Source organism: Ruditapes philippinarum, unplaced genomic scaffold (genome assembly GCF_026571515.1).
Source record: "Ruditapes philippinarum isolate M1 unplaced genomic scaffold, ASM2657151v2 ctg4973_1_1_1_1, whole genome shotgun sequence".
NCBI classification, from domain to species: Eukaryota; Metazoa; Mollusca; class Bivalvia; order Venerida; family Veneridae; genus Ruditapes; species Ruditapes philippinarum.
Genome location: NW_026860927.1, coordinates 1 through 109589, shown reverse-complemented (window position 1 = coordinate 109589; position 109589 = coordinate 1). Strand labels below are relative to the sequence as shown.

The 109589-nt window shown below is 31.5% G+C and overlaps 3 protein-coding genes across 3 annotated transcripts; 1 reads left to right on the top strand and 2 right to left on the bottom strand.

Annotated features, from left to right (window-relative positions):
* Window positions 1-6366: 6366 nt before the first annotated feature.
* LOC132713941 (tenascin-like) lies at window positions 6367-30974 on the bottom strand. The gene is made up of 18 exons (XM_060696644.1): window positions 30851-30974; window positions 27788-27974; window positions 23210-23341; window positions 22604-22738; window positions 21205-21357; window positions 16779-16895; window positions 16287-16421; window positions 15888-16019; window positions 14942-15073; window positions 14103-14249; window positions 13738-13905; window positions 13113-13265; window positions 10990-11136; window positions 10559-10861; window positions 9344-9643; window positions 8480-8614; window positions 8082-8222; window positions 6367-6497 (listed from the first exon to the last, which is right to left on the bottom strand). The coding sequence occupies exons 1-18, from the start codon at window positions 30872-30874 to the stop codon at window positions 6367-6369; spliced, it is 2772 nt and encodes a 923-aa protein (XP_060552627.1). The 5' UTR covers window positions 30875-30974.
* Window positions 30975-37676: 6702 nt separating this feature from the next.
* LOC132713945 (phosphatidylinositol phosphatase PTPRQ-like) lies at window positions 37677-74449 on the bottom strand. Its single transcript, XM_060696647.1, has 21 exons — window positions 74358-74449; window positions 71119-71167; window positions 68940-69083; window positions 67051-67320; window positions 65553-65846; window positions 55981-56181; window positions 55722-55817; window positions 51712-51899; window positions 48297-48492; window positions 45567-45719; window positions 44790-44921; window positions 44192-44325; window positions 43911-44009; window positions 43573-43642; window positions 42854-43030; window positions 41484-41609; window positions 40451-40565; window positions 40140-40216; window positions 39361-39492; window positions 38883-38910; window positions 37677-38586 (listed from the first exon to the last, which is right to left on the bottom strand). The coding sequence occupies exons 1-21, from the start codon at window positions 74379-74381 to the stop codon at window positions 38418-38420; spliced, it is 2874 nt and encodes a 957-aa protein (XP_060552630.1). The 5' UTR covers window positions 74382-74449; the 3' UTR covers window positions 37677-38417.
* A 5548-nt stretch (window positions 74450-79997) lies between these two features.
* Window positions 79998-105203, top strand: LOC132713946 (uncharacterized; the record flags this gene model as incomplete). The annotated part of the gene is made up of 4 exons (XM_060696649.1): window positions 79998-80122; window positions 93824-93872; window positions 98565-98717; window positions 105051-105203. Coding segments are annotated over exons 1-4 (379 nt in total), but the record flags the coding sequence as incomplete, so codon positions are not given.
* Between the last annotated feature and the right edge of the window lie 4386 nt (window positions 105204-109589).

Here is a 109589-nt window from a genome sequence, read left to right as displayed (position 1 = left end):
AAAGGTAGCATATCACACATAATCTGCATGCCTCCAACGGTGGCAATGAAATACCGCTTTCTTTTTAAAAATTAACAGAAATAAGAACATGTTTGTATTTATAACTCTTGTATTTAAATGTTTAAATTGGAACAAAATTACATTCATATACAAAGTTGAAAGATAAAAAGATGATTAAAATCAGTATCAAGCCCACATTGGGAGAGAAACATACTTGTGACCTAAGAAGGATTTGAACAACAATCATTAGATTGATAAGCAGACAGACACTCACTATACCTCTAACAGCCCTTCGTGTTTGATAAATTATCAAATTATTGAAACAGATAAATGGATGTAAACATTGAAATGATGTGAACCACTGTCTTTGTAAAACATTTTTAGTAAAAGTCAGTCTTGTCCTTATAGGAAAATGTACTCATGAAGTAAAAATGTATGCGATTATCGACACTCCAAAAAAATCTATAATCAATAGCTTATTTCGGTACTTTCTTTTTTTTACTCAAGTGATTCGATGACAATTATCAGATCGTGCGTTTAACTTATGAATAGAGATATATCATTGGATGCCACCTTGATGGAATCCGTTTAGCTGGTCATGAATCTTGATAACGAATAAATCTAGGTCATCCGTGTTTTTAAAACAACAACAACGTTTTAAGCCAGAAATTTAGCTAAATAAACTGAGCAGTTTGTATTTTAAATAAGATAAATACTCGCGAAAATAATATGTCTATACATCATTTTAACTATTTGTATGCAATTAACATTCCTAAATCTTTATTTGGATTTTGTTTACGAAGAAGTGGTATAGAATTACGGAATAACTGATGGAAGAACACCGTCTTACTGAAATAGATGCATAATAATCACGCGTCATTTGATTCAAATAATGTCATTTTTTGTATTGCATTGTCATGTTCCACTTATAAGTCTATGGTTTGGGCTAAACACGCATTATATTCAGACGCGATACATGATATTAATTATGACAAGAAACATGCGGTATGTATATTTGACATGAAACACGAAACATGACAATGTGACACGAGCTATGACAATGCAACATGACACATACAATTCCACACGAGGTACGACACGATATATGAGAACGCGACAAGAGATGTACTGGCCGTGGTCCATTATATGGCCGAAGAAGATTTTTTTTTCTTTTTGATTACTATATTGTAGAGATTTGCATGGCAGCGTCAGCTAGCCAGATTCCGTAGCAAGCAGAAAGAATGCAATGGCGCAAACGGTAGCATCAGCCTTTCACAAAAGTGAAAGCTCACCGATGATTGACCGTTTTGAAAGTTCGCGAGAAGGTGACAACATATTTGTAGTCGTCAGAACCTAATGTGTAACGTTAATTAGTACATGTACCTGACTTTCACCAGATTAAGTTCAGTCTCATCACGTTCGGGTCAAGTTCATAATATATTAGCTGTCATTAACACGCTAATACGAATACAACATATAAATTTTAACCAAAGATTGTCTGCTATCAGAGCAAATGCTGTCCGCATCTGTCAATAACCAGAACGTGTCATTCCTTCACTGCGATCATTCTGAATTTTCACAAAATATATTCTAGTGCATGTATACACCAGTGTTAATTAATGTTCTGCTGTAATGAATAATATCACTGGCTTTATGCCCTTATATACATATTATATCATCCCCAATACCCAATACGTAAATGGTGTGTGTGAAATAATATATACAATGTTAAATGGAGGAAACTTTAATAACCTTTATTCAAAACAACATATTGGAATTATATTAGGCTGCACCAATATCCCAGTAAACAAAAAAAATCAAAAGCTTGAATATAATTGCCGACGTCTTACATATCTTCTTCATTCAGCAAGACGCAAGTCGTTATTGTTGCTCAAGCCTAAGAGGAATAGAAGCAATGGCGGATTATTTACACAATGGTGCAATACCTGAGTATATTGTTACAGTACTTGTGTACATAGTGTGGGACAAATTTTGAATGTATGTGAAGGTTAATATGGGTAGTGGTATTTGTTGGAGGATTATTTATTTTAATTTTTTTTACTCTGTTAACTTGTATTGAACTCTTTACACATTAAACATGTATCTGACATATGTTTTAGATATTATGTGCAAATTCTCTTGAAAAGATATCCTTATTTATTATGCCATCAGTTATTATTAAACCATACAAAAATATGTATGTTGAACAAAATCTTTAAAATATGTAGTTTAAATATAACTTTTTTAAACGACGGGGTTTGTTTTTTGTTAATGATTAACCTTCGATGATCTGCAAAACTTTGAGAAATTTGTTTCAGATTATCATTTTTTGATCAAATATTTCTCTGCCCGATATACTTCGGGTAGGCACAGAACCCAACTAATGGTCTTACTTTTCAACATTATCGCCCTCTACATCAATGCACTTTCCCACCTGTGCCCCAACTTGTTTAACCCTTCAAATAGAACTCTTTATTTTGGTTCTCAAAGAACTCATTGACCGCCTCCATGACACCTTCATTACTTCAAAACAACTACCACGACGCTTGGTTTTCAGATACGGAAACAGGTCAAAGTCAGAGGGGGAGTCATGAGAATATGGGGAAAAGGAAAGAATTTCAAAGCCGCCGGCATTTGCAGTATCCAAACCCATCTTCTGATCAAAGTGTATTTTATGTTACTTGATCTGTGTAAAACCGCGTGTACCTCGGTATGTAATCTTAAATAAGATATCGGTGTGTAAATGTCAGTGTAAGGGCTAGAAATATATCGGGCCGTGAAAATTTTGATCATACTTCGCGTATTTCTTTATCATGTGACAACAATAACATTTCTTTAATCAATCTTCTAATTAAAAATACATATTACCCTTTATAAATATAAAAAAGGAAATGAAATTGTTGCGGCCTTTCTCATATGATAACTACATTCTTTGAACCTACCGTTTTCTACTCTTTTAATAGATGATTAAACGAATTTTCGTTTACTCTTTGAACTGTAATTAATTTTTAACTAGATTTTGCATGATACTCGAAAATAAGGTTTTAGAACAAATTTAATCTTTAAAAACGGTTGTGGATTTGCTTCTCAAACACATAAATATGGTTTCAATGTTTTACCATTTCTTTTACATTGTTTAATTAATGCATTTTTTATTTGGTGAATTTTCTTGTTAATTGCCTGAACCTATTATTATACCACTTCATCAGAAAAATGATTATTATGTTCCTAACAACTATAAAGGTTTCGCGTTTTTTAATATAACAATCTGGATAATAGTGATCCATCTGAAGCATTTAAAACAGCAAAAGGACATAAAAAATTGCAGACCGGTATAATTGTGTCTCTACATGAGGGATAATGAAGAAGTGCAACATCCCCCACGCCCCCTGGCACCGGTTTGAGCGGTACTCAATTGTTGGATAAAACATTTTAAATTCTATGTCAATAAAAAATTCTCTGTGTCAAGTTTGTTAAACTGGCTTGTTTTTCAACATTGGGCAATGTTTTGTGTTATATTGTTACATTTCCGACCGATATCTGATGCATTCATCCACTTTTAGAAAACATTTCATTCTGTAAAAGGAAGTATTTTGTTTGAAGTTTTGATGTTTTGATAAATGATAAATTTCAAGCTTAATATCTGTTCCAAGCTTTTGTCTAGCTTTATGATGAAGTTAAAGGAAGCCAAAATAAGAAAACAAGCTGATTTTCCTTATACCCTTGACTGTCGAATTGGTTACGACAAGGGTGTTATTTGCGTCATGTTTCATTTCAAATTTTACTCTTTGTTTTCTAGAAATAAATTGGATGTTAAAAGAATAGAACTATTCCCAGATAATATGGACATTTGTATGCTTATGTTTTCTGATAATATTGATTTATATCTAATTCTGTTTCTGGGTTGCAAAAACTGTTTAATATTCTATGAACCTTTTGTAACACATTCAACTTAAACGTAAATATGGCAAACTAGAAGAGAACTTTTTTAAAAAATGGTGGTTGAACAGTAGCCCATAAGAAATAGTTTTGTGATAATTGTTCAAGGATTTTACACGTGTTGGATTTTATTTCACAAGTGGTTTGTCTTTATACTAGATCTTTGAAAATAATTTAAGAATCAAAACCTTGTTAAAGATTGCCATAGGTAAAAACCAATGATTATAATGTAAGACCATTCATAGTTTTACAGGGGCATTGCTTGAGTACATAAGATTGCTAAGCGTTACATCTCATTTTGATAACGTAACAGATGTTTGCCTCATTACATATATATAACTATGCAGATACTATAAAATGCAAAGATATTTTGATATAATTTATCGTAACTATAATTTTGGCCACACTTTAACCTTTAATCAAATGAATTAAGTTATATATGAAAATAACTAGAAATTGACGACGACGACGAATTTTTAAGAGTTTAGGTACTTCAACTTACAGTCAAAATAAATAACAATAAATATTGTGGTAACTAAGCAAAATGTTGTAAAAAGAAAACAAAACCATATACATATAATTATATATATGATTTTATTGCAAAATAGTTTGTACTTCTAATTTATCATTTAAAATTAATACATGTTAAGCTCAAGTCATGACTGAACATGGTAAATATGGTGGGATTACTAATTTAAAAAGAAAAATCAGACATGATTGTATTGTGATGGGAATGTACACATATATTCACACGAAGTATTTACCTGCAAAATATTTTGATGATCAATATTTTGGATATTTTTACAGGTAAATGTCATGTTCTATATAATAATATTCAAAATTTTGCAATATGTATTAATGATGTCCTTTCAAAAATAAACTTATCTGTGTATTTGTAATTTAAAATGAAATAATATACAATGCAGGTTTGAATGTAATTTTCTAATTGTTTATGGTGTCATAAATCACAAAGTAGTATGGTGATTAAATGTATCTTTGCCTATGTTATGCCTTTGCAAGCTACCGTCTCCCCAAACACCATCGGAAATTATTCATGTTTTTTTATTATCAACACTGTTTCTAGTTGATACAAAGTATCAGAACACAAAAATCATAAAACCGATAGGGTATTTGTTTGATATTGTATAAAACAAGATTGATAACAAAGTGGCATATTTATTCCTTTTGCAAGTATTTTAAAGACACAGATTAACGATTGATGCGCAATATTTTAATGCATTACATGTTAAATTAAAATTAAAAACAAAGTTTTTACCACCGACAACAATTCATTTGTTTTTTGGAGTTGGCTCCGTTCCTTTCTGTCAGTTTTCGCACGTTTTATCATGATGATAATTTTCATTAAATGAAGCAGAAAGGAATTTAATCAAGCACTTTTTAAAGATAGAAAGATAGATAAAGTAATTTAAAAAGACAAAGCTTTTTTTTTTTAATTCTTAAAATACCGTGTCACAGGCGTCGTGCCCCGGCCACTTTTATAAACTCAAAATACACACACCAAAAACATCAGTTTACAAAACATAATATACAAAACATTTAAATCTGAAAAATAATAAGAACATTTATCGTGTACTAGAAATAAATCATCTATGTTTCTAAAATTTATATCAATTTTGTTGTCTTGGATTTATTTTTTCATACGCTGTATTGTTTTCTCTGGTATTGTCATCAAGTTGTAAATATACATTCTCCGTATTTTCAGTCTGTTCTCTATTAGTGTCTTCGCCAATCGCTATTGCATCCGATTCATTTGCTACACCGAAATTGAATGTGTCATTCACGTACGTTTGGTTTTTTCTATCATTTCTAAAGTAAAAATGATATTTGATTTATTGATTTCGCTTTACATGTACTTGTATAATTGTTTTAATATAATATTGAGTTATTTAGCAAAAATGCCTTTGTTTAGAGATATTTAATTTCCATGCAAGAACTATGTACAATTTGTCTTGAATCAACGCCGTTTCTAAATAAGTAACAAACAGTCTATGTCTTACCCTATGCCTTGGTTTATTTCTCGTCCGTCTGCAAAATAAACAAACAAATTCTATTTTGGCTTTTTTATAGACAAACAGCTAAACAAAGTTCAGAATTTCTATGCCAATGGAAACAAGTCTAACAATGAGTCAAAGCAATAAGTGTAGGGTAGAAAAGACTGACTCATTATTTTGTAGACGTGACTAATTTAATATAAGAACAACAAAAATCGATGATTATGTGCAATGTCAAAATTAAAAAGAGATCTAGAAATGTTACTATTGTTTGTTTAGAAAAGAAAGTTGGTGAAGAATGATACAGACTCGGTACTTGCTCTGGGAGTATTAACTAGCTAGTTTGAATATTTTTGTGTGTTAATGCCACGTCCGTTTTAAGTCATTTTCATTTTTTGCAAACAATATCTGTGTATTATCTTTGACCTTTCTGCCTGTATCTTCTTATAAGATACGTTGCATATCCAGCATACGCGAGCAGAAGTATGATCATTAGCCCTAGAATTACTCCAACGATGATAACTTGATTGGATTTATTGCATTTTTCTGTAAAAGATATCACTTAATCTATAATATAAGTTTATGCTTTAATTCTCAGATTTCAATTTAGAAAGTGCGAGTTCTTTTACCATGATAGCATGTTTTATGAAATCATATTATAATTGTTATCATTTGATCACAAGGTAAAAAGATCCAGTCTGAGAGTAAAATTAACTATCATTTTAAAACATAAATATTACGAAGACTAAACGATTTGCTAGATTGTATATTTCTAGACAATGAACAGATTCTATGACAGTGATAACTTAATCTGATCATAATGTATGTTATCTATTCAATATCGAATTTTATTTCATGCTTTCCAGTGTTTTACTGTTATATATCAGATTATATTCAGATAAACCACTTGATAAATTAATTAGTAATTTTCACTGTAGCCATACTATATCTGAATGCGGATGAAATGAAAATCATAACTAAATTAAATAACAGGCAAAAATAAATGCCGTCATAAGTAAATTTTGCTTCTATAGGCAAGGAAAGTCGGTGTCATCATACATCATGTTAAAAATGTAACAAACTTAAAGAAATTTAACAAAACTATATTTCAAAATGAAATGAATAGAAAATTTATTTATTTTCATATAAGATTGAAATATATTTTATTCATGAACACCAGCTATTCTATTTTCACTCGTGGCTACGCCGCTCGTGAGCATATTGCATATGGCGTTCATTCAGTGAAATATGTTTCAATCTTACAGGCAATACAAACAATTATTTAATTCTACCCATGAAATATGGTGCTATATCAGTCAAATATATTTCATATTTTTTAAAAATATATATGAAATATAAATATGAAAGTAGGCGGAGTCAAAACTCATATTTATTTTAAGGGACTTCTTTCGCCATTTTGTTTGAAAAATCTGATAAATACAAAACAACTATTTGTTGAATTTTGCTTTGAAAACTATCTAGAATGATAGAAAATGGTCTAACTAAGAAAATCAATCCGAAAACCAATATCTTTAATTCAGTTATTAACGCTGTACAGACGTTTAAACAGTTGTTTACGTGACGTCACAATGTAGCGCCAAATATCGCGTGCAAAACAAGACGCAATAATATATTACTCCGCGCTGTGCAATTGCAGTTGCGTAACAAGCAATAGGATTTGTAACCATTTTTCTTTGATCCCGGCTCGTGAAAATATGTCGAATTTTATCATGTTTCGTGAAAATATATTCCATATTTCACTCAAACGAAAAAATATCCTCTTATTATCCTCTATGAATTAAAAAGTTTGTCATGACAGTATATTATCACACTTGTTTGAACTACAATATATTTTATTATATAGTAAAATCTTGAAGCATTCTGCTTTCTTTCAGGGCAATTATGTAAATCTAAGACACGTTCTACCATCCAGTCTTTGCTTTGTATTCATGATTATTATATTAATATATATATAAGTTATTTTTGGAAACTTGTAAAATCAAATTCTTCTTTATGCTTACTTATATTCATGTTTTACATGCAAAACTGGTCGATTTTAAGGAGGTTATGTTTATTAAGTCTTGTAAATGGAGAGATAATAAAATACTAGAAACATGTAAAATAACATACGAGAACTACAAGATCCGTCATATTCGTAATCAAAGTATCCAATTCGACACTGACAAACTTTTACACTGCTACTATTTCTACATTCCGCGTTGTTTGTTAAACACTGATTAGATTCTGTACATACCTCTCCCAACTGCCGTTCTTTTTCAAAGAAAAAAAATAGTAATAGGATTTTCACAAGTATCAATATGCAATATATTATTTCGTTTAAAATAAAATATGACATTTGGTTGAAAAAGATTTATGATTTTTACTTGATATAAATAATTCAGATTGCGTTATACAATGATTAAAAATATTTTACAGAATGCCGAAAGAAAGTTAAAATAACAAGAAATTTGCAACTGTTAATATACTGTAATAAACCTGGAATAAAATTAATAAGTATTTAAACTTACTTGTACAAGAACCCATTGAACCTGTTCCATTTTGATAGTACCCATCTCTACATAGACATTTATAATTCCTACATTCAATTTTATTCTGTTCTGCACACTCAGAACTTTTATTACAAGTCTCATCTAATAGTGACTCTAGAAAATAAACAAATATAAAAGGGGTATTTTAAAGCCTTTAAAGACATGTTTTATAATTATAATTACATCTTAAATTCAAAAGTTCTTGAAATCATCGGGAATATGTACTATTTTTTTTAATATCGAATAATTCAACATGGACTTTGCAAAACTTAGTACAAATAGAAAAGGTTAAGTTTAAATCTGTGATCATAACTACAAGAAAATTTGCGGAAATCCCTACAGCATGAAATCAAATTTCCGCCAACATTTGTTAACCACTATTCTCATCAAAAAATCTTATTTACATGTTTCTAGATAGTGTACTTCTAACAGATTTGTCTTCGTTTTTATTTTTTCTAAAGAATGCATTAATGAATTTAGCATTTTGTTTAATTTAATAATCAAAACAATTTAGTAAGCCAACTTACTTTGTTGGATAAATCCAAACATACAAGTATGAAACAAAATTTCTAACAGCAAATACTCAACAGAACGTTACACTGAGGTCTGCAGATTCACTGCATTTCATTGGATAACTGAATACTATATAAAGCTTAAGGTGACAGCCCGTAGAATGTTGATTGCGATGTAAGTTGTAAAACAATCACAGATAAGCAATCATCACCCAGTCTTAGGATAATTAATATTACGTATGTAAATAATTAAATTTATGACAATATAAGCAAACGCTTAAATATTTACGTCAAAATGACCTATGAACTATATTTATACAATTATACTTACTTTTAGGACTTGTTTTGAAAACAGCAATAAATATTTCACCGTTTTCAGCATTTCCACCATACATTTCACTTTTTGCCTGTATTGTAACACTATATGTATATCCTTCCTTAAGGTCTGTATTTGAAAATGTTGCAGCTGAACTATCAACAGAATTTGTTGATATTACAGTTCCTTCATCTATAAGTTCTACAATGTAGCCACTTATGTAACCAGAGGCATCATACCAAGCAACTGTTATGGTACCATCACTGGCATCTTTATCACAGTTTGACTCATCGATTCCGCTTGTAATACCTGGTTCTAATAAAAAAAAATGAACATTCTTTCATAATTTTACTGTATGATCTTAAAATAGCTGCAATCTCGTTGGTTCAATAGAACGAACAAATTTTACAATACAATCATATTCAGTGAGTGTAGTATCATATTCAATGGTTGAATATGATGATCCCTATTTTATATAGATTTAAACTCATTGTTAATGACCAAAAAGCAAAGACAATTGAAATTGTTGCATTCTATTCTGTTTGACATATTTATACTGTATACTAATAGTTTTTACTGAGAATTACATTACTTTTTTGATATTTAAAATTACTTAATAGTGCGTGTTTTCTTATCAAAGGTTGATCATATTATAGAACTATAATGGGCTAACAATCTATTGAATATGGTTGGTATTATATTAACAGATATAATGTCATATTGACCGAGGCGATATGGCATTTACCGGTGATTATCACCCTATATTCAATGGGTCACAAGTCAATGATTGTATAATTATATTTAAACACAAAAACATGCAAGTAATTCAATTTAAAATAATAAATCTCAAGGCAATCACATATTTTCCATAAAATTATCTTAACTTACCATGAACACAACAAAATGTTTATATTTAGATAAACACAAATTTGAAAAAAAAATCGTAACATTTTAACGGTTTGTCTATAATTACAAATAGACATTTTTGTATAATTAACCAACTATGCAGTAATTTAACTTACGTAGAGTAGAAACATAGAATATGCAAAAATAATTTTAAATCCACCTTACAGAACAGTATAAGTATATATTCCCAAAACAGATCCGTTTATGTCATTCTGATGCCAATATTTTTTTAATTCTCACTATTTACTTAGACAATTTGTCTATATTTATTCATTATATACGACAAAGGTACAAAACTAAATATATCTTAAAATGCTATCTTACTTGCAGCCTGGTAACTAACAACAGATGTACTACGAGAAGATCCTAGTTGTGTTTGATCGTTGATTGAGATGATTGTAACTGTATAAGCTCTACCAGGATCTATTTCTTGTGTCATTGTGTATGTTGTACTATTGGAGGCTAGGTCTACTGACTCGGTGCTTACATCATCACCTTTGGTTGGTCTCCAAATCACTTTAAACCTGTTTATGTACTGTTTATAATTCTTGATTGTTGTCCATATAACTTCTATTTTGTTTGTTTGTAATGAATTGAATCCTATATTTGTAACCTTTAAATTTGTCACTGAAAGAGAAAATATTTAAATCTATATTATAGTATATACCGTTCAAGTAAATTTTCAGACGATTCTATAATGAGTTTATACATGTAATTATATTGCAGCCTTCACAACATTTTCATTTTTCACTCACTTGACATACATGTTCCGCCGGCTGTAAGTCCATTATCATCATAACTATCGGTATTACATGTGCATTTGCTGTCCAAACATTGGGCAGAAGGGTCTGAACAGTTAACAACAGTGGAAGCCGCATTACAATACGTTCCGAGTGCTGTATCTATAAAACATCAAAAAATATTATTTGAACTAGTTCAAGAGAGAAACACAGGTTAAAAAGTGTAAATGCTTACTGATGAAATATTGGAAAACCTGTTTTAAGCTTAAAAGCACCTATTCATGCAAAGTCAATGTTTATTATTACCCCATCACTTTTTCGTAATGTTAATTTCCCATAGGCCTCTGGGAGTTATTCTAACTGTTCATGCAAGTGTACCACGTGACTAAGAATTTTGTACTGTTACATAGGTAACAGTATTTTTAACAATATAAAATCTGGTCACGTGGTCTATTTTCTAAATAAAATGAAATAAAATGGCCTCCATTTTTCTTTCGATTCATTCTTATTTTGGACGATAGGGCCTAGGGCATCACCAAAGTAACTATGACTCTCATAAAATTTAGTTCTTTTATATCTCTTAAATATCTTTTTGTTGAATAGTCAAACAGTAAACATCTGTTTTCATCGGAAGTTATTGTAATGTTAATAATTTTGTGTCAAACTAGAACATGCAGACGATTTAAGCATTCAACAAAGAATTATTTTACAATAATGTTAACCTGTGAAACGTTACAGATAGAGTTGTCGGACAGACTTATGTAGGATATCATCGTTAATTTGAAAAATACATTTTGTCAAAAAACATGCGAATAATATTCTGGATACAGAAGGATCAGATTTCACAGATCATGACCTTATAAATCATGTAAATGGGTTAGTGTTTTGTTTTCTAAATAAAACACAGCTTATTGTATGTTTATGATTGGTAGATATCATCACTTGCTTAAAGAATAAAAGAAAAACAGCTTCTCAAGTACAGTAGGCCTACAGCTTGTATGGTAAGGACAATTTAGTTATTGCTACTCTTGGTTTATTTTTGTAACAGTTAGATTTAGTTTACAAATTCAGATAATCACAGTATTTGTTCGGGGTAATAAAATAAATAACACATGGGTTTGTGGGTAACAGTGAGTTATCATCCCTCGTAAAAATTATGTTACCCGAGGCGAACAGTATTTTCCTCGGGATTATATTTTTACTGTTACCCACAAACCCATGTGTTATTTATATAATATCAAGGGTATGCAATATGTTACCTCTAAAAAAGCTGAGATTTATTTTATCAAAGGCATGAAAATGCGTTACCCCTTAAAAAGCTGACCATTTTTTATATCTTATTCTACGAAAGACGATATGATGAAACTTCAAGACAATGATCAAGACTTTAAAATTGTCATATGAAAATAATGAAAAAAAAATTTTGAAAGTGTCCATATAACAATCCATAATTTGAACTGTATACTTGCCATGACTGATTATAATGTATGTGCGGTTTAATTAGCCACGCGATTTGACGAAAATCGCTAAAATAACATCTAATGTAATATCAACCAACCTGTCATTAAATTCTACCTTTGCATGATTTCCTTATATTTTCTCACGCGAAATGTATGAAATTTTAAATTCGCTAATTTTTGACACGCGGATATATCCACTTACAAAGTATAACTTTTTTCGACTTTTATAAATTCATCCACTTGAAACAAGTATTCTGACTATTTAGGACTCATTTCAAATTTCAAATTTAATGCACGGATTCTTGACAGTGTATGTGGAAATTAAGGAGTTTTGTACATCGTTAGATTTTTACAACTTCGACAAACTTTTATGTTCTTAAGTTTATTATGTATTATTTGTTGTCTTATTACTATTGTGAACTTAGTCGACTCCTGTTTTCCTGAATATTTCAATTCAAGTCATCTAGAATTGTTCCCAAAAACAGATACTGAGGCATAACATTATTTATAAATAATTAAATAGTATATCAATTATACCCAGTTTCATTAATGACGGTGTTTAGACGAATCAACGAGATAAACACAATAATACAATAAAAGAAATATAAAAAAAAATCAAAGGTTGTTCAAAAATGTAAACACAACATTTTCATGTGTTTTGCATTTGAAATAACTTACCAGCAGCACATTTTGCTTGTATTTGACGATATTTATCATTACATTTACACTTTTGAACATCATTCATACTCTCATAAATACATGAAGCACTTGAATCTAAACATTGGTCTTTGTTGTAAACTGGTTTGTCGCATGTTTCTCCAAGAGCTTTTCCTGAAAAAAATATTCTTGTCACAATTCAAAAATGTAATTTTTCATTCAAAATGTTTTTGCTGGTACAATATCAAAGACGATGTTGTCTATCCGTATATAAATGAGATTATTCCATAAATTTTCTCAATTTATGAAAACCCAAGCTTTTTATTGTCATCAAGATTTGTCTATAACGGCTCTTATCCAGACGTTATATAAATATTCTAGTTGATAAAAAAGAAAAAACGACTATGATAGAAGTTCCCATAACAAGTTGCCGCAAACTCAAAGGCAAGCAAATAGATAGAAAAAATCAGTTGTCCCATTAATCATGCTAAAACTGATATTACATATCTCATGTTGATTGTTTCACAAGAAAATCTGATGTCTGAGACAAAGTGTAAGCTCAAATTGTTAAAGTCAATCAACAAGAATATTACAGAAAATTTCTTTCTATTAGAATGCTTATGCAATAAATCAGTAATTCACTTACTTAAGATGCATCGCCTGCTCTTACTGTTTTGGTTGTCGTAATAAGTACCAACACATTGGCATGTATAAAAGTTACCATCTGACATACATCTTGTATTATTGTCGAAGCAGGTAGCTGTGTTTTGAACAGACGCTGTTGGTTGTGGGCATATTCCACCGAGAGAAACCTCTTAAACATTCATAATACATAATTTCTAGTGTTATTGTATAGAAATACATACTTTTGTATCAATCTAATAATACGCAAAATAATACTTTTGATAGAAAATTAGCAAAATAGCAAATCAAATATGTATATGTATCTTAATTGCACATTGTTAAAATTAATTAATTACAGATCAGTTAATTCAAAATGAAAATACACACTTAAAGCGCAGGATCCACCGGATTCTGGACCATTTGTATCGTAATATCCATATTGACATCGGCATACTCCACTTCCACTAATATAACATTCTGTATTGACAGCTGAACATTGATCGGAGTCTGAACACGCTTCTCCTATTTCTTGCTCTGTTAGGTTTTTTTTTAAATAAAATTGTTTAAAGGCACATTATATCTCAGAAACAAGTACAGTTTTATTACTTTAGAAAGCGCAAACATGAATTTTAAATTATAATGTTTAAATAATGGTTTTAGAGAATGTTAGATGCTTCTTACCTACAAAAAATAGCAATTTAAGCGAAATAACTTGTCATTAAAGTAGCAAAATGTAAACAAAGTAGTATTTTGACTTCCATACAAAATACTAATTCATTATAAATGAACTTATTGCCAAAAAGCAACGGATGAAAAGATTGATCAGATATTTGGCCAATAAGTAACCTTTTGGATAAAAGTACACCAAAATTACAAAGCTTTTGAAAAATAAAGAAAAGGATTTATGAGGCATAATGGGTCTTTAAAGAACAAATATTTTAAACTAATGAATATACCCATACGTGTTATGTATGCTTCGTTTAGTATTGAACCATATACAAAATACTAACAAAAGGTACTCCAGAAAACAAATATGATTCAGTTAAATGAAGAAAGAAAATTGTACGATTTTAGAGTGTACGATACAACTAAGAACACATATGATGATTGTATTGTAAGATACGGAACTATCGCAAATGTTAAGTCTCTTATAAATTAAAAGAAACCTTGCATAACAACTTTAAAATGTCCCTAAATTTTTAAAACTAGAATAAAAATTTTCTTACTTGTACATGTACCATTTGATCCGGTCCCTGTTTGATAGTAACCATTCTTACATAAACATTTATTACTGGTACACTCACTCTTATCCTCTTTACATTGAGAATCATCTTCGCAACTTTGATCCAAATATCTCTCTGTAAAGCAAACTTCGTGAAGAAATACTTATGAACTACACAATATAAAAAAGTGAAATGTTAAAAGTGTAACAAAATATGGATTTTTATCGAGTGGCTAATCTAAGAAGGATAGCTGGCCGCGAAGGCTGATACCCCATAAAAAGCAAGCCGTTGGTTACCTGAGCTTGAAACTTGACACTCATTTCTTAGCACTGGTTGGTTCAAGGAATTTTCGGTCGATAGGCGAAAAGTTTCATACAAAATCGAACTAGACTGTCTGTGGTTTAATTTATTCATCAATAATAAAAGGACGTAGGAGTTAATTTTGAAATTAGCGAAAATAATTTCGTAAATTTAAAAAATAAATTCTAAATTGATTGTTTACAATAATGACTTTTAACCTTATACACATAAGTAACAACACTGATTTTTGCTACATTAACCAATTTATTACATGACTCTTCTCGTTCCATAATGTAATAACAAATATTTTTGACTGTTAGTGAAACGTTCTTTATGATGTAAATCAAAGAATTGAGCACTCTTCAATTATAAATCACATGGTCAAAATACATAAACTTGCACATTTTTTAAAAACTCGAATTAAATAAATAACATTCAACTATACACCAGAATAATCAGAAATGTACTTTATGAATTTCATTAACGTGATGAACACAATTTAAGCAAAATTTGCAACAAATATTTAAAGATTAAACAAAATTGATCATTATTGTAAATAAAATAACATTAATGTAATTGCAAATATTGAAATTATACATAAAAAACATGTTTGTCTATATTGAATAAAGGTGTCCTATACATAGCCTACTAATACAAATGCCCAATGGTCCGATGACTGTCTGGTAGTAGCCACTCTTACATAAACATGTAGAGTCCCTACATTCACTGTTTGCTTCTCTACAATGGAAATTGGCATCACAACTCTCGTCTAAATGTCTCTCTGAAAACATCAAAGCAGGTTGTGATCAAATTACAAATATTTTTTATTATTCCAAATGACGAGCACTAACAATGTACAAAACATCTATTATTGAAGACAAGTGTCATGTGAAGAAGTGTTTATTTTTCGTTTGAATATTTAATCTATTTCGTTAGCTTCATACCATTAGCTTAACTGCACATATTTAATGCATTTATTGAAAATATCTTTTGGTCAAATAATCATCTTTTTAAAATATAAATATTGTGTTGCTTCTTATTAGCATACTTTTACATCTGCCTGCTTGACCGTTTGCCGTCTTGAAGAATCCCAATTGACAGGAACAATAACCATTACTACATTCACTATCAGTAATTTGAGAGCAATGGGAATCTGTTTCACAAGTCTCACCGAGATATCTCTCTGAAACATGCAATGGTTTCTCAGGCTTAACAATATCAAAGATCAATCAGATGATTAGAACATATTTTAGCAACCTGAATAATTAAACCTGAAAACCAATGTCAATGACGTGTCAGAAAGGCTTTCTGATTCTGTTTGACAAAGGAGCCAAATGCATTTATTTTATATTTCAGTCTGGAAAATACCCATTATTTAATTGTATATGTCGTGATAAAATTCTAATAAATACTTTCTAAATTTTAAACGCCTGACACTTCAAATTTGCCAGATTTGTTTCATTGTTTTCACTGATATAATTGTTTTGTGCAAACAAAACACTTTTCAATTTTGAAATGAATACAAGTAAATTATACATACTCAGACAAAAGTTTCCCTTTGTGAAATATCCAGTCTTGCAAGTACATAATCCTGTACATTGGGAATTTTCTGCTGAACATTGAGTTGCTGCTGTACATGTTTCACCAATAATTTTCTCTTAAATGTGGAAAAAAAAACGAAGTATTTAACAGGAATTCCAAAATGGATGCTGTATTGCCTTTGTGTTTGAGGCGATAATGGTTAAAGAAGACGAAAGTCGTGTACATGTAGATGCAAAGATTTTAAGAAGTTTTAGTATTTAATCTGGCAGTTCTATTAGGTACACAAGTATGATTTTCATAAGTCAGTAAAATGTCGTTGGATTCATCCGAGAGGAATATTTAAAATTTTAGTTTAATTTCGTATTTCAAAATTTCATATATTGCACATATTCCAGCTTCGTTAGACAACTTTATACAAAGTCTATAAAAAAAAATTTCTGTGACATTTGAAAACGGTGATGAAACTCCTGACAGAAATAGGTAAAAGTGTTGAAACATGTTCATCTCAAAGCAGCGATGCAAATTGATGATTTGCAACAACTTGGTATTTAGTTTAAACATATTTATTCTCAGAATATGTACATAATAACATTTGAAATATATACACATACAAAATTTGACAATATTCAAAGAAGAGGATTAGAATGAAAGACTAGGTCATTTGAAAAAAAAATCATACAGCATCATACATGAATCAGTTTGACTGTTCAGGTAGTGAGATTAATTTTTCTCATTGCTTGTTTGTTTTAAGTTTGGTCTTAACAAATCACAAATGTCTAAATAAAACAATATGTGTAAATAACACAATAGGTAATTCAAACAAAAAAGAAATGTTTCAAAATATGACAAAGAAAGGTATGATCCCTTTTCAATGTATATTTCAAACAATTATATAGATAAAAAAGGTATTAAACAACTGATATAATGGCATATTCTTAACATGTACCTGCTTAGTTAATGATGTCACAAAAAAGTATTATATTCATATTTTCGCAAATATATTTCTGCATGCAAAAAGTCCAATTTTGACATTCACAAAATTTTTGTGATGCATAAATATCCACTCATACAGTAGTTCATGACTGTCAGTTTGGAAGGTAGTTGGTACTTGAATATCTGAATAACCTATTCTAAAAGAGGGTAGTTGGTTATTCGTAATTCCCATCTATTTAACAGTTGGTAGTTGGTAATTCAACCCACGTCACTAGCATGAATGTTCATCTTAAACACGAAATAAAAGAGGGTAGTCGGATGTCGCATACATTCCATTTAAAACAATAAATATTGTCTGGAAAAATTGTAACGGATTTATAAAAAGATAGATGTTTTCTACATAACATAATTACACCAACTTCAACAAAAATCGACCAGGTTTAGTGAAATGGGGTTGTTGTATTATATAGGAAACACTTTACTGGTTATATTACCGTAATATTTATTTCTAAAAAAAATCCGTTTTCAGGGAAATATATGCAACATCCGAATAACTAACTAACATCAAGTAAGCAGTTCTGTATTCGCACAAATAACCAACTGAGTCCCCTGGCCGACATAAGGAGACAGGGTGTTTCCGTGTTGAAGAACACATCTTTATTTTTATATATCCGTTATATTTACTCCGAAAATACTTTCTGTTATGAGGGGAAAACATGGTAAGTTCAAATTACCAACTACCTTCTGGTAGGTAGTAAGGGATTCACGGAAATAACCAACTGAGTCTTCTAGTGACTGAGTGTTGGGCTTTCTTTAGGGATTCTTATTTCACTCTATTTTATCGCCACACCAGCGGCGTAAAAAGTCGCCCCGTACATTCAATCAGGGATGTTATATTTCCGATCCTTAAAGATCGTTCAGCACGACATAAGTGTTGTGCTTGTGTAATTTTAGTTCTTTCTATTTGGCATCTTTCTAGCTGGGTGGTTCCAGTATTCCTTACTTGAATACTGTTGAATCACCCTTAGGATATGTGACCTGCTTTTTAAATTTGTCTTTTGACGTCATGTCTGTGATATGCAGGCTTCATAACCTCAGATCCCCTTTTAAAATTCCATTTTATTTAGTTCCGCCCATTGTTTTCCCGTTTAGGGCAAATGCATTTTTTTACTTGGGGACTATATGCCGCTTTTCATGGAATGGCACTAACGTGTCACATTGAAGGTTCCATGATAACCGCCATATGAACACATCTGCGGATGTTTCAAAATTCTAAATTTTACCAGTTCATGTTAAATGTTGAATTCTGCTTAAGCCGGTGCTAGGTGGCGTGGACGGTAGTTTGCACTTGACAGTACCGTCCATGAACAGGCTCAATCGAACCGAGCCTGCAACATTTTCAACTGTGTCGTGTTGGGCTTTCTGTAGGGATTCTTATTTCTCTCTATTCTAGTGGATACAATGAGACAGTGTGTTTCCATGTTGGAGAACACATCTTTCTTGTTACATTTCCTTTACATATTTTCCGGAAAAGTGCTCTTCAGGGGAAAATAAGGAAGGTTCGAATTAGCAACTACCTTCTGGTAGGTAGTTGGGGATTTACAAGAATAACCAACTAAGACCCCTGGTCGACGTGGAGAGATGGTGTGATATGATTTGGTAGAATTAATTAATCTTTTCATAATTATATTTGTTACTTTTATTCTGATAAATTGTTTTATGTTTTTAGGGAAATACATGTAATGTATGAAGGGATGTAAACACATTATAGAAAAGACATATCTCGTTATTGACCCTTTTATTTCAGCGATTAGCGTCGAGAAAGAGTAACTTCCCTTACAAGGATTTAACGTTATTTGGGGGTTATTCTCTACAGACCACTTTGAATGTAAGCTAACTGAGAGTTTAAAACGTTCATGATTACAAGTTGGAACATTTGACTTATGCATACATAACTTCCATCTATAGAGCAATAAAACAAATGATTCAGGTTTATTCTTGCTATGGGGACGTTACCATTTAATATGTAATACATGTATATTAAATTCAGACAAATTTCAAAGTAAATATTTTACGATTATCTCTTATGCCAGTGCAAAAAGTTAATAATAAAACCAAATATTAATGTTTTATATAATACACCCGTACACAAAATGAATAAATGGATATACGATTAAATGGTCAATTTCTAGTTTTCTGTGAAATTTTCTGTCATTTAAAAGAAATATCCAGCGTTTATACAAACATAAGATAAAATTGTCAATGAGTTTTTAAATGAGTTTTTTTCAGGCTTTGGAACAGTAGCAGAATGCCTCCCGGAAGGTTTGTGGTAAATAGAAATTAGTTCATATAAAAACCTTACAAGGAATCAGTAATGAACGTCCTGAAAGAACGTAAACAAATAACTTCAGATTCGCAGCAGATGATAATAAAATATTTTTGATATATCAATCCATTAGTAAGATAGCTTTTCCTAGAACGGTGTACCTTGGGGATTTGAGCGAATAACCGACTGAATCCCATTGGCGTTTTATTTTGAAGAGGGTGTAACCATATTATATAAAAGACATAACTCGCTATTATAACCAAAACATTTGTTTCATAACAATAAAAATTGTTTTGAGCCGAATATATACAATATTCGAATTACCAACATCCTTTTAGAAGGTAGTTGGGATTCGCAAACAACTAACTGATTCCCCTGGTGGACATAGCGAGACCAGGTATTTCCATGTTAAAGAACACATTGATCTTGCTGTATATATCCGTTACATTTATTTCGACATATACTTTCTGCTTTGAGGGGAAAACATGCTAAGTTCGAATAACCAATTACCTGCTGGTATGTAGTTAATAATTTTCGCGAATAACAACTAGGCCCCCTTCTTTACTCTGTGTTGAAAAAATATATGATATGTGTTTGAGGATTGCATGCTGTTATAGTAAATTGAATAACCAACTACCAGCAGTTAAATAGTTGGCAATTACGAATAACCAACTACATGGACCAGCTAGTAGGTTCTTGGTTATTCGAATATCCGACTATCAACTACTTACCATATTGACGCTTAAGTTTAAGTCTCTGTACCTCAAACATTTAATAGTCTTATATGATAAACCCGATGAACAAATAAAGATTTGATTATATAAGAAAATTTAATTACAAAAAGCATAACACACTTCTTTTTCTTAGAACACATTTTTGAATGTTTAAATATTGTGTTGGAAGAAACTGATATACGTGTACATAATATCAGTTAACTGTATGTATCATCCTTATTTACAATATAATTTGTTCCTGGATGAAATAGAGAAAAACGACACACAATAAGTCTTGTATGCAACCATGACTCGGCGAAATTATAAAAAAGCAAATTTGTTTTACAAACATTTACTTCGATAGGTTGAAATTTGTGAAGTTCGTTTAGCATTAAATGTCCTTATTGTCAACATCCTGTTGAAAACATATTAATGAACTGACTTATTTTTACCTTTGACACAACTGCCTCCAATACTATAAAAGCCATCTTTACATTGGCACTTTTCTCGGTATGGGTCAACATTTAATGTACAAACAGCATTGTTATCGAGGCATTGGCTCAAAACTTTAAAAGGGAAAGCACAGTCTTCTCCCAGTGCACTTTCTAAAATAAAAGAAATATGTTTAATATTTATGATAATGCGTTTCTTGCAAATTGGAAATATACTACACAGTTACATTTTTTGCGATTCACATATTTTAACGGCAAATATTATTATCAAAAAATAAAGAAAGACCTAGCTGGACGGACATACATTGCCTTTTTACAAAATAGCAAATGTTATGTATATCGGCTTTATTGTAAGTGCGTTTAGTATTTATTTCCTGAAAAGCTCATTTGGTAGAAACAGGACTGATAATCTCGAGGTCCTGGGTTCGAAACCTACTCTTGTCAGTATTATTTTAAATAATTTTGTTTATTTGATGTTTATATAATTTTTCATGTTCATTCATCTTCTTTCAAGAAAGTTCTTTGCATGTACATTCTGGAATATTCTTTCTCTAAGTAGTTTAGTATTAAAGATTGATTCATCGATTGTATAAATATGATGGATGTTTGTACTTGGGTGTGTGCTAATTGGTGATATTGGGATATGTTGATATACTGATTTGGAGCTATTTCACTTATGATATCGTGAAGCTAAAATAAGAATATATTAGTTTGGATTCTGTAATTCTGTGTGGGAAGTGTTTTGGACATATTGTGATATTCTGCTGTGGACATTGGACATTGATTAAATTTGATTTGTGGACAATTGATTTTCGAACTGTGGGTTAAACTTTCGGACATTTGTTAAATTTGAATCGTGGAAAATTGTGAGTTAAACTTTACTTTCATTTTTTTTCTGTATTATTGTATATAACTGGTTTTTTTTATTAAAAAATTGTAAAATTTGTTGCTGCGTTATCGTCTCTGTTGCGTTTAGCTCGTAACACAAACAAAAAACAACAACAACAGTACTGTTATTACTCATTAAATTGATTTTCATATCGACATAAACGTGATAACTCGTCCGGTAATAACACTGGCGATGTTGATTTTTTCGTCTTTTCAGACACATTTGAATCTGATATATGACAATGCGATACTATCAACAAGTCTTAATGATAACTATATGAACACAGTTCGATCGATTTTATGAAATGCATTTGCTTTGTCATCGAGTAACTATCAAGTTAAAATTGAATAATTCTTTGTTTATTTTCTTCGGTGAGTCATTCATATTAGTTTAACTTAATATATGTCTTTATTCTGCTTTCTAGTCAATATACAAAAGTGAGGAATTTCTCCTACCATCAGATATATCTAGCCTAAATTATGAAACATGTGTTTAAGCTTGTTTACTTACTAGTTTCACATTCCTCCCCCTCTCTTACACCAGGAACGTCAAAGTGTGTGGTCGTGTTGCATTTGCATTTACCATTAACACATATGTTATGTCTATCTTTACAGTCATCTGCATCTTTACAGTCAATTCCTGGCTCTAAACAGATTACCATATAACATTATCAAAGGAAATTTTCATCTTAAATTTAGAGTGTTTTTTTTATTTATGCAGTATTTAAATTATATACCTTAAAATCCTTTCAAATAACTTGTACATGTGACTGTTTATCTGTGTAACGTAGTTCTCTATTAATGATAAAAGAATAGAAGATAAATTGATCTTATTAGAGATAAATGTATAATAAATGTGACTATGTTTAGACACCCTAAACATTTCGTAAAGTATATAACAATTCACTTCATTTCAACTTGTTTAAAACCTGACGTTAGCGGAAATTTACCTTTACATCAAGGTTATAATCATTGATTCATTGATATAAGGGATGGTAAGTCATGAAATTTAAAGACTGGTTAGAGTAAAAACTTAAACTAGCTGAAAAAAAGAGTTGTCTAATTTGCTCATATCTATGAAAAGAATAACTTTTAAATATTTCTTTTATAAACTTACCAGCAAAACAAGGTCCTCCCATAAAAAGATGGTCAAGATAGTTTATGGTTGTGTTACATTTACATTTACCATTATCACAGATGACATTAACACCATTACAATCTGCTACATTTGTACAATCTGTTCCAAGATCTTAATGAAAAAATGCATTAATATTTTAACAGTCAAATAACAAAAGTCGCTTTACGAAAATCATAATGTTTACTTTCAGCCGAAATTAATATAAGTAATTCTTTCAGGAGTAATAATCATCAATAATTATAACCTTATATGCTTTCAAATGTAATTTATAGTCTTAAAGATGTATGCCTCTTTATGAGCAAAACTATTTAAAGGAAATCAAATCAAGAAAAATGCTTTTGATTGTAAGAAAAGTAAAAGAATCAAGATTCGAGTTATAATTTTAATTCGGTCTCATTCAGGTAATTTACGTAGATTGTTACTGCCGTTTACAATGTGGTAATTATTTTCATTGTTCATTTTTATATACTATTTCAATATTTTCATAAACATTAGCACGAATCGAATCTGAGAAGATGCATATATGCCGCTTTAAAGTGCTAATACTGATCAAAATAATTGGAAAAGTACTTGTAGTGCCTGTTAATAATCATCTGTTTTATTGACAATTCATTATCTCCATGTTAAAATGTATAATACTTGGCTGTCTAAACAAGAACAAACAAAAACAGAATAGTGCAGATATAATTCCAAAAATATTTTATGGTAGACCGGTCTTAAAATCGTCTCCATTTTCCCGGAGTATTCCGAACCTCTTTACATAATGGACAGGTAGTTTCTGCAAACTTTTCAAACGTGTGCCTTGCTCAAGACACACACTCAAGAACTCGCTCCCTCTAGACCATCAGCTTTGCTTACCAAGCTAAGCGGGTAGAATAAAGTTTTCATTTGACGGCTTGTCTTTGTTACGCAGGCCCCTCTCTCTCTCCATACAGATAAATGAGGAAAATATAAAACTATACCAGTGTTATAAAAAGTCAATATTAACGTTGAGCATCTGATTACATAATCATTTTCAGTCTTGTGCTGAAATTTAGTGTGTACGTGGAGTATGCAAATCAAAAATAATCTAAGTTTGGAAAATTATTCTTGTACATCTACGTCGACTTTTTTTTTTCTTGGTAATGCTACCTATAATTATCAATTAATTAAAACCTTTTTTCCGGAGAATTATCCAATTCAAAGAACACTTTTTATTAACAAAAAAGTGCACTTCTTTGAAAGTTTCCATAAATTATCAAATGGAATTGCTTGTGTCTGTAATTAATTATTTTTAATATTTAATATTAAAGTAGAGTGAATTAAAATGTGTAAATATGGAGATTGGATAAGTGAGTTCAAACGATTATCTATGGAGATGGGAAAAGTAAGTGAAAATGAGTATCTATGGAGATGGGAAAAGTAAGTTAAAATGAGTATCTATGGAGATGGGATAAGTAAGTTAAAAACAGTATCTATGGAGATGGGATACAATGTATATTTTTGGAGATGGGATAAGTAAGTTAAAATGTATATCTATGAAGATGGGATAAGTAAGTTAAAAACAGTATCTATGGAGATAGGATAAGTAAATTACAATGTATATCTATGGAGATGGGATAAGTAAAATACAATGTATATCTATGGAGATGGGACAAGGGAGTTAAAATGTATAACTATGTAGATGGGATAAGTGATTGATATGAGTATCTATGAAAATGGGATAAGTAAGTTAAATGAGTATCTATGGAGATGGGATAAGTAAATTAAATTGAGTATCTATGGAGATGGAATAAGTAAGTTAAAATGTATATCTATTGTGATGGGAAAAGGGTGTTAAAATGAGTATCTATGGAGATGGGATAAGTTATTAGTATAAGTATCAATGGAGATTGGATAAGTAAGTTAAAGTTACATTTAATAAAGTTCATAAAAAACTAAATAGCGACATTTCATTAATAAATTGGGTTTTATATCGACTCCAGGTCTTATTTTGGTGTCCAAACAACCAAAATGAGTTTTATTAACATAAAAATAGGTAACCTCATTGTGGCGAAATGGGAAGTACAATTTCTGTTTGCATGAGAAACTCCGCCTTCGCATCATCCGTACATTAGTATTATATCAACAAACATTACTATAAGTGGCAATCCTAATTTAACGGTATATTTCCGCATTGTAACGAATGTTTTCACACAAATTTAATCTTTTTACGAGATGATTACTTTTACTGAACCACAGGTTTAGTGCACCGTGAAGCTTAAACGGTTAAAGTGTGTTTGCACAAGAAAATATCACATTTGCTGTGTTCCGGATAGCAACTATAATACTGTGACGTAGCGCATACACGAGCTCATTATAGTCTTCATTTGCATGTTAAAATTCGTATACGAACTTTAGTGTTACCGACGGGTTTCCCGTTTAAAATCCTAATTTATGAACAATATTTGATGAGATTTACAACAAAACTTTTAAACAGGTTAATGAAACTGTTGAATGTTTGATTTTTAGGCCGACGGAAAAATATTTTTACATATTTATTTAATGTAACTTTAAAATGAGTATCTATGGAGATGGGATAAGTGAGTTAAAATGAGTATCCATGGAGATGGGATAAGTGAGTTAAAATGAGTATCCATGGAGATGGGATAAGTGAGTTTAAATGAGTATCTATGGAGATGCGATAAGTTTGTTAAAATGAGAATATATTTAGCAAAGGGTCACATTTGTTTCGATGAACACATCTTCGGATGTTTCTTAATTCAAAATTTCTTCATGTTTTAATCTAATATGAACTTCTCCGGTTAAGTTGGGGCTAGGTGGAGTGGAAGATATATTTAATTAACTTCTTCCGTCCATGAACAGATTTAGAGTGACATTTTCCGATGTCAAGTTGAATTCAATTAGTAATATATTTAAAAATAGTACTATTATTATGGTGATTGACCAATAAATGTTAACGAAAATTATTTATGATACAATATTAAAACGACGCATGTTATAAAAAGACTGTCCCACTCTTTTTTTTAAGAATTGAGCGTTATCGATACATTCTGAACAATGTTTTTTATAGAAATTCCCGTTACTCAAGCGGTTTATTGATTATTTGTTCATAGCAAAATATAAAATCGAAAACTATTATGGCACAACGTCAAAATAGTTCGATGTTTACATATTCACTGACTTTTTACACTTGGGTTGGTATCATGTCACTTTAATCAAATCGGGCCTTCAACATTTTTTATTTTGACCGCTCTTTAGATACATACTATTTTTTCTGTACTCACACATGCACTAATACAGATTATAAAGATATACAATTCATACATATTTATATAAACCAATTTTAAAATAAATCTCGTTTCATCACCTCAAATGTTTGTATTAAGATGTGTTTTGTTTATATATAATAGAAAAAAAAACGTGTAAGTGCATGCACATTTACATTTTATGATGAAAATGTTTGCTTCACATTGTTGACCAGTATTATTACCTCAAAAATGATTTATTTATCATTTATTACAATATGTATTTTAAATTGTCTATTGACACGTGGACAAATATTTTGTTTATCTTCTTGTATTTTATTTTCATATTACTAGTATATAGAATATGCTTTTTGATAAGACGATTGACAATGACGTGTATATGTAAACATTGGACTCTTCCTTGATTATGAAATTAGATAACCACCCAAAAAAGTTATTAACAAGGTTTCCGATGAAATGCTCTGCATATATTTCCTTAAATGAGTAGTTATTTAACATAAGTATAACGTTACATTGACCTCGTCCATTCAATGACGACCTACTTTATTATAATGAGTTAAACAATATTATTTGAATAAGGACGGAATAACCTTTTACTTGAACGACACTTTATACTTAACTTTTTTACTTAATGTGTAGTTTATGAGAAAACAAACTCGCAAATTCGATATGAGTTGAACTATTATACCAGAGTTATTGTAACTGAAATAGAAAGAAGTATTTGGAACCATTTTCGTAATAAGATTTACAATGTAATTAAAAGTAAACTATAGTGAACAAAAAAACATAACACTGCAAATTGCACTTACAATCGATGTAAATTACAAACGAGAGGTAAAATTATGCAGAAGCCCTTACTGCGTTAGTCACACAGTAGAAATATGGTGTTAATACTGCAAAAGCTGTCATACGTAGCACATAACATGTAGATTATTAATTGAATCTTCGTTCTTTTACTTTTCTATACTACATTTTTGGAGCTTTTTAAACATGTTAGCAAATCAGTAGGCATGCAGCTATAAATGTTAAATATATTGTTGTCTATTATTTACCATTTGGATTCTAAACTTTTCAATTACAGCTATGATAGTAAATACATGTTAAACAAAATGACAACCGGATTGCAAACTCAGACACTCAACATTAAGCTAAATAAGATTTCCCCCAAAAAGTTCTTTCTATCTAGATTTCAGTGAAAAATTCTGAGAGGCCATTGTATATTTACAATTATTTTTGTTGATGTGTTTTGGGTGTTTTTGCCGAAAAATAAACATGATATTTATATCTTATGAAAAACACTATATACTACCTTTCACACATTGCCCCTTATAATACTTCTTTTCGCTGTCTACATAACTGTAGTTGTTAGCTGCATAACAAACACATGTATTAACGTTGACATCACACACCTGACCTATCCCTGTACAGTCAATATTTCTTGTACAAAACTCGCCATATTCAGCTGATATACTTAAATAGACTATGTGTGCAAATACCTGAAAATATATGTAATAATTCTGAACAAATGTAGTAAATTGTATATATACTCGGTTCCAAAAGAAAGTGTGCACTTTTTAACATTGAATATATAGAAAATTAGCAGACGTTTCTTTTGCAAATTTGGCATTGTTAGTCCTAAGTACACAATACATCAATCCAATGTAAAACCTATCCCGTGCTGGCACGGAATTTTCGCTTTATATGGCAATACATAATATAGCATAATTTGCACGTGCAGTCCGAGGCGAAGGTACATGTCACAGGAACTGTGTATAGAAATAATCCTTATACGCACTACAAAGGGAAAACACATTTGATTTCACAGCGCTTGTCACTGAACATGCCTAGACTGAATCAAAATCAGCGAATTCAAGCATTAACGATGCTTGCTCGTGGCGACAACGTCTCCAACGTCAGTAGAGCGTTTGGTTGTCACAGAAACACAATATTTCGGTTGCGCCAGCGTTTCCAGCAAACAGGTGGGGTAGCAGATCGCCCTAGACCCGGTAGACCGAGGGTTACAAACCCTCGAACGGACAGGTTCATTACGTTGACGCACCGTCGACGTCGTTTACAAACGGCGACAAGTTCTGCAAGGCAGTATGGTATCAGCAAACAGACAGTGCTGCGCCGCCTCAGGCAAGCCCGGCAACCCATTCGGCCAAGGAGGCCCTGTGTGGGACAAGTGCTTACAGCACGTCATCGAGCTGCCCGTTTACAGTGGGCACAACGTCATTCTTTGGGGGCGACCTAGTACATTCTCGAGACAAAATCATATCCTAATGACACCGGAATTTAAAGTTTAAAGTCACGATTATAATGTACATGTTCTGATCTTGATTTTGGTACCAAATACGTGGACATTAAGCAGAATAGGCAATGGAAAATCGCCGATAACAAAGTGCACACTTTTTTTTGGAACCTAGTATATATCAAATGTATCAAAACTTTAATTGGCTACACAGTTGGTATGGTATAATAATATTTATGATAATTCTTATAAACTCACTTTTATCATTGCAATTTGATTCATCATGTATTTTTTAATCCTTTTAATATTATGAATGATGCTTAGTGCATAAGAGATGCTTCGTTTTTTTTATTTTCTCTTACGAACGAAAGCTTTCACCTAGATTGCAGAGTTTCTTTTTTACGGTTTAAATCATTCCCTTCTATATACAATCCCGCATCAGGATTTTTGTTCACTTAAAGTTTTTTTTACAGTGTATAGTTACTGAATTATTGCATCACTTGTAAATCGTTCCTGCACACGTGTTTTCATTAAATTACCAAACCATAACCTATAGGATTTCGAAACAAGACAACAATGAAGCACTTATGAAATGTTGTTTATCAGGCATATGGATATTGAACAATTGTTACAGATGGTATTGTTTCACGCCCCCGATGTGAGTCAATGTTACATAGATCAACTCGGGGACTTCAAACTTAAACATCATGCAAAATGTAATTGTAAATAAATATGTTCAGAGTTAATTTGAAACTTGATTACTGTTAAGAATCTTAGCCCAATTGGAATTCAAAGCGTGTACACGGTTTTCAATATTTTGTTCATGTTGAACCATAAAAATTGTTGGAGTTAGCAAATGATCTTAAATTTTGCACGTACATATCCATATCAAATGCTTTTAAACTCTCGAAAAAATCATTTTTTGTCATTTTCAATCTACAACGTAAATGAATATCATTTAAAACATTTAACATTATAAATGTAGATGTACATACGTTCCTTCAAAGGTTTGTTAGTGTTTTTTGCTTTATAATGCAAAACTAGTATTTTAAACATAAAGCATCTTTAAAGTTAACATTAAACTCCAAATAAGGGGTTTTCCAAAGATATTGTTTACTAGTAGTTACATTATGAGTTTTGACTTTACATGTGTCTGAATAAAAAGAAATATGTTGTCATGTTAACAACTTGATTGCTATTGTTCTGATGCTTGTCTGGGAATAGTACGATAATGATTATCTTGATTAATTTAGTTACTGTATTACTATTTTGAATTATGAAGAATAAGAGTTATAAATTAAAGCAAAATACAAATTTTCGTTAATAAATTATATACATGTAGCTTCATTTTACTAGAAGTAGTAATGTACAGTCAAATATATATTTAGATAATTTTGTAATGGTTTCTTGATTTCAAAGGTCATTGTTCAAACTTTTCCTGTTTTTTTTTTGTTTTTTTTTTTTTAGGAAATGTCCACCTAGATTAATTGGAATGGATTTTAATTTGAACTGCGATTCCTAGACTATAGCCATTCATATTGGCCTATTCAACCCGTCAAAGATCCTCAAACTAACAATATTCCAAGTACTCATGTACATACCTGTAATCGGTCATATCTCAATGATAAAAAACTTAACCATTTAGCTATGAATAGCCGTTACACAGTCTAAGATTGAAAAATTAGTTAAATGTGTATATTCCGTATACCAACTTATATCCTCCTGTAGCAAAAATAACCGTACATTTGAGACTTATATAATGAGTCTTTAGTCATGCTCATATATTGTATATTATATTAATAACGATTTAATGTAATGTATTCTATAGTATCTTGAAAAATACTTTCTTTTGATATAAAAATAACATAAGACTCAAGTTAAAGGTTACACGAAACTTGAAATTTTAAGAGGCTATTTACCCCGCTCATTCTTATTGTAACAGGTGTATTATCATTTCAAAAGTTACACGAAATTAATATCATATAAAAGTGCACTTAAACGCTGTAGGATAAAAGTTTCTGAACATAGTCTATATGAAATATAAAAATATTGTTCGTCAATTATTTCATTATTTATGTATAAAATAGAAAATTAATATAACTTTTATATGTATTTACTCACAAAAGTGATATATCCAATCGACATTTTGTTTTCGTCTATTACAATACTATTACCTCAAACAAGGTTTATTTAAAAAGGAAGTGAAATTTAACGATTCGGTACATGTTTGACTGAATACAGGGTATACAGGTATTAACAAATCTAAATAGAAGTTATAAATGAAGAATTTAAAAACCGGAAATGATCTTTTCTCTAGATGATATACAGTTATTCAGTTGTAAACATTCAGTGAATATTTGGCTTTTCCTGTCCTATAATTTGATATTTAACACGCTGTATTCACTCAATAAGTAAGAAAACTCTGCTGTCATGCATATTGCATTGTTCGGAGACTTGATTTGAAAAACAAATTTCGTTTATTATAGGATTAATTACTGTAACCCAATCTAATTCGCGAAAACAAATTTTCGCGTTTTGCCGAGGTCAGACATATTCGCGAATATTAATTTCCGCGTTTTCTTGATTTCCGAAAAAAAAATTCGCGGATTGGAAAGTCCGATGGGGCCGTAAAATTCATTAGCCGACTTTTAATCTTCAATAGTTGAGGTCATTATTGGTGTCTTAAATGGGATTAACAATACGCTAGCCTTATATTGTATTAGTAAGTGAATTATGATCACAATTCAGCAAAACATTTTCTCTATATACCTTCTCCAATCAGGGATCTAACCCACGCCGAGAAAATTTTGTTATATGTGTCCGCAATCTAACCAACTGAGCTATACAGGCTGTTAAGTTTGATGGGTATATGAAACCATCTTGTATTTCACTGTTTGTAATTATGTACACCAAATACCCTTTTGTGATGCTCGATAGGTTTATACCACCTTTGTCTTAACAATTCACTCAAACAATTATATTACAGGATTCAAAAAACAATAGCCTTTTGTGATGCTCGATAGTTTTCCCACTTTTGTCAAACGATTTATTCAAACATGCAGTACTTTGTATGCATATACTTAGTATAGAAGTGTAAATATGAAGAAACTTAAAACTGACACATGCTCCGTATAGTACCCTATACGGAACGTGATTGATAATAGGCCTTCTAGTATTCATAAACTGTATTAAAATGTGGACGTTTATTTTGATTGCTATATTGACATAGAGTTCTTTTGATATTTATAAAATAGTAGTAGTTTACTTAGCTTGTGTTTTTATTGCTTTATGGCAATATTCATAACAATTCATTACTTCCTAACAGGTGCCCGTAAAATTCGAATATATCCGGTCAAGTAGCTTTGCATGAACAAAGTCTAAAATAAAAATTGCTCTCCAATTTATTCGCGAAATCGTGCGGACTTATTCGCGCAAACAAATATTCGCGCTTCGTGGCCATCCGCGAATTAAGCGAATATTAATTGGTCGCGAATATTCGTTGGGTTACAGTAACTTGGCTGTTTATGGTTTCAATTTGAGATGGAGCAGTAATGCCAATTAGTTGGGCGACGAAATAGCAAATTTTGGCTTAATTGCATCTATTCCCTGTTTGTAAAAGGTAATCTAATTTCCTTCTTTTATTTATACAGCGATTTCTTTCCAAAGTAAATAATCTTTGCTCAAATGTATTGCATTCCTTCTTATGTCTTAGTTAATCATGGCCATTAAATTCATGTTTGACCTTTTTAGAGAGGTAAATATTTATTAGTTTCTGAGGCATAATATGCCTTTGAAGATTATCTTTGCTGATAATAGGTAAAAACATTTGAACAAATAGAAGGATACAGAATTGTTTTGAAAATCTCTAAAGAGTGCATTTATGAATAACACATAATTGTCAGGACTTTTATCATTTACGAATGACTTTGTAAATATGTTGGATCATTAATCAGCATAAAGGAATCCAATTTATAATAGTAATAATAATATCAGGTTTATATTCTAGGGGCTCCATGCAATAGATATGATAATTATGTTTGTAAGCTGACGAGATAATTATATCTGTTTGAATTCACGACGCCCTTAATCGTGATACAAAAATAAGTTGGGTGTTAGCATAGTTTTGACTCAGTGAAAACAAAATTACTGACAAATGGATTTTTTGAAACAAGTGCAAAAAACTATGGACATTATTCCAGTTTACCTCTTCGTGAATAGAACAAATGGACACAATGTAAAACTAAGGGACACAACTCTTGTATGGTGCGCTCTTTTGTGGATCGCAGAATATGAAATTATATTTTTACCTCTCACGCCATACTGAATTAATTTTTAATCTTAAGATATTGAGATGGGGAAGTGATACAAACTGCTAGAATATGTGTCCAACTTTTCGATGTGTGCGGCCTAGAATTTAGTAATAAAATGGGACACAAAAGCGAAAATTTTACATGTATCGCGTAATGTGAAACAAAGTTAAAAAATGTTTTATTTACGAAAATGAATACATGCGCATCCCCTTTAATAAGAGTTCCTTTAATATTGTTCTCCATAAAGAAAATACACAAATTGTCTCTTAACTTTATCTTTTATTATCCTTTAACTGTAAATTCATACAGTATGTGTTTTTCAAATTAAACTGCCTCACGATATGAAATAGGATTCTTAATTGTGATTCCGAAATATCGTATAGCGTTTTGTAACGAAAAATTAACAACTTCCTTGTTGATATTAATTGAGAAGTAACCCTATTCTCTTACCGGTCTTAACACGTAGAATGAGAAGGCTAAATATTTAAGGTAGATCTAAACATATATCTTATATATCCGATGGGGACATTTCAACGTTTTGAATTCCTGATTTAATCTTTGTGAATTCACAATTTTAACTACAAAAATCCGTATGCACCGTTAGAAAACAAAAAGTGACAGAAACAAAACTCTGTTTCTATATAAACACAAAGCATTAACATAGCATTTATATGTTCGATCATAGAACTTTGAATTCCATACAGTGGCCAATCTTAATAACATATAATACTGATCATTAAGTTTGTAAACGACTATATGTAGCTCGCAAATCATTTTTATCAATGTCCTTTTATAAGTAATATAATATTACCCACTTGTTCCTTGAGTCTTTATTAACTTTACATGTGGCAAAATTGTATTTACATTTAAATATTGTGCCAAAACAGAACTGTACAAATAACGATTGTTTTAAGCTACAATTTGCAATTTATATTATATCTCTAAAGTTCAAAGAAAAAAATTTTCACTGAAATATTTCATTTGTATACATTGTGTACACCGAAGAAAAAAGACAGGAGTGTCAAATCAAAGTTATGGTTATCAGATACATGTTCTTTAACAAAGAGTACGTATTAGTTCTTTCCTTCTGGTCACCAAACTGTACGTGTCAATGTTTTTCATTATATATGAATAAAATGGAAAATGCGTATGTACAACATAGTCAAATAAAACGTTGTTTGGCATAAATTAAACAGCGAAGGAAAAATACGGTAACTACCTACAGTAACTTGGTACTCAAACCAGAATGTGTGTGTCCAATTTGTTAGGATTATGTTGTAAAGAGGTTAAGGGAAATCTTTTTCATCTTTTCAATATCTTTTTTCTATTATAGCCGGAGCTACATGAAATTATATGTCAATGATGACATGTTCGGCGGTGTATATCACTAAATATGGTGTGATTTATTCAAAAACTAAGGTCCATTTGTTATGTAACTAAATATTATTAATCACACATTCAGTGTAAAGTCAATTATCTTCAAAGGCCCTGACAGGATTTAAATGAAATTTCCAAATTTGTATTGGTATAAATCTGCACATCCTTGGCCATCAGCCTTTTATGAAACTCACTCTTGTGTAACTGCCGCTAATATTTGTAAATGGAAAGTAGTTAGTGAAATGAATGAGAATGAAGTGTTTGTTGTTAACAACGGTCGATTGACATGTGATGGATTTATTAGGTACAGGCAATTTTAGCATGAACTTACTGCAAAACATGTTATGTTCATAAAATATAATATTTCAAAACAAATGATCTTAAGGTATGGGCCCCCTAATCGGCACTATAAGGAACTATAAAATTGACAACATAGGTCAGTTAAATACCTTAAAAGACACAAGAATGCAAAATTTAAACACAGTTTACAGAATGGTTTATCAGTAATAAAATTTTTAAGTAAAAATTGGTTATAAGAAGGGCTCTTTTCAGAAATGAGATCCTCTAAATATTCTATTTTATAATCATTATGAAAAAATGTTTTCCTATAAAATATTTCTAAGGAACAAATAATAGGAAGCAGCTAACAAATGACCCAGCAAAATTATTGTTTCTACTCAAAATGTTTGAAATATGTATATAAATATTACCCTACCCCACCCAATTGTTAAGTAGTTAATTGATCATTTTTCTACTTGGAGGGCCTCATTGAAAATATCCCTACAATTTACTCAAATCAGGGGCTGCTTTCAAAGATTGCATTAATGTTCTTAAACGTATATTGGTTGCGCTCGTCAAATATAAAATACTTTTACCGTCTAGTTTTTATTTTATTAGACTTTGAAAATATCAAGTACCATATTTGATAATACATTTGGCACAATTTAGCCAATAAATACTAATAATAATTTCATAATTAAAATGAAACACTGTTTTCTTCTCAAGAGTGATCTGACAGACACAAACAATGTTCAAAGAAAAAAAAAGTTGCCACTTCTGGGTCTTGAACCCGCGCCCCTCAGTTGCAGTGCAGTTGACAGTAGTTCTAGCCTATCTGCATACTCTTCAAAGTGGAGGTCATGCATAAGGTGGATCAAACCTTAAGTAAAACTCGGTATTTTCCCTGTTAACATTTGTATTGTGAGTCTTTCTAATCTTTTCCATTATAAGAACAGTACTCGTAGAAAAGACCCTTAATATTTCCCACATCTGAACACAATCTTTATTTTAAAATTTACATCATTAATTACGAAAATTGTTATTTTAGCTTTGGACACTTTGTTTGAATATTTGATATCGTAAAGCAAACCAAAATCATATTCTTTAATAAATGTGTTTAAACATTTCGTGTAAAAGTGAGAAGTGCATTTGATTTTTCTTTCTTTTTGTATTTTTGAAAGTGTTGTAAAATAAAGATAAAAGAGATCAAATATCATTTTATTCATTATTATTTGTTACGTTGCTATCTTTTAATTGGTATTAATGATAATATGTTTAAATATGTTACAGACATGGAATGATGCTCCTCGAGTTGTATTTAATTGTCCTTGAAAGCTAATGAGCAAATGTCCAAACCAACTTGTTTTTAGGTCCCATCACACAAATAATGACTAAATATGAGTCAGATATAAGATTCGTACATGGAATGTGCAGTTTTCGGTTGGGATAATTGGACCTTTGGAATACTTTTAATGTCAAATGTCTTTGTAGTCCAAGCGAAGATATTTACATGGTCGATAATTTACATTTTAATATAATTTAAGAGCACTCATCATTCTCACTTCTTAATCATTCAATGGGCTTTTTACGCAATTATTTGATTTATACTGAAACGTTGCAAGTTAAAAAGTTCATGCCATTGATTTGTTAATATCCTAAACGTTGATTTATATTGTGTTATGAAGAATCTTCATTGAAGCTTAATGAATTAGGTATATAAAATTAAACGTTTTCAAGCTGAATTAAACTTTTGCATAACACTCAGTAGCTTGTTGGATTTATCATTACTTTTAGCTTTTAGTATTCTAAAAAATTATATTCCTTTTTGTGCATTTTCAAGATAACAAATTATATTTAAAATAATGGAGAGTGCAATTGATTGTTCTCCTAACCCATGCTTGAATGAAGACACTTGTTTGGCTGTAGTCATTTAACGATTATGCAGGCAATTTTGTCCATAAAGAAGAATAATATGGAGTGATAATAAGTCATCTGAATAAAGGTCGCCTCGTATTATCAATCAGAGGTGTTATATTTCCGATCCTTGACGATCGTTCATAGCAACATTTTTGTAAAGTAAAAGCAGTTGTAAATTTGGTTTTTTAGCTCTTTTCATTACGCCATTTTCCTTTCAAAAAAGAATTAAATATATGAACGGGCCAAAGTGGATGTTTATGATAATTGGATAAACATTTCATGAACACCTTTATCACAGTTTAATATGTGGAGTTTGAATTAAGACTGAGTGCTAAGCTTGATTGTTATAACAAACAAACCATAAATTGCAAATGTTCCATTAGGAATTCTGTGATTGGTTAAGGATTAAGTTCTGCTTCAGATGCCAATTCTTTAAACCTGACAAGCCGCCCCAATCAGTGCAGATGAGGATCCATTCAATACTCAAGAACGCCAGCACGAGCGCAATTCAACAATTGACGGGCTCGAAATCTGACTCAGTTATCTAACTGCCACGTGACATTTCCCTTTCTTTCTCAATCACATGTAAGCGTTTAGCGAACTCAGTTGTTGGAAGATGTGAAAGGGCTACAATAGTTTCTGAGCATAACATAGCCGTGAAGTAGCGAGAATTATATCAAGCGATCAGCCAGGTAGAAATGTATCGTCCTTTCCAATTAAGTCAACAAGTACCTGCCAGAAGACGATTGTCTAATAAAAAATAACACAAACTATCTAATGCAGAAATTATTTCTTTATTTATTCAATAATGCAGAAAATATATTTCGATATAAATCTAAATATTTTGCTAAACCAAACTTTCTATCAAGTTTTAATAGAAAAAGTAATTATTCATTTGAAAATAAATATAATTCGATATGAAAAATGACACTCATCTGATCAATTATGATTTGTATCTATCCAGGTTGTCTACAATTTATGATAAAGCATTTTACTTGAATCAAGAATCGCAGGCCAAATTATATTGAATTCTGATATGGTTCAGCGTTACTATACATTTCTAAATTGCTACATTTACATTTTATACCAACACTGTTTATATATACAAATTGCTGCAAAAAATGCATTCAGTGCTGATTGTTATGAACATATTCTAACACAAATCCCCAATATTCTTACTTTGAACAACACAAAGAGAAGGTTAAAATTACAGCACTCGAAGAATTTAAAGAAAATCAAAGAAAGTCAAATATATAAGATTGCATAAATATTAACTTTAGTCACAGAAAAAATGTTAGAAACCTGATGTGTCATTTCACTCATGTCGATTCACTTTATTTGAAGTGTTTTATGCATTTCTTCTCTAGCAAATTACCATTGTTTCAGGCTTTTTTTAATACAGGTAAAACTTAATTTCGAATGTGTTTGTTCCATTAATATCTCCAAAACATTCCGTTTAAATAGTTTCATTTGCAATGAAGATATTTTTTATAGAAATGATATTAATTAACCATGATAGATAAAAGATGTATACATTTTTATACAAGAGGTTATTAAAAAAGAGAAAAACATAGCTATTATATCTCAATGAACTTTTTGTCATTGGAATAAAGTTAACTTTTATAAGAATGGTATTAACAAAGCGTCATAAGTTAAAGATATATACACACTGAAATTACAAATATAAGCAGTACCACGTTAGAGGTAAATAATAATGATAGCAATAATACCATACACTAATAAGCAGTAGTTTCATTAATTGAAATATTTTATAGTTTATGTTCACCAAATGAACCAAAAACTGTTCATGGACCGTTCCTAAGTGTATCATAAGTAGTCTTGTCCTCTCTTGTATTGGCATCTAGTGTAAGGTATTCAGATTCGCTATACTGTCCAGCTGGATTTCCATAATCTCTACGAGTCACTTCTGAACCGAATGCTTCATTCGCATACGTTTCACTAACGTGTCCACTCCTTAAAGAGAAAGGAAACCCGTTTAACACTATAATTGTAAATGTGTATCTACAATCCATTAAAAAAAAACAAAAACAAAAAACAATAACAGCAAAAATCAAACAAACAAAAAACATAACTGGAATGTAAATAACAAATTTCAATGTGTTGTTTGCTTTGTTTCGTCAACTTGTAAATTAAATGTATAAAATATTCACTGCTCTCTGAGCTCAGACAAAATGTTACATTAATGATGCCTTGTATGTTTTGTTAAGTTAATATATGTTTGGTTAAAGTACATAATTTTCACAACTCACTTGTCGTTTGAATTTGTCTTTTGCCCATCTGAAAATATTAATTATATATCAACAAAGCAAAAATCAAATCTTTCATAGCCTTTACTATAAATATGGATATGCCATTGCACTTTGCTGTGATGAGATGTCTGTATATACCTACGACTTTATAAAAAGTATCACCGTAAAATATTACACGCATTTTAAATAATAGATTCTTTCAGGCAAATATTTCAAAGCATTTACGGATGGTCTTTACATCGTTATTTTATAAAAATGATAATTTTACAATATATAATACCTTTTTTAAAATACCCTTTTTTCAAAACAGAACATAAGTCATTTATAAAGAAATTTAATTATTTTGTTAGAAATATCATATGTATTTCAAATTATTGGTAAAAGCTCAGAGATTAGTAATTATCTTTGAACAATGCGATATTCAGTTTTGAAAAGTTATGCATTCAATGTTTTAATATATACGAGATTATTAATATACCTTTTGTTCGAATGCGTCTTAAGGTGATGGTTGTATACCCAGCATAGACTAGCAGTACTAGATTAATTAGACCCAAAACAAGTCCAATCACAAGAGATTGCGTAGAACAATTAGAGTCTTCTATAACATGTGCTGGAAAATAGGGGAATAGTATCAAATAAGAAAATACGAAATTTCAACGTACTTAATAATACAAATAAAATTGGTAACGTAAACAACAATAATTCAATAAGTGTTACTAGGTAAGTGATTTGATCGTAAAAGCCTTTATCCGCAAATTTGGTTATACAGTGATGGGCATGAGGCTCCGATATGTTTAATGGGCGATACAAACCAATAAAAATATCTATGGAAGGGAATATCACCGAAAACAGCTTTTGAAACTAGCAAGTGCACACATTGATTTAAACAAATTGTAGTATATCTTTTCAGAAAATTCATCGGACTATACACATTGCATAATGATAAGGTATGAATTTGTCACATACTTTCCGTTATACACCTAAAATCACGGAACCTACAACTCAATATATTATCATAACTTGTAAAATTAATGAGGAAATGAGGTCGGAGGAGGGATGGGCGTACACATTACTATTTAAAATTAATAAATTAATAAGTTTGACAAAGTAAAAGCGTATTCTGTTACAATTTCAAGTTCAATTCCAACATCAATCAGTTCATTAAATTTCATAACATTGGATGATATCGTCACAATCTTTTTATATTTACTTGTTTAAAGAATTTTGACAAAGGCAATAGGGACCTTTAAGACATACCTGCGGCAGCTGTTATGAAAGGTCCATACTGTCGACTAAGCAGACAACCGCCAATGTTACATACTACAGCAACAAGTCTATGGTCAGAAAACAATATCATACTATGAAACAACAATGAGAAACGTGTTATATAAATTTACTCTTTGACAGCTACCTAAATGTAAAGAATTAAATATACGCCTGCTCTGACTTTTGTTGTTAAGTGGATTATAGGAATTTATCACATTCTTTCGCTTATCTTTTCTACTTTAAAAATCAAAAGATTTATTGGTTATTTAAAATTTAAAATTATGTATTAAATAGGAACTTACTTGTAACTAGTACCTGGCTGTAGAGGGCCATTGCAATATTCATCAGCAGGGAGGTATGTACAGTATTCACTGCCAAGTGTATATTCGAAAGATTTTATCGATCTTTTCTTCCTTCCTTTTGAAATAAGAGACCAAAACGAATTATTTTATTTATTTTTAATTCAGTACATTATTGATGTGTAGCATTTCCATGAATAATTCACATACGACGAAATAGAAACTTTTCTGTCGTTTTCTTTCATTTTTACAGAATTGCATGTTCATATATCACAATGTAAAGGTGATTCCATTTTGAATCAATATTTTAATAGTGAATTACAAGTTTGGTTAAACCCCTGTCACACTAGGACAGCGTTCTCACGGCGTCCAAAGAAAATTCAGAACGCCAAGGTGAGCGCAGTAAGATCGCAAACATCGCCACAGCATCGCCGTGGCATCGTAGTGGCATCGCATAGAACGCCGACCAACGGCGCGCATTTTGAACATGCTCAAAACAAACGCCGTCACTCGGCGTTCTAAAATGAGCGCAGTAGCATCGCAGTAGGGACGCAGTAGCAACTCAGTAGCATCTCCTACAACGCAACAGGAGCGCCGCGAAAGCGCAAAAGAAACGCCGAATGAACGCCGTTGTTATCCACGGCGCTTGTACAGAGGTTGTGCGACGTCTGTACCGCGCTTAAACTGCGTGTGCACGGCGCTTTTACGGAGCTTTACGATTTCAACACAGTGTGAGCGCCGCGAGAGCGTCGTATGAGCGCCGTAAATGCGCAGTGAAAGCGCAAAGAACGTCATAGAAGCGCAGTCCGAACGTAGACAATTGCCAACTAAAACGCCGTCGAAGCTCCGTAGCATCGCCATAATCGCCATGAGGACGCCGTGAAGACGCCGTGAAGTCTTCATGACATCAATAATATCACATTTTTATTGCGATCTCGCGGCGCTTTGTTAAATTTAACAACGCCGTGCAAACGCAGTGAAAGCGCATTCTAGTGTGACAGGGCCTTTATATCACAGGTTATAAAATTATTCCTACCAGTATTGCAAAAGGTCTGAATCTCGTCAAACCAGGAAGGACTTGTAACACGGTAAAATCCAGAACCTTGGTCTGTGTACTGTTTCCAAGTTTTCATTGTGTCGAAATCTGTAACTTTCTTGATGTCTTTGAGCAATAAATAGTATATACTTTGGAATATTTATTTATTTTCATGTAAAATCGAAATATATTTCTCAGAGCGAACAAAATATTTAGAACAATCATTTAATTAAAACATCTGGTGTTCACCGGATGCAGTAATTTCACAGTATGTGTCCTTGTGAAATATAACTTGATCTTTAAAGCATTACAAACAAATTGTTAGTTTATTTCCTAAATTCAAGAGGTTTTTAATCATTTTGTCTGATTTTGATGCGTATTGCCATACAGTCGTTTTCATGGCGTCATCACATGTAAAGCTGTTCTTGTTTAAAAAATACGAATTTTGTTATATTTAAAACATGATTTATGCAGATATTCACGTGATTCCCGTAGAACTGCACATTAGGTTATTAAGGACAGGCGTTTATATCTTACGAAATCTCCATTCATTTATTACAACGAGACTATTATTTTCATCCGCAAGCAGATATGGTTTGGGTACTGTGAAATAATATTATAATCATATCACGGTAATATCATTAATACATAGAGGATATTCAAGTTTTTCTATAAATACATGATTTATTTTCATCGAGTGGTACGAAAATAAATATTTCATGAGTGGCGGTAGCCACGAGTGAAATATGGTAATTTTCATGCCACAAGATGAAAATAAATCATGTATTTATGGAAAAAACTTGAATTTTCTGTTTATTATATACATTTTTCTCTATTTTGACATTAAAATTTGAAAGACTTTCTCTTAAATTTTGTGTACTGGCAGAATTTAAAAGAAAGTAGTCTGGCAAGACACCAGTGAAAATACGGAAAATATGTTTCACTGCAGTGAAAAATAAATTTTTGCAGTGAAAATACGGAAAATGAAAATAGGCATTTTATTTCATCAATATTTCTCAATATTTCATTTATAAGTATATAATAAATCATTTTATACATCATTTAAATAAACAAAACATGATATTAACCTTAATTTCTCTTCTAAACATAAATTATCTCACAATTATAAAGAAATTGATAATTTTGGAAACATGCCAAAGCTTGTCCGATTGATTTGTCTTTGCCTCACTATACCATCTACTTTTTCATTTCTCCAAATTGACTTTTCTTGTATTACCTTTCAAAACTAACAAGTCAAGATTTTTTTAAATCAAAAATGCCATATACGCTTTCTTTATCCTCGTTTTCTTATTATAAATAAAGAAAATGCTTATACTAAGAGCAAAAAATCAAAGCAAGACATGATATACCTTCTAAATTACAGTCTTTCACACAAGCTATTATTCCAGTTGCTTTTATTTCACCGTTTGTAGACTCCTCGAAGAACTCTTTCAATAAAGTAACGGTAAATTGAGTTCTTTCAATATCTTTCAGAAGTCGCAATGGAATAACATCGACTCCTAACGTTTCTTCAATATTGACAGGAACTGACAAAAGTATAAACGTATAATATTGATGAAACAGTAAAAATTAAAATAACATACTTATGCTTATTTTTTGTAATTTAGGAATACCTCTACCGGTTTTACAATATCATCAGGAGGACGTTAATTTTAGTGACACAAAAAGTGTCAATTTAGTTTATGTGGAAACATTTATTAACATTGATGAATATAACAATCAAATCCATTTTGATACTTTCTGACTGCAAAAGGAACTTTGACCTTTATTTATTAACTTACTTATTTATTATTTATCTAGACATTTATTTACTTATTTATGTTTTTTTATTTATTTATTATTTATCTATTTATAAAGTGTATGTATTTATTAAAGTTATTCACGAAACGTTTTATGATACACTTTTTACACCTTCAATTAACATAAAAGTTAATATAATTACCAATAAATCAATTATTTGGTTAACATTTTAATGCTGACATATTTGCATTTATTTAGAAAGCCAGTACTAGAAACTTAAGTTCGCAAGATTATATTTCGTTTCAATAAATAAGGAAAACGGACAAACCTTTTGCGTGTGCTTGCTTAATAGTGATTGTTTTTTCACCATTCATATCTTGCTCGTTTATTGCAAATACCTAAAATTTAAAGATTGAAACTTTCATTTTAGATGATAAAAAATACTTATCTATTTTTTTCTCTCAATGTTTGTCAGCATTTAGAACACATATGTGACAGCAAATATTTGATATATACGTAATTGCAAATAAGTGTAAAATAAAAGTGCTTCTCCGACAATTTTATCATATACCTTAAGGGATGCATAACTTAAAGACATTTGCACGCAGACGATGAAAAAAACATTATTTTAAAAGTCGTTAAATTAAATCAAAGGAATATGATTACCTCAAAATAATAAAAAGTTTCTGGGACAACGTCGAGAGATATAGAAAATTCATAATTTTCATCTCCGTTCTGGTTGAGTGTCTGTTGCGACTGCAGGTCCTAAAAAGCAAGGATAAGATACCAACCAATTAGTTTATTAAATATGCCAGAAGTTAAGCAAATTAATAATTTACCTTAATAACTGGATAGTTTACAAAAGAAAAATGTACTTACTGGTTAAGCAATGAAACTGTAACTTTCACACTGTCATGTCAGCAATCAAAATTGCTTTTTATACTCACTCCGATAGCATTGTGTATGAATCTGTATTTCTTTATTATACTGTTTCTTTCAAGAATATGTGGTGCTTTCCATGAAAGTTTGAGCTTCTGCCCCTGACCATCTTGAACACTAAAACTTGACACCTTCCCGGGAGCTTAAACATATATAAGTATATATTACATGTATTAATTATCATACATTTACATATCTACTAGACTAAGTATAGATTTTACATACTGTTGAAAGACGATTAAAATATCCATTTTTATTTGCCTGTATATAGCCTGTTATTTCTCATATATCTCAGTTTAAGGTGACTAGGACGTTTTGCAATCTCAGAATTTTGTAAATATTTAACGCTGAGCTATAATGGTCCCACAACGATGTTGTAGAATTTGTTTGTCTACGTTTAAATGACTTTGAAAATCAATTTCATAATTCAACATTAAAATTGTTATGAAATAAATAAATAGTTCAATTTCAATATTTTTCTTACTTATTTCAATTTTATTATTTTGTAAAAATAGTCTTATGCCTTCAGGGGGAATGTGTTTGACACTTGATTAAGCTTATTGGTGGGTAAATACTTCTTTTTATTTGAAACCTTAAATGTACTACCTGCAGGTAATGTACGATAATTGTCTGACACATCAGATGTCACTGAACCAATAGACGTGGATGCAGTAACTGTTACATTGTAATTCCAAAACTCCTCAAGACCTGTTGCCAGGTAATTTCTGTTCTCATAGCCTAAACGAAAATATTTAAATATGTCATATTATGCTTTTGAAAACAAAGGAATAATTCAATTACACTCAATATTATACTGTTGTGCTACAGAAAGTTGAATTATCACTAGATCAGAATAACAATCAGAAAAAAACACATTTTTTTTAAATAATCGCATATTAAAATTTTAAATCCATCAACTTGATCTTATGCACTATACATACATTTTAGTACATTTACAAAAGACACGTACAAGACATATTCAAAGGAAAAGCAATTTCATCCATATAACACATATAAAATCTGACATAGAAGATATTATAATGAATTGTGAAATTTCCACAAAAAATCTTCTCTTTGGTGCATAAAGAGTCTTAAACACTTATAATACCACCATGACAAATACGATGATAATGCTGACACATTTTATTTGCAAACAACATTTCAAAATATGTTAAATTACTACTTTTTTACTTAAATTGAATTACAAAAATGATAATATTTGACTAAAACTGAAATGTAGAAATGACCATTTAGGCTAAAACTGAAATGTTGAAGTGACCATTATATGCTAAAACTGAAACATAGAAATGACCTTTATTTGACTAATATGCAAAAATAAAATAAAATGTCTGTACGATTGAACGGTTATTACACTTTACTTACCAACAACATTGAATTCTTTAGATTGAGCAATGTCAGTCATCATCTTTATTGTGTAAGTTGTGATGCCTGGTCTTGGTGAACCAATTTCCCAATTAACCGTAAAATTTGTTGATTTAATGTCAGTTACAGATACTTGATATGGTTTTTGTGGAGCTGAAAAAATAATTTCAAAGCTTTTCAGCCCTTCTTCTGGTATATTCAACTAAGGAACCTCAATGATTATTTGTATAGTGAGTCATTCCCACCGGTCTTTATCATTATGCTAACATAATGTATAGCAACAAACATTTCCACACATCTATTTTTAGTATTATCCAATGACAAAATTTGGTTTTAAAAATGGCCATACTGTGCTTGATTTCTGGCTTTGCTTTTAAAGTAAATTTCTCCTCAGAAAAAGATTTAATCGGCACATTGCATCGGCACAAACAAGCTGTAGGGTAGAGCCATGGACCTTTCCTAAATTTGATTCTTAACAGCTGAGTTGTGTATACCCTGAGAGGACACCAAGCTGCCTAACCCAAACATCTTGAGACATATATTTGCCACAAAAGCTAAGAAATACAGATTTCTGAACCTTTTTGCTTTAAATGTACATAAATAAAGCTGAGTCACTCGAATAGTCAAGCTACAAATTTAAATCAATTAAAATATATAAATGCTAATATAGAATTGATTATACGAATCATAATGTTTAAATCATAATTCCAATAGAAATCACTCCACTGCGAACAATGAAAAGCTTTATTATCATAAAATAATTACGGGGATAAAGTTAAGTAAACAAGCAATTATCATAGTATTGCAAGCAATCAATAAGTCCCCTACCGGTAAGAACCCCAGCAACATTCTGAAGGGCCATTGGCCATTCACTTATGTTTTTATTCTAAGTAAATTTGTTGAAAAAGTTCTTTAAAAGTGATCACAGGAAACAGTTTTTATGTACAGACAGACAGACTGAAGGACACTCTAAAGTTATTTTTTACACATACCTGTTATCAAAATATAACCTTTTTAGAAGCAAAATTCTTAAAAGGCAGATAACTCTTGAAATAAAGATGCAAGACGTCATACATGATGTAAATGTAACAAAGAACAATTAGTAATAAGGGAATTGATAATGAATGTTTATTTTGAATTTGAAGTAAAAGAAAGTTAAAAGAACGAATGAGAACAAATCAAAGTTTAAGGAAAAATAATTCTGGAAATACGGATGCTATATTTATAAACCTTGCCATATAATTATGATGTAGGAGTTTGAAGAAAATCCTATAATGATTGAAGCAGTTGGAGTAAAAATTACCAATTTCTCGAAAAGTTCAAAAGGGGCATAATTCTGGAAATAGTCTTACTAGAGTATTGAACTTTCTCACAGATGTTGAGTGATAATAAGAATCATATATATGAAGTTTGAAGTAGATACATTTAGAAAAAAGAAGTTGTTAAAAAAACACAATATTTTTTCATGACAATATTAAGTTCAAGGCAGGAAATTCTGATAAATTTTGTAAACCTTGTCACATATGATTTGGTTGATGACTAGAAACTTATATTTAAAGTTTGAAGAAAATACCTTGAGAAAAAAAGAACTTATAGTGAAAAAACGTAAAAACGAGAATAAAAAATCTTGAAATTCAGTCTATCTATTGCAATAGTAACATAGGAAGAAATGAAAATGATGTGCATAATCTCCATTCTGCCATCTACCCGTATTTTAAGTTTCATAAAAATATTTTCAGTAATTTTTGCGATATCACTGGATTCAGGTTATGCGAAAATTTGCCATATTTTCAGTCTATTTGTTGCCATAGCAACCAGAATTTTCAACATAGGAAGATAAGAAAAAGACGTGCATAATCTCCATACTGCCATCTATCCATCTATCAAGTTTCATAAAAATATTTTCAGTAATTTTTGCGATATCACTGGATCCAGGTTATGTGTAAAATTTGCCATATTTTCAGTCTATTTGTTGCCATAGCATCCAGAATTTTCAACATAGGAAGAAAAGAAAACGACGTGCATAATCTCCATACCGCCATCTATCCATCTATCAAGTTATCATAAAAATATTTTCAGTACTATTTGCGTTATCGCGGGATCCAGTTTTGTGGACGGACGGACTGACGGACGGACAGACGGACGTTCTAACAGGAGAGTAATTATGTGGCTACTCTATTGTTCTCTCTATTGTTCTTTTTAGCCACTCAAAAGAAAATAGCCACATAAAAGCATTACGGAATGAATGACATCAAAGAGAAAGAACAGTTACCTATTGTCCCTCCAGCCACATAATCACTCTCCTGTGAGTGCGGACGGACGGAATGACGAACGTTCTCACAGGACAGTACTAGTAATTATGTGGCTACTCTATTGTTCTCTCTATTGTTCATTTTAGCCACACAAAAGAAAATAGCCACATAAAAGCATTACGGAATGAATGACATCAAAGAGAAAGAACAGTTACCTATTGACCCTCTAGCCACATAATTACTCTCCTGTGAGTGCGGACCGACAAACGGACGGAGGGTAAACATAAAGTCCCCTCCGGTAAACCGGTAGGGGACTAACAATAGGCACATACTATTGCTAATGTTACAAAACGGTTGATACTTATAGAAAGTTCAGACTACTAGATATTGATATATAACAGATATGTTAAACAAACATTGCAATACCAAAAACATAAAATAAATAAATAAAAACTGTATTGGCTTATAGACAAATTACCTTCTTCATTTGTTCGTTGTGTATAAGTTGCAAGATGTCCTCTTCCAGCATAATTTATGGCAGTAACAGACACAGTGTAGACAATGTCTGGGTGAAGAACGGCAGTATATGTCAACTTACTAGCTAATTCTTGTTTTGTTTTATCAATAACTGGATCTCTTTTAGTAGGATCACACAAATTAGTTAAATATGAAAGCTGAAAAAAAATATGGAAACATTACAGACTAAGCAAGAATTATGACTATCGTTGAAGATGCCTAAAATCTTTATGAAACAGACAAAGAAACATGAATTGAGGTGGTGAACTTTTGTAAATACATAAATATTATCATTTTGGATTTTCCTTGTGGCCAAATATGTAAATTGTTGACATTATATTTTTGTCAGCAACTAATAACAAACATATGATACTGCACTATGTTTTTCCCCTTCTAGCACATTAAAGATAAAGAACCAAAGATTGACACAAATAGTAAATATTAACTATAACTTCTAATCAAGATTCAATTTTGATGCCTTTAACACATACTTTCATTTGCGTGTTAACTTATTATTAACAGAATTTCTCCAAGTTATTGTGTGTTGCATCTGTGAAAAAGTCCTATTACAATATGGAAGCCTTATAAATGATAAATCTGTCAATCCATATTAATTATATATCATAATGATTATCCTTTTTAAGGAGGGACATATCTATTTTATTTATTTTTGCCTACATGGAAAACATATATCTTTAAATGCGAAGTCATATTTCTTCAAAGGATCTTTTATTGATATAATTTTCTGACAAAATTTGATGATAAATTTTGGAAATAATCAACTTTTGCTACTATATGGACAGAACGCGTGACTCTTCGTGAATAAGGAGTCTGGCTAACACAGAAAAGTTAAAAAAAATCTCGGTGGAAATTTTAGGCTTTAAGACAGCATAACCAGTCTTGACTAGGGTACAACTATGTTAAAACAATTTTAGTGATAAGTGATTATAATTTTAACGAGTTATGTCCCCCGCTGAGTAGTGATTATTACAAATGCAACAACTTGATACATAAGGCTTTATTTATATTTTAATCATGACATGCACATTTCCTTTTTGTATGGATGGTTCCCATAACGTCTTGTTGCAGAGGAATAGCAATATTGCTCTATATGCATACTGCACTAATAAAGGGCCATAAAACTGTCTTGAAGGGCCTGACCGGAACAAGGCAATGATATGCGCATCTCGCTTGATACTGATCCAATATTTTTTTATTTAATTCCAGCCAGTAAATGCATAGAAATAGCGATAAAACGATTATTGCCTTTTCTACATACTGCATAACTGATCGCGGACCATAAAATATGAAAAACAAGATCAACAAGGAAAGGCGGCGTTCAATGAACGCAACCCCCATATGACCCAGCAACAAGTACCAATGGCAAGGAGCCCAGGCGGACCCCAAACAAAAACAGGACAGGGCAAAGACAGAGCACGGACAGGTTAATCATTAAACGATAAATAATTTGTAACTGATTAGGAATACAAAGAAAATAATAATAGGCCCACAAAGGGGAAGGGGACAGGAGACCGGGAGAAGGGGGGGGGGGTTAATCAAAGAAATAGAAACCAGAGGCAATAGGAAATATACTTACCGTAGACGAGAAAACAACAAGGGACACAAGCAAAAGTGTCACCAAAACAGTATGAAACAACATAGACATACATCTGAGGAACACAGTGGGGCGCCGCCTTGGAACGGTCAGCAGCATAATAATGTCGGCTGGGGAGTTTAAACCGGTTAATGGTGCACCAAACCTCGCTCTTAGCCCCACCATGTTCCTATAAACGAGACAGTGTAAATAAAATGAATCCCTGTCAAGTGAAATTCTAACAGTTGTCATGGTTACAAAAGGTTAAATAAGTAAAACACTAAAATGATCATGTAGAAACATATAAAAGTAAACCCAATGACCATAACAAAAGTACTCAATGTCCTAAAGGAAGACAGAGCAACAAGAAAATCACCTACAAGGGCCCGACAAAGCAAGGCAGAAGACGAACATTAAGACATTTCAGTCCCAAAGGGCTTTACGAACTATCCATCATAGAGTCTTCCACTTGGTCCGTCAGATGCAATCAAAAGAGGAAAGCGTAGTGACCAACTGTAAAAGGGTTGAACACCAAACATGCAGTATGTCTTAAAATAGTAGGGTCATAACCTCTTTTAATAAAACGTTTAATGATTTTAGTAAAAACAGCAGAAAAATTACCATGACCCAAAATCTTACGAAGTTTGTAAATCACATCGCCTCTCGAACTATGTTGAAGGGTCTAATCGGAACTAAATGGCTAAAGGCACATGTCTAATTTGGTATTGATTAAAGTAAAGCTGGAATGTCGCCAAATGACGTATACTGTGTCGGTGTGACGTGAAACCCAATCAAACAAACAAATATTTATTTTATGTACATTCATTGTCTTCACTTTGAAATGAACCAATGAAGAAAAAAATGATGAGTTAATATTTTTATCCTATTTTTACAAAGGTATGGCAATTAGAGTAAAATCAAACAACTTAAATTATAAGGGTCAAGTTCAGTTAAAGGGCAAGGTCAAATTTGAATATTTCAACATGTAGATGCGGCAAGAAGTGTTGCATTGTACGAATACGAATCAAATCTAAAAAAAGTTAATTCATGTCAAGGAAAAATCAATAATTTGAATTTTATGGTGTAGGTCATTTTTGGCCATAACTGAATACTTCAACATGTCAGTTTTATCATTTTTGAAACACGTGCTTTGTTGTCCAAGTATGAATACCATCGGTGCATAATCAATATCTTGACCTTTGTGGTCTAGGTTATTTTAAGGTCAAGGTCAAAATTTAACACATTTTGGTTCTGGCTTTAGTGCCGTTTTGTCCACGTTAAATTCATAAAACTTACATCGACATTCCAAGTAATCAATATATAACAATGTTATATAGCCAGTTGGTTTGAACATATTTATTTAATCTCGGTTGCGAAAGAAGTTCTTGCAACTTATATTAATCACTTTCGAGTCCGCTTCCTGGAACCAACCAGTACTGGTGTCATATGAAGAAACATGGTCGTGACCCGAGTAGGGCTCGAACCCATGATCTCTGGGTTGAGAGGCAGACACCTTAACCACTAGGCCACCGCTCCCCTTGAATATAGCCAGTTGTTGCATAATTCAAAGAAATTGAAATATCTGACCTTATAGATAAAGGCAATTTATGATTGACGATCTAGCTCAATCTAGTCAGCTTCAATGTCTTGTCGAAGGGTTCTTTGGTCCAAAACTGAAGGCAATTCATTTTGATATAAACAATAACTTTTTGGAAGCAGACACATAACCCAAGCAGGGCCAAGTAGTTATAATTATTGAAAATATATATATTCAAATACTTACTTTTAAACTACCACTACAATCTGAGCAACTATAAATAACTTCTTTCCAGCATGAACTGGTCTCATCTTTAATCTGTAGAACGTATCCATAGTTTTCATCACTGTATGTATTTTCGGGTTTCTCCCAAGAAATATCAAAACCACGACTTGTCACTCCATTCACTGCAAGCTTTGTTGGTGCTTCAGTCAGTGCAGGGATTAAAGTAAATTAATATAAAGAAAGGTAGTGTTCTGTCAAATATTGTAACGTTACATTTGTTTTATATGTTTCTTAAACATGATATATGATCAGTGCACAATACTCAACTTAAGGTACATGTTGACAACTTTGGTAGACTACACAATTTGTACATTTATTGTTAAGAAAACTACCATATATCACGGTAAAAGTGGTTATTTAAACATCTGGCCTAGATTCCTTTAGAAATGCCTTTAAAAATTGAGAAGTTATGTGACTGATAATATCCGTAGTTGATGCCATGCCAATGTATGAGCACTTTTTTGTATTTATTTATAGAATTCTTTACGATCAAATACATATATATTTCATATAGTGCATACGCGATGTAATTTTTATTTGTTTGGGTCGTCAGACTAAACAAATAATGGTAGCGAAATTTCAGACTCTGATGCTGTTAATTGCAAATGCCGAAAGTAGTCCGCTTTTTCGAAGCGGTTACTTCCCTTTATATGTACACTAACGCCGAAAAGTTCAGGGGAGATCGATTCGTAAAGATGGTCAAATGACAAGAGCATTAATTTTCAAGCAAAATAGTTCCCGAATGGTCGAAGATTTCTTATATGGTTTTATTCTTTATAGATATACACGCTTATAGTAAGGTCCATGATTATTTACATCTGTGTTAAACAACAGTTAGTGGTTTGCGCGAGGTCTGGAGTTCAAATCCCAGTTAAGGCAACTCATTTTTTTTCACATTGTTTAAGTCAAATAAACATTGAATTGAATATCAGTGTTTCAATTAGTTGTATAGCCAATTTACTACAATTTAAACGCTGGAAAGCATTGGCGGCACTATACAAAAACAAATTAATTTATAATCTCACAACCTTCACCTTTCTGACATTCTGAGACCCAAACAAATTCAGTGCCTTCTGTGCTTTGATTTCATGACTTGCATAGCCACCAGTGAAAATATAAAAGCTGGTGCTCTATCAATTTCGTACTTTTTAATCTTTAAATGTATACAATATGCAAAAGTCCCTGGTATTACTATTCTTCTTTGCAAGGGTAAGTTTTAAAAAAAGAGATTTGAATTGTATAAAATTTTACATTCAAAATATCCTTTATGAATAAAATATTCTTACCATTTATTTTTTTCATTTAAGGTAATGCTTGCAATACTTAGATTAATTTCATATGGGAAGATAATTAATGTAGCATTTGTTTAAAATTTAAATACCTTTTAACATTGATTGATAGATAAAACATGGCCAATATCTCAATATTTTCTCAACGGCCAAAAATAATTAATTACGGCATTTGTTGCTAATTCATTATATATCCATTTTGCAATTATTATAACAGTTTTTAACAATTATAACATCTTTTCATTTTATTTACAGTATCCCCGTTCAAAGTTCAATGAAGCTGATCGATAATTTGATTTAAAAGTATTGAATCCATGACATAATTTCATGCACGTTGTTTAACTTTTGCAACTAGTTATCCGACCATAGTATAAGAAGAATATACTGCTTTAAGATAAAAAAACTTGAAAAATTTATGATCTAGTTATACACATTTTGACAGCTTATATGACCCTATATAAACGGTTGTTTGTAAATATAACCCAAATCTATAACTCAAACCGTCAGGAATTTTTATTAAGAATTTGAAATACAGATAACTTCCTTTTTCAGAGAATAAAGTGAGGTTCCTTCAATGATTGACAGCAGCCGTTTATATAAAATTATATAAACAACACTTTTATATAAGTGCAATTGAAAGCGACGCGATAACATGAAACAAAAACACACGTAGGTTCACACATATTTTACATATGAGAACTTATTCATACGAAAAATATCTAACAACTGTGAGTTCAACATATGCATGGTAACATATATGTTCCATGAGGTCCTTGGTTGAACACGTGTTATTTCACACATGAAAAACTATTGCCAGACATATTTTTAAACTTTTGTGCATTTTGACTGTGATGTAGATGCATCAAGCAAGAATCTTCAAAGCACGTTTATTACAATCACTAAAAAAATCTAATTGGGGCAAAGCTTGCAAATTATATGATCAGTTTTGTCATATGAAAAACACATGGAAGTTCATATACATTTATCATTTGACATCTTATTTATATGAACAACATGTGATAACCATGGGTTTAACATATGTTTGTTGACACATATTTTCCATATGAACCTGGTTTAACATATGTTAGTTTACATACGAAAAACATATTTTCTCAGACGCATGTTTTTCAAAACATATGAAACACATATGTTTTACATATCGCAAACATATGGTGTGCCAATGTTTAACACGCAGTGCATTTAACTTTCGTAGTGACAAACAATGGAGGTATGCTATAAATAGTGCCACGATATTTCGTTGTTAAAGTTATCATTTTTTTACTGCATAAAACATGGTGTTGTAAAAAGACTTGAAACATTTACAAAATTATTTCATTGTTACAATTTAAATACTTTTAGGGAAGGTTTACACTATGCATGTATGTGTTTATTTTTATGCTTGTTAAAGAGATGCTCCATAAACTTGTCACTAAATGTGACAAATATCCCTGAAGATTATACCTGAAGAATATGTGTGTGTTTCTTTATCGTGAACAAATAATATATTCAAATAACTTATTTCAAAAATCCATAAAGAAATGACAGTTATTGACTAGACATAAAATAGACTCAATTTCAAACAACTGAATTCTTTGAAAGTTCATGACCTTTGAACTTTAGGTATATAAACATTTACACCAAGAAATATCACGATCTTTTAATGAATCTTATGATCCAGATACGGAAATAAAGTACATTTACAAATTTTAACCTATTTAAGTGACCTTGTCATTTCGCCGCCGTTTTTGAAATTGCACTCGAGATCATTTGTTCAAAGTTACAACATACAATGCATTTTAATTACTGTATGTGTAGAAATATTCGCGGGCTTCAAATTTTCGCGATCTTTGCGGTGACATTCGATCCGCGAATTCATGTTTAGCGCGAACATTTCTACACCAATAATTTCTTAATAGTCATATTTTGGCGCTTCTATAGAACAATGTATTTCAGTATGTGATGTGCTTTCACACTTTATATTTAAATCTTTACTGTGTAATTGTGTTTTGTTTTCCAAGTTATTGATCATTTAAAATCGTTTATATTTGTGTTTTTTAATTGTTTGTTCAGAAAAACTAAAACATGCTCTGATCAGAAGTCAAGACGTTTATGACGCAAACTGTGAAAAATTATGCACGTTAACGGGCATTCTTTTGTTTTCTATAATCTGTCCGCTAGACAATGACTTTTTTCTGTACAATAGAGTATTTTTTGACACCTGGTATTGAAAATAACTGTGAACTCCCACGATGATTACAGTAATTTTCCTATTTTTAACCTGAGTGGTCTACGCGATTTCCGCGGAAAGGTCCACTTTGGGGGTCTATAAAAATATTCGCGCTATTTTGAATTCGCGGAGGTGACTGCCAAAAATCACAAATTCGCGTAGTTTAGTTAAACTAACTAAACTACGCGAATTTATGATTTTTGGCAGTCACCTCCGCGAATTCAAAATAGCGCGAATATTTGTATAGACCCCCAAAGTGGACCTTTCCGCGAAAATTTGCTTCCGCGAATTTAAATACACATACAGTACCAATTAACAACAGCTTTTGAAGTCAAAAATAACATTAAATTTTTAGTCATTTAAAGCAATTCACGGGTATGTGGTGAACATAGATCAGTAAACAGAAGTTTATTATTATTTCAAACAAAAATTAAATATTCACTGTGTATACTTACTCTTAGCTCTAGTTTTGCAAGCTGATGACACCTGAGCATAAGTTGTTGAATTATATCCTTCATTTTCTGCATATAACCGAAATATATAGTTGGTTCCTAAAAGAAGCAATAATCGATAACATATTTGGTAGAGTAAAATGTTATATTATGAATTACAATAAATGAAAAGCAAAATATCATAAATCATAGTAATAACTATAAACATAAAAACGTTAACATTATATCATGCATGACAGTATGTTGATAATGTCATAGTTACCTGGTTGTAGATTTCCAACCACTTTTTGTGTTTCAGTTCCAGTAGTTTTATCACGGAACAGCACTTTGTAACTAGCAGTATTAATAACATCAATATGATATCTTCTTACATCACCATTAGGTAGAGAAGGTGCATCCCAATCAAGTGTGATAGAAGCGTCTGTAGGAGATTTACAAACACCATTACGTGGTGCCTGTGGAACTGTAATTTAACAAACAGAAAAATTGAAAATATCTTTTATTTATTAAACATTAGTTCACTTGTTATGACTTACTATTACAGTCTGATTTTATTGACCTGTCAATTATGAATACATTATAGCACACATTTAAATATTCGATCCTACTTCGGTTTTGTCCGTTTATTTTACGAGAATATATATGCAGTATATAGCTAACGTTTGGAAAACTCCCACTAGATTAATGTAGGTTCTCGTAACATCCGCAATAGCAAAGTCGGTTAAGTGGTAACCTAATGTATGAGACGTCCGAGGTTCGATCACTTCTTTTGACATTTTTTTAGACGTCACTTATTTTTAGACTTATTTTTTCTTTATTTTAAGTATGTTATAATGAAAATGGTCAAGCGCTTTCAGAATTATCTACACACATATGAAACAACTAAGAAACACTGATATGTCACGTTTTGTAATGTATTTTACGGCATTGAAATTACTTTTATTGAGCTTAATCCGAATGAAAACCCACACACACAAAAAACAACAACAAAAGAACAGTTAAATATATTGATAAGGTATCTCCAAATAGCATTGTTTTGAATTGACATGTTAACTTGTTAAGAAGGTTTTAAAATATCATAATCATGTAACTTGTTACAAGAGCCATGTTTATATGTAGTAGAGCAGAATAATTATCATTCTTGTGTACTGCATACCTCTTGAGTGAGATTTATCCACCTATGAAGGTTCATGTTGATATCTCAAAGGCCTTTGTAGTTATGCTGAGGACAAAATTAAGTATGAAAAATAACAAAGGGCAATAACTGAAAAATAATGCACGGTAGGTTAAATGTCTTGTGTGCTGCACTCCTCCTCAATGAGATCTATCCACCTAATAAGTTTCAAGTTGATACCTCTAACACCTTTTTGAGATTATTATTATTATTATAATTATTATTATTATTATTATTATTATTATTATATACCACATTTCTATAGCACTCTTTTCATAAATAATAAATGTTCAAGAGCGCTTTACATAAATCCGATAAAACATAATTATATATATATAAGACATAATGAACAACATTAATTAAGTAAACCTATAAACAATAATGATAATCTAAAACCAGTAAAGGATGGTAAGAAATACAGACACATTTAGTTTAAAATCAAGGCTCAATTAATAATAATTGAGATAAGCTCCGGACAAAAAGTATGAAAAATAACAAATGGCAAAAACTAAAAAAATATAAAGGGTATTATTCTTGCGCACAACATTCCTCCCCAATAAGATCTATCCACCTATAAAGTTTCATGTTGACATTTCAAAGACTTTTTCAGAGATATGCTCCACTCAGGTGAAAAAATTAGTATGGAAAATAACAAAGGGCAATAACTCAAAAATTATGAAGGGAAGAGTTATCACTCTTTTGCACTGCATACCTCCTGAGTAAGATCTATCCACCTATGAAGTTTCATGTTGAAATATCAAATGCTTTTGTAGTTATACCCTGGACAAAAATAAAGTATGAAAAATAACAAAGTGCAATAACTGAAAAAACAATGCACGGTATGTTATCATTCTAGTGTGCTGCAATGCTCCCCAATAAGATCTATCCACCTATGAAGTTTCAAGTTGTTACCTCTAACATTTTTTTTAGATAAGCTCCGGACAAAAAGTTTGAAAAATAACAAATGGCAATAACTCAAACATTATAAAGGATAGAGTTATCATTCTTGCGCACAACATTCCTCCTCAAAAAGATCTATCCACCTATGAAGTTTCATGATGACATTTCAAAGACTTTTTCAGAGATATGCTCCACTGAGGTGAAAAAATTAGTTTGAAAAATAACAAAGGGCAATAACTAAAAATTATGAAGGGTAGTGTTATCACTCTTTTGCACTGCATATTTCCTGAGTGAGATCTGTCCACCTTTGAAGGTTCATGTAGATATCTCAAAGGCTTTTGTAGTTATACCCTGGACAAAATTAAGTATGAAAAATAACAAAGGGCAATAACTGAAAAATAATGCACGGTTAGTTATCATTCTAGTGTCCTGCACTTCTCATCAAAAAGAGCTATCCACCTATGAAGTTTCAAGTTGTTACCTCTACCACATTTTTAGATATTCTCCGGACAAAAAGTAAAAAAATAACAAATGTCAATAACTCAAAAATTATAAAGGTTAGAGTTATCATTCTTTCGCACAACATTCATCCTCAAAAAAATCTATCTACCTATGAAGATTACATTGACATCTCAAAGTTTGTTTTTTTAGTTAATTTATGCTCAACTCCGGTTAAAAAATTTAAGTATGAAAAATAACAAAGAGCAATAACTCAAAATTTAGAAATGGTACAGTTATCACTCTTGCATTGCACACCTCCTGAGTGAGATCTATCCACATGAAGTTTCATGTTGATATCTCAAAGGCTTTTTGAGTTATGCTGTGGACAAAAATTGAGTTTGAAGAATAACAAAGGACAACAATGAAAAAAATATGCAGCGTAGAGTTATCATTCTTGTGCACTGTACTTTTCCTAAATATGATTTATCCACAAATGAAGTTTCAAGTTGGTACCTCCACCTATGAAGTTTCAAATTGATACTTTTTGAGATATGCTCCGGAAAAAAATGTAGAGTGACGGACGGAAGGACAGACGGACGGATGGAGACTAATTCTATATCCGTCTTTTCGGCGGGGGGTAATAAACATTTTCTTTCTCATATCTAAAGGAAACTCAGAATTTTGCTCACAATAACGTGACATGAATTCTAAATGAAGTTTGATGTTGTGGTAAAAACTGATTTAAGGACCAAATTAAGTTATTTTACAACCTGGTATGGTGAATGTTAATTCATTGTGAAACGCATATAGAAAAACCAAGTCTCATTTTAGAGAATTGCGCAAGAAAAATGAAATTATTAAACAAGAGGACCATGATGGCCCTGAGTCGCTCACCAGAAACAACTGCTTTTCAGTGTTAGAAATTACTTTTCAAAAGAACTTGCTGAAAGGCAAGTCCAGCTCTTTCGGCAGTTCAGCTCGATCAACTTTAACTTGCCCCTTTAGTAATATACTTTCACAACACTGATTGTTTTAGCTTTTTTTCTTCATAATAAACAGTAGGACCACTAAGATGGCCCTAGATGACTCATCTAACCCATCATTTCATTATTCACTATAAAAATTGTAATATTTTGCCCTAATATTTTGGAAAGGATTTGTTAAAATATGTATGTTGCAAGTGTGTTCCTATGAGACTATGTAGAATAAATGCAGAACATCTGACCACTAGAGCAGGATTAATTTTGATTGGACAATTTTTTTTAAAACTTTTTTTTTGAATGAAAACACAAAATGTCACATGCAAAACATGTAAGGTGTAGATGTTTGAAGTTCCTAGTTTGGGACAAAAATTTTTATGGTAACATAACTGTACCTCAAAAAAAGACAATAGGTCAAACATTGTAAAAAATATGAAAAGTAGGCCAGTTAATATCAAAATTCAATTCAGCATCAGAAATTACACCCCTAGTCCAAATTTCAAGTCTGTATGTCAAGAACACAAGAATGAAAGTCAAATTATATCAAAAATATCAAAAGTAGGTCAGTTGATATCAAAATTCATTTCGGCATCAGAATTTACAAACCTGGTCAACATTTAAAATCTGAATGTCAAAATAGAAGACAGTAGGTCAAATGATGTCAGTAATACCTAAAGTAGGTCAGCTGGTATCAAAATTGAATTCAGCATCAAAAATTACACAAATTACACCCATAGTCCAAATTTCAAGTCTGTACATAAAAGACAAAAAAGTAGGTAAAGCGATATCAAATATAATTATCAAAGGTAAGCCAGTTCATATCAAAATTCAATTCAAGAACAGAAATTAAACCCCTTGTCCCTTGTTAATTCAACAAAAAAAATGAAAAAATTACATTTTTTTTTCAAAATTCAATAAGAGAATTGAGCAGATAAACTCATCTTTGATAGTAAAGGTCAGGAGAAACAAATTTTATGTTTCTTTAGGCCTATTTTTCCTGGTTAATGACCTACAACTGACCTTACAATGATGCAATAGTCCGAATTCCAGAGCTGAAATATATTTACACATCAAAAACAGGTCATGACCCAAGCCAATGAAATTTATGAAATTCTTGCTGAAAATGTCTTATTTGGATGAAAGAATGAATATACTATGTACAGGAAACTGCATATGCTATTACAGGCAATGTAAAGATGGTCGTTTCTATAAAAAAAAAAAAAAGGTTTTGTAATGACACTATCATTATATTTATACTGTGACCACGAATAGTGTTAAGAGTTTAAAACATAACATATCTACTTTGTGTGACGTCAAAACACGTATATTTCATATTTATATTTATAAGGAGACTGTGTATCCATTGTCAATATTTTTTTATATATAAAATAGAGCTTAGAATATCTTTAAACTTTAATTTAAAGAAATGCTGGTGCATTTAAGCTTTAGTTTTAACAGGACCAGTCAAATTAATATGAGCAAACTTGATTAAAGACTACCTAAGAATGCTACTGACAAAGTTTAATGATCATCTATCAATTAGCTCTGCAGATGAAGATGTCTAAAGGTTTTTCTATTTTTAGCCCTAGAGACCCCTAAAAGGGGCCAATCAAGTTAAGATGAGCAAGCTTGATAAAAGACTACCAAAGAAGGCTACAGACAAAGTTTAATGATCATTCATCTATTAGTTCTGTAGAAGCAGATGTTTAAAGGTATTTCTATTTTTAGCTTTAGCGGCCCCTACAAGGGGCCAATCAAATTAATATGAGCAAACTTGATAAAAGACTACTTAAGAATGCTACAGACAAAGTTTGGTGATCATCCATCAATTAGTTCTGTAGAAAAAGCATTTAAAAGTATTTCTATTTTAAGCTATAGCGGCCCTTAAAAGGGGCCAATCAAAATAATATAAGCAAACTTGATAAAAGACTACCCAGGAATGCTACAGACAAAGTTTGGTAATCATCCATCCATTAGTTCTGTAGAAAAAGATGTCTAAAGGTTTTCTATTTTTAGCCCTAGAGACCCCTTAAAGGGGCCAATCAAATAAATACGAGCAAACTTAATAAAAGACTACCCACGAATGGTACTGACAAAGTTTTGTGATCATCCATCTATTAGTTCTGTAGAAGAAGACATTTAAAGGTATTTCTATTTTTAGCTATAGCGGCCCCTACAAGGGGCCAATCAAATTAATATGAGCAAACTTGATAAAAGACTACCCAAGAATGCTACAGACAAAGTGTGGTGATCATCCATCAATTGGTTCTGTAGAAGAAAATGTCTAAAGTTTTTCTATTTTAAGCGCTAGTGACCCCTAAAAGGAGCCAATCAAATTAATATGAGCAAACTTGATAAAAGACTACCTAAGGTTGCTACAGACAAAGTTTGGTGATCATCCATCAATAAGTTCTGTAGAAGAAGACGTTTAAAGGTATTTCTATTTTTAGCTATAGCAGCCCCTACAAGGGGCCTAATCAAATTAATATGAGCAAACTTGATAAAAGACTACCCAAGAATGCTACAGACAAAGTTTGGTGATCATCTATCAATTGGTTCTGTAGAAGAAGATGTCTAGAGGTTTTTCTATTTTTAGCCCTAGTGACCCCTAAAAGGGGCCAATCAAATTAGTATGAGCAAACTTGATAAAAGACTACCTAAGGATGCTACAGACAAAGTTTGGTGATCATCCATCCATTAGTTCTGTAGTAGAAGATGTTTAAAGGTTTTTCTATTTTTAGCTCTGCTGAACCCTAAAAGGGGCCAATTGAAATGACATGAGCAAATTTAAGTGTGACTATCACAAGGATGCTACAGACAAAATTTTAGTTAAATCTGCCCAGCAGTTTCAGAGAAGAAGATGATTGTTGACGCATGACGACGGACGACGGACGCCGGAGTATCCCCCTTTGTTACTAATAGCTCACCCTGAGCCTTCGGCTCTGGTAGACAATTTAAGTTCTTAATTGCAAATATAGAAACTTAGGAATGTAATGTTCAAAGACATTTTACACGTGAAAAGATTCACTCCGAGAGAGACATAGATCCGACATGAGAACACATTAGTCAAAATATGTCGTCCCTTCGTGTTTTCGCATTTTCGCATTTTGAGGCGAAGACGCGAAAATATTTGGATGGCGTTAATCAGCCACCATACATAATCTATTCAAGGCGAATTTCTCAAGCATGTCGAAAGGATGTCCGGAAATGTGTTAATATAAAACGCTGATATTTCGTGTGTTGATAAAAATACTGTTTAGATTCTATATGGTTTTGAAAAAAAAAACTGTTTCTATGTAACTTTTCACGGAAATGGGCTGTACAATGATTACGTAAAAACAATAAAATGTCGGCTGTAGAAACCGAAAGGCATTTTGTCACGTGACTTTTGCCCATGCTACCGAAAACTACCCATCACAATATCACGGCGTTGAGACGCCGTGAAATTATATACCCGTAGTTTGCCCTATTACGCTATAACGGTCAGTTTATTGGAACGGTAATGCATACAAACCAGATGAATTTAATAACATCTAACTGCTTAAATCTCACGGAATTTACCGAACATTTATCGAATATTAATATATTCTGTGCATTGACCGTAAATCAGTATAGAATTGACAGGTTAATAAAATCAAACAATACCGTCTTAGGAGCCTTGTAACACTGCACTTTGGGGTCAAACGCACTTTGGGGTTAAAATCGAGAAATTGACCCCAAAGTGCGTTAATATGCTACATATCAACGCACTTTGGGTTCCAGAGGTCTAAAGGTGTAATCTGAGTTCTGCTTAAATACTGAGTACTGAGTACTGACTTATTTTCGATCTGCGACATTGAAATATTTGAGGTGGAGTTCAAGATGGCGGTCGATACTTTATTTGATGCTTAAGTGATAAAAGTTTCATTAATTTTACCACTTGAAATATCTAAAAATTGTGTTCATATAACACAATTACGGTGGCATAAAAGTGACATTTGCATTTTTTATCTAAGTTTTGCATACATATTTTATTTAAGTTTTGCATATATATTTTTTTTTCAGTTTTGCATTCATATTCACTACAGCAATGTTCTGGTGAAACATCAAGTTTTTCGATCAGACTAAAAATAGTGATTTTTACAAATACATTAAGTTTATCAACAGACTTAAGTTTTTTGTAAGCTCCGTAACAACCGTTCGCCAGAGGCTTTTTTTAATGGGGAATCTTACATACTTCTTTAGAAAGAGCAAACATGAATTTTATAATGTTAAAATAATGGTATCAGAGAAATGTAAGATGCTTGTTACCTGAATAAAGTAGCGATAAATGTGAAATTATTTTTCATAAAAGTAGTCAAAACAATGTAGTATTTCCATATAAAATACTTATTCATTATAATTGTACTTTTTGTCAACATATGAAAAGGATGGTTCAGGTAATTGACCAATGTGTATTTTTTGATATTATAAAAGAACATCAAAATAAAAAAGCTTTTAAGAAAAACAAAAAAAGCATAATGGGTTTTTTAAAATGTTATTTTTAACCCTCGGGGGTAGGGGGATCGATACCCCACACTCCCCTCTATACCCCTAGTGAGAATTTTACATTATTCTGAAGCTCCGCTCTTAATGTGCGACTACTTAAATAGTTGATATTTTAGTACTGCCTGTACGAACTACTACTTTAAGCCGCATCTACACATAGTCAAGTTTCATATGTGTCACATTTAGCTAAATAAATGGCTATTTTTACATATTATCAGGCAAATTTTTTACTGAGATTACCCAGAATTTATACCTTTGTCTATGCTAAGACTTTCATATTTCTGTAAAAAGTGTAAATAACAAACGGGAAAATCATGCATTTAGCTAAAAACAATGAAGTTAATGAAAGGTGTACAATCCTTTAAAATAAATGGAAAATTTGAGAAAAACATATTTTCAGCTTAATAATTGAATTTGGTGATTTATCTAGTGAAAGTTCTTCACTTACTAATCAAGACCATTTAAATCCCTATTGATTCAGGCACATGTTTTGTGTCTATTTAATACCTTGATTTTTTGTTTACCATTGGTTTTGACTACACTATATTATTCAAAACATAATGAACATAAATTTTCTCTGACCCCAAAGTGCGGTCGTTTGCCTGATGTTAAAAAATGCATATGTACCTCTTAAACGCACTTTGGGGTCGAAATTGGACCCCAAAGTGCGTTTGATCCCAAAGTGCGGTGTTACATAGCCTTAAAGGGACTCCACTGAGGTTTAAAAGCCTAAAACATAATATTTGAATTTCTTACATAAATGACAGAATTACAGAAATATATACAAAGATAGTTAAGAAATATACTTTGAAATTAATTGAAAATCATATTTTTATGCTTTTCTTAACCCGATTTGTGTGAAAAGCGTTTAAACGCTTTTCATTTTGGGTCATTTTTTTACTATTTGAATAATTATTCTGGAAAAACGAAGTGGGCGAATGATTCGAAATTTTGCACAAAGATTAGTGGTCTAAACCTACATCAAATTGTTCATTTATCTGGAAAAAAATATTCTCAGTCCCATCATGTCAAAATACCTCAGTGGAGTCTCTTTAACAATATAATGCTTTTCTAACACCAACTAGAACTGTGTCCAATGGACACGGATGCTCCCACTGTCAACATATATATGGTATATAGTGAAAAAATCAACAAAGAGCCATAATTCTATTAAATTTGGTCGCAGCAAAAATTCCTTCCTTTAGTACCATCTACACATTAAGCAAAATCTGCCATCCGGTTTAAGAGGAGTTGCGTTCACAAAATTTCTAGTACATAGTATATAGTGAAAAAAATCAACAAAGGGCCATAATTCTGTTAAATTTTGTCGCAGCAAAAAATCCTTCCTTTACTACCATCTACACATTAAGGTTGTTTATCTCTGGAAGTTTAAGCAAAATCTGCCATCCGGTTTAAGAGGAGTTGCGTTCACAAGATTTCGGGACGTACGGACAGACGTATGGACGGACGGACGTACGAATTTTTCAGGTTTATGAGCTATTTCTATTGTTCTTTTCTTTTGTTTCCTTGTGGGCTAACTATCGTTTCCTTATGAACTAACTATTATTTACAGAATGAAGTCCTTTGTTCTCTTTTGTCCCAGTGTACCGTTAGTTAGCCCATATACCTAAAATGTTTGTGCGGACGGACGGACGTACGGACAGACGGACAAGTGCAACGCTATATGCACCCCACTTTGTGGGGGCATAAAAATTGAATGGTCATTTCCTTCTTCATGCAAATGCAATTAAAATGTACCCAACATAACCCTTATATAATGTAAAATGAAATGGCATGATAAAGAACTGTTACCTTGAACTTTTGTTTTAATTGTAGAAACCTTTGTCCCACTCCATAAATCATTTTCATTAAACTGTTGAATCCTTGCTGTTACACTGACAATGTATCTATAACCATTCAGTACATTGTAAAATGTTGTTGATAAAGTTGGGGTGTCTCGGGGGCCTTTCTGTGTATCACCATCAAATAACTTTACTCTATATAACGTTGTTACACCAGCTCCTGCTGTCCATTTAATAACTATGTTTCCATCACTAGCATCTAAATCATTTTCTGAACTTGTTACAGGACCTGGAATGCTCGGTTCTGAATAAAAATTATAAGAATAAAAATACACTTTTAAAAGAAAACAATTTGTTACATTTTCTGTGCAATTATTAAGCCTGTTAATGATGAAAAAGACATCATGTCGTTTCTAAAATTCAAATAAATGTTCACATCTCATATGGTCAGAAACATGATCAATACTATTTTATTCATGCAAACAATTCATTACATCATTACAACTCTAGGTGAAAATAGTAAAAATACAAACTAAATAATAAACTTTACCGTTCACATAAATAAGATAAAAACATTTTTTTATTTTATTTGTTGTTTACTAAATTACAACTCTAGGTGAAAATAGTAAAAATACAAACTAAATAATAAACTTTACCGTTCACATAAATAAGATAAAAACAATTTTTTATTTTATTTGTTGTTTACTAAATTACAGCCACCCAAACATGATTAAATGATGGGTATTGCATGCATTACTTATGTATTATAATATTTTTTTATTATTTTATAATATATACCATAGATAGAAAGATCATAAAACCATAATGTATAGCCGTTCTTTAAACGATTATGAGGCTTAAACTAAGAGCTATAACTCTCCAGCACAGTTTACCACTGGATGTACCCAGTGCATATTTATCTCTCTTTTTTAAACTCATCTCTAAATTGTACTTTTACTTAAGTCGTGGTGAAGTAAGATATATTGAGATGTATAATTTAATTCATTTGCTTCGTGGAAACTAGCACTTTGAGCAATCAATGAAAAATGTCTACTGATTATATATAAACATTCTAAGACTTGATCTAAGACACTCAACAAAATAGTCCTAAATCATAATTATCTTTAAACAGCTTGTATGGTCTTAATTTGTTTAACCTCTACCTCATTTTAAACAGCTAAATTACAATTATTATCCATGGTATTTAAAACAAAACACAGACATGTTAAATAATACCACTTTTGAATTGAATAATTGATGAAAAAGCCATATAAATATTTTTATAGGAGATTATGTTTATATTTTGAAAACAAAATATATCCAACATAGGATTTGTCTCTTTAACGACAACATTAGTGTATTGTTTGATAAGATTTTTCAATAGTTTGACTAATAACTCACAAAAAATTAGGAAAATCAAAAAAGATAATAATCATGCAAGTGTTCTCTCCCTTATTCTGCATCATAATGTAAAAAAATACAGATTTAATAATTTTTGAAGTTTTTACTTGCAGCTTGTTGTTTTGATGTATTAGTTGTCCTTGTATCACCAGGTTGTGTGGCTGTATCTTTTGATATCACTTTGACTACATATGTTTTACCAGGTGTCAAACCTGTAACCTTCTGAGGAGATGTTGCATCGACCACCTTACCCCAAGTTTGCCATTCTACATCATATCCGCTTACATAACTAGATCTAGTAGGTGTAGTCCAAGATACAATAAATTCTGTGGTTTTTATATTTGAAAATGTAATGCCTGTTACCTGAAGTTCTTGCACTGGAATTGAACAAATGAAATGAACTGTTTTAACGTCTGGGGCATTCACTACAGTATCAAGAATTATATATTATCCTTTCACATATTTTATGGCATGGTTTTGTTTATACCTTTAACTGTCATAAGTAAATACATGTTTATTACACTCTACATAATATACATTATTATGCAAGATTCAAGCCGATTAGCTGGTGTGGTTGCATTCAAAACAAGCAAATTTGTTGAAAGTTACTTCCCCTTTTTATTATTTTATGATGTACAGCCCTAACTAAAGCTGCTTTTTATTACTGACTTTTGAAGTACATCTCTGACTTAACTATTTATTCCTGTGAAAAATATAAGGATCTTTTTAATTAAATGAACCAGCACTGGTGGATTATGTGGGCATAAATTATGCATCGTGTCATTGTCAATTCGTAGAGGACAACAAGGCAATGATACATGACAACTCTAGGCATTATTTATTCACAAAATATAATTATAATAAATAAATTATAATAAAATAATTGTTTCACACAATATGTCAGATGTGTTTTCGTATGTAAGAATTTATAAATTATGTGACCCCTGGGTTAAGGCCAATGTTAACCCAATGGGGCATGATTCATCAGTTTTGTAAAGGTGAATGACCAATGATACATGCTAATTATCTAAGCTTTAGACATTGTAGTTTAACACAATCAAAATTAAATGTGTTTTCTTATATAAATATTTGGAAAAAAGTGATCCATCGGAAGCACTTAAAACAGCAAAATATCATGAACATTGCAAACACGGTTTGATTGAGTCTGTACATGAGGGATAGAGAAAGGTACCACACCCCTAAAGCCCCCTAGCACCGGCTTGAGCGGTACTCAATTCTCAACACTTAAAAATGCTCGACTTTATGATCCCGAAGGACCAGTAAAATATAACAACACTGAAGTGAAGTACGGAATAACTTTAAGTCTTAATAATAATGTACGTTTGTAACGGCGTTTTCCATTGGATAATTGTGATGTTTATGTAGCTCTATATACAGGGCTACTTTTAATTTATAAAGATATCTCACCATATTTTTATATAAATGATGCTTGTTGTATTATAAATTCATTATAAAAAGTTATATGGCCGTATATAAACGATTGTTCAAAATGTAACTCATGTCTTATATAGGGTCATATAACCTGTCAAAATTCTTAAAACTTAATACTATAATCCAAGTAATCCAGACAAAAACAAATCAATATATAAAAATTGACAAAGTGTGACATTGACCTGAGGAAGGTTAAACCCGTACACTGCTAAACGTCTCATAATGTTATGGAATGAACAATATTGTTCTCTTAAGTGCTGTCTACAATTAGATCCCTCATATTCTTATTAGTTTGTGCAGATAGACAAACATATTCAGGACATTATACGCCAAAAATGTCTAACTTAAAGTTTCTGGCTGACAGCGAAAGTGGGAACATGACTGTAGTTATAGTTTGTTTTTTTTTCTTTTTTTCTTTGAAAACGTTTAGTAAAAAATACCCTAAAGAATATTACTGTAAACATAAGGGTCTAAGATCATATAAATAATAAAATGCTTACAACAATTGCTTTGAGAACTAGTTAATAATCAAAATTAATTTTACCTGTTCTGCAATTACTTTGTGAGTTCCCTTCATAGAAACGGTAATAGCCGACATTACATGTACATTTACTTTTAATACATTCAGCATTTGGATCTGAACATTCGTTATCCACACCTCCTTGACAATAACCACTAAGTGCGACATCTGAAATATGATAATACATTGTATAAATGATAAATATTAAATCTGAAATAATAATTGCACATCTTATTAGATTAGATATTTTTACCTTATTAACTTATTTGCTCAAATTTTCACAGTAATATCAGATGCAATCAGTATTTCAAGCAAGGCTCGTTTAGTTCACAGCTCAATATTGATTGATATTTTAGAACATTCTTTATTAAAACTATTGATGATTTAAGTCAGATTTGACATGAAACACGTTTTAGCAATAGCTTGAATGTTTCATTATTGAGTATTATTTGGCAATATAAAACATAATAAAGAGTTTAAAGTTAGATTTAAAATAACATGGCGTCAGTTAAATTTTATCATTGACAGCAGATAGAAGCTCTGATTTCTTTTTTTTTGTTTACATAATCCATTTAAAGGCACATTATTCCTCAGAAATGAATACATTTTCCCTTCTTTATATAGAGCGAACACGAGTTCTTTGACGTATCAAGAATGGTTCGCAAGCATGTTTAGATGCTTATCATAAAAAAGGAACACTAAATGTTGAATGTTTGCCATAAAAGTAGCAAAACGTAAACAAAGAAGTATTTTGACTTCGATACAAAGTGCTAAATCACTTTAACTGTACTTATTACCTGAAAGCAACCGAAGCAAATGATGGTTCAGGTAATTGGCTTAAAAGTAAGTCTTTTGAAACTGTAACATGTTACCAAATTCATAAAGTTTTTGAAAAATAAAAATGAAAGCATTTCTGGGGCAAAATTGGCCTTTAAGGAAAACTTAAACTAAAACCCATGAATCTAAAATTGTTAGCGGAAAAATTCTATAGGGAACACAAACATTCCCTTATCACAAGTATAAAGCTTTTTCTTTACATACATGTACTTAAAAAACTGTTTATTGCTAGATACCCAAATATAATACATTTGTTTTGTGACATCTACGTAGTATACTTATTCACCAGTGTTTTAATAGCCCTTAGAATGAACCTTTATTATTACAATTCTGATAGCAAAATGCATATACATGAATGAATCTGATAAGGCAGAGTAATCATTTGTACATACATAGAGTGTAAAATTTGATATTGAAGGAAATATTGACAGCCCACAAAGAACGTTTGATCCGGACTATAACATGAATGCTCAAAGTTAGAACCTCTTGTCAAGAAAAAATTCATATGTACCAAATTCAAACTGTTAAAGCAAAATTTCTAGTTTCTAATTACTATTTTCTAGACGGTAAAAGTGTTTTATATTTTATCAAGTTGTCAATATATATCTAAAGGTTATTTTCTTTCAAGTTTATAATTGGTTTTTGTTGTTGAAAAGATGTGTCATTTTTGAGCCTGTGAAAAGGTGAGTCACTTTTACGTAAATCGTTTTTTAAGATAAAAATTTACAAAAGGTTAATTTAAAATTAATTCCTCTAATATCGCCTTGGTGATTGAAATTAGGACAAAAATTCAAGGAGGGGTGCGGACATAAACAAAAAATAATAGAAAAAAATGGATGGTGAAATTTACTTATATTTGAAAATTAGATATGTTTTACTATATAGAAAAAATATGTAATGAAAATCTGATTCCTATTGGTTTCCCCTAAGGACCTGTAATCCGTAACACAGATACAGAATTATTCATTTAGTGCATCCTTATCACAAGTTAAATGTCAAAGAAAAATTCAATAAAAATATGAGGAAATGATCCTCTATTTGTGACATTTATAAAATTACATCTGCTTCATATATTTTTTTCATCATCTCTTTATGTAAGCACTTAATTCCGGCAACTTCAAAAATAAGAAAAAATTCAACAAGTGTGACTGGTGTTCGGATTTCAAAAGTTGCACTGTATTTATTCTGCTAAATAAATCTTGATAACGTCATCGGACATGGATTTTACGTCCTGTGTTAGAACAATGCGCTTTCGTAAATGCAACTTTCCTTATTTATTAAAGACAAACAAAAATTTGTCAATTGTTACTGGTATATCTGAACTTAACAACATATATTTTCAAAGAGAATTTTAATTAAGGCTTACCTTGTGACAGTGTAGAGTGGAAAACATGGCAGAGTAAACACAGAGACACCTGGAAAACAACCATATCTTAATACTTACTGTTAACAAGATAATATTTATATCGCAGATCATGTTATGCATAAAAAGAAACATGCACGACAGGTCTTCATTAATCATTAGTAAATACATGTATGTGCAAATCTAATATATAGTTCTTACAATGATTCTGGTTCAGATGTAAATGCATCTCAATACTTATTATAGCATAAAATCGGCTATTTTTCCCTCTTTTTCCCATGTTATAACGGGGCCAAAACCATGCGTTAACATAGTCACGCGCTCTTGTTATAGCCCGGTTTTACCTATGCGCAATACATACAGGGCCCAGTAAACAAACAAAAAAATGACGATTTGGCCTGTTTGCCAGAGTCATGCGCTCTTGTTATATTGGAATTATTAATTCGAGGGCCTCAGTCGCATAGCGGCGAGCAGCATTCAAGTAATTATGCCGGCAATACGGCGTATAGACATCGCCGCTTATCATGGTTGTCGCCCTTTCTTAGAAACGGACAGTTGTCAATGTAAACAAATAGAATCTATCATTCAGTTTAATCCCCCGATTAACTTACATTATAGCATAAAATCGGCTATTTTCCCTATTTTGCCCATGTTATAACGGGACCAAAACCATGCGTTAACATAGTCACGCGCTCTTGTTATAGTCCGGTTTCACCTATGCGCAATACACACAGGGCCCAGTAAAACAAACAAAAAAGTTGACGATTTGGCCTGTTTGCCAAAGAGTCATGCGCTCTTGTTATATTGAAATTATTGATTCGAGGGCCTCAGTCGCATAAACGGCGAGCAGCATTCAAGTAATTATGCCGGCAATACGGCGTATAGACATCGCCGCTAATCTTGGTTGTCGCCCTTTCTTAGAAACGGACAGTTGTCAATGTAAACAAATAGAATCTGTCATTCAGTTTAAACTTACAAAAATGGAAAGCACAAAATGAATATGAGAAAACGTTGTTTTATTGATGTTTATATTGATAAATGTTCTGTATGTTTCTTTGAGAGAATAATGTTTTATGCCTGATTTTTTTAAACTTGCGTGCTTAAAAAAAAACCGATTCTGAAATTGAATCTGATGTCACTGATCTTTTTTCTACCGCCAATCTGTAATCATTCTAGGAATTTCTGAGGCGCCTGTTTTGTCTTGGGTAGAGTAATGTTAATGTTTATGTTTTTTCTTAAGTTAATATATCTCCAAAGTTAAGCTTTGTTAAATCAATTAAAATTCGAAATTTCGTTCGGTTCTGCACATTTGTATTTCCCAAGTTGTTGGCCCCGGAAAAAATTAAACGCATGTAGAGTTGGATAAATACCGTTCAAGCACAAGGATTTAATGTTTGTGTTTTGTATTAAATATACATCATGAATCTGTTTTAAGATTTTAAGCTATAATAGCGTCAACGCACGTTTATTTCGTGTTATAAAGTCTGCAGAGTCCCTCGGAACTGTTGGAGCCCTCGCCCTACCGGGCTCGGGCACCAACCGTTCCTCGGGACTCTGCAGACGTTATAACACGGAAAAACGTGCGTTAACCCTATATAACTGCAAATTTGCTCTTACTCCGCAACAATTAGTGTAGCCGCTTTTTTCATGACGAGACCAGTGCTGATAGTGGTAATTGTGATTGGTAGATTTTCATTAGGCGAGGTCAAGTATTTCTAAAGAAGCTGAAAACACTTAAGCAATACGCACGTGAGGAAATATTCTAATTTATTACATACATTTTGAAGATAATACACATAAAGCTCGCAGAGACAAATAACACTTTTTGATAGCCTTTTAACTGTAAGAAAAAAATGTCTATTATGAATTGCTGAAAAAGGAAGCAAAACATTATTTTATTTCATGTGATACGTTCTCCACCTTTTGCATGTTTGGTTGTTTTGGCTCGATAACTCATTGCTATACATGCCAGGCTCAGTTATTTTATTTATTTCAGAGCATGGTAATTTCCTTAATGCTTCCTCAATGCTATCAACGGCCTACCTCTAATTGTTCAATACCAACAGTTATAGCATTTATACATTTTTCGGCAAAAAATAGTAAGTGAAGTCTGTAAGGAATTGAATTGTTTTTGAGGGAAACCTAATGATTCATACAATGTAAATTACAGTCTGAATTGCTTTGAAACATGTACATATTATAACTAATTAAAGTTGTAAAACTAAATCCTACCATCTGGTGAGGCCTTTACCCATACATAATTAATCCATAACAAATACACATATATATGAAATTGTGTCGAGTGCAAAATTTAATATATGCACTGCGTTTCCTGACGAATATTCTTTTATTTAAATTTCAAATGTCCTTTTCTTTTTTGCTTTTTGACAATTTGAACATTTATAGTCATTAAGTATTTTGTATAGGAGTCAAAATACTGCTTTGTATATTTTCCACGTTTTATTTTACAATTAACAAGCATCTACCCAGCTCTAAAACCATAATTTAAACGTTATTAAACTTATGACCTTTCTAAAGATTTTTTTTTCATTTCTCAAGCATACTGTGCCTTTATGTACAACAATATATTCAACATATTTATTTAATAATGAGGCCCATAATAAACATTGCAACATGAGAAAAGATTCATTTTACGTCCCACGATAAACATGCTTTGACATATAAAAAATAGGGTTTATATAACTACAGACAACGCGTATTGAATCAATATATGTGTACAAATCATTCAAGTTTGTTTGTCCATGATACCTTTTAGAATCTAAATGACAACTAATTAAATCATAAATTTGATAATGATAATAATAATGATTATAATAAAATAATAATAACTATAATAATAAAATTCATTAATCATTACAGTAACTATGAAGCAAAAGCACAGCCGTTTTGTAAACAATATGGTACAAAACGATATAAATATATATATTCAAATAATTGAATGTACATGTAAAGACGAATTGATAAATACATACACAACAATGGCAAAAATTTAGTAAAGATTATACGAATAAAATCCTAACCCTTGTTTTGCAATATTTGATAACAAAAATGATACAATAATGCAATGATTCAAACATGAGCCCAATGCAAAAAAAAGAACATAAATCTTGATACATTTACGTAAATATGTTTCTAAAACATAAGCTTTTGTGCCAGAAAGTTATTTAAATAATAAAGTATGAAAATCTGAGTTTTTTAATGGATACAAGAGCATAACTCACGAAAATAATATGTCCATGCATCATGTTAACTATTTGTATACTTAAAGCATTTTTTAAACTTTATATAAATTATATCAGGAAGAAAAATTCAGTGGTAAAGCATTTAAGTTTAGTTTAATCAGTTTACGACACGGTTGAAAAAACAATCTAGTTTTACATTAACTATTTTATGTACGAACTATTTGATGATAATAGTGATACCGCCTATGGTAGATACATGATAATCACGTGACATTTGCTTCACATAATGTCGTATTATTTCGTATTGCATTGTCATGTTTCACTTAATGTCTAAGTTCGTGGCAACAATCCTAAACTTTTGCACGATAATCATCATATTTGTATCACATTGTTACAGAAATGTATCGTGTCACAAATTAAAAGGTCGGATTAAATGTCACTTTAAAGTCGACGCATTACAATCACGAACAATGTGAAGAATGAAAAACGACACGACACATGACATGCCACACGAGAAATGTCAATACGACACGCGATATGACAAACCGACGGTAGAGTGTTGCGTTGCTGTAGGTAGGTAGGTAGGTAAGGTAGGTAAGGTAGGGTAAGGTAGGAAGGTAAGGTAGGGTAAGGTAGGTAGGTAGGTAAGGTAGGTAGGTAAGGTAGGTAGGTAGGTAGCCTTATCTTCTTTATGTATGCATGTACATCTATCATTTGGTTTCTTCTAACAGGTGAAATATTTGATGATATCGAATTTTTATTTTTTGCGGCTTATATTCAATGTGGTTTTTATTTGGTTGGAACTAGCTTGCGAGCTACAAGGTTTCAACACATTCAAGTGATGTTATGTCTCACATCATTGTCGTTAACACACCTACATGTCTAAATATTTTATTACTGCCCAAGTACGTTTTACAAAATTAATAAGGATAGACCTTTGAAACGTCCGATATTGTATACTAAAATAAGAAGATTAGAATTGGTTTCCAGAGCGTTTTTCGAAATTCTCAAAAAAATAGCGTTTAGTTAAGACGGTACATTGTAGAGAAGTGATGCTCAAGGTTCATTTTAGAATAAGAGTTTCTTGTCAGACTCACGTCAAGTCTCATCAACTTCGGGTTAAGTTTATACGAATCGCCTAAATGAGTTACCTTTAAAAAGGACATATAGATGTAATTAATATAAAAAAACGATTACCAATATTAATTGGACAAACAAAAACTAGTACTTCATTTTAATACTGCCACAAATTATTTAAGCATATATTTACATAAGTACATATGATTAAACTTAAGACAAATTTTCCTTATTCATGTAACTTTTTAAAGTTTTTAAATCATTCAAACAAGAAATTATTTGCGAATGAAATGCATAGAGGAAATTTGTTTATTTTTTGTGTGGGATTACTTTTATTTCGTCGAGTAGCTTTAGAAAAAGTATTCTCACAAAAAGCTGTGCCACTCGTGAGGATACGAAATTTTAAGTTCACAAGATGAAATAAATTTACATCTTACACAACAAACAAACAAATGTTCTTTGATTTCATACTTTAATAAAATTTAAGTTCAATTTCTTCAATATAACTTGAATATAAGAAATGGTTTTTCCCACTGTTAGCCTCAATATTTCAGACGAATTCCTCATAAACAAATGAAGTATAGGGAGCTAACAAATAAGTTCATACTTTAATGATATCTTTTTTTAGGGAAGATAACACATTAAGAATATACAACACAATAGGGATTTGATAATATCACAATAATATTGAGGTTCTCGTTGTCACTTTAATGATCTGCATGTCTGCAAACTTTTCACAGACCAGGATGTTGTTTTTGGGGGTTGTTTTTTTTTCCAATTTTGCGTACTGTTTATCTTTGCCATTTGAAATGACAGGTTATTAATGAATATGGAATTTTCTTATGATAACTTTATTCTTTGAAACTATAGTTTATATAAATGTATATAGCTTTTATAATTTATTTTTAAATTTCGTTACTTCTGATCTTTAAACCAACGGTAAACATCCTTATTAAGCTGAAGGGTTTTATAACTTATACAAACGGAGATAAAAAACGATTTAATACAGCTACATCGAAAAATGTTTCATTCATCATTTTTAATTATTCCTGAAGACTTGTTCCGTAGTTCATAGATATTTCTTACCAAGCTGTAAAATGAATGTTTATTTAATAATAGCTTACATGCTCCTGATGTTCAGTAAATAAACTGACATGAACTACTTATTATTAAATATATCAACTTCATTTTTTAGTCTAAAGTCGTGTATAAACTATTATTATTATAATATTTTTAACATTCCGTTTAGTGTAAGTACAATTTCTTTATAATTATATATATTATATAACAAGAAAAATTTGTCACAAAAAGAGTTACAATTATAATCAGGAAGTAGACTTTCACGAAAGCATTTAGGAGCCATATTGTCCCTGCTTCCGTCCGTCTGGTACAGTCTTGTATTTAGTAAAACTTCTAAACTATTAATAATCTCATCGAAGTTTCAAACATTTATAGATACTTACTGAAGGCACTGCAGTGTCATAGAACTCCCTTTAAAATACTAACTACTAAAAAAAGAGTTTTTGTTATTTGTAAATTGTCATACACATGTCACCGACCGACCGACCTACCCGCCTACCTACATACTTATTTACGTTCAGTCACTCCCTCGGAGAAAAACATGAAATGCTTGATGTAATCTGATTTTAAATCTTCACACAGTGATAGAGACAATAAGAGAAAGTGCATTGTCCAATGATATTTTGTAATTAAATCCATTGCAATTTGATCTTAAATTTGGTTAAATTAAGTAGAAATAATTCTTGTATGGAGTATAACTTACAAACTATAAATATTTTGTAAGAAATTCACACATTTGTAAAGGGTAGGGAGGGAAATGCTGCGTTAACCAACCATAATTTACCTTTCTTAGTTTTGGAGTCATTTACCTTTATAATACGAATCTATTCAAACTTCGCACACTTATAATGACAGTTAATATGATAATAGAGGTTAAGTACGGTGCCCTTGAACCCTTATTCTCCCTCGCTGTTTTTTTAATTATCTCCTCGACGCTAATACGTGAAATTGTATACCTTCATAACGTCAACAGTTTGTTGTTGAATAATGTCTATTTATAATACAACATAATGCATGAAAGACGAAACAAACATAGAAATTTGGTATCTTGGTTGGTTGAAGGAGTGTTTAATAAGGTCAATGATGTCATTCATATTTGGTAAATAAATATCTATCTAAGTTTTACTTCGGTTAATGTAACTGGTTTTCATTTCTCATATTTTTTTCACTAATGTGTATCACCATTTATTAACAAATGTGCAGCTGTCGCACTAAAGGGACTCAACTGTTTTTTGACATGATGGGACTGAAAATATATTTTTCCAGATAAATGTACCATTTGGTGTAGGTGTAGACCACGAAACTTTGTGCAAATTTTCAGATCATTCGCGCACTTCGTTTTTCCATAATAATTATTCAGATTATAAAAAATGACCCAAAATGAAAAGCGTTTAAACGCTTTTCACTTAAATTAGGCTAAGAAAAGTATATAACTACGATTTTCGATTTATTTTAAAGTATATTTCTTATCTTTGCATATATTTCTGTTTAAAGCGCCCCAGTTCGTTTATGTAAGAAATTCTAATGTAATGATTTTTAGGCTTTTAAACCTCAGTGGTGTCCCTTTTATTAATTTTATGGATATACCTAGGTAAGAAAGTGTGCAGTATTCTAACATTACAAATATAGATATTGGGTTAAACAAATATGATTACAAACATATGAGGCAAGGGTTTATCTGAAACAAATCGTTATGTATGAAGAGTAATCCTTATTGCGCTAGACGATCGAAAATAATATTATCAATATGAAACGCATGACATGATAAAGTAAGTATGCTTGACGAAACTGATATATTTTCTAATATGATTTGCAACAAATGTATTATTTAACAGCAAGTTATATTAAGTCATCCTCGGTATTTCAGGCTATTTATCATATAACAGTATTGATTGTAGAATATGCGGAATGTGTACCGTGGGTTCCGGTGAATTTTCTTAAAGGTCCATTATGTCCCAAAAAACTTTTATTTTTCAAAAGTTTGTTTACATTTGCTGTTTGAAAAAGTAACTTTCTGGCCAATTAATGACCTTCCAGTTTTTCTTTTGTTGCTTTTTTGCTATAAGTACAGGTTTGGTGACTTACTATTTTGAATGGAATTCAAAATTATCTTACTTTGTTTACATTTTGTTATTTCTGTGACAAACTACACCACATTTATCTACTGGTAAAAAGCACCTTAAATGCTCTAAAATCCATCATTTAAACGTTATGAAATTCTAAAGAAGTCAAACTTTATTCATTTCTGAGGCATGATGTGCCTTTAAATGAGTTACTCATATATAATTAATGTTTTATCGGTTAACACGTGACACAATTTAAAAGATAGTTTTTAAATAAATAATCAGTTATTGGTTCAATAAAAATAATCAGCAAATAAAATGTTTATTCAAATCATATTTAAATGATTAGATTATATAATTATACAGATATAACAGAACGTTTGATGTTTTGAAATATACGAAAATACGCATATTTCACTTTAATATCTTAATTTTTTTAAAACTTTTTATACCTTTATTAAAAAAAAGAAAGAATATAAAATCATATCTAATTTGACAACAACTATATGCTTGAGCAATCACATAAAATTGGGTCACTTCCTTTTATAAATACAATACGCGAAGTAAAATTGTGTTTTACGTCTCATTAAATTTATATGTTTTGAAAATGTAGAAATGAGTTTAACTTTTGTTAACCTTTTTTCAAAGATATTTTATTCTGTCGAAAGCTATGATTTAACCTCTTGAATAGATAGATTTACAGAATAAATGCTCTTATACATTTCCATGTTGGTATCAAATAATTATATGCTAATTTCACTCTGAAAAAAAATCAAAATAGACCAATTGAATTCTGAAACTTTTTCTTGAGATTCTTTTTTTAAAGTTAAGAAATATGACTCCTATTATCTTATTACACTAAGTAGCATGGACATGCTCATTGTTCTAAGGCGACTTAAAGTATAACACGATATTACACTTTTACTTCAACCGAATTTTCAGTCGTGTTTGCCCTACATACAAAAGAAACCATCACAGCTGCTATAAAATCAGTAAAAATGTTACATTTAGCCATGCGAAGTTTTGACTGAATTATAAAAAAGTAACAAAACTAAACAATCTTGTGCCAGTTTTATACCATCTATATACTTCAATCCTTGCATGCCTTCTTCGAAGAAAGATGTTTTTTGGTTTCCCCTGTTGCAGGGATTATAGCCGCTGTCCACTTAGATTTTCAGCTATTATGATTGGCCCGAACATGTCTCCGTAAAAAATTGTAACATAGTAATCGTCTACTATAAATTCTATATGTAAACGAACACGGTAATAAGAAATTAAATGATAAACATTCAGTGGATACAAATAAAAATATTTGTAAACACATTGTATTGAGCAGTACATACGATATATTATTTTAATGGAAGCCAGAAAACAAGTGTAATAGTATAATAATTATACGCTTATTTGCTTCGTATGGGTAGGTATGTTTTTATTTAATGTAAATAGCAATGAAAAGAACGAATAATGTTTAGGTATATTTTTACTTCCTTGTGTAGTTTAGTAAGGTTTATAAATGAATGTTTATAGATATGTATTTTATACATTTGTCTGTAAGATAGCATGATGAAAGGATATATGCTTTTCGTGAGTAATAATTACACTATTATTTAAAAGAAATATCTGATAAAAGGTTACATATCTTTAGAAAGTTGGAGAAACTTTTGCAATACATCTTTGTCACTTTGTATGTTTCTTGTTGTTGTTGTTTTTTGTTTGTTTCGTATTTGTTTATCTTTGCGTTTTTTATAGTCTGTTATCGGGACACGATAACTTAACATATTATCATTGGATAACTTGCCTTTACCACATTTGTTGCCGTATTTTGAGATATTTCATGACTGGACTAGTTTCAGGGTGACATTACAGATAAAATCACAACTTAAATGAAGTATTTAACTTATAGATAAAATATGCTTCGTTTATCAAGGTATTGTATTTAAACACATGTCTGCGTACATGGCCCTCATGCCGGGCATATAATACGGGTGGTAAATGTGACAATTGGCTTTTGTTGTTCTCTATCGCCACAAAACAATACTGTACGATAATATTTTATATTAACTTGCTCTTTTGTAATAATTTTTTGTTCAATTGAGGTAAGAATTATGATGGGAAGAGATAAGAAACATCTTCTTTTTCATTCTTTATAGTATATTGAATAAACTAAAGTGATCCGCACGCGCAGAGAAAGTCCCTTTCATCACTATCGGAAAGATTCACATTACTCAAATGTGTTGCCGTCACACGTTTGATTCATTCTTTTTTTCCTAAAGGAACGAATAAATATGGGCCTATAAAATTGTTACATGTGTTTCCAGATCTGAAGTCTTCAAATCTGAAAGTCAGAGAAAAATTACTTTTAAATAGATCTAACAAATCTGATTCTTTAATGTAATTTGTCATAATATAGCACAAATCTTATGTGAAAAGAAACCAGCTATATATCAGCTTAGTCATGGACACCAAATGTTAATTGTACGATGTTATTGCTTATTTTTCTCTCTTATATCTGCTAGCCTATAAGTCTATCGGAATATAACATTATACTAATGACCGCCCTTTTTTGTCTTTTTGTTAAAGTGTTTTCTTCAAAATTTATTATGAGGACCATGTACTGAATGTAACCTTTGAGACACTTATGTTGCTACGATTCTCCGCATATTATAAGCATAAAACGATTCGGCTGAGAAGGTTAATGTATTTTTAACAAATTGTTAACCTAAAAAATATTTATTTCGTACATCATTTGAAATTCAAAGTAAAATTAAATTAAGCACTTTCTTTACGAACTTCGAAGCGTCATTTTATATTTTCTGTATATTCATTAAATACTGATACATTTATTTTCCGAGTCACCGAATTTAACGAAATTATTAAGTTTGACAACTTTTTAGAATATTTTACTATGATTATTTTCAAAGGCAAAATCAATTCAGTATAATAAACAAAAGTGTGTTATACAGCAAAAAGCGACATTTTATGCATGAATACATGGGTTGAAAACGTAAAAGCAGATTATATTGACAGAACTTGAATAGAATAATTCTTCAGTTTTCGGTTCAAAGGGTCTAACATAGGAAACGTCCTGGTGTCAATTTATAATGTTACATAAAAATATCTTTAGAGTTATAATGTACTACGTATGAGTAATAAAGTCTACTTAGGAGTTATTTTTTTATCTCCTTTGAAGTAGTTATTTTTATAGAATATTATAAATTTGCACCAGGAAGCTACGTACTAAACTAAGCATTTTGTATCATTTAAAATATTATTTATAGATCGCATAAAGGAAATAATACAGATCAGTTGCGACAAGATTCAAGTGCAGGTGCTGATAGAAGTACTATTTATAAAAAAAATGTGCTTTGTGTACTTTGCTGTAAATTTCGCTTTTCTTTTTTTTCCTTATTACTTTCATATCTTTAAATAACTTTTGTTCGGTAAAACTGTGATTTTATTTATTTCGTAATTTCTAGTGTACATGCAGCAATTTTGAATTTGTACAAAATGTATCCGTTCCTATGTCACAATATATTCAAAATATTTATAAATGGTACTTTATTACTTTCATTGCGTCATATTGAGTAATTCCATTTAGAAAAATTTAAGATATCTATGTATTTATCTTGCATTCGATAGAATTGTTCAAGATTCTATTGTTTCTCCAATATTGCTCGACATTTTTTACTCGAAAAATGTCTTTTCCATATATTGACATGAACATTAATTTCCGGTCATATATCTTATGGTTGAACGGCATATTTATGTTCCTCGAAAATTACTCATTATGTACATAGACAAATACATTAATATTCATTCATTAAAGGGGTTAGAGCCAAGGATGGCTCACTTGATAAAAAAGATTTATTCTATCAAAGACGTCAAATGAAATGATCCAAAATGCATATCCCTAGAAGTACTGTGAGTTATGCTTATATACTTGTATTTGCGCTGTGATTAATTGATTATCAGGTGAAAATCGGTAAACAAATACATCGAACTTGAAAATTTTGATTTACTTTGAAACTTTATCCATGAATAGGAAATAGAAAAGTTGACTTGCGTTATGTAATTTTTCAAGGGTTCATCAATGAATTTTTTTAACGACTTTAATTTAGCCGTATGAAGCGTCTGCTATTAGAATCTACTAAATAAACACACGTTATAGGCATTGTATTAATAAAGTATGTGCATTTTAAATCATAACTGACACGTACATATCGGGTTATATAGAACCATGATAAGTTAGTATAAATCTTTTAATTAGAATTTGTAAAAAAGCTTGTAAAACTTCCTACTTAAAATATTAATTTTAATTTTATTTAACATTCATTTATCTGAATAAGATTAAAGTCTATAACTTTTACACCTTAACATATTTTTTTTTTTCATTTCATGCTGGTACTTAAGGGCTTTGACGGTAACTTGCAACTACCTCTATCGTCTATGGACAGGCTCGGTCTAAACCGAACCTGCATCGGTCTAAACCGAGTCTGCATAAAATATTTCAATTTTGCCTTTTTGGATGTTTTTTTAGGGATTTTTCTCTGTTTTTATATAGATCCTGCCTTGTAGTTATAAACCGCAATGATACAGAGAGCTGAAAAACTAAATGCTGTTTAGGGCATATTCATCTTTTTGTTATTTTTCTCATATGCATTTTGTATATTCATTTCTTAAGCAACTAATTATTAAGCGTTATTCCTCAATGCAGTAAACTATGCCATCCATGGGCGTACACTTTTCTGCAAATTGTTTAATATTTCCACCTGTTACAGTATTTTAGATAAATTAACAGATGTTAGATAATTATAAGATTTATAAGATTCATGTTCATAAGATGTTGTATTTTTCATTAAAACACTGAATATTTAATACCCCCTCCCGGATTTAAAGTAAAAAAGTGGTTTGGGTTCTTTATCTTTATTATTTCTATTTTATGAAAGAAAATTTTCCTTCTTGGTGGCATTTTAAAAAAACAATGACCTTTTCATCCAATGACTCAATATGAAAGGACGAACATCTTTGTCATTTTAAATACTGGATGATAAGAAAGATTTATTATATCAAAGAAATCGAAAAGGAAGGAAGAATTAAGACCCAAACTGCATATCCATAGAAGTACCCTGAATGATGATTTTTGTATTTACACTGTGATTAATGAATAATTATCAAAACAAAAATATAAGTCGAACACGATAACAATTACATTAATCGGTCATACCATTATGATGTAATGGGTTGTGCAAGTTATTCAGTTATATTGCACTTTGCATCTTTATTGCAATATAGAAAAATAAAAGTGGATATGGATACGTAAAACTGAGTAGCATAGTGGTAAGAGAGTTTAGATTATGAGGAGAAAGTTTAGATTTTTTTTCCGAGTTCAAATCTTCAACTGTGCAATATTTTTTTTGTGTTTATATGGTTTTTACTTTCAAAAACATTTTCATATTCTCTAATAAACCTATGATTTATAAATTTGAACAAATTAAAATTAAACTTACAACGGTTTAGTAAAATTGAATAAAATTGATTTCAACATTCATTGAACAGATTGAATAGTATTGTCAATTTAATACTATTTAAAACTCAGAATTCAATTTGCTACATTTTTTACAATTTCGGCTCGATTGTATATTTAACCCTTTCCCCAATGAGCATATTGTGAAAAATTGCCATTTTCACTGAAAAGCCTCCTCTTACAAGTTCAAACTGCTATGAAACTATGAAAAATGCTTCAATACTAATCAAACTTGGCACAAATGTTGACTGGACCATTGCCTTTGTAACCACATGCTCAGTCTTAAATTTCCTGTTACCATGGCAACGAGGGGACATCTCAAAATTGCCAAAAATCACTATTTTGCCTCGATTTTTCCATCAAAATTTATTCCAAAGTGCTGCAACTTCTTAAGGGATTGAGATAGAGTCAAAGGCTTTTCAGCGTTGGTTACACGTTACCTTATGATCGACCTGGGGTTATTTTAAGCCTCTCACAAGTCCAAAATTTTCTTGGCGATGAGGGGGACTCCGCCCCCCCCTTCAAACCCCCAAAACAGAGGGGAGCACATCCCCCTTCTGACAACCCCCTGATGTATCTTTTGGATGGGGGACGGCGCCGAATTGCTCACTTTTTTTTAGCAACATTTCTCAAACGAAAACATGTGTTTGGGGCGCAAATAGGACATTTTTTTCACTATTTCAGGCCTAAAAAAGAGGGGGGGGGTCGAAAGTGCGTTGTTTCGCGTATATATGAGGTAAAGGGTTAACAAAAAATGATGAAAAACTTTGGAATCACCCAAAATCTAGTTTTTCCAAGTTAACATGTGGTCTTTTACCTAATTTTGGTGAAAAATTGTTGTTTTCTGGTCCTTCGGGATCATTGGTGCCAGCACTATAAAGTGTTGAGAATTGAGTACCGCTCAAGCCGGTGCTAGGGGGCGTGAGGGATGTTGCACTTATTCATTATCCCTCATGTACAGACTCAATCAAACCGAGTCTGCAATTCTTATGTTATTTTGTTGTGATTAATGCTTCCGAGGGATCACTTTGTTTCCAGAATTTTGTAACATTTATAATTTTTTTAGTTAACACAAAATGATGAAAAACTTTGGAATCACCCAAAATCTAGTTTTTCAATGTTAACATGTGGTCTTTTACCTAATTTTGGTGAAAAATTGTTGTTTTGTAACATAATTTATAATTTTTTTAGTTAACCCTTTCCCCCATGAACATATTGTGAAAAATGGCCATTTTCACTGAAAAGCCTCCTCTTACAAGTTCAAACTGCTATGAAACTATGAAAAATGCTTCAATACTAATCACACTTGGCACAAATGTTGACTGGACCATTGCCTTTGTAACCACATGCTCAGTCTTAAATTTCCTGTTACCATGGCAACGAGGGGACATCTCGAAATTGCCAAAAATCACTATTTTGCCTCGATTTTTTCCATCAAAATTTATTCCAAAGTGCTGCAACTTCTAAAGGGATTGAGATAGAGTCAAAGGCTTTTCAGCGTTGGTTACACGTTACCTTATGATCGACCTGGGGTCATTTTAAGCCTCTCGCAAGTCCAAAATTTTCTTGGCGATGAGGGGGACGCCGCCCCCCTTCAAACCCCCCAAACAGAGGGGGGCACATCCCCCTTCTGACAACCCCCTGATGTATCTTTTGGATGGGGGACGGCGCCGAAAAAGTGCTCACTTTTTTAGCAACATTTCTCAAACGAAAACATGTGTTTGGGGCACAAATAGGACATTTATTCACTATTTCAGGCCTAAAAAGGGGGAGATCGAAAGTGCGTTGTTTCGCGTATATATGAGGTAAAGGGTTAACAAAAAATGATGAAAAACTTTGGAATCACCCAAAATCTAGTTTTTCCATGTTAACATGTGGTCTTTTACCTAATTTTGGTGAAAAATTGTTGTTTTGTAACATTTATAATTTTTTTAGTTAACAAAAAATGATGAAAAACTTTGGAATCACCCAAAATCTAGTTTTTCCATGTTAACATGTGGTCTTTTACCTAATTTTGGTGAAAAATTGTTGTTTTGTAACATTTATAATTTTTTTAGTTAACCCTTTCCCCCATGAGCATATTGTGAAAAATGGCCATTTTCACTGAAAAGCCTCCTCTTACAAGTTCAAACTGCTATGAAACTATGAAAAATGCTTCAATACTAATCAAACTTGGCACAAATGTTGACTGGACCATTGCCTTTGTAACCACATGCTCAGTCTTAAATTTCCTGTTACCATGGCAACGAGGGGACATCTCAAAATTGCCAAAAATCACTATTTTGCCTCGATTTTTTCCATCAAAATTTATTCCAAAGTGCTTCAACTTCTAAAGGGATTGAGATAGAGTCAAAGGCTTTTCAGCGTTGGTTACACGTTACCTTATGATCGACCTGGGGTCATTTTAAGCCTCTCACAAGTCCAAAATTTTCTTGGCGATGAGGGGGACTCCGCCCCTTCAAACCCCCCAAACAGAGGGGGGCACATCCAACTCCTGACAACCCCCTGATGTATCTTTTGGATGGGGGACGGCGCCGAAAAAGTGCTCACTTTTTTTTTAGCAACATTTCTCAAACGAAAACATGTGTTTGGGGCACAAATAAGACATTTTTTCACTATTTCAGGCCTAAAAAAAAGGGGGGGGGGTCGAAAGTGCGTTGTTTCGCGTATATATGAGGTAAAGGGTTGACAAAAAATGATGAAAAACTTTGGAATCACCCAAAATCTAGTTTTTTCCATGTTAACATGTGGTCTTTTACCTAATTTTGGTGAAAAATTGTTGTTTTGTAACATTTATAATTTTTTAGTTAACCCTTTCCCCCATGAGCATATTGTGAAAAAATGGCCATTTTCACTGAAAAGCCTCCTCTTACAAGTTCAAACTGCTATGAAACTATGAAAAATGCTTCAATACTAATCAAACTTGGCACAAATGTTGACTGGACCATTGCCTTTGTAACCACATGCTCAGTCTTAAATTTCCTGTTACCATGGCAACGAGGGGACATCTCAAAATTGCCAAAAATCACTATTTTGCCTCGATTTTTTCCATCAAAATTTATTCCAAAGTGCTGCAACTTCTAAAGGGATTGAGATAGAGTCAAAGGCTTTTCAGCGTTGGTTACACGTTACCTTATGATCGACCTGGGGTCATTTTAAGCCTCTCACAAGTCCAAAATTTTCTTGGCGATCAGGGGGACTCCGCCCCCCTTCAAACTCCCCAAACAGAAGGGGCACATCCCCCTTCTGGCAACCCCCTGATGTATCTTTTGGATGGGGGACGGCGCCGAAAAAGTGCTCACTTTTTTTTAGCAACATTTCTCAAACGAAAACATGTGTTTGGTGCACAAATAGGACATTTTTTCACTATTTCAGGCCTAAAAAAAAGGGGGGGGTGGTCGAAAGTGCGTTGTTTCGCGTATATATGAGGTAAAGGGTTAATTACAAACGAATGTTATTTTATTATTAATTAGGAATATCTTGAAGGTTATTTTATTATTAATTAGAAACATCTTGAAGGTTTATGCTAATTTTAATGTGATTTTTCTGGGTTACATTTTTTTATTTATTAATTATGTATTCATGTATAGTATTAATTCAATAAATAGCACACAGTGTATAAAACCCTATTCGCCGGTGGATTTTAGGTAGAATAGCAGATAAAAAAAATACTACAAGTTATCGACCGCTTTTAAGAATTGTTATAACATCCAAACCTAGAGAGAACACTTGTGTAATAAATATCTATCTGCTAGGAAACTTCGTTTGTAGTTGTGGATATGCTAATGTTTTTGTTTACATCATATAGCTGAGCTCTGAGTTGACTTCAAATTCAAATTTAAATTTTTATTTACATGTTTATTTTACTATTTCAAGCTCTGAAAAACTAAATTTATTTTTTACAGTTTGCTACTATTAAAGCAAAAGTGTACATGTATAAGAACACCATTCCCAATTTTACCAGTATATACATGTCATTTGAATCAATGGGTATCGTTTTATTGTCATATTTTAGGTTTTTCCTGTATATACACGTCGCAATACTATTTTACCGGTTGTTTCATGCACCTGTAAATTTATTTATATACTCTGTTTTAATGCTGTAAATATTATCTTTATTGTTTTGGCAGGTTTACCTTGACCCGTTTATAAGCTGGCGACTTTACACAATACTTTAGGGAAGAAAGGGGGCTTGTCCTAAATACAAATTTCATGGTTGGGGGTTTGCCCTTCTTGTAGTTTCCATAGCAGAGCTTTTGTGATACCCTGTGTTTTGTTTCCAATACATCATTTAATTTTTTTAATTATGAAATGGAAATGTTTGAAACCTTAGTATTGGTCCCAAATGAATTGCGCAATGAAAGTAACTCAGTGTATATTGTGCTTTGATTTATTATGAGCACATTTTCAAATGTTGATAAACATCAGAAACAGTATCAGTTAGATATTATTATAAAATGTTGTTTGAATTTAGAAAAAAATATCACAAAGTTCCCAGTGATTTAGTCTTAACATTTATACGATAAATAAAAACGTAATGTTATAGAACAATTTTATCATTTGTTACAACAATATATGTGCTATCAGACCATGTATAATATTAAACTCGTCAACAACACCCATATATATTTTTTTGCATCGAAATTATGTGTTGTATTGTACATACTCCATTACAGACTAAACTCATTTAAATTTACATCGCAAAGATTAACCTTTTTTCAATCAAACGAGAAATTAGCATGATTATGGATAAAATAATAGGCATAAAGCTTTTGTTATTAAACTTTACATGGTATTGTATTATATTATATTACGAAAAAAAGCAAGTTTCATGCATCTGTTTGCAATTTTATTTGTCTTAAGTATTTAAGTATATTCTTATATGCATCGGATGAGAAGACTTGTTTTAATTTTAATGAAATAACAACGTTGATAATTATGTTGACAGATGCGCTGAATTTTACTTCCTTATGAAATTTATCTAAGGTTAAAGAAATGTTTATAGATATCAATATTAACTGCTGAATATCATTATGGAAGGATATATGCTTTTGGTAAGTTATCATGAAACTTTTATCTACGAAAATAACTTAAATAAAATAAAATGTCTTCAAAAATATATCACTTTGTTCAATTTTTAAATCATCATAGCGTTACGTTTGACTTCATATTTTTATCATTCAACACTTTGTTGTTTGCTGGTTGGTATTTTTTTAGAAGTTTTAAAAAGGTGATTTCAATAAAGCGTTTATCCGTTAGTTTTTTATGCAATTTATAGATAAATGCTGTGTAAAAACCCCAATAAGTAGCAGTTCCTAAATCAAAATATGTCTGAAACATTTATAATTGTACTTGAATGTGCTAAATGACAAGTTTTATTAAGTCCATATCAGTTACATGTTTATACAGTACAAAAACGGTTTGTTTGTTTTTTGGGTTTTTTTTTTTAAAATATTTTTTTTTTCAAACAAGTTATTTTATTTTCCTTTCCTTCTCCGTCGATAATTGTTTGAAATTTGATTAATGCTGAAATGAAATAAAAGTATGTCAGATATTAGGTTTGTGAACCAATTGTATTTATATATAAATTCTAAATATTAAATGACTCTACGCTATTTTCATAAGAAAGCAAAACAAAAAAGATTGTATCAAAAGTAAACATAGTTCGAATGAGAATCAAAAGTTAAAATCGCAACTTTGTCTCCCGACCAAAACGCTTAAAATAGAGAAAGTAAGAATCTTTTAAGAAAGTCCAACACAGCAAAACTGAAAATGTTGCAAGCTCGGTTTGATTCAGCATGTTCATAGACGGTACTGTAAAGTGCAATCTACCATTCAAGCCCCCTAGTACCGGCTTAAGCAATATTCAAGATTTAAAATGAACTGTAAAATTTGAAATTTTGAAACATCTGCAGTTGTGTTCATGTGGCGGTTATCATGGAACCTTCAATGTGACACGTAAATGCCATTCCATGAAAAGCGTCATATAATCCCAAAGTGAAAAAAAGCGTGTGCCCTGAACGAGAATATAATTGGCGGAACTGAATAAAATGGAATTTTGAAAGGGGATCAGAGGTTATGAAGCCTGCAAATCACAGATAAGACGTCAAAAGACAAATTTAAAAAGCCGGCCACATATCCTAAGGGTGATTTAACAGTATTCATGTAAGGTAAACTGGAACCACCCAACAAGAATATAGCCGAATAGAAATAACTAAATTACCACAAGCACTACGATCTTAAAGGATCGGAAATATAACATCTCTGATTGAATGTACGGGACGACTTTTTACAGTCTCCACATGGCACAAACAACGGCTGACATATGTTCAGATCCCATAAACATGTAACCTTATCAAGTCTTAGAATTCTATAATTTGACTGAAAACAGTCTGATGTTCGGCTGACTAAACATTGGCAAAATGCCACAATTATCCTGATGGGTACATTTAAACAAGCAGACACAAGTTTGCAAATTCTAAGCATGATATCATATTATAACCATTATCTGCGATGTTTGAGATTAAATATCAATAAAATTTTGATTTTCGGCTTAATTTCAGTAACATGCCAGAATATTCTGATAGAAAATTAAACTAGCGAACACACAGTCAAACCACATGTCACCTTATGGAATCTGCGTTAATAATCATAGAGCTGGCAGGTGTCAACAAGAAATTCGGATTTTGAACTAAAATGAATTTTACAGTTCTATCTTCAACTTAACATCGTCAAAATACAAGTATACCCTGAATGACACACTAATAATAGCGGTCACACAATCAAAATCTGCATGTAGGCAACTATTTTGGTCCAGCAAGCCGAGTTTTCGAGATTTCAGCTAAAATAACATTTTCTTGTTAGATGCTCGGTTTTACGTCAGAAACGAGAGTATTCTTGATGAACACACTTATACAAGAAGACACAAGTTCGAATCTCATAAGAATAATAACGATTCTTAACTTCCGCATTTTGTATGGGGTGCACATGAACCCGCCAGTAATTCGGAGACTTAAACTAAAGAGACTATTAACAGTTCAATATTAGGTTAAACAAGGTGTCAAGTGATGTTCGTGAAGTTAGCCAGACAGCCGGAACAGCCGGAGCAGCCGGAACTCATTTTCGCCTCGTCCGGCTATTCCGACTACTCCGGCTATACACGCTGGCCAGAGATGATACGGTAAAACCTGTGCAGAAGACCATTGGCTGTTTCCATAATGTCAGATATGCCGTGTTTTATTTAAGCTAAAATGTCTATTTATATTCGATTTTCGACAAAACGTCGGAAAAGTAGTAGTGTTCTACTTAAACCTATGGACTCAACCCCCTTAAGCATTCCACCATATTTGAATTCGCGACTTGAACGCAGGAAATAGCGATAATTGAGCTGAAATAACCATTATTTTTACAGTTCAATTTTCGGCTAAATGGCGGCAAAATACTAGAGTATTCCCATACGGATATACTTACACCAGCGGACCAATAGGTGGACACTCTTATTCATCTAAAATGGCAATCGATTTTCGGATTAGCGTCGGCAACCAATGTATTCCCGACGGACACACCATACAGGAGACAATAAAAATGAATATTTAAGACGATTTTACTAAAAATACATTTTAATCAGTCGTTGCAATTGTAGGTCAAAAAGATTTTAAGCAGCTACGCTGGGTTTAGAATAATATTGCGCATTTAATTGGATCTAAATATGTTCCCTTATATTTTCTTAAAGACGTTTTCCGGAGTTTTCATATACACATATAGGCAAAATTAAAACTGTTCAATAGAATTTCTTAAAACTTAGCATGTTATTAGAATATGATAACAGAAACATTTTAAACGGAAAAAAATCGGGATCACCGTTCTCATTTTCAAGTTATTTGCCCTTGAATTGGACTTTTCGTTAAATTCAAGGGCAGACAATGAAGCGAAGCAATACATTTTTTTCTTCTTATTTTCATGAAGCTTACATTCGTCTTAGTCAATATGCAAAATATCAAGAAAAAATTTAAAGTGGATAGTTTTTTCCCCAGTTCTTCTCTTAACCTGTGCATTTTTTCTTTTTAAAAAAAATTGGCCTAAAAAGTGCCTTTATTTTCATTAAAAAAATTAACAGAAACGATATAAGAAATTGCATGTAATAATGTATTGTATTCAAAAAAAAAAAAAAAACAAAAAAAAAAACGGTATCAAATAGTAAAAACAAGAATTCATTAACTTATGTATGAGTTATCTGCTCTTAAAATGACATCAAATAAGAAGAAAATCCTGATTTAGTGGCAGATAACTCAAAAACGAGAACGGTGACCCCAAAATAATAATAAATGATACTTATTAATAAGATAATCCTTTTGAATCAACATAATTAATTGTACAACTGATATGAGATAAGTTTAATTTTATGAAATCCCTTTGTCTGAAGAGGTAAATATCGCTTTAATGATATTTAAAAGTATTACTGAATGGATCACTATTGCTCCTATTTGTGTGTTATTGAATAAATTGAGTCTTATAAAACAAGACTGAGGCTTTACTTTTGATGATTTAATTTCTATTTTCAATATGGATCACATATCAAAAGAATAAAATTGGTTAGGCAAGATCTTGTGTTTAATACATCTAACGTTTAATTAACCTAGAACAAACTAATCCTACGGACGGAAAAACTTGATTGGTAATGTGATAAATGTGTCGCTGTTCTTATGACAAATTGGCACTGAAAGTTTATTTCTTCAGATATTAAAATCTGGTACGGTGTTTGTTTTCGTTGACAAACCATTTCTGAGTAATAAGATTATTTCTCTACATTCCAATTTATGAATTGAATGTACACTTTATAAGGTATGTATCTCACTTTCAAGGAAAATTAGAACAAAACTTTAAAGATACATTTTATTAACTGTATCTAAAACAAACTAAACCAAATCAAAAATGAAGTAATCTTTCTCTTTTTCTACTTTTTGCTTTTTAAGCCATCCAGTATTGATTTAGGAGTATTAAACATTGTTTTGAGTGACATAATTTAATTCAATGTAAAAAAAGTCCAAAAAAATGTATTATATAATGCTGACAGTATATCTAAATTAACATTACTTATTTAGAATCGTGTCTAGCATTGATGCCCTGGTTAAGGTAATGAAGTGAGTTTATATGATTTAATGACATTTAATATTACTTTCTGTGTCCTAATTAGTTTGTTCATCACTTAAATTTTGTTGACCAGTATTCTGCAATACAATGTTTTTTTTTTCTCAACTAAATTCTTCAAAAGATAGTTTTTCGTTAGTAAAATGAATAAAACATACATTCTTTTACAATAGTGAACTGAAGTATCTGAACTATATATCGCCCATGTAGAAATATATCGAAAGGACATTTGGTGCTCGTTAATGTCTAACTTTCAGTAACAAAACTTTTTTATTTGTTAATTGCTAGTTAATAAAGAAAGCAATTAAAATTTTAATAAAAGGAGAGAGAATTTTCATTTTAATATCGTATCATTTTAACGGTCATAGTGCTGTTGTAAATAAATACATGACACTTTGATATATTAGATTGCAATTTGATGGTGTTTTTGCGCCAATTCGATAAAAATGGTACTCTTGATCATTGAATAAAAGTGTTTTTTGTTTAATCAAATATTAATTATATTTAGATTTACATGCACAGTAAAGACTAGTTCGCGTAAAATTGCCAGCAAAATAACATTGCATCTATTTAAAAGATGTTACGTTCTTACTTATAGCATATTTCTATTTCAGGTATATCTATGCATAGCATACCAACACTTTTATTGCGCATCTTCTCAAGGTATGTACGTTAATAATATGATTTATATAAGTTCTAGATTTCTTTGTCTATAATAAGATGTTGTATTATACGTCTGAGATCTTTTAATTGGATTTGAGTGTGTTTCAAATAAATCGTATCCCTAATGGCATAGGTGTGTTAACTGCAAAGTTGAGGTTAATGTGCAGTCCAGTTACAGCACTGTAACATAAAAAGTAAAACCAAACATATACCTTTTGAAGTTTGAAAATCTGTAAAAACAAATCTCAAAATCTCAGATCTTCATGTGTACGTTCTAAATCAAGTTGAATCTAGGATAAAAACAAAATGTCACAGCTGATATTTAACTATTGTCAGGAATTCATAATGTTATCATATTCTCATACATTATTTTACATTATATGTAAAAAAAGTCTTATTGTCTGTAACAATTCAATGCCTACTGGTATCCTTCATATTACCGACAAAATATGTCTTTTCGCTGTTACTTTTATTAAAATTTAAAACCATGAAAAACAATGAAATTGTACCGAATTAATTGTGGGTTCCTTATTCACTTAACAGTTATGTTACCAAGCACGAAATTTATCATAAAAGTGACTTCAAGTTAAGGCATTATCAAAACTAAAATAAATCATTAACAACTGAATTTACCGGAAATTGTGTTAGTCATGAATATTTGAGCATGCACTGAGTATTCCCCTGCAATACTAGGTCATGAAATATCATAATAGTTAACAAAATGAAATGTTAGTAAACATTGAACTGAGTCACCAATATTAACCGGACAGCTTTTTATTGTTTTTTACTTTTAATTTTACAATTCCAACCAGATGACATTTGGAATCGAAACAAAAATAAAACGCTATGTGACAGGAATAGACTGTGTCCGGTAAATTGAATGTCCGGTAAATATGAAGGATCCCAGTATAGCTTTAAGATAAATGTGTGTAGCAGACCGATGTTTGGTCAAAATCGATCCTGCCCCAGGGATCAATCGATTTAACATTGACTCATATAGGAAAACCTTCAAAAAACTTCCTTTCTTTAGGCATAAGGCTAATAGCAATCTTATGTTTAAAATTATCTAGGTAACTAGCCATAATGTTTCCTGCAATGCAGTGGATATCAGATGAGTACAGTGGATATCATGGCCCTCTATTTTTTTTTAAATAATTTTGAACTGAATGTCCAGGGACTATTTGACTCATGATGGGTTATTAATTATGATTTATCAAGCAAAATCCCAGAAAACATTACTTAAAATTTGACTTCACTTAGATTTATACTGATTTTGCAAACATATGTTTTGTTGGATTTATTGAAAGTTAATAGAAAGAGTAATTAGTGTCATTTAAAAAACAATAAAATAAACTTAGAGAAAAAGATTCAAAATGTTGTTTGTTTTCTTTAAAAGTATCAGTATATGTATTATGAAGTCCCCACCCTACCAATTTAACTGATGGGGACTTTAGGTAAACCTTTGGCCAATTCATCCATGCTTTTGTCTGCTAGAAGAAATCTTGATCCAGTCATAATTCAAAAAATTACGTTGATGATACTTAGTATGCGGACCATATGGAGGTTATATACATTATATATAATTTTATCAATGTGGTTGCCTCAGTGAAAGCTGGACAAGACTGGATGTTGTGATAATTCAAAAAGTACAAAAGCCCGGTGGTGGTGTGTGGTTAGAGAGTCTTCTGGAGATTTAGCACATCATCTTAATGTTTTTATGTAATTATCAATCTGTTTATCTCTTATTTTGTCGCTTCAAAGAAATCTAAATTCTGCAATAACATAAAAAGTACAAAAATTAAGTATACATGTATTTTATTTTTTAGGTAGAAAGAGGGTTAAATAGAATTTTTGCATGCCATTTTAATTATTTTATTTGTCTGTCTGTCATTTCATCAATCTGAAGAAATCTTGGGCTCATGATATTAGACTGTATTGTGTTACATTGTGAGCTTCAATATTTAATTTATTGATCCACCAGAGGTCCTTAAACTAGATGCTAAATCCTTTTGGTTTGCTGAATAAAAGGGTTGTTATTGTTAGAAAATAGAAATAATCTGAAAACAACATATCTAAACTTGAAAGATTGATCCTGATACAAACTAAAGGAATTAACTAATAATGAGATCTTGTTTATTTTGTCATGTACAAATGAATAACAAATAGCACGGTTTATTACTTTATTCAAACTTAACATTAAGTAAATAGTTTGAAGTAATTTTTCCACTCAAGTGACAGTACATGAGGTAAAGAAATAGTTAGTGACATCAAATTTTATATCACTGAGAGAAAAAACAAGGATGCATATGAACTGACCAAAGTAAAAAAATCTGGAAACAAAGTGATCCCTCGGAAGCATTAATCACAACAAAATTACATGAAAATAGCAGACCCGGTTTGATTGAGTCTGTACATGAGGGATAATGAATATGTGCAACATCCCTCACGCCCCCTAGCACTGGCTTGAGGGTACTCTATTCTCAACACTTAATAGTTCTGGCATCAATGATCCCGAAGGGCCAGAAAAATATAACAACACTGAAGTGAAGTACGGGGCAACTTTTTACAGCTGCCACACAGCACTTGACACCTGCTGTTGTGAAGTATAAAAATCTGGAAACAAAGTGATCCCTCGGAAGCATTAATCACAACAAAATTACATGAAAATTGCAGACTCGGTTTGATTGAGTCTGTACATAAGGGATAATGAATAAGTGCAACATCCCTCACGCCCCCTAGCACCGGCTTGAGCGGTACTCAATTCTCAACACTTAATAGTGCTGGCATCAATGATCCCGAAGGACCAGAAAAATATAACAACACTGAAGTGAAGTACGGGGCAACTTTTTACAGCTGCCACACAGCACTTGACACCTGCTGTTGTGAAGTATAAAAATCTGGAAACAAAGTGATCCCTCGGAAGCATTAATCACAACAAAATTACATGAAAATAGCAGACTCGGTTTGATTGAGTCTGTACATAAGGAATAATGAATAAGAGCAACATCCCTCACGCCCCCTAGCACCGGCTTGAGCGGTACTCTATTCTCAACACTTAATAGAACAGACATGCCAATAGACTGGCAGGCATAATAGTAAACACTGTTGCAGTTGATATAACATAAAAGATGGGTTAAATTAAGATAATTCACATCTACATATATGAATAATCCATGTATTACCCTGCTGTGTGAAGTGAAATACTGGAATGTTTGGTTCATCAGTGGTATGGATGTATCAGTACCAGCAGAAATATCCCTAACAGTACCAAGGCTACAATTTTCCATCATAGCATTATGGTTCCTATTTTCCAGGGATAACACTCGGGAATTTCAAATAAGAGTTTAAAAATCACTAATATGAAAAGAAGTACCTTAGTATTAAGCTTTTTATATTACAAGCATTTTTAATCCTTATTAAGCCCCTCTTCAAAGAATTGGGGGGGGGGGGGGTTATATTTCTTTGCATTTGTATGTGATTGGTCCATAGACTAAAAATGGTTTCCACCTTCACCTCCGTAGGTGCATTGGTCTTGGCAAGTAATGATCCCTTATAATTTTAGGGTCAATGTCATATTGACCTTGTAGGTAATAATAACTTGACAACTCATGGGCTTTTGGCCCTCAACCTGCATAGGTCTTGGCCTGTTGATGACTCCTAATGATTTTGGGGTCAGGTGGTCAAAGGTTAAGGTCACATTGACCTTGTTTGTCAAAACTGTTTCTTATCAATAACTGGACAACCCATGGAACCTTGACCTCCAAACTTCACAAATTCATTGATTTTGGCCTGAAGATGACATCAACGGATTTTTTGGGTCAAAGGTAAAGATTACAATGACCTTGTAGGTCAGAACAGTTCCTGGTCAATATCTCAACAACTAATGGGCCCTTTACCTTCAAACTTCACAGATGCATTGGTCTTGGCCAGTAGGAAACCTTATTGATTTCAGGTTCAAAGGTCAAAGCCACATTGACATTGTACGTAAAAATGGTTTCTGACAAATAACTCAACAACACTAGTGTTGCCTTGGTTGATATGTTTTATTAGACTAAAAGTGCTTTTTGAATACACATTTCAAAGTCTTATGTAATATAACAAATTAGCTGTCATTTTTGAGGCCTTCGTGATTCATAAAGCTTATGCATTTCTTATTTGGAAAGATATGTAATAACTCTGTCATAAAACTACTGCTCACAACCTTTACGGTCAAGATGACCTAGTGACGAGTCATGACTTATAGATAACCCCTATTTTTTTGTCATTAGGTCAAAAGTCAGTCTCAATAACCTGACTAGAAGAGTGATCAGCTGCCGATAGGGGACATACGTGTTTTACAAACATATCTTGTTTGTTCTTGCACAATGTGTTTGCCTCTGACCTTCTGTATATATAGCCAGATCACCACTGGGTGTATCATTTGTCTGGAACTGTAAAGTCTGGCTACAGTTTGTGAACAGTTTACTTCTTATTCAAACTGAGATTTTTAACAATTTTACTGATTCAATGTCAAATGGTATTAAAGAAATTTGGTTTTGTACAGCAATTGTCTTTTACTTAAGAGGAGGCCAAATCTGATATATTTTTGATTGTTCATTTCCCATAAACTTTCTTCTTCTGCTTTTATTTTAACCATCCAATAAAGCGTTGCCGTGTAAAAACGTGCTAAATATAATTTTACCTTTTTTCTAGGAATTGAATTAGGATCAACAGGATGTTCAACAACTGTATCTGATTCCTGTATGTCACCTAATGCGGTATGTCAGTCAAGTGGATATTGTACATGTTACGATGGATATTATGATGATAATGGAAGTCAAGCTGGTGGTGGAACTTGTACTAGAAGTATGAAATTATTTTACTTGTTTTTATTTATAATGACAAATTAAAGATATTTGACAATAATGGAATTAAAGGTAGTTCAGTTTGAATGTAATTGAAGAAACTTACCAAATATCACATATTTATCCTTAGTTGAGATATAGGACTGGTAAACTTAGTCAAATGGTACTAAACTAGTTAAAAAATGTATTATTGCATAATTCCTACATATCATTGTCAAAATGCACATGACTTACATGCAAAAATGATTTTAAAATACCCTTCTCTTAAACAGAAAGGTTATTGAATAGATACTTGTTATATTACTGAGCAACTTTAAAATTCAAGAGTCCGAAATAAATTCTAAAAAGATCTTACCTTTAAAGTACCTTCTATCTAATCAGTGAATAAATAACCTAATGAGTGAATATTCAGTTTTTTTGTAACTGATTGTGATTAAATTCAGGTGTAATTTGATGATACTATAATTATATTTACAACATGCATGCCAAATCTTTGTAATTGTTACAAAAGATATTTAAGTTTTGTAACTTATTTTCATTTTAACATCATCCTTTGGAATGGTTTAGGAAATAGGTGTGGTTTACTCTCACCATCTGGTCAATATCATAAATGATGAATAAATAATCAGCAAATAAACACTTGCATCATGCTCATTACATTATTCCACAAATAAATATTATATATTAAATTTATGAACCTTACATTCATGTTGTATTACTCAGACCAACAACCAGATAATACCATGTACCATCATGATGATATTCTTACTTTTTAGCATTTGAATAAGTCATAATAAGTCAGTCTTCAGAGATGCTTATATTATGTTCACAACATCATAAGGTTATTTTTGTCTTATATCTAACTCGTAAACTTCAATTATACTTAGTTACCTTAGCCATATTTTAAACTTTTCCTTCCATATGTATCTATGGATTTCCATATAGAGGGTGCATGCATGGGATTTAGATGAACATAACTTTGTAGTAGCTATCAATTTTATGAATAGCTCAGATAAAAAAAATTGTGGCAGAATTAAAAGAGATTGCATAATGAAATGGATTTAATACTACTTAAGGTTACCTTTTATTTGATACAAATTTGAACAAGAAATGTCGGAAGACACATATGCCCCCTTTCTAGCCATTGACTCATATTCTTGGTAATTTTGTTATAGAAACTTGTATGGAAGTGTTCAATTATGGAAAAAAGAAGCATAATGACCTACTAGTTATAAAATATCAATATATAAAACGTAAAGACCTTGACCTTTGAAATAGTGACCATATTATGACATATCAATATGTGAAGTGATAAAAATTGTCAAGGTAATAAATAGAAACCATTCTTACATTTAAGGCCTCTGTGCCCTTGACTGAACTAGTGATCCAAAATCAATAGGGGTCATCTACTACATACGGCTATTCACTATGTGAAATAAAAAGTCTTTGTGAAAAATAGTTATCAAGATAATGAGCAGAAACTATTCTGACATTTAAGGCCCCTGTGAGCTTGGCCTTTGACCTAGTGACTCTAACATCAATAGGGGCCATCTACTAGTTATATCCAATCAGTGTGTGACATATGAAGACTTTGTGATAAATAGTTTTCAAGATAATAAGCGGAAATAATAAAGACACAGAAGGCCCCTGTGACTAGGTCAAATGTCGAGGTCACAGGGGCCTTAAATGCCAAAATGGTTTCTGCTAATTATCTTGAAAACTATTCATCAAAAAGTCTTTATATATCACACAGTAACTGGTCATAACTAGTAGATGACCCCAATTGATTTTGGGGTCAATAGGTCAAATGTCAAGGTCACAGGGGCCTTTACTGTCAAAATGGTTTCCGCTAATTATCTTGAAAAGAAGTCATCAGAAAGTCATCATATTTCACATAGTGATTGGCCATAACTAGTACATGACCCCTATTGATGTTTGGGTCACTTGGTTAAACGTCAAGGTCACAGAGGCCTGAAATGTCAGAATAATTTCCGCTCATTATCTTGGTTACTATTTATTACAATGTTTTCATATTTAATATACTGTTTGGGCATAACTAGTAGATGACTCCTATAGATTTTGGGTCACAAGATGAAAGGTCAAGGTCACAGGGGCCTTCAATGTTAGAATGGTTTCTGCTCATTACCTTTATAACTGTTTATCATAAAGTCTTCATATTTCACATATTAATTGGTCATAACCAGTAGATGACCTCTATTGATTTTAGTGTCACTAAGTCAAAGGTCAAGGTCACAGGGGCCTTGAATGGTAGTATGGTTTCTGCTCATTATATTGATAAATATATCTATCAAAAAGTCTTCATATTTCACATAACCAATGGTCATAACTAATAGATGACAGCTTTTGATTTTGGGGTCACTAGGTCAAAGGTCAAGGTCACCTTGAATGATAGTATGGTTTCCGCTCATTATCTTGAAAGCTTGTTAGCACAAAGTTTGCATATTTCACATAGTCATTGGTCATAACTAGTAGATAACTCCTTTAGATTTTTGGGTCACTGGTTCAAAGGTCAAGGTCACAGGGGCCTGGAATGTCAGAATGGTTTCCATTCATTATATCGATTTCTATTTATCACAAAGTCTTCATATTTCACATATATATTGGTCATAACTAGTATTTTGGGGTCACTAGGTTAAAGGTCAAGGTAACAGGGGCCTGGAATGGTAGTATGGTTTCAGCTTATTATTTTAAAAACAATTTATCACAAAGTCTTCATATTTCACATATTGATTGGTCATAACTAATAGATGACCCCTATTGATTTTGGGGTAACTAGGTTTACGGTCGAGGTCACAGATGCCTTAAATGGTAATATGGTTTCCGCTTATTATCTTGAAAACAATTTATTACGAAGTCTTCTTAATTCACATTTTGATTGGTCTTAACTATTAGATGACCCCTATTGATTTTGGGATAACTAGGTTAAAGGTAAAGGTCACATGTGCACAAAGGTCACAGGGGCCTTAAATGTAAATATGGTTTCCGCTTATTACCATGAAAGCTTTGTCACAAATTAGTCATAATTGGTCACTAGTTCAAAAGTCAAGCTCTTTATATTTCACATATTGATTGGTTTTAACTAGTAGGTCATTATTTTTCTTTTTTCGATAACAACCCATTTATAGCAAGTTTCTATAACAAAATTACCAATAATGTCAGTCAATGGCTAGAAAGGGGGCATAAGATTGTGTGGTTCGAAATTTCTTGTTCTTGTATACATTTCATCAACTGATATGGATAAAACCAGTGATGTGTGAGATGTTATGTTAGCTTTATATGAACATATATATAATTATACAAGCCCACTTTTATGACTTTATTCAGATATGTCCAGAAACTTTAAAAGGCAGAAAATGAAGATCATGAACTTTTTCATATTTCTATCATGTTTTTGTGTTTTACCTACACAGCCTACACTCAAATAAAATATTCTGTTTTTGTCTGGTTGATGCTTGGAATCAATTAGATAGGAGTGTTTATGTTTGCCCAAAAATTTCACTCAATAAGAAGTAAAGAGGTCATTTGATCAATGTGACACTTACTTGCATTAATAGGCACCATTATTTGAAATTCATAAGTGAAAATGTTTATAGTCCCCTACCGGTTTAACTGGAGGGGACTTTAGGTTAACCCGCCGCCCGTCTGTCCGTCCGTCTGTCTGTCTGTCAGTCCGTCAGTCAGTCAGTCCGTCCGTCCACAAAACTGGATCCCGCGATAACGCAAAAAGTAATGAAAATATTATTATGAAACTTGATATATGGATAGATGGCAGTATGAACATTATGCACGTCTATTTCTTTTTTTCCTATGTTGAAAATTCTGGTTGCTATGGCAACAAATAGTCTGAAAATATGGCAAATTTAACACATAAACTGGATCCAGTGATAACTCAAAAAGTACTGAAAATATTTTTATGAAACTTGAAATATGGGTAGATGGCAGTCTGGAGATTATGCACATCTTTTTCTTTTCTTCCTATGTTGATAATTCTGGTTGCTATAGCAACAAATAGCCTGAATATCAAGATTTCTGATTTAAATCTTTCAGCTTTTTCACTATAAATTCTTTATTTCTTAAGGTGTTTACTTCAAACTTTGAATACAAGTTTCTGGTCATCAACCACATCATATGTGACAAGGTTCACAAAAAATATCAGTACTACCTCCATTGAACTTAGAATTTTTTTGAAAAAAAAAATGTTGTCTTTTTTAAATAACTTCTTTATTTCCTAATGTATCTACTTCAAACTTCATATATATGTTTCTTATTATCACTCAACATTTTTGAGAAGGTTAAATACTCTAGCAAGACTATTTCCAGAATTATGTCCCCTTTGAACTTTTCGAGAAATTTGTATTTTTACTCCAACTTCTTCATTCCTTATAGGATTTACTTTAAAATACCACATCGTAATAGTATGACAAGGTTGTATAAACATAATTTCCTTACTAGGCAGGGAAACGTACACACATTACTGTGAAATAGACAAACTTAGAACTCAAAAGATTTAAGTTCATTCATGTCATTAATTCACTGGTAAAATTCAAATCAGAATGTTGCTGGGGTTCTAACCAGTAGGGAACTTATGGATTGCTTGCAATACTATGATAATTGCTTGTTCAACCTTGGGTCTTGTTTTGGGTTTTTTTTATAGCATAATGGTTTATTGCAGCTCAGAAACTATCATTAATTAATTACTGTATTCCTAGAAAAGATTTCGCGCCTTTTAAGTTAGCGTTTTTCGCGGTAGGCATTATTCCGCGAATCTTTATAGCCGCGAATATGTCACTTATAACTAATTCGCGAACATTTCTAGCTTCAACCAAATAAAAACATAAACGTGCAGAATATTTATTATAATATACTTACACAAGAAACATATAAACACAGGCGTTATAGAAATGTGTAAAGAATTATGTATGTTATAGATACTTGTTTGGAACCTGAAAAAAAATCAATTATTAAAATTATTAGTAATTATCATGCTTATTGACGTTATTTGCTAGTCACGGGGTATACAAAAACATTTACAGTTTGCGTACATTAAATGACTTGAATTTTATTTGCTTGGAGTACTGTCCTAGGATGATAATTTGGTCTTAATGGTACATGGAAAAGTCCAAAACGGGGTTATCTGGATTATTATCCGATATCGTAAAAGTAAACTCTTACATATATTATATAGCATTATTCTTACAGTATTATTTGTATATTACCGTTATGGCTCTGCCTGTAGATCGAAGACATTGTAACTTTTAATATTTTGAACTCATAGGTTCGAAACCAACGTAGTGCCATTTTATAACCACAGTTTTTTCTTCTTGGTCTGTTTATTATTATTATTTATTTTTCGTTTTCCTTTTTGATTTCTCCTTATCTATATATAATAGAATAGAAATAAAAAAAATATACTATAAAATATATATTATAAGAAGAAATCAAAAAGGAAAACGACAAATAAATAAATAATAATAATAAAAATAAATAATATATATATTTTCGATCTCATATTAATGTATGTATATGAATTTTTTTTGAACAATTGACTGCTCTGAGGTAAAAAAAATGTGTCTTACCAGTAGTCGAACTTGTGCCTGTACGGGTAAAACACATTACTGACACGGTTGCTCTACCTACTGAGCTAACAAGACATATGATAACATGTAGTTTTATTTTCATTTTTATTGGTTGTGGCATTGATCTGCCTAACCTATTTTTTGCATTGTTATTGACATTGTTTAACTTTGTGTTTTATTCATAAGGCTTCAATCTGCCTTATCTATTTTTCGCATTGTTAACAATCTTTCTCTCAAGTTATCATCCTGGGACAGTAGGTGTAATCCTTTGTTAAAACTACAATAGTGATAAAGTACTACATTGATAATGTGTAATAAATTACGCATCAACATTTTGAAGAAGTCAGTTATGATTCAAATGAGAATAAAAGCTTATGGGTCTGACTAAATCTTACTTAATCACATTGTGAAAAAGGTAAGGGATTAAGTAAAAAGTGCTCACGGACCAACCGTCCGTGTTCGACTAGTCAACAAAGGTATCGAGTAACATAGCGCTTTGGGCGTGACTTGGTAAAAAATAAAATAATCAAAAGTACCCAACAGGCAAGGTCATGCATTAAAACGTAGCCTCCAAAAAGGCATATTCGCGGAATTCACGGTTACTACAAATCCAAGAAAGTTTGTCTCCGTTAATATGCCGACGTTGCGAAAAACGCAAAATATTGTATTCGCGATCATTTTTAGGAATACAGTATTTTCTAATTGTTTTCCAATGTTTATTTCTGTTTTTTTTCTAGAAGTTGAATTAGGATTAACTGGATGTTCAACAACTGTATCTGATTCCTGTATGTCACTTTATGCTACATGCCAGTCAAATGGAGGAATGTGTACATGTAATGGTGGATATTATGATGATAATGGAAGTCGGGCTGGCGGAACTTGTAGGCAAAGTATGAATTATTTTACTTTATTTTTATTTATAATGTCAAATTGAAGATATTGATTTTGTTACACTGTAAACTATGACAATAATTGACATGAAAATGATTAAGTTTCTTTTATATTAATAAGGTTGTATTTGATTCTTTAAGATTTATTATTGTCCGTCCGTCAATCCAGATGTCCAGATGTAACTCAGAAAGTATTTAACCTTTAGTCCTGAAAGTTAAAGGAATGTTAGTCAGCATGTGTAGTTGTGTTTTAAAGATTTCATTTGTGGATTTATCCAGTATTTCTAGAGTTGTTGCCCTTGACTAGTAAAAACCATTCCATTATGTTGTGTTATGTGTTCCTTGAGTGCTCAAGTTAGAACCAACCAACTATTAACTTCTTTGTGAAGCTGTGCACCTGGGGTTTTGCATGTAAATTTTTATGCCACCGCAGCATCTGTGATGTTTTAGTTGATATGCAAAATTTCAAGAACAAATTTAGAGTGGGTAGCTTTTATTCCCACTTCTTATTTTAACCTGTGCACTTTTTCTTAGAAAATGGCCTATTCTTTAAGAATTTAAAGTACCTTTATTTTCATAGAAAAAAAATAACAGAAACGATGTAAGGAATTGCATGTTATTATGTATTGTACTCAACAGTAAAAAGAAAAACATAATCCAGAAGTAAAAACAAGAATTCATTTAAGTATGTATAAGTTAGCTGCCCTTAAAATGACCTCAAATAAGTAGAAAAGTCTGATTCAGGGGCTTATAACTCAAAAACGAGAACGGTGACCCCAATTTTTCTTTCGCTTTAAATGTTTCTGTTATCATATCTTAACAACATGCCAAGTTTAAAGAAATTCTATTGAACCGTGAGTTTTAATTTTGCCTATCTGTCTATATGAAAACTCCCGAAAACGTCCGTAAGAATCATATGCCCTTTAATTATATTATAAAACATTTATTTTGTTTACGGTACTCTGTTAATATAAAATTGTGATGTCAGTTAGGGCATTTATGTGTTGCATGGTTTTTGAAAAAAAAGTAGAGGTATTGCTATAATCGCGTTGCCGTTGCCGTCCGCAAACTTGTACCTGGATCATAACTTTTAATTTCTTGGTGTTTTGTCTTCATACTTGGCCACACCAACTCTTGGGACAAGAACTTTCAGTAGACCACACTAACCTTGACCTTCATCCATAAATGACCTTGACCTTCAAGGTTAAAAGTCCAAATTTTGCTTGTTCATGTTGTTATTGGCTGTAACTTTATTATTATGAATGGATTGTCTTCAAACTTGAACCTAATAATCTTCAAGGATATCCCTTAAAAATAACCAGACAGACCTTGACCTTCACTCATAAATGACCTTGACTTTGAAGGTCAAATTATTGAAATTTTCATTTTTTAGCTCGACTATACGAAGTATATGGAGAGCTGTCCTACTCGCCCCGGCGTCGGCGTCGGCGTCCGCGTCCGCGTCCAGATTTAAGTTTAAAGTTTTGGTGCAGTAAAATATTTTTCACTATAACTTTCTCATTTCTTAAGGTATCAACTTCAAACTTCAAATATATGTTCCTTATCATCAACCACATCTTATGTGACAAGGTTCATGACTCTAGCACGAATATTTTCAGATTTATATCCCCTTGAACTTAGAATTTTCCTTAAAAAATACTATTTTTTACTGTTACTTCTTTATTTCTTAAGGGATCAACCTCATACTTCAAATATATGTACCTTATCATCATCCCCATCTTATGTGACAAGGTTCATAACTCTAGCACCAATATTTTAAGATTTATCTCCCCTTGAACTTAGAATTTTCCTCAAAAAGTACTATTTCTTACTGTTTCTTCTTTATTTCTTAAGGGATCAACCTCATACTTCAAATATATTTACGTTATCATCATCCCAAATTTATGTGACAAGGTTCATAACTCTAGCACCAATATTTTCAGATTTATCTCCCTTTGAACTTAGAATTTTACATAAAAAATATTATTTTTTACTGTTTCTTATTTATTGCTAAAGGGATCAACTTCATACTACAAATATATTTACGTTATCATCATCCACATCTTATGTGACAAGGTTCATAACTCCAGCACCAATATTGCAAGAATTATCTCCCCATAAACTTAGATTTTTTCACTAGAAAAATGTTATTTTTTATTACAACTTTTTTATTTTTAAAGGTATTTACCTCAAACTTCAAATACTTATTCCTTATCATCAATTACATTTTATGTGACAATGTTCATAACTCTTGAAGCAATATTTACACATTTATCTCTCTTTGAACTTAGGATTTTCTTTAAGAAATATAATAACTTCTTTACTTTTTAAGGTATCTACTTCAAACTTCAAATATATATTTCTTATCATTACACAAATGTTGTGTGACAAGGTCCATAACTCTACCATGACTATTTCTAGAATTATTCCCCTTGATCTTGGAATTTATGTTAACAAATATTATTTTTTTAATATAACTTAATACATAATTATACATAATTGATTTTTCTTTCATAGTTTTGTCCTCCATACTGCGTCCAGTATTTTATTAGTCGAGCTTCGCTGTCTCCTGTGACAGCTCTTGTTTTTTTTTGTAACTTTGTTATTTTTGAATGGATTGTCTTCAAACTTGAACATAATAATCTTCAAGGATAACTCTTAAAAATAACCCGACAGACCTTGACCTTCACTCATTAATGACATTGTCTTTGAAGGTCAAATTATTGAAATTTTCATTGTTTTGGCTGTAACTTACTGTAACTTTGCTATTATTGAAGGGATCAACTTCATATTATAACAGAACATTCTTAAGGACCAGACCTGGTTGTTTATCAAACCCAAATTTGCTTGGGCTCTTTAATGACCCTGACCTTGAAGGTTTAATTACTGAATTTGCTCAGATTTGTGCATTAAATGACCATAATTATATATTGGTGTGTGTGTATATTTATATATATATATATATATATATATATATATATATATATATATATATATATATATATATATCATCATCATTCTCATCATCATCATCATCAACAACAACAACAACAACAACGTGAATCTATTTATATAATTGCGTGTTCTATTTTTAGAATTGCGTGTTTCTATTTTTAGAATTGCGTGCAACTATTTATAGAATTGCATGTTACTATTTATAGAATTGCGTGTTTCTATTTTTAGAATTGCGTGTTTCTATTTTTAAAATTGCATGTTTCTATTTATAGAATTGCGTGTTTTTATTTTTAGAATTGCGTGTTTCTATTTTAGCTCACCTGAGCATATGCTCAGGGTGAGCTATTAGGATCCCTCTTCGTCCGTCGTCTGTCGTCCGTAGTACGTCGTCCGTTGTCCGTTCACACTTTTAAAACGACATATCCTCTGAAACCAAAAGGCATATCATAATGAAACTTCACAGGGATGTTCCTTGTGTGAAGCCTTAACAAAGTTGTTCAAAGAATTCCATTCCATGCAGAACTCTGGTTGCCATGGCAACCAAAAGAAAAAACTTTAAATATCTTCTTCTAAAAAACCCAAAGAGCTAGAGCTTAGAATTGGCCCCGCCCCAGGGGGTCATTTATTTTCCCTATATGCATATAGTATAAACTTGAAAAAATCTTCTTTTATAGAACCCAAAGAGCTAGAGCTAAGATATATAGGATGAAACATGGGTGTCTACCAAGTTTGTTCAAATAAAAGTCCGGGGGTCAAAATTGGCCCCGCCCCAGTGGGTCAGTGATTTTCCTTATATGCATATAGTAAAAACTTGAAAAAATCTTCTTTTAAAGAACCGAAAAAGTAAGAGCTAAAATATTTAGCATGAAACCTCTTCTAGTGAGTGTCTACCAAGTTTGTTCAAATAAAAGCCCTGGGGTTTAAATTGGACCCGCCCGGGGGGTCATTCATTTTCCTTATATGTGTATAACAAAAACTAAAAAAAATCTTCTTTAAAAAAAAACTCAAATAGCTAGAGTTTAAAAAACTTAAAAATCTTCTTTGAAAGAACCTTAATAGATAGAGTTTAGATATTAAGCATGAAACATTTTCTAGTTGTTCAAATAAAAGCCCTTGGGTCAAAATTGGCCCTACCCCATGTTTGTCATTGTTTTTAACTATATGTGTAAAGAAAAAACTTGACCAGCTAGACCTTAGATGTTTAGCATGAAACATCTCGTGGGCTTAGCGCAAAACGGTTGTAACTCACTTTTTTCCACAAAATAACATTTTTAACATTTTCAATGTATTTTATGGTTATGCATATCCTCAGTAAGTATCTTAAATGGATTCTGAAAATTAACAAGTTAAATCAATATTTGTCAAAAGGTTGTATCTCAAATTGCTCTTAATTTTCAGCGCAAAATGGTTGTATCTCAAGTTACCACCTTT

What these genes read in the sequence shown, in the direction of transcription:
- LOC132713941 (XM_060696644.1), bottom strand. Translation starts at nt 30,874, where the DNA reads ATGTCGATTGGATATATCACTTTT. An exon ending in GGGGGAGGAATGTGAAACTA is followed by an intron (nt 21,358 to 22,603) that starts GTAAGTAAACAA and finishes CTTTTATTTTAG; the next exon opens with AAAGTGCACTGGGAGAAGAC. An exon ending in TTTCAAAACAAGTCCTAAAA is followed by an intron (nt 8,615 to 9,343) that starts GTAAGTATAATT and finishes TTTATTTTCTAG; the next exon opens with AGTCACTATTAGATGAGACT.
- LOC132713945 (XM_060696647.1), bottom strand. Translation starts at nt 74,381, where the DNA reads ATGATGCATGGACATATTATTTTC. An exon ending in TTGCAAAACTAGAGCTAAGA is followed by an intron (nt 51,900 to 55,721) that starts GTAAGTATACAC and finishes TAATCCCTGCAC; the next exon opens with TGACTGAAGCACCAACAAAG. An exon ending in TCATACACAATGCTATCGGA is followed by an intron (nt 44,010 to 44,191) that starts GTGAGTATAAAA and finishes CTTGCTTTTTAG; the next exon opens with GACCTGCAGTCGCAACAGAC.